The sequence below is a fragment of the Mauremys mutica genome, chromosome 13 (genome assembly GCF_020497125.1).
Source record: "Mauremys mutica isolate MM-2020 ecotype Southern chromosome 13, ASM2049712v1, whole genome shotgun sequence".
Lineage (NCBI taxonomy): Eukaryota > Metazoa > Chordata > Testudines > Geoemydidae > Mauremys > Mauremys mutica.
Genome location: NC_059084.1, coordinates 58,349,502 through 58,471,397, shown reverse-complemented (window position 1 = coordinate 58,471,397; position 121,896 = coordinate 58,349,502). Strand labels below are relative to the sequence as shown.

The following is a 121,896-nucleotide window of genomic DNA, read 5'->3' as shown; positions in this document are numbered from 1 at the left end:
CTTTCTGAAAGAGCACATTTTGAATTATTTCATTAGTATGAAGTAAGTCTCATATTAATTTGAAAGTCATCCACACACAAAGAATAAGTACTCTATGTTCAAGGAGGAGACACTGTACGCTTCAGAGATGAGTGCAAATGGAGGTGCAGATTTGGCTTGGTGTACAAATTTTTCTCCAAAACATGTCATGTGACCATAAGTCAAATAAGTAGAATCTGCCCTTGGACACAAAAAGTCCTGATCGTGCTAGTCTAGAAAAGAAAGATGAATTAGAGCTACGCATGAGTCAGTTTGCAGGTTCATATATCTATGATTAGCTTGAAATGCCTGTACTCCTGTAAAAGACAAAAAATCTAAGGAGAGCTTTTCTCAAGGCTTCCTTTACCTCCTTGTTTCTCAGGCTGTAGATGAGGGGGTTGACCAAAGGGGTCAGGACTCCATAGAAAACAGAACACACTTTGTTCAAGACCCTCAGTGCATCAGAGTCCGATAGTAGATACACAATGATGAGGGTTCCATAGAAAATTGTCACCACGATGAGGTGGGAAGAGCAGGTGGAAAAGGCCTTCTGTCTCCCAGTGGTGGACGGGATTCTCAGGATGGTGGTGATGATACTAACATAAGATGCAAGGGTCAACAGAAATGGAGGAAATGTGAATAGGGAGGAATGTATGACAGCTGAAACCTCCAGCCAGTGAGTGTCACTGCAGGACAGTTTCATTATTGGACTAAAATCACAAAAGAAATGGTCAATTTCATTGGGACCACAGAATGTTAATTGTGACATCACAGATATTAAGAAGGCAACAGACACAAATCCACCTATCCATGACCCGACCGCTAGCTGGAGGCACAACCTGCCGTTCATCAGGGCTGCATAATGAAGAGGTTTGCATATAGCTAAATACCGATCATAAGACATCACAGATAGTAGACAACATTCTGTGCCTGCCAGAGAACCAAAGAAATATAATTGTATGATGCAGCTGGGAACAGAAATGGTTCTGTCCCCAGTCAGGAGACTGTCCAGCATCCTGGGCAGCATGGTGGAAGTGTAGCTGGTCTCCAAGCAGGACAAGTTCCCCAGGAAGAAGTACATGGGGGTGTGCAGGTGCTGATCAGTCACAACTAGCACAACAATGAGGATGTTCCCAGCCATGGTCACAATGTAAATCACTAGGAACAGCAGGAAGAGAAGAACGTGAAGTCCAGGGAGATCCCCAAATCCCAGGAGGATGAATTCTGTCACGGTCGTTTGATTTCCCTGGCATTTGTTTGCTGTGGGTTTCATCTAAGGAAATAAAACAAATTCTGCCATTTAGAGTCTAGCTTCCACTGCAAAACAGTCAGCATTTCATTTCTGGCTTCTCTCTGCTAGTTGCTATCCCAATGGTTGAGTGAAGACTCCAGATAGCAGAGGCATGCTGGGTAAAATTTCAAAAGGACCTAAGTTAATTGACATTGGAAATGTTACTGCTGTCTAGTATTTCTATGATTGAACACATCTCACCTTCAGCTTCCTGATCATGTCTTATGTGTTACATTAGCCACAATATCTGAAATTATCCACTCCACTGGAATCTGTCCACCAGATTCCAGTGGAGTGGACAGTAGAATTTGATTGCAGAAACCTGGGTTTTCTTCCTTTCTCTTTCTTTCCTTGACCTTGGGCTTACACTTCCTTTCTCTGAGGCTCTGTTCCCTCCATTACAAAATAGTTGATGATGATATCACTTACCATTTTCTTAATGTGTCTTGAAATTTAGAGATCTTTCTCTCTCAAATCATAGAATCATAGAACTGGAAGGGACCTCGAGAGGTCAGCTAGTCCAGTCCCCTGAACTCATGGCTGGACTAAGTATTATCGAGACAGTCCCTGACAGATATTTGTCTAACCTGCTCTTAAAAATCTCCAATGATGGAGATTTCACAACCTCCCAAGGCAATTTATTCAAGTGCTTAACCACTCTGACAGTTAGGAAGTTTTTCCTAATGTCCAACCTAAACCTCTCTTGCTGTAATTTAAGCCCATTGCTTCTTATCCTGTCCTCAGAGGTTAGGAAGAACAATTTTTCTCCCTCCTCCTTGTAACAACCTCTTATCTACTTGAAAATTGTTATCATATCCTCTCTCAGTCTTCTCTTTTCCAGACTAAACAAACCCATTTTTTTTCAATCTTCCCTCATAGGTCATGTTTTCTAGACCTTTAATTATTTTGGTTGATCCTCTCTGGCCTTTCTCCAATTTGTCCACATCTTTCCTGAAATGTGGTGCCCAGAACTGGACACAATACTCCAACTGATGCCTAATCAGAGCGGACTAGAGAAGAATTATTTCTCATGTCTTGCTTACAACACTCCTGCTAATACATCCCAGAATGATGTTTGCTTTATTTACAAAGGAAAAAGTGTAACACTGTTGACTCATGTTTAGCTTATGGTCCATTATGACCCCCAGATCCCTTTCCGCAGTACTTCTTCCTGAGCAGTCATTTCCCATTTTGTATGTTTGCAACTGATTGTTCCTTCCTAAGTGGAGTACTTTGTTTGTACTTGTCCTCATTGAATTTCATCCTATTTACTTCAGTCCATTTCTCCAGTTTGTCCATGTAATTTAAAATTATAATCCTGTCCTCCAAAGCACTTGCAATCCCTCACAGCTTGTTATCATATGCAAACTTCAGAAGTGTACTTTCTATGCCATTATCTAAATCAGGGGTGGGCAAAATATGGCCCGTGGGCCGAATCCGGCCTAACATTTCTGACCATCCTGCAGGCTCTTTGTCTGCCCCCTCACAAGCTCCAGGCTGCTAAAAGTCCCGCAGTGCAACAGGGCGCTCAGACAGGCTTTCTGCCTGCCATGGCCCCACGCCACTCCTGGAAGAGGCTGGATGCTGCTGGTATGTCTCCGTGCACCCCCCAACACTACCCTCAGGGATCCCATTGGTTGGAAACTGGACAATGGGCGCTGCGGGGGCAGTGCTTGCAGGTGCAGGCAGCACACAGAGACCCACTGTCTCCCTCTCCCCAAGGGGCACACAGAGACATGCCAGCAGCAGCTGGCTGCTTCTGGGAGTGGTGTGGGGCCACGGCACTGAGCACTCCGCTGCACCGCCTGCCGGGAGCTGCCTGTAGTTAATGCCTGCTGGCCAATTCATGCACCTCGCACCCCCTCCCACACCCCAACCTTATGCCCCAGGTCAGAATCCCCTCCTGCACCCAAATTTCCTCCCAAACTCCCGCACCCTCTCCTGCACCCCAACACTCTGCACCAGCCCAGAGCTGCCTCCTGCACCTCAACTCCCTCCCAGACCCCGCATCCCCTATATTAATAGAGTAGACCTGTGCAGCCTGTGATGACTTACCAAAATTCGTGGAGTGGCCCCCCTGCAAAAATTGTTGCCACCCTGATCTAAATCATTGATGAAGATATTGAACAGAACCGGACTCATGACTGATCCCTGTGGAATCCCATTCATTATGCCCTTCAAACATGACTGTGAACACTCATAACTACTCTCTGTTATTATTCCCCTCCCCCCCATAGAGTAATAGGCCTATCCTGTCCTTGATCTTTCTCTTGCTTCTAATGTATTTGTAGAATGTTCTCTTGTTACCCTTTATGTCCCTAGCTAGTTTGATCTTGTTTTGCGCCTTGACCTCATTAATTTTCTCCCTACATATTTATGTTATTTGTTCATATTCATCCTTTGTCATTTGACCTAGTTTCCACTTTTTGTAGGACTCTTTTGATTTTTAGATTATTGAAGATCTCCTGGTTAAGCCATGGTGGTCTCTTGCCATACTTCCTATCTTTCCTATGCAGAGGGATAGTTTGCTCTTGTTCCCTCAATAATGTCTCTTTGAAAAACTGCCAACTGTCTTCATTGTTTTTCCCGTTAGACTTGCTTTCTATGGGATCTTACCTACCAACTCCCTGAGTTTGCTAAAGTTGCCTTCTTGAAATCCATTGTCTTTATTTTGCTGTTCTCCCTCCTACCATTCCTTGGAATCATGAACTCTACCACTTCATGATCACTTTCACCCAAGCTGCCTTTCGCTTTCAAATTCTCTATCAGTTCCTCCCTATTTGTCAAAATCAAATCTAGCCCCTCCCCTAGTAGCTTTCTCCACCTTCTAAAATAAAAAATTTTCTCCACTACATTGCAAGAACTTGTTGGATAAACTGTGCTCTGCTGTGTTATTTTCCCAACAGATGCCTGAGTAGTTGAAATCCCCCATCACCACCCAGTCCTGTGCTTTGGATGATTTTGTTAGTTATTTAAAAAAAGCCTCATCCACCTCTTCTTCCTGGTTAGGTGATCTGTATTAGACATCTACCATGACACCATCCTTGTTTTTTAACATTTTTATCTTTACCCAGACACTTTCAGACAGTCTGTCCCTACTTCCATCTCGAACTCAATCCAAGCATATACATTTTTAATATGTAAGGCAAAATCTCCTCCGTTTTTTCCCTGCCTGTCCTTCCTGAGCTGGCTGTACACATTTTAACCAATATTCCAGTCATGAGTATTATCCCACCAGGTCTCTGTGATGCCAACTATGTCATAGATGTGGTCATTTACTATCGTTTTGAATTCTCCCTGCTTATTCCCCATACTTCCTGTATCAGTATACAGACATCTAAGATACTGATTTGACACCCACTCTCCCAGTTCTGTCCTGTCTCTCCCTTATCCCTGCTAAAACAGCTCATGCTCTCTCCAAATCTCCACTAAAGGGTAATCAGATAGCATGTTCATTTCTCAGCAAGGATACAGAACCTGGGACCACTCAGAAGATAATAAATCCTTCTTAGAATTTTAACCTAATTCAGAATGCAGAAGCTGAGGATTCTGAAATGCTGAAAGTTATTTCAATGGGACATATTCATCGAACAGCCACAGAGAGAAATTTTCAGTGAGAAAAATGGGGCAGTATGGTTGAAATAAGATTCCAGGATGGTGACTCCATGTGTCATTCTGAAGCATATTAAACCTGAAAAACCAAAAGGAATCTGGTAAAAGGTGGAAACATGGATAAATAGCTGAGGACCAGTACAAAAGTATATGACAAACACATTGGGAGAAAATAAGAAACGCTAAGGCACAAAATGACTACAATCCCAATAAGAAGAATAATTATAAGTACATTAACTAGGAAGGTGAAAAATAGATGACATCAAGAAGGCTGACAAATCAACACTATCACCCTCACAATAAAACAACTATCCCACACAATAAACCTGAGCACACATAGTCTCTCAGAGCAGCACACACCCACACAGATCAACTCAAATCTGCCAGCACAACAGAATCCCCACACAAATCATCACAAGCACTCACACTGCAACTCAACCAGCATAGCCAATAAACCCAATCACACATAATCCCTAACGGAAACACAAAACCCTTATTAACATACACAAATATCAACACAAATGTCCCAGTATAACACAATCCAAACAGAAATCAACATAAACAAATACACAGCTTCACCAGCAAACCCAATATCCCCAAACATCACTCTGAACACCAGACTGTCTATTGAGTCTGTATCACATGATGGAAAGAGCTACACGAATGGTTCAGAACTCTTTCCCTTTAGCTTGTCCCCAGGTTCCATTATCAGTGGGATTCATGGTCTGTTATTGGCCTGTTTTTAAGGTCTCAGCCATTTTGAGGCTTTTTAACACAAATGAGTTTCCAAATTACCCTTGTGTGACAGAAGAGGTTTTCAGCTCCTAGCAAAGGGTTAAGCTGATTGCCTCCAGGGATAGAAGCCTGCCACAGGGACCTGGCTGACAGGGCAGCTGAAGAGAAGGTAACATTTGGAAGAAGAAGGATCTCTGAAAAATGTAGAAAAAAATAGCTCTAACTTTTAAAAGCTTTTAATTAATCACTAATGGATGGAAATTAAGATGTTGATCTCGTTTCCTCTCCATGCCTTCCTTTCTTCTCCTCTTTCCCTCCCATCGAGACCGTTTACCATTCTATTCTTATGTTTTGTGGGGGAAATCAATAAAATATAAACTAATCAATAAATATAGAGAAATGTGCACACTTAAAAGTGCATTACAATGACTGGGTTAACATGGAGAATAAAATGAAGATTTAAGCATTTTAAGGAGTTAATTGGGAAACAATTCCTCTCTCACTTACCCCAGTATAAATCAGGAATAACTGCACTGAAGCCAAGAGATTCACTGCTCGAAAGCTGGGGTAAATGAGTGAATGACACCAAAAGAGAGGTTTCTTCTTCTTCTTCTTCTTCTATTGTTTAATGTCTCTATATAAAGTCCTACCTAATGCACCTGCACAGACTCAGATTATCACTTTCACAGCACCATTCCCCATGTGATGATTTGCAATCACTTCTATATGCTTCGGTGCCCACATGGGAATTGTTCCCAAAGAGAATCTACTGTGGTGTTGCCAGGCAACCTGAACCACCTTTGTAACAAATGGCAAAGAGGTCAATCTTCCGGAACAACACAGGGTTTTCTCTTACGTCTAATAGAGGGATGAGTTTAGGATGGACAGCTCCAATCTGTGGGGGCTGGAAAAGCTGAGATTGAGCTGACTAGTTATGAGACAAAGCAGCAGAGATGCCAAATATGATTGTGATTCCTAAGGCATTGCACTGCAGTGACGGTGCTGTAGAGTGGTCCCATGTTGCTGTAATGTGATGTGGACATGCAGATGTAGCATCCAAATACAGATGTTTAAAAGGGCAGCCAGCCTCATGCCCCATGGTTATAGGTGACCCTCCATAAGCCTGATGCAGTTAAACCTTTATTACCTCTTTCCTTCAACATTTCAGTATGTCCCTCACTCTTCCTGCATGGGGGAGAGAAGGCAAATGTTTCCTCCTCCTGAATGGGTGTCTTTGTTCCCTTTTCATCTCCAAGCCCTTCCTAGGGTGTGACCCTCCTTCCACAATTCATGAATAGTTCAAACCGTGTTGTACACTGTGACCATCAGGAAGAACAGGGCCCTGTGTGGGGTATTGTGGAGATGTTCTGTTTCTTCAGCACATCCTGAACTTTCCATTCTATCACATTCAATAATTGGGATTGTTCCTCTTTTCCAGCCAGCCATCTCTTCTCCTTATTTCTACCACGCCCTGGAAAGTGCCTCTCCAATACATTCTCTCCATGATAGAGATGTACGGCAACTCCCAAATGAGGGACACACATTGAGGGACTAACTGAATTCTTACTGAGGCAAACTTCCTGTGCGGTTATTGAGCAACTCACATGAGTCACAATGAGGCCCGAGGACTCACATATGATTGAATTTTGACCCCATTTCCTATCCATTCTCCCTGAAACTTAACATGTAAAGATGTATATCACTGGTATGACATCCCTCAGATCTAGAAACTTGGCCCATAGCTGAGGGAAATTGGAATGTCTGTGCATGCTGCAACCATGGGAGGAGGGAGTGATAGCTCAGTGGTTTGAGCATTGTCCTGCTAAACCCAGAGTTGCAAGTTCAATCCTTCAGGGGGCCATTTATGGGAAGTGGGGTAAAAATCCATCTGGGGATTGGCTCTGCTTTGAGCAGGGGGTTGGACTAGATTACTCTCTGAGGTCCCTTCCAATTCTATGATCTCTCCTCTTTGGCAGATCAGTAAGAATTCAGACAGTTTTGTGAATGTGTGCCATAGTGTAAATATACAGTAACTCCTCACTTAACATTGTAGTTATGTTCTTGAAAAATGCAACTTTAAGTGAAATGATGTTAAATTAATCCAATTTTCCCATAAGATTTAATGTAAATGTGGGAGGTTAGATTCCAAGGAAATGTATTTGGGGCAGACAAAAGGCATTATATACTGTATAGTACTGTACTGTGGTGGGGAGGTGCCCCTGGCTTACCCCTGCAGGTCAGGGCTGGGGGTGCAGGGTCTGGGAGGGATTTAGGGTGTGGGAGGGAGCTCAGGTTGGGGTGCAGTGTCTGACAGGGAGATAGGGTGCAGGAGGGAACTCAGGGTGGGGGTGCGTGAAGAGGCTCAGGGCTGGGGCAGGCAGGAGATGCAGAGCACTTACCTGGGGCAGCTCCTGTTTGGTGCAGGGAGCCACAATTCTGGGAGCTGCTCCCCACACACATACTCCCACAGGCAGGGCCACCTGGAATGCAGGGGGTTTAGGGGCTGCAGGGCCCTGGGCTAAGGGGGCCCAGGGGCCCTGGCCTGCAGCTCTAGAGTCCCTTTCAGAATGTGGCCCTGCGAGCACGGGCTGGAGGACTCAGGAGGCGCAGGGGCAGCCGCGCAGCCAGCGGCCGGAGAGAAGCAGTGCTTTCCCCTTCAAAGTGAAACTTCTCTCTGGCCGGCTTTGAAGGGGAAAGTGGCGCTTCTCTCCGACCGCTGGCTGCGTGGCTGCCCCTGCTCCTCCTGAGTCCTCCAGCCCGTGCTCGCAGGGCCACATTCTGAAAGGGACTCTAGAGCTGCAGGCCAGGCCCCCTGGGCCCCCTTAGCCCAGGGCCCTGCAGCCCCTAAAGCCCCTGCATTCTGGGTGGCCCTGCCTGCCACGGGGGGGGGGGGCAGTTTCCCTGCTCGCTTGCTTGCTCCCTCCCTCCCAGAAAGTCCTAAGTGCCACCAAATAGCTGTTTAGCAGCGGGGGAAGCGCTGGGAGGGAGGGCGGAAGGGAGGGGGAGGAAGTGGAGAAGCAGAACTTATGCAATGCTCCCTTGTAAAGTCAGCCAAAGGACGTTATAAGGGAGCATTGCACAACTTTAAACGAGTATGTTCCCTAATGGAGCAGTGACGTAACTTCGAAACAACATTAAGTGGGAGGACGTTAAGTGGGGAGTTACTGTACCCCATTTATGTGCAGAAAATCCTGTCTCCCTCTGGAGCCTGGATCAAGCATATATAGCAGCCTGACACTAATTTACATGTACATGAATTATTCCTTTAAGTCAGTATAGGGGCCTGAGTTTTTGATTTAATATCAAAGAAAGAAAGAAAGAAAGAAAGAAAGAAAGAAAGAAAGAAAGAAAGAAAGAAAGAAAGAAAGAAATTTATCTTGGCCCATGCACATATATCTTATGTGCTAATTGTTATAAAATTTGCAGATGACACCAACAGAAAAGACAGACATGGACAATTTTGGCAGTACAATTTTAGTTTCCATTCCTAATGACCTGTCAGGAAGCAAATTACTGCTTCCAGGGACCAAGGGAAGAGCAGAGAGGAGGGAACTGTACCTTTCTGAGTCAGAAACCCGTCCCTTGGCTGATCCTGGGGCAGTGTAGCAGAGACCCACCACCTCTCTGAAGAAACACTGGAGCAGGAAGCATATATGCCAAGGCATCAATGAGAACTCTTGGCCCACCTAACTATTTAACTTCCCTTCTTCACTAATTTGAGGTCATCAAACTGAAACATTCATATTACAGGAGATGAAGAGTGGGTATTGGCAGATTTACCCCTCATGTCACCAGGGTCCCAGTATGAAGTAACCTGAACTACTGACATGACCATGAATAAAATGTATTCCTAATCTGGTTATTTTATAACATTTTTCTTAACCTAGAGCTTCATTAACACCTAATGTCTTCACATGTAACCTACACAAATATTTTAAATGAGTTCCAACATAAAAGAAAGTATGAAGAGTATGTTTTAGTCCAGTTTTAAGATCACTCGGGACAAAACTAGAGCTGACAAATGCTAAATTTCTTAAGGATCTTATTTTAATTATTTTATTCTCATGAACTAATTAAAATATTTACTTGCAAATTCATCCACTCTCAAAGGAGAATAAGCCAAATGCAAGGAGGATGCACAGGTTTCTTCAGACATGAGAGTGGGTCTGAGGGTGCAGTGAATATCTAGGGATATGGCTCGGTGTCCTAATTTTCCTCCAAAATGAGTCAGATGGCTGCAGGTAGGCAACACCCAGACTCTACACTTGGATTCAGGAACTTCTGATTCCGAGAATCATGCTGTATTCATTTAAAAAACCAAAAATTTACGGAGAACTTTTCTCAAGGCTTCCTTTACCTCCTTGTTTCTCAGGCTGTATATGAGGGGGTTGAGCAATGGGGTCAGGACTCCATAGAAGAAAGAGAACACTTTGTTCAGGTCCCTCAATGCATCAGACTCTGAGACCAAATACACCATGATGAGAGTCCCGTAGAAAATTGTCACCACAATGAGGTGAGAGGAGTAGGTGGAAAAAGCCTTTTGCCTCCCGGTGCTGGATGGGATTCGCAGGATGGTGGAGATGATATAAACATAGGATACCACCGTCAATAGAAATGGAGGCAGGGTGAATATGGAGGAAGATATGAAACTAGCAACTTCCACCATGTGGGTGTCAATGCAGGAGAGTTTTATTATTGGACGAAAATCACAAAAGAAATGGTCAATTTCATTGGGGCCACAGAATGTTAATTGTGACATCATAAATATAAAGATGGAAACAGACATAAATCCACCTATCCACAACCCAACTACTAGTTGGAGGCACAACCTGCCATTCATAAGTGCTGTGTAATGCAGAGGTTTGCATATTGCTAAATACCGATCATAGGACATCACAGATAAGAGAAAACATTCTGTGCCTGCCAGAGAACCAAAGACATATAATTGTGCAATGCAGCCAGTAACAGAGATGGTTCTGTCCCCATTCAGGAGACTGGCCAGCAGCCTGGGCAGGATGGTGGAGGTGTAGCAGGTCTCCAAGCAGGACAAGTTCCCCAGGAAGAAATACATGGGGGTGTGAAGGTGCTGATCAACCTTAACTAGCACAATGATGAGGATGTTCCCAGCCACGGTCACAGCATAGATCACTAGAAACACCAGGAAAAGAAGACTATGAAGTTGAGGGAGATCCCCAAATCCCAGGAGGATGAATTCTGTGATGTTCATTTGATTTCTCTCATGTATGTTTGGCATCAATTTCATCTAGGGGAAATAAAATAAATTTGGAATTGAGAATCTAATGTCCATTATAAAACAGTCATATTTTCAATACTGGCTTCTCCCTGCTGGTAGCCATCCCAACAGTTGAGTCAAGAATCCAGAGGGTGTTGGCATTTGGGGTAAAAGTTTCAAAAAAAGGCCAATGTTAATTGATATTGGAAATGTAACTACTGCCCGGTATCTCTATGGTTGAACACATCTCACCTTCAGCTTCCTGAACATGTCTGTATAATACTATAGCCACAATGTCTAAGGTTATCATTGTAGATCAAGGGGAATTAAATTTCACTCCATTGGCTTCATACAGAAACCCCAGAATAGTCCTGTTGCTGGGCTGATACTTCATTTACACATATTTGTACTACAGAGTCCATCTTGCCCTGAGATACCGTGTGAAAGAACCTAGGATGGATAGTTAGATTAAGGAGGTCTGCCAATGCTTCCTTTGCTACGGTTTCTGTGACAGTTTGGGAAACTTGTCTTTGTCCATTTTATCATTCCATTTAGTTTTGTAAATGTAATTTCTAACTGGAACCATCATCCTGGATGGGATTAATTCTTCTGTAGAAGGAAACATGGAATAGGTCATGGGGAAGTCATGCCTCGGTAGCAGTGACAATGGTATCAAGGGCCATCAACACTGAATGTCTCGCGTCTGGTGTAACAGTGGGAGTGTTGAGAGATCCATGTCTTGGAACATTGGCCAGATATTGCTCATATCCAAGTGCATCAGCAACACATGGGATTTAGATGTTCGATCCAGTCATAACAATCTGGTGTCTGTTTCGAGAAAGTAATTGATCCAGGATGTTATGTCTCAAGCTAGGTTTTCTCCTTGACCAATATTTGAAATTGGCCCAACAAATAAACCCATAGGGGATTAATTAATCTAAAGTGGTGACTTTTTTGTCTGTTAATTTGTTTGTTTGTTGTGTGCTTGCTGCTTCACTGACATTATAATGTGGTCTAGGGTTTTGTTGGTTTTTTTTGCTGGGGGGGGGGTCTGTGTGCTCAGCCTAGGTGCCTGCTAGACTTCCTAATGAAGCTTTGATCCCTACACTCTTCAGCTCCCATTAACCCTTAACCAGGGAGTGAAGCTATTCAGGGAGAACAGAGATTTAAAAAGCCAGCTTCTAAGTGATCATAGGAGCTAGTGACCAGGAGCAGCAAAGAGGGGAGGTTTGCAAGGGAATTTAGAGAGGGAGTGGGAGAGCTAGGTACATAAGAACATAAGAACGGCCATACTAGGTGAGACCAAAGGTCCATCCAGCCCAGTATCCTATCTACCGACAGTGGTCAATGCCAGGTGACCCAGAGGGAGTGAACCTAACAGGTAATGATCAAGTGATCTCTCTCCTACCATCCATCTCCACCCTCTGACAAACAGAGGCTAGGGAAACTCTTCCTTATCCATCCTGGCTAATAAACATTAATGGACATAACCTTCATGAATTTATCTAGTTCTCTTTTAAACCCTGTAATAGTCCTAGCCTTCATAACCTCCTCAGGCAAGGAGTTCCACAGGCTGACTGTGCACTGTGTGAAGAAGAACTTCCTTTTAATTGTTTTAAACCTGCTGCCCATTAATTTCATTGGTGGCCCCAAGTTCTTATATTATGGGAACAAGTAAATAACTTTTCTTTATTTACTTTCTCCACACCACTCGTGATTTTATATACCCCTATCATATCCCCCCTTAGTCTCCTCTTTTTCAAGCTGAAAAATCCTAGCCTCTTTAATATCTCCTCATATGGGACCCATTCCAAACCCCTAATCATTTCAGTTGCTCTTTTCTGAACTTTTTCTAATGCCAGTATATCTTTTTTGAGATGAGGAGACCACAAGTGTACGCAGTATTCAAGATGTGAGCATACCATGGATTTATATAAGGGCAATATGATATTCTCCATCTTATTCTCTATCCCTTTTTTAATTATTCCTAAGATCTTGTTTGCTTTTTTGACTGCCGCTGCACACCTGATAAGCATTCTCTAAACTTAGGGCAATATACCCTCCCCCATCCCTTCCACCCCCCAAAACACAGAGAAACAATACCCAACAAAAAAGCTGCAGAAGAAAAAATAATGCAAGCAGAAGTCCAGCAGCAGAGTGGGGGCTATCCAGTTCATTGCACTGACTGCAGTATATACCATTACCTGCCTTGTGAGCAGATGGGGTATATGTCAATTCGGTGCAAGGAGTTTACGACCCTCAGAGACCGAGTATGGGTTCTGGAGACCAGAGTGGCTGAACTGCAGGAGCTAAGGGAGATAGAGAGGTACATAGATAAGACTTTCTGGGGCACAGCAAAGCAGTTCCACTCCCAGTCTGACAGCTTCTGTGCTGTTGAGGAGGATGAAAGTCATGGGGAAGGAGAACACCAAAGTGGAGCAGAGAGAAACTATCCCATAGTTGGAACCCTTCTTCCATATGTTGTCATGCCATCCTCTTGCACTGATGATACCTGTCCTAGGGAGGGATACACACTCACTAAGAAGAGCCAGGAGGATTCAACCATTAGAAATATAGATAGTTGGGTTTGTGATGATTGGGTGAACCACATGCTGAATTGCCCGCCAGGTGCGAAGGTTGCAGATCTCTCAACACACCCAGACAGATTTATATGCAGTGCTGGGGAGGAGCCAGTGGTACCACATCGGTGCCAATGACAAAGGAGAAGGTAGAAGAGAGTTACTCCAGACCAAATTGAGGTAGATAATTTAAGAGATTAAAGTCTAGGACCTTCATGGTAGCATTCTCTGAAATGTTTCCATTTCCTCCCGCAGGGCCAGTTAGACATGCAGAAATTCAGGGTCTCAATGAGTGGATGAGATGATAGTATAGAGAGGAGTGGTTTAGATTTATTAGGAACTGGGGAGCTCTTTGGGGAAGAAGGAGACTATAGAGGAAGGATGGTATCCACCTAAATCAAAATGGCACCATATTGCTTGCATGTAAAGTTAAAAATGTTGTAAAGGAGTTTTTAAACTAAAGGCTTGGGAAAATAATCAGGTGCATTACAGAAACTTGATGGAATTGTATAGTATAGGAATGGCACAGTAGATCATGCAATTGGGGCAATGGCACTATCTGTGAAAGAAAGTGTAGTAGAGTGAAATGTAGTAAAAAATCTTAAATGAATCAAACTATACCCTAGAATCTCTATGGATAGAAATTCCACGCTTGAATAATAAGAGTATAACAGTAGGGATGTACTAATGACAGCCTAACCAAGATGGTGAATGTGAAATGTTCAGGGAGATTAGAGAAGCTAATCTCAATAATAATGGGGGAACTGCACAAAAATGAGGATGCTGGTTCAAAGTAAATTAACTGTCTCAAAGTGAAATGCCTTTAAGTTGCATGGAAACTTTTTCAAAACACCATAATAGAGGCTTGAATTAAATACATACTCCAAATTAAAAAAAAACATAGTAAGAGGATCACAAAATGTGCCATCATTGCTAAACAATAAAGTAAAAGAAGCAATAGAGGCAAAGGTAATTTGTTGGGGAAGACTCAATATGTTTTTTTTTGTAAAGGGAAATCACGCCTCACTAATCTACTCCAGTTCTTTGAGGGGGTCAATAAGCATGTGGACAAGGGGGATCCAGTGGATATAGTGAACTTAGATTTTCAGAAAGTCTTTGACATGAAAGGATCTTAACCAAATAAGCTGTCAGGGGATGAGAGGGGAGGTCTTCTCATGTATCAGAAACTGGTTAAAAGATAGGAAACAAAGGGTAGGAATAAATGGTCAGTTTTCAGAATGGAGAGAGGTAAATAGTGATGTTCCCCAGCAATGTGCACTGGCACCAGTACTATTCAACATATTCATAAATGATCTAGAAAAAGGGGTAAACAGTGAGGTGGCAACATTTGCGAACGATACAAAATGACTCAAGATAGTCAAATCCAAAGCAGACTGTGAAGAGCAAAAGGATCTTCAAAACTGGGTAACTGGGCAACAAAATGGGAGACGAAATTCAATATTGATAAATGCAAAATAATGCACATTGGAAAACATAATCCCAACTATACATATACAATTATGGGGTCTAAATTACTCAAAAAAGATATCTTGGACTCACTGTGGATAGTTCTCTGAAAACATCCACTCAATGTGCAGTGCCAATCAAAAATGCTAACAAAATCTTGGGAATAGGGATGGATAATAAGACAGAAAATATCATATAGCCTCTATATAAATCCATTGTACCCCCATATCTTGAATATGCATGCAGATGTGGTCGCCGAAGCTCAAAAAAGATACATTGGAATTGGAAAAGGTTCAGAAAAGGGCAACAAAAATGATTAGGGGTATGGAACGGCTGCAGTATGAGGAGAGATTAATAAGACTGGGACGTTTCAGCTTGGAAAAGAGAGAACTAAGGTGGGATATGGGATATGATAGAGGTCTATAAAATCATGAGTGGTGTGGAGAAAGTAAATAAGGAAGTGTAATTTACTCCTTCTCATAATAACACCAAATGAAATTAATAGGAACCAGATTTAAAACAAATGAAAGTAAGTATTTTTTCACACAATGCACAGTCAACCTGTGGAACTCTTTGCCAGATGATATTGTGAAGGCCAAGACTACAACAGGGTTCAAAGAAAAACTAGATAAGTTCATGGAGGATAGGTGCATCAATGGCTATTAGCCAGGATGGGCAGGGATGATGTCCCTAACCTTTGTTTGCCAGAAGTTGGGAATGGGCAGCAGGTAAGGATCTCTTGATGATTACCTGTTCTGTTCAGTCCCTCTGGTGCATCTGGCACTGGCAGAAGACAGGATATTGGACTATATGAACCTTTTGTCTGACCCAGTATGGCTGTTCTTATGTGCTTATGCGCTATAAAAACTGGAAGTTAAATTCTACTGGGAAAAAGAGAAAGGAGCATAAACTCAAGTGTGCAAGTGTAATTAGGCTGGTCAAAAAAGAATTTGAAGAGCAACTAGCCAAAAACTAAAAAAAAAAAAAAATAGCAGCAAAATTGTTTCTAAGTACATCAGAAGCATGATGTCTGCTAAACAATTAATGGAATAACTGGACAATCAAGTGCTCAAAGAGCACTCAAGGAAGATAAGGCCATTGTGGATAAACTAATTTAATTCCTTTCTTCAGTCTTCATGGTAGAGGATGTGGAAGATATTTCCACACCTGAGACATTATTTTTAGGTGACAAATCTGAGGAACTGTCCCAGATTGAGGTGTAACTTGAGGAGGTTTTGGAACAAAGTGATAAATTAAACAATAATAAGTCATCATAACCGAATGGTATTCACCCAAGAGGTTGAAAGTAACTCCATTGTGAAATTGCAGAACTATTAAGTGTGGTATCATTTAAATCAGATGACTGGAGGATGACTGGAGGATAGCTAATATGACATACATACTTTTAAAAAGGCTCCAGAAGAGATCCTGGTAATTACAGGCTGGTAAACCAAACTTCAGTATCAGGCAAATTGGTTGAAATTATGGTAAAGAACAGAATGATCAGACACATAGATGAACATGATTTATTGGAGGAATGTCAGTATGCCTTTTTAAAGGGAAATCATGCCTCAACAATTGTCAAGATTCCTCCCTCACTCTGAACTTTAGGGTACAGATGTGAGGACCTGCATGGACACTTCTAAGCTTAATTACTAGCTTAGATCTGGTAACACTGCCACCATCCAGAAATGTCAGTGTCTGGATCACTTTCTGTCCCCCCAAAACCTTCCCCTCCCTGGGCAGCCTTGAGAGACTTTTTCACCAAGTTCCTGGTGAATACCGATCAAACCCCTTGGATCTTAACACAAGGAGAATTTAACCATCCTCCCTCCCTTCCCCCACCAATTCCTGATGAGTCCAGATCCAATCCCCTTGGATCTTAACACAAGGAGAATTTAACCATCCTCCCTCCCTTCCCCCACCAATTCCTGATGAGTCCAGATCCAATCCCCTTGGATCTTAACACAAGGAAAAAATCAATCAGCTTCTTAAAAAGAAAGCTTTTAATTAAAGAAAGAAAGGTAAAAATTATCTTTGGGAGAGATTAGCATACCAGCTACTCTCACAGACAAAAGATTTAAAACACAGAGGATGTTCCTCTGGGCAAAAACTTAGTACACCAATGAAAATACCCCAATACCCAATTTGATTATACCTCTAATTGCACAAGACAGGTTACAAAGAAATAAACATAAACCTATTTATTCCTTTCTAAACTTACTACTCTGGTAAGAGGCTGGTTCCTTGATCTTTTTCACTGCGGCTGAAACTGAGACTCTCAACAAAGGAAAACTTCCCTCCTTCCTTTTGAAACATCTTGTTCCTCCATTGGTTCCTCTGGTCAGGTGTCAGATAGGCTAGGTGAACTTTTAAACCCTTTACAGGTAAAAGAGGCATTAACCCTTAACTATCTGTTTATGACAACCATCTATTAGATTTATTAGAATTCTTTGAGGAGGTCAACAAGCATGTGGAGAAACAAGCATACAGTAGATATACTGTACTTAGCCTTTCAGAAAGACTTTGAAAAGTTCCGTAACCAATGTAAGTGGTCATGGGATAAGAGAGAAGTTCCTCTTAAGGATCAGGAAGAGACTCTGAGACATAAGCTGTTGTATGAGAGACCTGCTTACAAAATCTGGCAAAAACAAGGCTAATATTGCAAAACCACACATTCCTAAAAAGTGCTAAGTACAGAGTACTCACGCCAATTAGTGCTCATCCCCTATTCATGAATCCAGCACCTTAAAAAATCAAGCCTACAGCTAGAACCCAATATTTCAGAATTCAAACAAAGACATTGGAATAGTTACACACACACAAAGAGGCACACAACCCAATGCACACAGTTATAGAGGTATGCATGCCCTAGTCAGGAGAATCTAGTAATTTTCCAGTGGGTGCAGGAGCATGACTCACATACAGTGGGAACATGAAATGCAGAACCTGGGGCCACCCAGAAGATAATTAGCCCATTTTAGAATTTTGATTGAATGCAGAATGCAGAAGCTGAGGATTGTGAAAGGCTGAAAGTCATTTCAATGGGACATATTCACCGAATTGCCATAGAGAGAAATTTTCAGTGGACAAAATGGGGCAAATAGGTTGAAATTCTAACCTTTCTCTGTGTCTGACTTGGTTACAGTCCATACAGAGAAGATTCCAGTATTGTGACTGTGTTTCATTCTGAATCATATTAAGCCTGAAAATCAAAATGGAGCTGTACAAAAGATGGACACATGGACAAATAGATAAGGATGACTAGAGAAGTATACAACAGGGATGTAGGGGCACAATCTAAAAGGCTAAGGTACAAGATGACTTGCACCTAGCAAGGGACATAAAAGACAATAAGAAGAGGAATTATAAGTACATTAGCAGCAAAGAAGAAAAAAATGAAAGAGCAGATCAGCTACGTAGTAGGGGACGTGAGCTTATAACGAATGACATCAAGAAGGCTGACAAATCTGCACAACCACCTTCCCAATAAAACAACTTGCTCACACAATAACCCGAAACACACATAGCCTCTCACTGCAGCACACACCCACACAAATCAACCCAAATCTGCCAGCATAACAGAACCCTCACAGAAATCATCACAACCACTCACACTGCAACTCAACCAGAATACAAGATAAATGTAATCACACATAGCTCACAACCAAAACACAAATCCCTTCTTTACCACACACAAAAATCAACACAAATGTTCCAATACAACACACTCTACACATAAATCAATACAAACAAATACACAGCTTCAGCAGCACACGTAATAACTGCAAACATCACTCTGAACACCAGACTGTCTATTGAGTCTGTATCACATGATGCAAAGAGTTACAAGAATGGTTCAGAACTCTTTCTCTTCAGCATATCTTCAGGTTCCATTATCAGTGGGATTCATGGTCTGTTGCTGGCCAGTTTTTAAGTTCTCATCGATTTGGGGGTTCTATAACACACATGTGTTTCCAAATTACCCTGGTGTGACAGCACAGGCTTCCAGCTACTAGCGAATGAATAAGCCAACTGCCTGCCGTGATAGAAGCCTGCCACAGTGACCTGGCTGAGAGGGCAGCCAAAGAGTAGGTAACATTTGGAAGAAGGTCCTCAGACAAATTTGGAAGAAATAGCTCTAACTTTCAAAAGCCTTTGATTAATCACTAATGGATGAAAACTGAGCTATCACCTCCCTCTTTTTGTCTCCCATCAAATCCTTTAACTTTCTGTTCTTTTTTTGTCTTCTTTCTATTTTCCCAACAGTTTCATTTTCTGTGGGAAATCAATTAAATATAAATAAATCAAGAAATATAAATAAATGTGCTCACTTAAAAGTTCATTACAATGACTGGATTAACATGGAATATAAATGAAGATTTAAGCATTTTAAGGAGTTAATTGGGAAACAATTCCTCTCTCACTCACCCCAGTATAAATCAGGAATAACTGCACTGAAGCCGAGAGAGATGCACTGCTTGAAAACTGGGGTAAGTGAGAGGAGAATTACACCAAAAAAGAGGCGTCGTCTTCTTCTTCTTCTTCTTCTATTGCTTAATGTCCCTCTATAAAGTCCTACCTAATGAACCTGCACAGACACAGATTATCAATTTTACAGCACCATTCCCCATGTGCTGCGTTACAATCACAATTATATGCTTTGGTGCCCATATGGAAATTGTTCCCAAAGAGAATCTACTGCGGCATTGCCAGGCAACCGGAGCCGCCTTGGTAACAAACAGAGAAGAGGTCAGCCTTCTGGAACAACACAAGGTTTTCTCCTACATCTGATAGAGGGATGGGTTTAGAATGGACAGTTTCAATCTGTGAGGGCTGGAAAAGCTGAGATCGAGGTGACTGGTCATCAGACAAAGCAGCAGAGAGGCCCGGTACGATTGTGGTTCCCAAGGCATTGCTTTGCAGTGACTGAGCTGTAGTGTGGTGCCATGTGCTGTTAAGTGGTGAGGACATGTCGATGCAGCATCAGAATGAGGAGAGATTAATCAGACTGGAACTTTAGACTTGGAAAAGAGATAACTAAGGGGGATATGATAGAGGTTTATAAAATCATGACTGATGTGGAGAAAGTAGACAAGGAAGTGTTATTTACTCCCTCACATAACACAAGAACCAGGGGTCACCAAATGAAATTAATAGGCAGCAGCTTTAAAACAAACAAAAGGAAGTATTTTTTCAATCTGTGGAACTCCTTGCCTGGGGATGTTGTGAAGGCCAAGACTATAACAGAGTTAAAAAAAGAACTAGATAAGTTCATGAAGGATACGTCCATCAATGGCTATTAGCCAGGATGGACAGAGATGTTGTCCTTAGCCTCTCTTTGACAGAAGCTGGGAATGGGTAACAGGGTGTGGATCACTTGATGATTACCTGTTCTGTTCATTCCCTCTGGGGCACCCGGCATTGGCCACTTTCAGAAGCCAAGATACTGAGCTAGATGGATATTTGGTCTAACCCAGTATGGCCGTTCTTATGTTCTTATGGTAATATTTTTTCAATATCCCAGAGTTACTAAATCTCTTCTGCTCTGATACACATGATTTGTATGATTCCCTTGGGGCTTTTCTCTGATTCATTCCCTTCTTTTTAATATTTGTGTTCTACACTTGCTGCTCAGAGTTCCTTCTATGTAAGGCCAATATAAACCTTTTGCCATTTGCCCATCACATACGGTCATAATTTGTATGTTCCTTGGCATTGTTATATCACATGATACCCAAGCTCAGAGTAGTCTCCAAGCCATGACCTGTTATGTATATTTCTGTTTTTTATTTTAATATAATATAAAATTCAAAACAAAATGAAACAAAAGATATAGTTGTATGCCATAATCAAGACAAAACAAGAGAGTCAAAAAGATTCCTCAAAAGTGTTTTTGAGATTGACACTTACCAACAAACATTTGTGTTTCGACAGACCTGCATTTCTGGATGGAAAACTGTTCCAGGCAAAGGATTTTTAAAAACCATTTCTGGTGAAGCTACATGCCTTATTACCATGAGGAAGGTCACGTTTAAATCATCATCCTATTCTTCACTCCCTCCCAACCCTACTTTCATGTTAAGCACTTATGCGTAAAGAAGTGGGCCTGCATGAGGTCTGAGATGCCCTGTGCACTGGCCTAACCAGACACCATAGGCAAGCATAGGACATGGACTGCATATCTACAATGCCTGGATAGGGAAGTGATACGAATGTACTGTCAGTGGGTAGGAACCACAGGCACCATTCCAATATGACCATGGTTGGAAGTCAGGAGTCCCTGGCTTCCCATTCTACCCTGTGTCTCTGTTTTCACATTAATTTGATGAAATTTTAGATGCACACAGCATAATGAAGTTAAGTGTTGCCTCTGGTCCTCCACTTCTGAGTTGTGCAGGGTTCCAGGGAATTAATCCGCAAAAGCCCTTAAAGAATGGACATGTATAGATCTCTTCCTCAAAGCTATACCCCTTTGCTGCAAGTGAAGACCACAATTAGCTATACACAGCTCATCTGAAGACAGCAATGGAGGGTTAGAGCAATAGATAATGCTGAACAATCTATTTCCCTTATTGACCAGCAGAACTTTGAAGTTGGGTTAGGAAACACATTATAAATCAGGGGTAAGCTACAAACTCCATCCCAGTTAGATTAATTTACATAATCACATTTTATTTTATTTTACTTTTTAAATAAATTAAATTAAATTAAACAGTGTACATCTCAAAGATAGCAATAACTCCTTCCTACTTCAAAAGTGATTTAACTCTTACCTCCTGATGCTAACTTTAAAGAAGGAATATAGAGCATTCCAGTGGAGAGGTACTAGAATGTTTTGTAACCAATAGAGCTAATTCAAAAAATTTTGATGTAACGCTTTCCTGTTGGAAAATTATGTTTTTTTGAAATCTCAGTGTTTCATAGGTATGTGTCTAGATTTTTGATGGGGAAATTTTGACATGATTTGAAATCAAAATGGAGTATTTTATTCAACTTTCTCATGCTATTTCATTCTAAATTGATTATTATATTTAATGAGACCCAGGTCTGCATCTGCATCATCTCAGGACCTTCTGGCTGCTGTGTTCTATTGAGCGGTGACTCCAATGCTGAATCCAGGTATATCCTGAGAAACAAAAAGCATCTGTGAAGAAAATAATAAGCAAAACATTTCAATTAGTCTCTCAGCCTGGCCTTAGCACATGTCTCTCTCTCTCTCTGGAGGTACATTGATAGTGCACATTTCTTTCAGCAGTGTGTAGAGTAGATACATGTCTCACTCCCCAGCATGGGTATAAATAGCAGTGTAGATGGTGAGGCACTACATGGTCCTCTACTCACCCAAGCAGTGCCTCTCTCATCTGCATGGCTTCTTTTAGCCAGGTTGTGTCCCACTGCCTCCCTGCTGCCAGAGTCTTTCACTGCTGCTGAGCCTTTCACTGGCATGTGTACACACCACAGTGTGGAAACAGACTTGTTTTTCACTGTGGCGTGTAGTTACACATACCCTACATGCCACTGCAAGTGGTCTGTAATGTAGACATAGCCAATGCGTGAATTCCTAACCACAATAAAGGTGTTATCTTGAAGATGTCTCTCTGACTTTAACTGGGTCGAGGGCCGGCACCAGGCACCAGCTAAAGAAGCCAATACTAAGGGGAGGCCCTCCGGCCGCTTTTGGGGCAGCAGGTGCGGGTCTTTGGCAGCAATTCGGAGGCGGGTCCCTCACTCCCTCTCGGAGCAAAGGACCAGCCACCAAATTGCCGCTGAAGAGTGGAGAGATGTGATCGCGCTGCCGCGGCTTTTTTTTTTTTTTTGCCCCACTTGGGGCAGCAGAAAACCTGGAGCCGGCCCTGACTGGGTCCTGCACATCTTAACTTTAAAAATAGAGGTTGGGATTCACAAAGGGATAAATTGGCTAAACCCTAATGAAATCCAAGGGAGTTAGACAACTAGCCACATTAGGCACTTTGGAAAATCTCTGTATTTATTTTCACAGATGTTTAGGCGAGGAGAGATCATTGGGATCACACACTCTGTCCACCTGTATAACAGAACTTCCTCCAAAAACTGTTGATTGAATGAGAGCAGATCTTTTATAGAAACATCCCATATTGATTTAAAAATTGACAGTGATGGAGAATCCATCACAACCCTTGGTAAATTGTTCCAATGGCTAATTAGCCTCATTGTTAAAAATTTACATCAAATTTCCAGTCTGAATTTGCCTAACTTCAATTTTCAGCCATTGAATTATGAAACTATGGGTCTTCTGGATCTGAAAACCCACACAGGAGACCCATACCAATTTTTTTTTAGATTTCAAAATCTGGATGCAATTTTCCTAGCTCAGTTCCATCTCTAACGGAGGCCTGGTCTACACTACGTGTTTATACCGATTTTAGCAGTGTTAAACCGAATTAACCCTGCACCCATCCACACAACAAAGTCCTTAACATCGATATAAAGGGCTCTTAATACCGATATCTGTAATCCTCCCCGACGAGGGGAATAGCACTGAAATCGGTGTTGCCATGTCAGATTAGGGTTAGTGTGGCCGCAATTCGATGTTATTGGCCTCCGGGCGCTATCCCACAGTGCACCATTGTGACTGCTCGGGACAGAAATCTGAACTTGGATGCACTGGCCAGGTAGACAGGAAAAGCCTCGCGAACTTTTGAATTTCATTTCCTGTTTGCCCAGTGTGGAGTGCTCATCAGCACAGGTGACCACACAGTGCTCATCAGTGCAGGTAAACATGCAGTCTGAGAATCAAAAAAGAGCTCCAGCATGGACCGTACGGGAAGTACTGGATCTGATCGCTGTATGGGGAGAGGATTCTGTGCTAACAGAACTCTATTCCAAAAGACGAAATGAAAAAACATTTGAAAAAATCTCCAAGGCCATGATGGAGAGAGGCCACACCAGGGACCCAGTACAGTGCTGTGTGAAAGTTAAGGAGCTCAGACAAGCCTACCAGAAAACCAAAGAAGCAAACGGAAGGTCCAGGGCAGGGCCAAAAACATACCACTTCTACGCTGAGCTGCATGCAATTCTAGGGGGGTCTGCCACTACTACCCCACCCCTGTCCGTGGATTCCGAGGTGGGGGTGGTAATCGCAGCCATGGCTGAGGATTCTGTGGATGGGGAAGATGAGGAGGAAGAGGAGGACAAGCTTGCAGAGAGCACACAGCACTCCGTTCTCCCCAACAGCCAGGAGCTTTTTCTCACCCTGATGGAATTACCCTCCCAGCCTTCCCCAAGCCACTGTCCCAGACAATGAAGCCATAGAAGGCACCTCTGGTGAGTGTACCTTTGTAAATATAAAACATGGTTTAAAAGCAAGCGTTTTTTAATGATTAATTTGCCTTGAGGACTTGGGATGCATTCATGGCCAGTAAAGTTACTGGAAAAGTCTGTTAACATGTCTGGGGATAGAGCGGAAATCCTCCAGGGACATCTCCATGAAGCTCTCCTGGAGGTACTCCAAAAGCCTTTGCAGAAGGTTACTGGGCAGCGCAGCCTTATTCCGTCCTTCATCGTAGGACACTTGACCACGCCATGCATGTAGCAAGTAATCTGGTATCACTGCATGACAAAGTCTGGCAGCGTATGGTCCCTGTGTTTGCTGGCATTCAAGCAACAGACGTTCTTTATCTCGCTATGTTATCCTCAGGAGAGTGAGATCGTTCATGGTAACCTGGTTGAAATACGGGAATTACATTAAGGGGACAGAGGTGGCCATTCCTACTGGGCTGTTTGCCTGTGGCTGAAAAAAAATCCTTCCCTGCAGTTAACCCAGCGGGGCGGAGGCGGGGGGGAAGGGGTGATTGGCGCTGAGCATTTTTGCATTTGGCTAGCAGGGATCTTCCCTGATACCAGCCACGTGGTTGGTGGGGTGATGGCTAGCAGGGATCTTCCATGATACCAACCACGCAGTGGGGGGAGGGGTAAAGCGATCATCCCAGAGAATTGGATGAGGCGGGGAGTTTGGTTTCTGCTTCTGCACGTTAACAGGAAAGATGCAGCGCTCAACGGGCTTTGCTTGCTATTTGGGAAATGAGGGCGCTGGATATATGAAGGCTGCAGAAACTGAAAGACAGTGGCTTACCATGGCCGCATGCAAGCCGAATTCTGTTGCCTGGACCTGCATTTGTGATCTCTAACACCAAAGCTGCAGGCACTCAATATTAAGATGCAAAATGCGACCTTGTACTGAAATCACGTGTGCAATGTAATGTGAATAGTGTTGTTCACCGTCAAAGAGTGTAACCATTGTTCTGTAAAATGTATCTTTTTAAATACTTCTCTCCCTTTTTTCTTTCCCTCCTGCAGCTGCAAATTTTTCAAGCCTCCCCACTCCGTCCCGAAGGCTATCTCAGATAAGGCAGCAGAAAAAAAAGACGCGAGACGAAAGGTTCTCGGAAATCATGGAAGTGACCCGCAATGAAAGAGCTCATCTGAATGAGTGGAAGGACGTGGTATCAAAGTACAGGAAAGATGCCAGTGACCGTGAGGGCAGGAGGGATGAACGTGAGGAGAGGAGAGGAGAGATGCTCGAGATGAGAGGTGGCGGCAGGAAGATCAGAGGAGGCATGATGCAATGCTGGGGCTGCTGCTGCGTGATCAAACTGACATGCTCCGGCGTCTGGTGGAGCTTCAGGAACGGCAGCAGGATCACAGAGTGCCGCTGCAGCCCCTGTATAACCACCCTCCCTCCTCACTATGTTCCTTAGCCTCCTCACCCACCAGACATGTAAGAACGTTTGGGGGGAGGCTCCGTGCACCCGCCCTCTCCACCCCAGTGGACAGCCCAGCCCAAAAGGCTGTCATTATTTTTGAAATTTTTTTAGTGGCCTTTTCCTTCCCTTCTATCCTCCTCCCAAACCCCACCCAGGCTACCTTGTCAGTTCTCTCCCTCTTTTTATAATCAGTTAATAAAGAATACATGATTTTAAAACAATAGTAACTTTATTTCCTTAGAAAGCAAGCTGTGATCGAAGGGAGAGGGTGGGTTGCTTACAGGGAGTGAGTCAATCAAGGGGGTGGGTTTTCATCAAGGAGAAACAAACACAACAGTCACATCGTACCCTGGCGAGTGATTAAACTGGTTTTCAAATTTTCTCTGATGCGCAGCACTTCCTGGTGTGCTCTTCGAATCACCCTGGTGTGTGGCTGTGCATAATCAGTGGCCAGGTGATTTGCCTCAGCCTCCCACCCTGCCATAAAGGTCTCCGCCTTACTCTCACAGAGATTGTGGAGCACACAGCAAGCAGCAATAACAATGGGGATATTGGTTTGGCTGAGGTTTGAGCAAGTCAGTAATGTGCGCCAGCGTCCCTTTAAACGGCCAAATGCATATTCTACCACCATTCTGCACTTGCTCAGCCTGTAGTTGAACAGCTCCTGACTACTGTCCAGGCTGCCTGTGTATGGCTTCATGAGCCATGGCATTAAGGGTCCCCAAGGATTACTACCAGCATTTCAACATCCCCAACTGTTATTTTCTGGTCTGGGAAGTAATTCCCTTGCTGCAGCCGTTTAAACAGAGTAGTGTTCCTGAAGATGTGAGCGTCATAGAATCATAGAATCTCAGGGTTGGAAGGGACCTCAGGAGGTCATCTAGTCCACCCTCTGCTCAAAGCATGAACCCTTCCCGGACATCCCACGTTCATGTTGGTGAAACATCCCTTGTGATCCACCAGTGCTTGCAGCACCATTGAAAAGTACCCCTTGCGATTTAAGTACTGGGTGCTCTGGTGCTCCGGTGCCAAGATAGGGATATGGGTTCCATCTATCACCCCCCCACAGTTAGGGAATCCCATTGCAGCAAAGCCATCCACTATGACCTGCACATTTCCCAGAGTCACTACCTTTCGTAGCAGCAGCTTAGTGATTGCTTTGGCTACTTGCATCACAGCAGTCCCCACAGTAGATTTGCCCACTCCAAATTAATTCCCAACTGACCGGTAGCTGTCTGGCGTTGCAAGCTTCCAGAGAGCTATCGCCACTTGCTTCTCAACTGTGAGGGCTGCTCTCATCTTGGTATTCTGGCGTTTCAGGGCAGGGGAAAGCAAGTCACAAAGTTCCATGAAAATGCCCTTATGCATGCGAAAGTTTCGCAGCCACTGGGAATCATCCCACATCTGCAACACTATGAGGTCCCACCAGTCTGTGCTTGTTTCCCGGGCCCAAAATCGGAGTTCTATGGCTAGAACCTGCCCCATTACCAGCATGAACTCCAAAGCGCAGGGGCCCGCAGTTTGAGAGAATTCTGTGTCCATGTCCTCATCACTCTCGTCACTGCGCTGCCGTAGCCGCCTCCTCCTCGCCTGGTTTTGCAGGTCCTGGTTCAGCATAGACTGCACGAGAATGCGCGAGGTGTTTACAACGTCCATGACTGCTGTCTTGAGCTGAGCAGGCTCCATGCTTGCCGTGGTATGGCGTCTGCACATTTCACCCAGGAAAAAAAGCGCGAAACGGTTGTCTGCTGCTTTCACGGAGGGAGGGGTGAGGCTGTATCCAGAACCACCAGCGACAATGTTTTTTGCCCCATCAGGCACTGGGATCTCAACCCAGAATTCCAATGGGTGGGGGAGACGGTGGGAACTATGAGATAGCTATGGTATAGGTACCCACAGTGCAATGCTCTGGAAATCGACGCTAGCATCGGTACATGGATGCACACCGCTGAATTAATGTGCTTACTGTGGCCGCGTGCAATCGACTTTATACAATTTGTTTCCAAATATCGGTTTCTGTAAAATCAGAATAGCACCGTAGTTTAGACATACCCTCAGATAGGATTTGATCCTATAGGCTTCACTAATTTTTCACTTGATCTTTATACAGGCAAAACTCCTATAGACTCCAAGGAAACATTTGCCTGAGTACATCTAAAAAATAACTTTGGGTTTTAGCCCGTTAGGAGGTGGAATACATAGAGAGAAAGAAAATACCTTCAGTCAAAAGGAGTCAGATGCCTCTTAAACATTTTGCTAGGATTTTCAAAGGAGCTTAAGAGAGTTAAGTGAGCAATGAAACTTTCTATGAGTGCAATAGTAACCTATTTTATTAGTGTTATAAATGTTCAATATGAAATCATAGAATCATAGAAGAGTAGAACTGGAAGGGACCTCTCAAGTTTGTGGTCTAACCACTGGGCGATGAGATGTTCTGATATGGGGGCTGCCTCACTCTCTCTCGTTGAAGCTGTTCCACTGTGGATAATAGAGACACTGGGTCCAAGAGACAGAGAGCATGAGAATGATTCTGTAGCCTGGTGGTTAGAGCACTTACCTAGGAAGGGAGTGTGATGGGATCACCCCTCCCCCACCAGGGTTCAGCCTGGGACTGTGAGACTACTTAATTCTCTCCAGCCTGGGCTGTCTCTCACAATGCAGCAAACCTCTCCAGGCACTGTGATCACTCAGCACAACAGCATGTGCAGCCCCACACCCAGCTAGATTACAGGAATGCTCCCAGAGCCACTCAGGAATCACACAGAGAAAGGCACCAGAGCCAAATTCCCCCAGTTCCTGCACTGTACCTCAGGAATATACCATCTTGCACTGCTCAAGATGGTCCGTGCACATTTATTAACTGGTTCACTACTTCAACAATGGAAAGTGGACATACACCAGCCTTTGTCAAACCTGAGCAGATTTGTCCCACACTTCATACTAACTCTCTAGTAAAGAAAAACAATTAAACAAATGTATTGACTATAAAAGATAGATTTTAAGTGATATTAAATGATAGGCAAACAGTCAGAGTTAGTTACCAAGAGAAAATAAAATATAAGCATGCACTCTACAGTCTCAACCCCATTAGACTGGGCAACAGTTAGATTAAGCAGTTTTTCTTACCGTACTGGATATTGCAGTCCTTAATGTAAAGATTTGTACCTTAAATATGGGCCAGTCTCCTCTGTTGGAGGAGTCTTGTTCCATGTCTTTGCTGCTTGCAGCATAGGTGGGTGAAGGAGAAAGGCTCAGCATGTGGCCACTGTGTTCTGTTTTATAGCCTCAGTCCCATGTACTTGGGGAGCACAAGTCCAGGCATGTCTGGGGGAATTGCTGAGTCTCCAGGCAAGGTTGAGCAATTCCCCTGGTGTGGCCTCATGCAGGTGGGTCATTGAATTGTAGCTCCTCTGCTGGACAATGGTTGTTGATGGGTTGTTGTCACCCCGACCGGGAGTTGGTCACTTTCCTTGCTGTTGGTTCTGGGGAGCTAATATCTGGCTCATTCCCCAGCTTACAACATGTTTTAGTGACAACCATACAACACAATTCTCATAACTTCATATGCATTAATGATACACGTATATGGACAGAGAAATGATTTTCAACAGATCATAACCTTTTCCCTGATACCTCACAAGCCCTGCTTTATATGTTAGATCACATATAAAAATGAGGAATATGGGGGGTTACAGGGTGCTCCCCCATGGTAGAGAATGTCACAGGGAGTGGCCCAAAATCCTGTCCCCTTGATCTTTTGTTATTCAGAACCAGTGGAATAGCTTCAGTAGTAGTCACTGAGGGTGCTACATGTCTGAATATCCCATAGCCCAGTGATTTAAACACTCCCCTGAGAGGGTGCAGATCTCTGCTGAAATACTTTCTTCCCCTCAGGGGAGACTTCAAGAGGGGGGTTTCTTACATCCTAGGGTAGAGCTCTAATCACTGAGCTAAAAGTCATTGGTTCATTCCTCTTCCCCGCCACTCCGTCTTCTTCCAAACAACACGTTAAGCTCCAAACTCAAAGAGAGGGTTCCGAGCTGAGCATCCCAAGCTAAGGTAGGTGCTGAACTCCCTGAGAGGGGTAGAGCTTAGCTCACAGTCCTCTCCTTAAAAGCAACAAAGAATCCTGTGGCACCTTATAGACTAACAGACGTTTTGCAGCATGAGCTTTCGTGGGTGAATACCCACTTCTTCAGATGCACTTCTTCAGATGCAGCTCATGCTGCAAAACGTCTGTTAGTCTATAAGGTGCCACAGGATTCTTTGTTGCTTTTACAGATCCAGACTAACACGGCTACCCCTCTGATACTTGAGTCCTCTCCTTGGCAACTCCCATGGTCTAGCTTAGCCAGCTCCCAGGATGGGGTATCTTATATGGAGCCCATTCTTAGGTGTCTATTCCTGCCCTTTCATTGCAGAGGGGCCTAGGCACCTCATTCAGGATTTGTGGATCGCAGTGATTTTCTGGGCACCTGCAATTTATATCTCAGCATTGCAATGTCTAATGGCTGGTCTACACTCTTTGCTGCTTTTACAGATCCAGACTAACACAACTACCCCTCTGATACTATACTGAAAAGGTACATCAACAGAGATGTAGCTATGTGACCTAACACCTGGTGTAGACAGCACTAGGTTGACAGAAGAATTCTTCCTAGCTTCTGCCTCTAGAGGAGGTAAATGACCTACAGAACCCCTCTCATCGCTGTAGTGAGCGTCTACACTGAATCCCTACAGCTATGCCATTGTAGCATTTTAAGCATAGGCATAGCCTACGTCCCTTTGTGAATGTAGTCCTTTGTGCTCCCACTTACTATGGAAGAATCAGCTGGTGGTGGAACAAAGTGAGGCTATTTCTAGCACTGAGGCACATAGGGGGGAAAATGATAAGACGTTCTAGTTTATTTATTTAATATTCATCATGCAGAAGGAAAGAGGATTGTACAGTGTTATTGTCGCATACAGCACAGTAAAAACTATTTGGAAATTAACAATAAATAAATCTTACCATTATAAATAACAGGCAAGATTATAACAGAGTAACTGTGAAGTAACATCATCAGCTTCAATAAAAACAACGAGGAGTCCTTGTGGCACCTTAGAGACTAACAAATTTATTTTGGCATAAGCTTTCATGGGCTAGAACCCACTTCATCAGATGCATGGAGTGGAACATACAGGAGCAGGTATAAATACATGAAAATATGTGATTTGCCTTACCAAGAGTCAGGTCAGTCTAAGGAGACAATTCAATTGACAGCAGGATACCAAAGGAAAAAAAAAACTTCTGAAGTGGTAATGAGAGTGGCCCATTCCAGACAGTTGACAAGAGGTGTGAGTAACAGTAGGGGTAAATTAGTATTGCGGAAATTAGGTTTAGGTTTTGTAATGACCCAACCACTCATAGTCTTTATTCAGGTCTAATCCCAAATAAATGTGTTAGTCTCTAAGGTGCCACAAGGACTCCTCGTTGTTTTTGCTGATACAGACTAATATGGCTACCACTCTAAAGCTTCATTAAAGTTACGCATCATTTACAAAGTGTGTATATAAAATTGAAAGATTGCTCACAGCTGGGCTCAAACTTCCTTTCCCTTTGTAAACTAGGAAATCCCACAGTGAAATCTTGCAGACACATTGGTTTGCTGGGCAGCTGTAATATCATGATTCCGAACAGTGTAAATTTCTGTGTTAGTGTGGTGCCATTTGATCATTGACAAACCAACATGCATGTTTGTGTGTCTTACAAAATCTATCTATCTATCTATCTATCTATCTATCTATCTATCTATCTAAAAAAGGCTTGGCTCCCAGCTACCATATTATGCACCTGAAGCACAGGATCAGGCCTCACTGGGATTCACCAAACCTCCACTCAGTTGTCACTGGACCCTGTAGACACCCTCTGGACCCTCAGTTGACACCTAAGTTTTGGCAGTAAGATTTCCCAAGGTGCTCTGGGCGTATGCACGGCTGCCCTGCTCTAAGCATACTGATGCCTAAGTCCCACAGCAGTGCGGGAACTGGGGGAAGACAGGCGTTCTTCCACATAGCTCACCTGCGGGCCCACTGTTGTAGGCTGTAGACCTGGGGAACTGGAGCCTGGGTCTCTGAAATGAGAGCCATCAGGCTTCTCATAAGAAGATAAGAACGTAAGAACAGCCATACTGGGTCAGACCACAAGGTCCATCTAGCCCAGTTGTTGCATCGCAGAGGAGCAGGGACAGAGTCTGACCACCCATGTGATCATAAGCAGAGAGTACTTTATTCATTTCCAGCATGCTCTTTATACTCTTAAAGCAGGCAAGCAAGCAGTTGCTAATTGGTTAACAAATTTAACACACCCGCAGCTGTAACTTCATAGAACTAGCCAAGGCCAACTTCTCAAAACAAAGCTCAAAGCCTAATTAACCCATCCTAAAAACCTAAACATCTTAGCTTCCCACACTACCAGCTGCCAAGCTAGCAAAATATTCTCAACACCTCCCCCCTCTACCCAAAATCAAAAAGGAGGGAAAAAAAAAGGAATAAAAACATAAGCAAAACATTTCCAACTTATTACAGCATAACACCACAATCTATCACAAGCCAAAATTAAAACTTTATAAAGCCAACCTATATAACCATGCAATTCTTAACATAACCCCAACAACACCAAACAAAAACAAAGCACAACAAATAAATGGTGTAAATTCTACAGGATTCCCCCCTACTCAATAGCACACCAACTTGTGGCAAACTTCTATTACCAAAACATCCCTCAGATGTCAGGCGATCAAACTGACACTGAGGGAGGGGGGGGTCCTAGAAAAAACACAACATAAACCACATAAAACACAAAAAACAATCCTGGCCAGAAAAAAAAACAAACAAACAAACACCACAAAACAAAACAAAAAACACATAACATAAATTTAACTCTGTAAATAAATGCATGGTACATAAAATGCTATGCAGCTAACACCAATTTTCTTAATATCTAAAAAACAAAACAAAACTACCCCTACTGGGCAATCAATCATTACATACAATATACAAATACCCTTAGTACCATCAGGCCAAAAGGGAAAATTACATCATCAATTAAATCATTTACAGTAATACAATTGCATCCTAACTCACTTCTAAATTCAACTGCTATTCCCTCCAGCAACCACAGAGTTAACTTTGTACTCTGCCTAACATTACTCGCTAGTAATTAAGTGCCTTTTCTATCAACTACACCCTCAAGGTTATCAACCAGTATTCCAAGCTTGTTGTCTGTTGCCCGCCGCCTGGGCCCGATCCTTTTTTCTTCTTCAAGTTCTCTATCTATTGCGTGCCTGCCTGGGCCCGATCCAAAGCACTTTACATAAAGGTATTTTGGGTCACATAAATTCAAAGCCATTCTCCCAAATTTCCTAGATTTATGCCTACAACTCCCCGCTTTAAGAATACTCAACAAACCTTTAGGCCGAATTTTCTCAAACTTCAAAAACAAAAAACAAATAGGCTCTAAAAAACAGGGGTTAGTAATGGGGAGGGGTAATATCATTTACAATCCAATTAGGGAGGGCAATACATGCTAAAAAAAAATTCCACAACACAGGGCGCAGCCTGCAAAATAAACCCCAAAATCCAATCAATACCACAGTTTTTAGCAGGAGTCCCAAATTTTTTCCTGCCAGTGTGCAATTCTTTGCTTCTTTACCAGGGTCAGTTCTCAATGTCTTTTTAGTCAGGAATTTCTAGACATTGGCAATATCAATAATGTAAGTGTTTTTTCTCCTGTTCCACCACCATCGTGGTTCAAGTTCTACGGGGGGAATTATCAGGACATCATCCTATACATTCAGGCAAAGCAAAAATTATCTCAATCAATTAAATCATTCAGGGAGGGTCAAACAAAAAGGATCCTGGCACAGCAAACAAGCAACTTTCCTCCAGGGGCCCAGGTTGTGTACATCGTGTGGCTCTTTCAAACATTCCATCCACCACTGCAGCAGACATCTCTGATACTAACACAGTTGCAATTGCTTCACTGCTACTGCTTGCAGCCTCAAATCCCGAATGAGCAGTGGTAATATCTTGGACTAGTTCAGGAAATAGTTTTCCAGGCACTGCTTCTAAAGGCTTTAAAGTTTCAGCTGAGGTTTCCATAGATGTTACAGTTTCTGCAATGATTTGTTCTTCAATTGCTGCAGCTGTAACAGGCACAAATGTTTTTTGAGCCCCAGAGCTTTCAATACTAAAAATGGGTGAGCCAGTATCTGCCAGCTGCACAGCTAAATTCCCTTGCTCCTCTTCGTCTCCCTTTCCACACACAGGCAGTTCTTGAGGACACATGGCGCTCTGTAGAGGGGCCCCATTTACAACTGCCCCTGGGCATTCTGATACTAGGTTAGATGGCGCATCTCCTACATCATTCTGCATGGGGGCCTCAGCTGCAACCGCTTCAATGTGCTCTAATTCCAAGGTAAACACAGTATCTTCTACCTCTGTCGTCCCAGGTGCCTCAGTTACCCCACTCTGCATTGCATCCCCAATAAAAGCTTCCTGAGTAATCTGCTGCCCATCGGATCCCTGAAGCCGAGCAGTTCGGGTGGGCTTGCACAAAGTAATGTCCATAGCAAAGGCAGTTTGGGGAGGGCCAGTGGATCCAAACCCTCGAGACCCGCGGTCAATCGGGGTCGGTCGGGGCACACATCCCTTGAAAGGTATTAACTGAGCAAGACGTGTACCAGCAGTTATAGTCACAGGGGGACAAAGGGCGCGTACCATTATCCCAATATTCCCCGTATGGTCGGCATCAATAAGGCCAGGCAAAACAAAAATACCTTGTTTCGATGTTGACGAACGGCCAATCAAAAGGGCACTCAGGCCAAATCCTAATGGACCATCGGTGTTGGAAGGAAGAACTTGAACCTCGTCAGTCTCTAAAACTACATCTGTCGCTGTGGCCAAGTCCACTCCGGCACTGCCACGGGTTGCTCCGGTGAGGTGTTCCAGGCAGCCGGGTTGGCGGGTGGAGGCACTTGTGTCGTCGCGCTCCTCCGAGGGGCGCTCCGTGATCCGTTTCCCGGCAGCGGTGTTCCATCCTTCGTGTAACGCGCCCAACAGTCGGCGGCGCGATGTCCAAACTTATCACATCGTGTGCAAGCGCCAGTTGCAGCTTCAGGTGACACATCAGAGGCCTGCTGCCCATTTTGCATAGGGCAGTCCCGCCGGAAATGCCCGGGTTTTCCACAACCAAAACAGGGGCCGGCTGGCCGGGTCGGTCTTCTAGCCTCCCGCTGTCGCCCGAGCAGGGGTTGTAACGCCACGGCCAGTGCAGAGGCCTGTGCCTTAGCATGAATTGCTGCCTTATCCGTCTCCTCAAGCATAGCGGCCCTACCACATGCCTCAATCATTTCCATCAGGGTCGCAGTCTTGGGCAAGGTGGCTAATATACGGCGGCAAGTGGGATTTGCATTCTGGGTGGCAAGATCAAGTCCAACTGCAGTTCTGGCTTCTGGCGTCAGATTGGGAGATCTATCAATAGCCTCTCGAAGGCGATCCAAAAAGGTGGAATACGGTTCCGATGGGCCTTGTGTAATTTTAGCATAGGGAGGGACCGGCTTTCCCATCTGGGGCACCGCTTTAAAGGCAGCCAAAGCTAGTTCCTGTGATTGCTGCAGGATCCGGGGCTCAAGGCGAGCTTGCAAGTGCGGGTCAACAAAGCGACCGGCTCCCAAAAACATATCAGCAGTGGCCAGGCGCCGAGGATCATCATCCGGTAAATCCAAATTGCGGACAAGAGCCAAGTCAACTCTCTTAGCCCAATCATCTTTCCACAACAGTTTCTGTGTAGGTGTAAGAAGCATGTCAGCTAGCTTAATCGCATCGTACGGACACATTGCTTGGCCAGCAAATACCTGTTCAATGATAGACTGTACATACGGATTATCTAGTCCATAAGCCATGATCGATTTCTGTGCCTCACGGATCAACTTCCAGTCCAAAGGGGCCCACCGTCTATGATTAGGGTGTTGAGGGTCTGGCGTAATCACCGGAAAGGCCTCGGGTGTTAGACCTTCAAGGATGGCTTCTCTTAAAACCCCATGCCAGCGCTGTACCGGATCCGGAGGGTCTCCAGTTGGAGGGTCCCCGGGGCCAGGCGGGGCGGGGGGGCGAGTTGAATGAAAGCACTTGTGAAGATGCGATCGCGATGATCCAGGTGGAAGACCTTCCAATTGGTCCAACTTGTCACATATATGCTGCAGCTGTCGACCCTGGCGCTCCATCTCCTTATAGAAGGCATCAGACTGAGTAAACTGAGGAAACGTAGTCAAATCGGGATATGGGTTCGATGGCACATGTTCCACCCGAGCCTCCTCTGTCCCCCCGCAATCGTGGCACCCCCAGGCCCCGTGGACACGGCATGGCTTTGGAGGGGGTGCATACGGCAAGGCTGTCTCCATAGGCTCGGGCGTATCGGGGGGTAACGGGACCGTAGCAGGATCAATCATGTCGGGGCCGATAGCCACATTGGAGGGTAGTGGGGCCGTAGCAGGGGCAACATCATCCATAGGGTAGGGGTTGGAAGCCAAAGGTATCACCGTGTCCTCACCACCGAAAAACTCTCTGGCTCCAACCGGCAACACAGAAGGCATTCCGGGCGTTGGGCGGCAAAGCTCAGAAAGGGCCGCCTGCACTCCTGCCTCGGCCGCGAGAGTTTCTACTATCTCCTTCGCCTTATTCCATACTGGACTCAGGGAGAAGGCCTCCTTATCGCCCCGAGCCACCGACTTCCAAAGCTCGGAGCCTAGCCGCTCCCAAACAGTTTTATCAAAAATTGTACTTGGTTGAACAGAAAGTCCCCTTCTCCGTCCCCACCGCAGCAGACGGGATAACTTATCAGAGGGGAGCTTCTCTCCCTGCCGCTCCGCGATGCGCATCAAATATTCATGCACCGTCCTTTCTTCCGCTGATGCAGCGGTTCCCATGTTAGCTGCTCACCTCTGGGCTGGGGTGTGCCTCCCTTTTCAGACGCCCTGCGGCTTGCCGCTCGACACTGAACTCAGGTGCGCCCTTCTTTTCGGACGCCCTGCGGCCGCCGCTCAACACTGAGCTCAGGTGCGCCCCTCTTTTCGGACGCCCTGCGGCTCCTAGCCGCTCGACACTGAGACTCAGGTGCGCCTCCTTTTCTTCTTTTCAGTTCAGGCCACCAACACTGTCCTCATTCAATCACGTCGGGGTCACCATTTGTTGCATCGCAGAGGAGCAGGGACAGAGTCTGACCACCCATGTGATCATAAGCAGAGAGTACTTTATTCATTTCCAGCATGCTCTTTATACTCTTAAAGCAGGCAAGCAAGCAGTTGCTAATTGGTTAACAAATTTAACACACCCGCAGCTGTAACTTCATAGAACTAGCCAAGGCCAACTTCTCAAAACAAAGCTCAAAGCCTAATTAACCCATCCTAAAAACCTAAACATCTTAGCTTCCCACACTACCAGCTGCCAAGCTAGCAAAATATTCTCAACACCCAGTATCCTGTCTTCTGATAGTGTTGAATGCCAGGTTCCCCAGAGGGAATGAACAGAAAAGGTAATCACTGAATGATCCATTCCTTATCGCCCATTCCCAGAGTCTGGCAAAGAGAGGCTATGGATACCTTCCCAGTCTTCCTGGCTAGTAGCTATTGATGAACCTATCCTCCAAGAATTTAGCTAGTTCTTTATTGAACCCCCTTGTTGCCCTTTTCTGAACCTTTTCCAATTCCAATATATCTTTTTTTAAGACGCGGCTACCACATCTCTATGCAGTATTCAAGGTGTGGGCATTCCATGGATTTATATAGAGGCAGTATGTTATTCTCTGGTTTTATTATCTATCCCTTTCTTAATGATTCCCAGCATATTGTTTACGTTTTGGACTTACTCTGCACATTGAGTGGATGCTTTCAGAGAACTATCCACAATGACTCCAAGATCTCTTTCTTGAACGGTAACAGATAATTTTGATGCCATCATTTTATATGTATAGTTGGGATTAGGTTTTCCAATGTGCATTACTTTGCATTTATCAAAATTGAATTTCATCTGCCATTTTGTTTCCCAGTCAACCAGTTTTAAGAGATCCTTTTGTAGCTCTTCGCGGTCTGCCTGAAATTAACTATTTTGAGTAGTTTTGTATCATCTTCAAATTTTGGCACCTCACTGTTTACTCCTTTTTCCAGATCATTTATGAATATGATGACTAGGACTGGGCCCAGTACAGACCCCTGGGGGACACCACTATTTACCTCTCTGCATTCTGAAAACTGACCATTTATTCCGACCCTTTGTTTCCTATCTTTTAACCAGTTACTAATCCATGAAAGGATCTTTCCTTCTCAAGCTTGCTTTCTCTCTGTCTGGCCAAAATTGTCTTTAATCCGCAGTGGAACATCTTGAACAGAGAGATTTAAGACTACCTCACCACCAGACTATCCCGCTGCCCAATGATGAGGGCACCCACCACATAAGTAGCAGATATGCTTCAAATCCTTTCTCCCCATGAGGCAAAGAGGGAAACTGACCTGCGGTCTCCTCTATCCCAGGTGAGTACGCTACCTACTGGGCTAACAGTTATGAGGGAGGCCATCTTCCTTCTTCTTGCATCATGGCTCAGGCTCCATTGGTGAGGTAGGCAGAGGAACAGCTATCTTTCACAGGTCAGGAATCACTCTGGGTTTTAGGAACCCGGACACCAAGATGGTGGCTGCAGTGCACATGCCCCGAGGCTGAAACATAGGCACCCGGGGATATTTCATTGCAACAACTTAGGTGCCAAGGGAGTTTAGGTGCTACAGAGTTTCGCAGCAGCTAAACAAGAGTTTTGTGATTCCCAGGGGTGCCTAAATGTGGGACTGAGGCACCTAAAGTGGCAGATAGGTCCCTAAATCCCTTTGTGAATCCAAGCCAGGAAAACTAACTCCTTCTACTGCATTTAGGTTTGAAATAGTCACGGTGCCGCTCAGGTCCAGGCTCAGATTTTCTGTCCTTTTTGAACACGAGCAAAACAGAGAAATGGTTTTAAAACTTCTTGGTGGAGGAGGAAACAATCTGCTGGATCTCCTCCCGAATCCTCTCCTTGTTGTTGGATATGTTCATCTTTGCTCTTTTGAGGAGTTCTTTGACATCATCCTCTTTGTAGGAAAACTGAAAGGTGGAATATCTCTCTCTGAAGTCATGTATTTTATCTAGAAATAAAAGGGGTGAGAAGTGACAAAGAGAGGAAAACAGTGGTACTGTTTTACACTTTTACAGATTCTAGAAGCATAGAATCCAGGTATCTAAAGAGGCAGGGGAACAACATGGCCAACTCCTGAGGTTTTCATAGAATCATAGAAATGTCAGGCTGAAAGTACCTCGAGAGGTCACTAAGTCCAGCTTCCTGTGCTGAGGCAGGACCAAGTGAACCTACATCATCCCTGACAGGTGTTTGTCCAAGCTGCTCCTAAAATCTTCTGATGGTGAACCCACTACATCCCTTGGAAGCTAATCCAGAGTGTAAATACCCTTAGCCTTAGAAAGGCTTTTTTTCTTCAAAAATACCATGTGACCAGATAACTAGCGAAGTTATCATAGACAATAAAGGGGAAGGGATTCAGATCTGGATAAGTAAAGAAAAGTCACAGATTTTCTGGAAAATTTGAATGTATTCAAATCAGCAGGGCCTATTGCTATTCACCCAAGGGCACTGAAGGAATTAGCTGAAGAAAACTTGGAGCCACTAGCAACAATATTTGCAAACTGATGCAGGGTTTCTTAAACAGGGGTCACCGCTTGTGTAGAGAAAGCCCTTGGCGGGCCGGGCCAGTGCGTTTACCTGCCCCGTCCGCAGGTCCAGCCAATTGCGGCTCCCACTGGCCGTGGATCGCTGCTATGGGCCAATGGGAGTTGCTGGAAGCAGTGAAGGCCGAGGGACTTACTGGCTGCCGCTTCCAGCAGCTCCCATTGGCCCGGAGCAGCGATCCGCGGCCAGTGGGAGCCGCAATCGGCCGGACTTGCAGATGGGGCAGGTAAACATACCAGTCCAGCCACCAGGGGCTTTCCCTTCAGAAACGGCGACCCCTGTTTGAGAAACCCTGAACTAATGGATAACAGGAGAGGTCCCGGAAGACTGTAGGAGGGCTAACCTAGTGCCCATCTTTAAAAGGAGAAAAAAGGAAGAGCCAGGCAACTATAGACCAGTCAGCCTGACTTTGATGCTTGGGAAGCTACTAGAAGAATGTATACCTGCAGGACAAAGAGGTGATCACTAGCAGCCAGCCTAGGTTTATCAAGAAGAAATAATGCCAAACTAGTTTGATTTCCTTCTTTGACAGGGTAACTGATTTGGTGGATGAGGAAATGCGGTGGACGTAATATACCTGGATTTCAGCAGGACTTTTGACACAGTACCACATAACATTCTGATAAGTAAGCGGAAGAAATGCAGGCTTGACAGAACTACCATTAAGTGGATACATAATTGGTTAAACAACAGAAACAAGGAGTAACTATTAATGGAATAGTGTTGGATTGGAGGGAGACCTTCAGTGGGGTTCCACAGGGATCTGTTCTGGGTCTGGTGTTGTTTAACATCTTTATTAATGACCAGGATGTAGGAAGAAAGAGCATACTGATGAAGTTTGCAGAGTACGCAAAGCTAGGGGGGTTGCCAAAACGTTGGAGGATAGAGATAAAATTTAGAGGGATCTAGACAAATTGGAGCACTGGATTATAGGTAACAAAAATAAATTAAACATAGACAGTTGTAAGGTGCTACACTTAGAGAGAAAAACTAAAAGAACAAGTATAGAGTGGAGGGCAGATATGGGAGTTGTGGTGGATCACAACCTCAACATGAGTCAGTAATGTGATGCTGTTGCAAAATAAGCAAATGCAATTTTAGTTTGCACTAACAGAGGTACAGCATGCAAGTCAGAGGTGATAATGCCACGCTGCTTGGCGCTGGGTAGGTCTCAGCTGGAGCATTGTGTCCAGTTTTGGTCACCAATGTATAGAAGGGATATAGAGAAACTGGAAATGATCCATAGTTGACTGACAAAGATGATCAAAGGGATGGAATGCACGCCGTATGAGCAAAGGCTGAAGGAGCTCGGTATGTTTAGTTTGGAAAAGAGGACATTAAGGGGAGACAAGATGGGGCATGACAAGAGGCAATGGGTTCAAACTACAGCAGAGCAGATTTAGATTAAATCTCAGGAAAATCTTTCTAACAGTACGAAGAGTAGGAACATGGAACAGACTGCATAGGGAGGTCGTGGAAGCTCCTTCCCTGGAGGTTTTCAAAAGGAGGCAGATAGCCATCTACCCTGGATGTTTTAGACACATCAAATCCTGCATCTTGGCAGGGGTTTAGACTAGAATCATAGAATATCAGAGTTGGAAGGGATCTCAGGAGGTCATCTAGTCCAACCCTCTGCTCAAAGCAGGACCAATTCCCAACTAAATCATCCCAGCCAGGGCTTTGTCAAGCCTGACCTTAAAAACCTCTAAGGAAGGAGATTCCACCACCTCCATAGGTAATCCATTCCAGTGCTTCACCACCCTTCTAGTAAAAAAGTTTTTCCTAATATCCAACCTAAACCTCCCCTACTGCAACTTGAGACCATTACTCCTTGTTCTGTCATCTGGTACCACTGAAAACAGTCTAGATCCATTCTCTTTGGAACCCCCTTTCAGGTAGTTGAAAGCAGCTATCAAATCCCCTCTCATTCTTCTCTTCTGCAGACTAAACAATCCCAGTTCCCTCAGCCTCTCCTCATAAGTCATGTGCTCCAGCTTCCTTATCATTTTTGTTGCCCTCCGTTGGACTCTTTCCAATTTTTTCACATCCTTCTTGTAGTGTGGGGCCCAAAACTGGATACAGTACTCCAGATGAGGTCTCACCAATGCCGAACAGAGGGGAATGACCATGTCCCTCGATCTGCTGGCAATGCCCCTACTTATACATCCCAAAATGCTGTTAGCCTTCATGGCAACAGGGCACACTGTTGACTCATATACAGGGCCGGCTCTAGACCCCAGCGAGCCAAGCAGGCGCGTGGGGCGGCCCTTTCCCGGGGGGGCGGCATTTGGCTCCGGCGGACCTTCCGCAGGCATGACTGCGGGAGGTCCACCGGAGCCGCGGGACCACGGCACCCGCCGCGGGACCGGGGAAGGGCGGCGCAGCACACCGCGCTGCTTGGGGCGGCCTAATTTATAGAGCCGCCCCTGCTCATATAGATGACCCTTGTGGTCCCTTCTAACCCTATGATTCTATTATTCTAATAGTGAACCTAAATCTCCTTTGCTGCAGATTAAGCCCATGACTTCTTGTCCTATCTTCAGTGGACATGGAGAAATATTGATCACCATCCTATTTATAAAAGTCCTTAACATATTTTAAGACTGTTGTCAGGTCCCCCTTCAATCTGATTGTGAGTCTCACAATATTTCTTTTTCTTTTCCTTGAAGCTTCAGCTCCTGCAGACAAGGGGTTATGTGAGGATTTCAGCTTGTATTTATATTTTTAAAAGTAAGTTTCCAGTCTGTAGGTTTCAGAGTAAAACCTGACATTGTGACACTAATGCCCTGTGAAGGCTCAGAAACCAGCAAACAAATTGAAATAACAAAACACTTATTGTTTTGTTAAAAAAATCATGATTTTAAGCCCATCTCATGCCTCTAATGCAGTCTATCTATCTATCTATCTATCTATCTATCTATCTATCTATCTATCTATCTATCTATCTATCTATCCCTATACACTGGTGTGATGCAGTGTGTAGCCCTCACAAGCCCAATGTGAGCCAATGATTTTACTTGGCTGCTCCTGGAGGCAGAGCCAAACTTAACTGAAGTTGGGGAGAGAGCTGGGAGGCAGGAGATTCAGAGAAGAAGGGGGCTGCAAGGAGGACCTCTCTCTGCGTTAGGCAGTGGAGAGACAATGGAAGAGAGTTGGCCCATGGGACTGTCCCCTGAGTGTGGAAATCTGGCAAGAGGCTGTGAGACAAAGCAGCCACTGGAACAGAGCAGGCTCCAGTACTAAGCCCTGATCAAAGGGCAGGATTTGGAGAACCAGGGAGAGAGCCCTGGGAATTGCTCAGCAGAGGAACAAAGCACCAGGGAAGGATGAGAGGCCAAGCCTGAGGAGGGTGGAAATTGGTTTGAGTTTATCCTTTTATCTTGGGATTTTTGTGAGGGGATTCCAGGGGAGACCACAGGCCCTGAATCATGGCTGAACCTAGAGAAGTTGTGGAAGGAGAAGGCCTGTGAAAGGCCACCGTAAAAGGAAGCCCAGGGAGGCAACAGCAGCAGAAGCCTGAAGAAGCAGACCTAGGGTTGCCAACTTTCTAATCACACAAAACTGAACATCCCTGCCCCTCCCCGTCCCTGAGGCCCCAGCCCTTCACTGAGACCCTGCCCCCACTTGCTCCATCCCCCCTCCCTCCGTCACTCCCTCTCCTCCACCCTCACTCACATTCACCAGGCTGGGGCCGGGGGTTGGGTTGTGAGGGCTGTGGGTGAGGGCTTTGGGTATGCGCTCTGGGGTGGGGCCAGGAATGAGGGGTTTGGGGTGTGGGAAGGGCCTCTAGCCTGGGGAAGGGTGTTGGGGTGCAGCGGGGGTACCACCTCTGGTCTGGGTGTGCGGGTTCCGGGTGGGGCCAGAAATGAGGGGTTTGGGGTGTGGGAGAGGGCACAGGGATTGGGCAGGGGATTGGGGCATGAGGGGGGTGAGGACTCCAGGTGGGGGTGCAGGCTCCGGGGTGGGGCTGGGGATGAAGGGTTTGGTGTGGAGGAAGGGATTCTGGAATCAGAGTGCAGGAGGGTGTGAGGGCTCCGGCTGGGGGTGTGGGCTTTGGGGCAGGGCCAGGGATGAGGGGTTTGGGGTATAGGAGGGGACTGGGGCAGGGTGTTGGGATGTTGGGGAAGGTGCGAGCTCTGGGAGGGAGTTTGGGTGCTGGAGGAGACTCCAGGCTGGGGTAGAGGTGGTTGGGATGCGGGAGAGGCTTCAGGGTGCGGGGTCCCGTAGGCACTTACCTCGGCTCCCGGGAAGTGGCCGCCAGGTCCCTGCCACTTCTAGATGCACAGGCAGCCAGGGCGGCTCCATGCGCTGCCCTCGCACATGCAGGCGCTGTCCCCGCAGCTCCCAGTGGTCATGCTTCCCAGACCTGGATCTCGAAACAGGGGCAGCATGTCGAGCCTCCCTGGCCACCTTGCATCTAAGGGCTGCAGTGACCTGGGCAGCCGCTTCTGGGAGCCACACGGAGCTAGGGCAGGCAGGGAACCTGCCTTAGCCCTGGGCCCTCTGCTGCGCTGCCAACCAGAGCTGCCAGGGTCCCAGGGCCAGGGTTCCCCTACCAGACACTGGAGAAAGTGGCTTGAAGTTGTTGAGAAGGGGACAAGGATGACTGGAAGCCATGGGGCAAGGTTGGCCAAGGTCCCTAGGACTCAGATTTGGTGCCAGAGATGTGATATAAGAACAATTGCATTTTATTTGTCGGACCCTTGAACCTGAAAGGGGTGGATTTACATTGTGACCTGGCTGGAGGGACAAGTCCTGGGAAAAGGTGGTCCACCAGCATAGGCGCCAACTCCGTCAGTACTCCGGGGCTGGAGCACTCACAGGGAAAAATGTACAGGGTGCTCCACAGCCACTGGCAGCCAAGCTCCCCCATCCTTGCCTCCTTCTCCTCCCCCATCAAGCATGCCACATTCCCGCTCCCCCTGTCTCAGCGCTTCCCCCCCTCAGCTGCTATGCCACCCCCTTGTGGCGGCACTTAGGACTTTCTGGGAGGGAGGGAGAAGAGCAGGGATGTGGCACACTCAGGGGAGGAGGTGTTGAAGAGGTAGGGGAGGGGCGGGGACTTGGGAGAAGGAGGTGGAATGGGGGGGCGAGGCAGGGCCAGGGTCGAGCACCCACCAGGCAGAGGGGAAGTCAGTGCCTATGTCCACCAGAGCGACCATCAGCTGGGGGCTGTTGATGGGGAGAGAGCTGCTATGCCACCCCTGGCCACAAGGAGGTGCTCTACTGGTGAGTTCTCCTTCCCAACTCTTTCAGTTTATCTATTTTATTTCCCTTCCCTTTGAAAACTAGGGAAAATGCAGGGTAATCTGCCAGCTACCTTTGTTTGCTGGGCAGCTGCAAGGTTGATGGGAGATCCTTTTGAGCAGCTCAGCTAACAAGTAGCAGATGAAATTCCTTCTTCCCCTCAGGCAAAGCGGGGACTTGAAGCAGGGCCATCCACATCCTCAGTGACTGCTGTAACCCTGCGCTAATAGTCATGAGAGAGGGCCTCCCTCCCCTGCATTTGTTGGAGCACACGTGCAGGGCCCGATCCAGCAGGCAGCAGAGGCTTCTGGAGGCCTGGGATTGGGCTGCAGTGAACATGTCCAGAGACTGAAACAGGCACTGAGAGAACTTTCCTGCAAAAAACTTAAGCACTGAGCAAATTTAGGCATCTACGGTGTCTGGTGGCAGTGGAGCAGGGGTTTTGTGATTCCCAGTGAGGCCATATATCCTAACATTTCATTGGGTAAACCTGCAATGAGGCGCCTAAGTCTCTTTATGAATCTAGCCTGTAGGGTTTTAGAAGAGGTGTACAATTAAGTTACCTGGACAATTTTCCTTGTTGAAGAGTGGGAAGTGCATGACGGTGGGAACATCCTTCCCTTTGAAGATGTAGCAACTGGAGGGGGTATCTGTGTCCTTCAGCTTTTCTGGGTCTATCTTGGGAAATGACATGTTATTTGCCTCACAGTACTCGGCAGTCTTCTTGATGGTCTGGGAAGGAGGGAAAAGTGATTTTTAAATAAATAAATAAATAAATAAAGTACCATCTCCACTAATAAAACGTGATGCCACTAATATGTCCAGACTAGAGAGTTAAAAATATTCCTAACCTATGGGATGGAAACATTCCAAAGAGCCTTTAAGGAACTGACATATAGAGGACCTCCAATGGAAACCACACATGACCCTGTTCCTAGGTCTGTGTAGCCAAAATCTTTGTGTAACAATGCATAGTCTGTGGCTGAGCTTTCCAAAACATCCTAAGGGCTATGGATGCCCAGTTCACATTGAAATTAGTCCCTTAGGTGGCCTTGAAAAACTCAACCCAAGGTAACAAGCAGGAATCCAACCCAGACATTCAGCTTCAAAAGCACCAGTGGTGTTATATTTTTGTTTGTTTTTACAAATTCAAAAAAATCTCCGTCTGTGGCCACTAGAGGGAGACAATATTACATATGAAACATTGGTGATATGTGAGGCTGAGTTTAGTGAGCTTGCAAAGTTCTAATTGGCTTATTGGAACTCAGTTAACATTTCTTTTGACACCATCTCCTCCTGCTAGAACACTCTTGTTTCTGTAGGCACTAATAGAAATAAGAAGTGCTCAAACCTATTGATTACCATTCTGGTCATCAGATAGGATTGTGAAACACACAAAGGCACACCTTTGAAGTAAGCAGTTTCCATTTTGTACACTGAGTAAAACTGAACTTCAAGGAATTTCCTCTTCTTTCATGACATCCAAAGGGAAAGAGAGGTCACATTGAGTCGGCTCATGATCAATCACACTCCCTTATCCCAAACACAAGCAACCTTGGCAGAGAATAATGTAGATATTCCCAGTATATCCTATACATCCACACATTTCAAATTGTGATCCACACAGCACCTTCAGGGAATCCAAGTTACTGCTGCTAACTACAGTGTAACCTCATTGCATCATGGGTCAAGTCCTGAATATTTGTGCAGTGCCCTGGGCAATGGATTTTTAATCCTGAATGGGGCTTTTGGTGACATCACAATAAATAACAATGGTTACCTTGAAAGGATCCTTATTGCTGAAGTCAAAGGAAAGGATCAGTTTCACTTTCCTCTCCGGACGCAGAACAAGGGGGTAGGCAGAATTTATGCCAATGCCCGCATCGATCAAGTTGATGACTTCATCCTTATCCAAGCCAGTGGATTTAGCATCACCTGTGAAAGTGCATCCAAGTATTATTTTAGGCTGTGATTTTTCCAGTGGGTCACAGTGAGGTAGGTGCCCAAATCCTCCTGAATTCCATGTGAATTGTCAAAGGTGCCTAAGCTGGCAGATAAACTCCTAGTGGGATTTCCTAAGGCACTTAACCAGGTTAGGCACTGTCAGGAGTACGGACCTGCAGCTAGCCTGCTTACATGCTAACTTAACCTCTTGGCAGTCTAATGAACACAGCTGGGCCCCCACTGAGCCACCTGATTAGCCCAAACACCCGACTGGCTGTTGGGATTTGCAGACCTGTTCTTATGACCAGTGGCAGGGCACTGGCTGCTCAAAGCATTCACCCGTGGCTGTGAGAGTTCCTGCTCCTACCTTGTCCTCAGCCTTGTGCCCAACTTGCCTTGCTGCAGGTAACTGGCTCTGATTCCTGGCCTTTGATTCTGGCTCTGACCCTCGGCTCTGATTCCAGCTACTGGTGCCTTCTGTAACCACTAGGCCCGACTCCTGTTCTAACTGTTATGCGTGACCGCCCCCATCCTCGTCACTGACAGGCACCTAATTCCAATTAAAATTAGTGGGAGTTAGGTGCCTAACCTGCTGTGTGCTTCTGTAATTACCACTAGGGGCAGACTTGCAAAGGTGGGTCGGTGCCGAAGGATACAGAGATGCCCAGTGAGGTTTTCAAAAGTGCCCAGGTCCCAGAATGTTAAAGCTATTTAGGTGCTGTTGTGCTTGGTGTCTAACAGATTTAGGAGACTAAATCTCAGTTTTAAAAAGGTATTTAGGCACTGCAGAGCCAAAATCTCATTGACAGTCCACAGTCCTAAATCAATCACATGTTGCGATGTTGAGTAAAGCAACATCTAAATACATTTAACAATCTGTGCCTGGGTGTCTAACTCCCATTAACTTCAGATGACTGTCCGTATCTTTAGGCACCAAAATCTTGCCCTTAGTCACTTTGAAAACCTCAGCTTTAATCTTGAGAAATTAGCCTCTAAACTGTCTCAGTATCACATGGGCATCAACCATGAACACATATTCAATCCAGCATTTTATAAGTATCCATTTTAGGAGAATCCTGGATGACTTATAAAGAAGTTCTGCCTATGCTTTGACACTAGCTCACAACAGAGTGGGGCAACCACAGCAACAATCCATTAACAATCATGTATTCATAAAAAGCCCCACATTCCCTTCAGTTGCATTTAGTCCCTTTTATTTACTTCTCATGAACACTCAAAAAGTCAATTAGAGCTGGTCAAAAACTGAAAAAAAAATTCTTCCACCTCCCAAAAACCGTTAACATTTCAAAGTTGTTTCATTCCACAGGGATGGAAGCTGATTCATTTTATGTTTTTCATGAACAACAATGAGAGATTTCAATCCAATAATTTCCCAGAAAATTTTGATACATTTTTTTCTTTGAAAAAGTTGAGTTTAGAAAATGGCCATTTTCTACTCACAACTGAAATATAATTTGAGAAATTTTGACCAGCTCCAGAGAGCATCTCATGCTTTACAGATAATTGTGGACTCCTTGTAATATCCTTCTAATAAAGCCTTGTAAAGTATGTTTCCACACTGGCTCTCAAATAGCCATGAGTGGATAATGCAAATTAAAAAATATTCAAAAAAGTTTGTTGGAACAAAACACAGAAATTCCCTTTTTACTGCTACTTTTATGCTCCCTCGTGCACAAGAATGTTTGTAGGTCTGTGATAATTGTCATAGTCCTCAACATTCTCCCTCTGTGTCCTTGACAAAGTCATTTCTCATTTTTGTATCTCTGTTCTCCATTGGTTCAAAGGGAATAATAAGAGGTCTCTGTCTAGAAGGAAATTTTTAGCTGTCATGGGGTACTAGGGTAATATGGCAATAGGGATTACTAAATACAGAATTTGTGATAATTTTCATGACACTATCTTCAAAGCTCTTTATTGGCTATAGTATAGTCATCCCCTCCCATACCCACTCCTCTGCTGCCCCTCGTGCCCATTATACTGTATCACCTTCCCTTCCCAACACCCAACCTCTGCCACCCGCTACTGCCCATTACACAGTATAGTGCCCCTTCCCCACCCTCACCCTCTGCTGCCCTTAGTGCCCATTATACAATATAGCCACCACTTCTCCACCCCCACCCTCTGCCACCTCTAGTGACCATTATACAGGATAGCTGCCCCTTCCCTACCCACATCCTCTGCTGCCCTTAGTGCCCATTATACTTGAAGGCCATTGGTCTGACCCAGTATGATCGTTCTTATGTTCTCACCTGCTGCTGCTCCCTGCAGCCTATTATACAACACAACTGCCCTTTTCTCATTCCTTTCTGCTTAATCTATTCACTGCCAAAACAGAACCTTGAAAAAGAGAGCAATTCACCCCATGGATGTACATACATGTGGAAAGGACAATTCAAATGCATTTTACTTACAACATTTGTACAGAAAGTTATGGGTGCTCCCCCATCTCCAGCGGAAGATACAGACACAGATTTTCCAAAACAATTTACATGCACTCGATACGCTTCCTGTTAGGGAAAATAAATAAATAAATAAAAATAAAAATTGAAAATAAGTAAAAACGAATAACTAGAGGAAATCTGTAGACATGTTCTTCCTTTTTTTCCCCTCTCAGTTGTTAGTAGGTGTGAGTAGGGACAGAGATGAGTATTTGTTGATCCAAAGGCACTGAGGTAGCGTAGTGCCCCTTGTAGAATAATTTCAGTAAAAAAAGAGGGGATCTTCCCCTGGGGCTGCTGGACTCAGAAGAACAGGGTGTGCCTGTCTGGTATTCTAGCTCCCAGACCAACTGCCAGAACATCATGATGCAAGTTCTCCTATGTGCTGGGCCATTAGGAGTGCTTGTATCCCCCACTGAAAATGGAAGTTTCTTTGCATTTACACAGACATAACTCAGGAGCAGCTCTAGTATGACCGGACATGGAATGAGGATGGAGTGTGAGGAGAGAGCAGCACATGTGCATGGAACAAGTGGGTTATGGAGTGAGTGGGCGGGGGTGAAGAGTGGCTGAAGTTAGTAGGCAGCAGGTTTAATACAAACAAAAGGAAATAGTTTTGCACACAATTAACCTGTGGAACTCATTGTGATGTTGTGATGGTCAAAATACAAATGACATAAAAAAACCAACTAGATAAGCTCATGGAAGATAGGCTAAATATCAGGCGTGTAAGCCCATGCTTGGTGTAACCCTAAACCTCTACCTGTCAGAAGCCTGGAGGGAAAATCAGGGGTGGATCTCTCCAAAATTGCCCTGTTCTAAGGTCTGGGACTGGCCACTGTCAGAGACAGGATAATGGGCCAGATGAACCATTGTTCTGACCATTAGGCAGTTCTTATGTTCTTATCTGAAATCTAAGGGTAAGAGTTTTGAAAGTATTTAGGAACCTAAAGATGTAGATAGGTGCCCAGTGGGATTTTCAAAAGTGCCTAGGAAAGTTAGGAGTAGCAAATGAATTGTAAAAACAGGTGAGATTTGTTGATTTGAGGATATTAACTTTGTATATTTTGAATGTGATGTTGACAGTTTGCATTTTAACCATTTATAAAGCTTTAACTTGCTGACTCTCTGCATCTGCTGCCATTAAATTATAGTTTCTTTCCCCATAATTTTCCACAGCGGTGAAAATTTAAAGCAATTAAAAATTGGAAAAAAATAAAAACCATATTGTGACCAAGCCAAATTAAAAAATCTAAATCACTGGGAATAGACACCATTAAATTAGGCTTGAATAAAGACTGGGAGTGGATGGGTCATTACACAAACTAGAACTATTCCCCTTACTGTTACTCACACCTTCTTGTCAATTGTTGGAAATGGGCCATCCTGATTATCACTACAAAAGTTTTTTTTTCTCCAGCTGACAATAGCCCACCTTAACTGATTACACTTGTTATAGTTGGTATGGCAACACCCGTTTTTTCATGTTTTCTGTGTTTCATATATTCCTACTGTGTTTTCCACTGCATGCATCCGATTAAGTGTGTTTTAGCCCACGAAAGCTTATGTTTAAATAAATTTGCTAGTCTCTCAGGTGCCACAGGTACTCCTCACTCTTTTTACCAGAAGAATTGTCAGAACTCTCTCGGTTTTCCCCTTAAAGTGATGGGGAGTGAGGGGAAGGAAGAGTTGAAACACTTGGAATGATGAATTATGCAGAAAAATTGTTAAATTACGAATGTTCTTCCTTTTAGGACACATCTGGTTCTTTGCTCCCACCTCTGGAGCAATAATTCAGAAAGTCAAGAGGCTGGCTTTCTTTGAAAAGCCTCATCTAAGTGACAAAAGATTTCTATAAAACTTGCCTCCATGTTCTGTTTCAAAAATCCTGCCGAATTCAGCACACTCCTCCATTCTTGCTGCCAAGGTCTTTGAACCCCAGGTGTCGCTCATTTCACAGCACTTCTGGTAGGAATTCTTGCCCTTGTGTTCTGCTTAAATAATGGGTGAAATTAGGTTAGGTTTGAGACAAGCTTTAGATGTGTTCAGGGGCACAGGGATTCTCAAAGGGGGGCAAAGGCAGTTTCAGTGCCCAGCTTCCATGGAGGATTTGGGGTGTTAACTCCCTTAGGCCCTTTTGAAAACCTCAGCCTGTGTGTACTGGAACAGCCCTGGGCATTTGTGAAAATATTGTTATGTTGTCATGGAACCAAGCAGGCAGCAATTCATTCACCTGGTAACTGGGATTACCTAGGGTGCCTAAGGAAGTCAACTTTAGACCCATTTGAAAATCCCATTTTAAATGATTAGACACAGGGACAGGTGGTAAATCTAGTCCTGCTGGTCCACTTGCCTTTCAGGACTTCCTTCAGCTTCTCAAAGACTCCCTCGCAGTCTTCCCCAGCTGAGGCATGACCGTGAAACTCCAGGAGGAGGAGGGCACTCCGACAGTGTGCACAAGTGCGATGAGTACCTGGGAGGAAAGAGAACATAATGTGGCCAGCAGGCAGCTGTTTATCCTGTGAGCCCCCAGATGTGGAGAGAGGAAATACTCATGTCATCAGTGCCCAAAGTCTCTTGAAAGCAGGGATGCAATGGCCAGTGTAGGGTCAGACACCTGGCTACTGAATCTGTTTGTACCTGGTGTCCTAGAACATCAGGCCACACTTCAGTAGAAGGAGTGTAATGGTTAGAATTCACCTTCCACTGACACCTAGCTTACAGTGTGAGCTACCTGGGGCTGACCAGGACTCCTCAAATTTTATTTATGTATTTATTTATTTTATTGAAAATTACTGTTCATCCAAACTGGAATTTTGGTTAAAAAGAACTGGTTTTCAGATGAAAAGCTGAAAACACAAATTTTGATTAAAATAATCCATTGATATATTCCAAGGCCAGAAGAGAACATGGCAGTGAACTAGTCTGACCTCTTGTGTAACACAATAAACTGTATTCACTGGTTTGGTTTCACATAAATTATTTTGTTTTATTTTATTTTTTTTAACTTTGAAAATGAGCATTTTTTCTCTCATACATTTTACCAAAAACTGAAATGTTTTACCATATCCAGCTTTTGAAAACTGAATTAAAAATCAGTCTCAGTTTTGGTTTATTGTCTGAACCTTCCCCAACTTCTCGCAGAAAACACTTTTCAATGTGTTCTAGTGCTGATGTGAAAACAACTTGAGCCCTGTAGAGATAAATGCACATGCCAGGTAGAAGTGTATTCCCTATGGATTTCACCCTATAGATTTAGGTACCCAACATCTATTGAAACTGAATGGAAGTCAGGTATCTAATTCCATTAGGCTCATTTAAAAAATCCCACCATTGATGCTGAAGTTATTAATCAGCATCTTGAAGAACTGGGGCTACAATTATCAAGCAAACCTCAGGGAGGTAGGAACTTAACTTCCATTACATTTTATATTCTTTTGAAAATCCCATCATTAAAGAATAGACTGTCATGTGGCATGGCAGAGCTGGGGGAGGGGGAGGGGTGATAGTTAATAACGGCTGTGAATGACAATCTGTATATCCAGTGTGACAGACCCAGACCAGTGGGGTACAGGAGTCTGGTAGAGGATAAATATACTGGTCACTGGATGAGTAGTTTTCTGTTCCCTGAGTGACCAGAGCAGGGGCTGCACTAGAGTAATCAGGAACCTGCTAGAACCAATTAAGGCAGACAGGCTGATTAGAACACCTGCAGCCAATCAAGACAGGCTAATCAGGGCACCTGGGTTTAAAAAGGAGCTCACTCCAGTCAGGTGAGGGGGAGCCAGAGGAGAGGAAGTGTGTGTGAGGAGCTGGGAGCAAGAGGCACAAGGAGCTGAGAGTGAGAGGGTGTGCTGCTGGAGGACTAAGGAGTACAAGTGATATCAGACACCAGGAGGAAGATCCTGTGGTGAGGATAAAGAAGGTGTTTGGAGGAGGCCATGGGGAAGTAGTCCAGGGAGTTGTAGCTGTCATGCAGCTGTTACAGGAGGCACTATAGACAGCTGCAATCCACAGGGCCCTGGGCTGGAACCTGGAGTAGAGGGCGGGCCCGGGTTCCCCCAAAACCTCCCAACTCCTGATCAGACACAGGAGAAGTTGACCCTGACTGTGGGGAAGATCAATGAGGTGAGCAAATCTGCCAATAAGCACAGGACCCACCAAGGTAGAGGAGGAACTTTGTCACACCAGCTATATAATGACTTACCTCCTCCAAGTGGAGGCATGGCCATTTCTGCTGTGTTTTCTGCAAGAAACAATCAAACCACCAGTTAGAATTATGTAGTTACTGATTCTCTGGCCTCTTAACACCCAGAGCCTGTCCCCACCAGCCTGTCCGAAATTCAAACATTAGCAGCATTTTTCTCATCTGTCAACCTGGCTCCATCAGCCCCCTCTTTGGTCCCACCCTACAACACCTTCTTGCATGAATCTGAAACATCTTCAGTACCTAGCACAACTCCACCAAGACCAACTCTTAACAGAATGTTGGGGTCACAATGGGTGACATTCCCATGTGGTGCAGGATTGCAATGGAACAAGGAGCCCACAAGAAACTCCTTTCAGCCATGCTGCCAAACCCACAATCATGGGTTTCTCCATAGGTGCAAACAGAGAAGGACAGGGGGATATTCCGCACACATACTGAAATGTCAACCAGTTTCAGCTTTGAGCTGCTTCTTGCTGACTAAACTCTGAGGAGGCCTTTTGGGCATTCTAGGATAAATGCAACCACCACTGCTTAGCATCACCCTGCTGGTCCTGGACCTACAGAGGTAAAGGAAAGTTCACCTCTATCTGTCAGGCAGTTGAGACAGAGAAGTAACTACAAGAAACTCTGTTCCTTGCAGGGGGTTGTCTAATTTAACTGAATTGAACTGGGTTAAGCCCCGTATCGGAGAGGTGAATCAGGCCCAGAGATCCGAGGAATACAATACCCACATCTTCCATGTGTAGGCATGTCTGTTTCTGACAGCTGTCTTAGAAGAAATAATACAAAAACTCATTAGGACTATATAGTTAGCTCCTCTCTGGCTTCCAACCACCCACAGCTAGCTCTGTGCAGTCTGCTCCATATTCAAGCACTAAAATTATCTTCCTCACTTGTCAGCCTGACCCCCACAATGCAAACCAACACCTCATTAGTATTCTATAATTATCACCTCTATGACACTTAACTTACACAGCCAGTCCAAAAAATCAGTCATCTTCCCCATCCACCTGAGTAGTTCAGCATAAAAACATAAGAATGGCCATACTGGATCAAACCATCAAACTGGACACACTACTCCAGATGAGGCCTCACCAATGTCAAATAGAGGAGAATGATCACGTCCCTCGATCTCCTGGCAATGCCCCTACTTATACAACCCAAAATGCCATTAGCCTTCTTGGCAACAAGGGCACACTGTTGACTCATATCCAGCTTCTCATCCACTTTAACCCCTAGGTCCTTTTCTGCAGAACTTCTTCCTAGTCATTCGGTCCCTAGTCTGTAACAGTGAATGGGATTTTTCCATCCTAAGTGCAGGACTCTGCACTTGTCCTTGTTGAACCTCATCAGGTTTCTTTTGGCCTAATCCTCTAATTTGTCTAGGTCCCTCTGTATCCTAGCCCTACCCTCTAGCGTATCTACCACTCCTCCCAGTTTAGTGTCATCTGCAAACTTGCTGAGAGTGCATTCCACGCCATCCTCCAGATCATTAATGAAGATATTGAACAAAAACGGTCCAAGGACCAACCCTTGGGGCACTCCACTTGAAACCGGCTGCCAACTAGACATGGAGCCGTTGATCACTACCCATTGAACCCGACGATCTAGTCAGCTTTCTATCCACCTTATAGTCCAATCATCTAGCCCATACTTCTTTAACTTGCTGGCAAGAATACTGTGGGAGAGCATATCAAAAGCTTTGCTAAAGTCAAGGAATAACACATCCACTGCTTTCCCCTCATCCACAGAGCCAGTTATCTCCTCATAGAAGGCAATTAGGTTAGTAAGACATGACTTGCCCTTGGTGAATCCATGCTGACTGCTCCTGATCAGTTTCCTCTCCTCTAAGTGCTTCAGAATTGATTCCTTGAGGACCTGCTCCATGAGTTTTCCAGGGACTGAAATGAGGCTGACTGGCCTGTAGTTCCCCGGATCCTCCTTCTTCCCTTTTTTAAAGATGGGCACTACAGTAACTTTTTTCCAGTCATCTGGGACCTCCTCCGTTTGCCATGAGTTTTGAAAGATAATGGCCAATGGCTCTGCAATCACATCCGCCAACTCCTTTAGCATCCTCGGATGCAGCGCATCCGGCCCCATAGACTTGTGCTCATCCAGTTTTTCTAAATAGTCCCAAACCACTTCTTTCTTCACAGAGGGCTGGTCACCTTCTCCCCATACTGTGTTGCCCAGTGCAGCAGTCTGGGAGCTGACCTTGTTTTTGAAGTCAGAGGCAAAAAAATCATTGAGTACATTAGCTTTTTCCACATCCTCTGTCACTAGGTTGCCTCCCTCATTCAGTAAGGGGCTCACGCTTTCCTTGACTTTCTTCTTGTTGCTAACATACCTGAAGAAACCCTTCTTGTTACTCTTAACATCTCTTGCTAGCTGCAACTCCAAGTGTGATTTGGCCTTCCTGATTTCACTCCTGCATGCCTGAGCAATATTTTTATACTCCTTCCTGGTCATTTGTCCAATCTTGCACTTCTTGTAAGCTTCTTTTTTGCGTTTAAGATCAGCAAGGATTTCACTGTTAAGCCAAGCTGGTCGCCTGCTATATTTACTATTCTTCCTACACATCGGGACGTTTTTTTCCTGCAACCTCAATAAGGATTCTTTAAAATACAGCCTGCTCTCCTGGACTCCTTTCCCCCTCATGTTATTTTTCCATGGGATCCTGCCCATCATCTCCCTGAGGGAGTCAAAGTCTGCTTTTCTGAAATCCAGGATCCGTATTCTGCTGCTCTCCTTTTTTCCTTGTGTCAGGATTCTGAACTCGACCATGTCATGGTCACTGCCTACTAGGTTCCCATCCACTTTTGCTTCCCCTATTAACTCTTCTCTGGCAGAAGAACTGTTGCTGTTTTCCTCATCTATGATGGGGGGGCTGTATTGCAGACATAGCTTCTCATAGTGGTGCAGATCAGAACTAGCTCATTCATATCAGTGAAGTCATGGCAGGATAAACCCAATGTGAGTTATAAGAAAAAGTGGCCCTTGGTTCCAGAAATAGAATGACTCACCCGCTCCACCTACTGCATACTGATGTTCTCCTCGCAGTCCTCCGGAAAATATTTGGAGAACAAGCTCTGAAAACAGAAAAGAAAACACGTGAATTATGAGTCATTTCACAAAGTTAAGGACACTAACCATATCATCTAGGACTGTGGGTTTTAACCTGTACTCCATGGACCCTAGGGGTCTGGAGACCATGTCTAAGGGGTCCACAAAAGGTTGTCATTTCCATAAAATAGTGGTTTTCAACCTATGGTCTCTGGACCCCTTGGGGTCTGCAGATTTTGTCTAAGATTTCCAAAGCTCCTCTATTTGAAAATTTTTAGACATCTGCAGATTAAAAAAAAATGGGATTGATAGCCACTGAGCTAGGAAATCAAAATTCAGTTACAAGGTATTGAAGATCTGTTACCCAGGGTTTTTAAAGAGCAGTCATTTTTTTTCTTTAAGGTTTGAGGTTTTCTTATCTCTAGACATCAGGGACATGTTTTTGATCTGATCTGCATTAGTGTAACTCAGAAGGATAGTGGGTAAGGAACAGAACTTCTAGCCTGTGGGAAACTTTGGAGATTCTGAAATTTGTTTTCATCTCAAATTGATTCAAAAAGTAAAAACTTCCAAATATCTTGAAGGATTGAAATTGTGAAATATTTCAATTCAGAATTATCAAAATGACCGCACTAAATGTTTCCTTTGAACAACTAGTGAAGGTAACAAAAATAAGGTAACAAAAATAAGACCTATAAATATATAATATAAAATATAAGTTAATATATGATATTTTTAGCTAGCTAGTTAAAAAATAAATAAAAGTTGAAACCAAATGAAATAATAAAATTGAAACAAAATGATAAAGTCAAAACAAAATACTCCATTTTGATTTTGTAGCATTTTGAAAATTTTCCATCAAAAATTTTATCAGAATCAACATATTTCCACAAAACTTTTGATTATCACAAAGCAGGATTTTCTGGTGGAAAACGGTTTAGTCAAAATGTTTGAACTGGCTCTATTCAAAACTAACTCTGCTGTTTTCACTGGAATTATTCCTGATTCATGGTACTGTAAATGAAGACACAATTTTTCACTGTGTAAAATCAGCCTGAAACCAGAATCAAACCTTAGATTTTATCATTATCTAGGTTTTATAATCTAGGCATTATCTGATCATTATTTTTCTTTTTTTAAACACCACCACAAATATTAAGGCCAGTATTGAGCATTTGCTTCCCTTTAAAATCATCAGTAACTAATCAGCTAGTTTTGGATTTCCCTGATACCTCCGTACAGTGGGCCTGATGTCACTTACACTGGTGTGAAGTAAGGGGAATTCCACTGACTGCTAATCATTTGCTCCTGATTTATACAGGTGTAAGTGAGGCCAGAATTTTCCTAAGTGTAGATAGTTCCAAAATTAGTATGAAGTTCCAGATCAGGATTTCATCTAAACTGAGAATTTCAAAGCCACCTAAAGGAACTGAATTTCATTGTTCCATAAACTTGTAGAGTTTGAGATGAGAAGGCCATTACATTTCACACAGATATCCCTAGTGGAACCCAGTGACCTCATTTAAACTGAGGCACTGCTGAACTGTTGTGTGCCACAGCCTGAGAACAGGAGATTCTGAGGTGCACACGAGGCAGAGGTCCTGCAACGGCAGGGAATGATTAGGTGAGACATGCCTATATAATCTCAGCAGGTGGCCTGCACACAATGCTGCTAAGAAAGGTGAATAAATCTCCATAGTTCCTGCCAGTGTGACCTGGGGGAAAATTCCTTCCTGACCCCTAATCTGTTGGACCTGTAGCATGACTCACCAACCAGGCATCTAGAAACAAAATTCTCAGTACCACCTCAGAGCATCAGCCTACCCCAGCCGGAGTCTCATCTCTAGAGGTGGCTGATTTTGGATACTTCAAAGGAAGGTTAAGAATAATTAAGAAACAGTTTACAAATGTGCACCAGGGAACAAATTCCTTCCTGATTCCTGCAGGTGACTGGTTGAGACCTGAAGCATGAAATTAGATTATGCCCAACTCTTCTTTAAAATTAGTGGAAATTAGGATCCAAACACCCAAGTAAACTTTGAAAATCTTATCTTTAGATATAATAATATGGAAATTATCTGGCATGCTGGAGATTTTGAAAGGCAAAAAATGAGAGTTAGATGCTCTATCTCCCTTTGGCACCCTTGAAAATCCAACCCATCCACAATTGGAAGACACCCATGGGCTACTTTAGGCTACTGCTAATACAGAGATTGTTGGACACAGGACAGTGCCACTATGATAACCAGTAGGGAATTGGGAGCATTGCTACAGAATTGTGCAGTAGCTTCTCCACTGGAGACCTGTGCTGATTCCACTGATGACCTGTCCATAACTTCAATATGCAGAAACGTCAGTACCTTTTAAATATTTTATGTTTTCCTCCATGCTTCCAAAGACACTTCCGCATAAACCTGAAAACAAGAAGGAAAAGACCTTATTTACAATGGCACAAGTCAGAGTTCATCAAGACCTTTCCCTTTAATACTACATAAAGAGTTGCCTGGATAAAAGCCCCACTGGTAGAAAAGTCAAGAGGGCCCTGGCAGGACAGTCTCTGATGGGTTATGTGCTTTTGCAATTTGATTCACACATTCATCCACGACTGAAAAAACTTATTTTAAATTGAGGTGGTCAACACATTTCCAATGTAATATTTTTGTATCAGAAAATACTCTTTTGTCAAAACTTAAACTTTCCAATGTGAAAGGGGGCATGCTGACCCATTGGAACAGAACCTTTCATTTTTTTTCATTTTTAAATTACCTTTCATTCCCAAATTTATTGGCTTTTACAATTCAGTGTAAATGAAACTATTACAGAAATAGAAAGGCAATGTTTCAATTTTATAAAAACAGAACATTTCAATTGACCTAAAATGGAAATCATTTTGTGGGAAAGATCAAAATTTTGTGTTTTAGTCCTGATTTGAAGTATAAACAAATTTCCACATTTCCTATAAATGTAAATACCAACTTTTAAACAGCCTTAATAATTAGTATTAGTATTTGTAGTATCACAGTGCCTATGTGACCCAGCAATGAAGAATGACCCCATTGTGTTAGGTGCCTTACAAACAAAAGAAAGAAAGAAAGAAAGAAAGAAAGAAAGAAAGAAAGAAAGAAAGAAAGAAAGAAAGACATTACCTGCCCAGAGTTTGATAACTTTTGGAACATCTCTGCCCTACAGTGAGTTGAGAGATGGGAGTGTTAAATGTATTTATTATGTTTATAATCTTAATTGGATTACTTTTATCTCAGGATCATGGAAATATAGGTCTAGAAAGGATCTTGAGAGGTCTTTTTGTGTATCCTCCCACAGTGAGGCAGGACCAAATAAATCTAGACCAATCCTGACAGATGTTTGTCCAACCTGTTCTTAAAAACCTCCAGTGATGGGGATTCCACATCCTCCCTTGGAAACCTAATCCAGAGTTTACCTACCCTTACAGTTGGAAAGTTTATTTTCCTCCTTTAGGATAAATAATCGCTGGAGATATACATTAGGAGATATATTTTGAAGTACTGTCAAAGGCACCCAGAGCTAGGATGGACTCTGTTTGATTGGTATAGTCCAAATTTGAATGAATGACTGAAGCTGGAATATTCAAAGGAAGTAAGGCAGTTTGATATCCAGGGTAAGATTTTCAAAAGCAACTAACTGGCTTAGGAGCACACATGTCATTGACTTCAAATGATCCTTATATGGCATTTTGGGCTGTATAAGTAGGAGCATTGCCAGCATTGGTGAGGCCTCATCTGGGGTTCTGCGTCCAGTTTTGGGCCCCACACTACAAGAAGGATGTGGAAAAATTGGAAAGGGTCCAGCAGAGGGCAACAAAAATGATTAGGGGGCTGGAGTACATGACTTATGAGGAGAGGCTGAGGGAACTGGGATGATTTAGTCTGCAGAAGAGAAGAATGAGGGGGGATTTGTTAGCTGCTTTCAACTACCTGAAAGGGGGTTCCAAAGAGGATGGATCTAGACTGTTCTCAGTGGTAGAAGATGACAGAACAAGGAGTAATGGTCTCAAGTTGCAATGGGGGAGGTTTAGGTTGGATATTAGGAAAACTTTTTCACTAGGAGGGTGGTGAAGCATTGTAATGGCTTAATAAGGGAAGTGGTGGAATCTCCTTCCTTGGAGGTTTCTAAGGTCAGTCTTGACAAAGCCCTGGCTGGGATGATTTAGTTGGGGATTGGTCCTGCTTTGAGCAGGGGATTGGATTAGATGATCTCCTGAGGTCCCTTCCAACCCTGATATTCTGTGATTCTATGATTTAGCTTCTAAATCACAACCCCAAAACCCATTGAATTTGTATGAGAGTTGAGTGCCTAACTGTCCTTCATCCCTTTGAAAATCTCCTCCCTACATACACACACATACACAATGGCCTCATTCTTTTAGACCCTTTGGAAATTCCCTGTCTAAATAAATAAATATAAAGAGGAAGACATGCTTACACAGTTATATTAACTAATAGGAAGATTAATGTTCCTGGCAGGGATTTTCAAAGGAGACCATGGGAGTTCGGTGCCCAAATTCCACTCACATTCAATGCAAGTTGGGCTCCCTAACTTCCCTAGGCTCCTTAGAAAATCCCAGCTCTAGTGACAGAGCAGCAGCTTAGGCATTAGGACACCTGACTTCTATTCCTTCACCCCCCATTTCTGACCTTCATGACCTTGGAGAAGCCACTTCACCTCTCAGTGACTCAGTTCCCTTCTCTGTAAAATGGGTATCTTGATACTAATATTTGAAAAGCATATTGATATCCGTGGATGGGATGTGCTATCTATATAAATGCTAACATTTCAGCAGGATCTAAGTGGTTTGACAAACATATGAGATGGCGGAAGAAGGGTGAGCAAAGGGGGTTACATGTGTGTGAATGTCATGAGTGAGGTGGAAATTATGCTGTGGGTACAGAAGGAAGATTGAATGGGGGGAAGGAAACCTGAGTAGGTACAAGCAATTGGCAAGGGTGCTCTGAAATTGGGATGAGACCTACGGGATTGGGTGTCTGGAAACATTCCTAACAGGTCTATAATATGAGGTAGATCTCACGCTGCATTAGAATAACATGATTGACTTGTTGCCCCAGATTTGAGGGGTGCGTGTACCCCAGAATTTGATGAAACCAATTGCAATCATATTATATACATTTAGCCATCATGAATTAAAAAAAAAAACCTAGAACACCACATAGTTAAGGATTAATTTGAACAAACAGGGCTTCTTGAGGCAAAATCATATGCTAGCTGTAGGTTTGCAGCTTCTGCCTTTAATATAGAAGTTTATTATGACTAAGTTTGTTAGGAAAGTTAGTTGATGACTAGTTTATTGATGTTGGGAGAAGTGATGACCCAGTAGAGGTCACTATGATCCATGTATTTTGTAAAAGTTGGTTATAAAAAGGGCTAGATAATAGAGTTTACTTTGGGGAAATTCTCTGCAGCTATCCAGAGAGATGTTTTTTATGACACCATACTCCCCAGCGGGAAAGCACCTTGCCATTACCACCCTGCTACAAAGTACTCAATACCATCTCAGATTCTAGATAATGATTTGGGATGTTCTAAACCTATTGCTTATGTTTGGATGTGTTTAAATCTAATAAAAGGAAGCTGGGTTGCCCCTTGTCCCGGACGAATCTCTCTCAATTAGTAAACAATCATAACAATCATTTATACCTTCGTTACAGACAATGGCTAACAATCCTGGAGACATTGAAGGAAAACATTTGCATTTGTTTATACATAAGTCTATTCGCTATCTTATTTGTCTTCAATACTAGAACAGAAAACAAGACTGCATTTTACAAGGTCGTAATGACTTTTCACACAATTCACTCTGTACCACATTATCTTACAGCATATCACAGCCTAAATCCTGCTAAATTAGCTAACATACATTAAGATCCCTTCAAACCTTTATTAATTAATTCTTGGCCTCCACACTAGTTAAGAGCACGCTTATTTGTATCAATCATTTATCAGATGAAAATTGATGTGTTCCCACTGATTTATTTCTGACAAAGCCTGGAGTGAAACAGTTAAGTTACCACTGCTTTGGGTTCTGAAAACCCTGGGTAACACACCTGCAATACATATCTATCTATTGGCTGAGAATCAGGGACTTGAATGCTTACCTTGCAGGTAGCAAATACTTTTCTCTTCGCTGTTATCTTTCAACTTCCCATTCTTGAATTTGCTTCCCAAGTTTTTTGTGCACACAAATGCCCCTAGACCGGGAAAGCCAGACTCATGAGGAGTGAATTCAAACCAGGTACCTGTGAAACATAGATAGGGTTTATTAAAAAGGCCCTTTCAAGTGCCAGCTTCTTGTTGTCCCCTTCTTGGATGATTGTAATAATTTCTCAATTCCCTGGCGACTCTGTTTGCTCTAACAGGGAATCCTACCTCTCTTTTCACTCAGTTCCTTCACGCCATGATCATTTTCAAGTCATTTTCTATGGTGACCTTCTCCATCTAGTGTTTCCTCTTTAGGCCAGCATGTGCTTTCCCTGGATATCCCAGAAGCCTGGGGGCCATCACAGCCTTCCTCCACCCTCCCTCCAACCACCTATCTCTAACTCTGACCCAAAAGTATAAAGAAAAAATTACTCATAATGAGTCAAATCTAAAAGTGATATATTTAACTGTAGAGCTAATCAAAAAATGCAAACATCAATTTCATATTTTCTGAAGTTTTCCAAGTTCTTTTCATTTCTGAAACTGTTCCTCATTGGGCAATTTACCACAAACTTATTTGATAGAAATTTGTATTGAAAATGTTTTTCAAGGTCACTATTGAAACAATTATGGGAATTTTTCATTTACTGAAAAACCTGTTTGTTTTTGTTGATTTGTTTGTTTTTTGCTTTTTTACAATGAGGAACATCAATAACCATTTTGGTAAAGTCCTTGATAAAAATGTGATAGATAGATAGATAGATAGATAGATAGATAGATAGATAGATAGATAGATAGATAGATAGATAGATGTGAGAAGTTTATGCAAAAAATCACCACATTTTCTAAAAAGGCCATTTTTAGACTAAAAAAAATACATTGTTAGATTGCATTCAGTTCTATTAAATAGTGATTCCACCTAGTAGTGTTTACAGTAGCAGAAAGGGCAAGAGGCAACATCAATATTTATTTTTCCATCGAGTACTTGACATTTCAGACATGGTTTCTCTCACTAATATCACCAGTGTGTTATTGTTTTACCTGGGCTGTTTTCATCTGCTTTATGTGATATCTTTGCTTCCACTGCCGCATAGATGGGATAAGGATTTGTCCCACTTGTGGAGGCATCATGTTGTTGAGATAATGTGGTCTGATCATACTGGAAAGTTAAGAATTGATGAGCACAGAAATACACAAATGTCGGTGATGTTCCCAGTAATTCTGTTCCTGTCTAATTAGTTTAGGCTAGTAATTAGAAAGACCCTTTTTTCTGAGACCATCATCATCTTCATCATTGTTCCCTCATTCTAGTGTAGGTTCATTCTGTACCTCGTGGAAACACCCTGCACCCCCATGTTCATCCTTATAACATGATTGTGTGGTATCTAATGCAAATTTTGTCATGTTGGGTGCCTTTGGAAGGCCCATGATGCACTGAGCATTGTTGTTACAGTAATGTTATAGTAATGTTATAGTTTATAATTACAACTACATAGTTATGAGGCTGAAAATGTGTTTTCATGGCTTAAAATAAGCCCAGGCAAAAACTCTCCAAGAGCGGAGAGGCAGTTCACACTTCATCAGGACTTGTATGGGACGAACCCAGCCCAGCCTTGCAGGAACAAAGGACGATGGCCTAGGCAGCAACAAAAGGATCTGTTGGACTCTCAAGTGAGTCACCCCCCTTCCTTTGGTCAATTTGGGTCTGTGTTGAATCACAGAATCATAGAAGATTAGGGTTGGAAGAGACCTCAGGAAGTCATCCAGTCCAACGCCCTGCTCAAAGCAGGACCAACACCAACTAAATCGTCCAGGTAATGCTCACCTAACTCTGAAGGTGGGGCAAAGCCAAAGCCATAAAAGGGAGCTACTCTCCACCCTTCATTTATCATACCCTCCAACAGTGACCAGAAACCAAGCAAAAAACAAACAAACAAAATTTGCAGTCGAATAATATTTTAGAAAACCATCCAATGCTGTTTTAAAATTGCCAGTGATGGAGAATCCACCACAATCCTTGGTAAATTGTTCCAATATTTATTATTCCCATTATCTAAAATCTATACAGTTTTTCTCCAGTCAGAATCTCTCTAGTTTCAACTTCCAGCCATTGATTTGTACTAGACATTTTCTCTGCTTTGAAGAGCGTAGTATTAAAAATAATCAAGACTGTGATGGAGACTTTTACGCCTTTTAGCTCTCTTCATATTCTGGAAAGTCATGGATTTTAGGATCATATGCTAGGGTGAGATTTCCAAAACCACCTAAGGGATTTAGAGGTCAAATTCCCACTAGTTTTAATGGGGAATAGGTATCCAAATCCCTTACACAGCCTTGAAGTCCTCTCTTTAGAAATGCTTAAATACCTCAGTGATCTCTAAGAGCTCATGGGAAGAGACTGACATTTACAAAGTTGCCCGAGGGTTCATATAGCTTTGAAAATATTGTCAGGAGTTATTATTATACTTCCACTATTTTGTTCCTGTAACCAAGTACTGTTGAGAAAGGGGGGGCAGGATACATTAAGTAAATGCATTGACTGTTCAGTGGAACCACTCTGGATTTACGTAGCAACCCACCTGCTTCAATATTTTATAGACAACGAAAGAGGCCCAGACATCAGTCAGAGAGAAGAGTTCATCTTTAGCTGCCTGGCATGCAAGAGAGTATGCCTTATGAAGATCCCATGAAGATTTGGAAAGTGTATCACACAGGCATTCTTCCAAGTCCTGTACGTTCTCTGTCCAGTCCTTGTCTTTGTAGAGGGTGGACATGCACCTTTTAATGAACCAGAAGGGATATGGCTGAGTCTAAGGGAATAGGATGGGGAATTCCCTTCCCCCTTTTAATCTTTATACCTTTTATTTTTCATACAGGGAATTCTAATTATCATCCTGGCATTGTAACAAATCTCTGATTTAACAAGGACTTTATTCACGGCTGTCTGTCATCATGGCTGCTGGGAAATGTATGGCAATAGCAGGGATAGAGTAAGACCCTCAGTTGAATGCCAAGGCCCCTATGATGTATGCATACGCCATTGTGACTCTACCCAACAGAGGGCAGTGGTGAACACACTAATCAGGCCATTCTGAGTGTGACCCAGAGCCCAGGGCTCGGGTCCTTCTTGAGCGACTGGGCAAAATACATTGGAGTATAGGGCATATGACATGAGGAGGAGCAACTGATCTCTCCCAGCAGAAGGCAATGGTAACACACACACATATACACACAAAGTCCATTTCAATAGGTCACCCTTGAACACCCTTCTCATTTTCTGCCACCCTAGTTCACTTCAATGGGGTGACTATCAGAGTAAAAGTTCTACTCAGCAAGCACAAGAAAGAGAGAGGTTTCTGAAGATTTTCCTTTCCCCATCTCTTTCTTCGTTGACAACTCCACTCTTTTTGCTTCCTCCCAAGCCTCAATACTGGGGACCTGTTTACACATGTCACTTCAGCTCTGTTTCACTTTGCATGCTTTTCCAGTCTTCTCTGCTTAAAAGTAGGATTTCCAAAAGTGACTTAGGAATACAAGCCAAAGGGTCATTCACAGGGTACGTCTGCCCTGCAATCAGAGGTGTGACTGCAGCATGAGTAGACACAAATGCGCTAGTTTTGATCAAGCTAGCATGAGTGCCAATTGCAGTGAAGCTGAAGAAGCATGGATCTCTGTGAGGAGTTGCTGAGGGTCCTAAGCAGCCTCGTACAGCCCATGTTGTAGCCCCAGAGCTTCACTGCTATTGATGACTGAGCTAGCAAGGTTAAAGCTAGCTCAGGTATGCCTATGCCTGATACATCATACCCCCTGTTTGCAGTGTAGACATACCCTTAGGTAAAATCTCACCCATAAGGAATTGAAAATTTACAGAGATAAATAATAATAAGAATGCTCCAGTGACCACCAACCCTGTGCAGGTAAACTGGCTCATTCTCACTTCTGCTGACATGCACCTACCAGGTGGAACCCGATACCCCACACAGATACAGGACAGCATCCAACAGGCCCTGCTTCTTCATCTCCACCAAGGTTCCTTGAAGGGCTATCATGGCCCGCAGACCTCCGCCTGATCCTAGGATGGTGATATTGGGCATGTTATCCTTTGTATCCTGGGTGAGGGAAAAGAGTGAAAGACAAATGAACTATCAATGCTGAAGCATCTCTGCTATTCAGCTCTTGGTATCCTTTCAAGAATTTCACACAGAACCTCAAGTTCCAAGACTTGTTTGCTTATGTTGGGAAGCATTCCTTATCAGGTGCCCAATGATCTGTATCCAATGATGACTCAAGAGCAAATGCATTTTATCCTGCATATTCCCGTATCTCTTAGGGCCCTTTGAAACTCATAAGAAGATAAGAACAGCCATATTGGGTCAGACTAAAGGTCCATCTAGCCCAGTATCCTGTCTTCCAACAGTGGCCAATGCCAGGTGCCCAAGAGGGAATGAAAAGAAGAGATAATTATCAAGGCATCCATCCCTGGTCGCCCATTCCCAGCTTCTGGCAAACAGAAGCTAGGGACACAATCGCTACCCATCCTGGCTAATAGCCATTGATGGACCTATCCTCCATGAATTCATCTACTCTATAGTCTTGGCCTTCACAACATCCTCTGGCAAAGAGTTCCACAGGTTTGACAGTGCTCTGTGTGAAGAAATACTTCTTTTTGTTTGTTTTAAATGTTCTACCTATTAATTTCCTTTTATGACCCCTAGTTCTTGTGTTAAGAGGAGTAAATAACATTTATAGACCTCTATCATATCCCCCTTAGTCATCTCTTTTCAAAGCTGTCTTATGCTCCAACCAACAGACTGGTACCAGAATTTTCAAAGGGATGCAACTTAGTGCCTAGAAGGTATTTCAAAAGCAACAAAGCAATTTAAGTTCCTAACTTTACTGTCCTCCATGTTGATGTCCGTTGCTCTCAATAATTCATGGGAGTAAGTGTTTGTTTGTTTGTTTGTTTGGACAAACTTGTAATATAGGACTGTTTTTCCCCCCCATTTTGAAGCACTTGGAGGAGAGGAAGGTGATCAGGAACAGTCAACATAGATTCACCAAGGGCAAATCATGCCTGATTAACCTGATTGCTTTCAATGATGAGATAACTGGCTTTGTGGATATGGGGAAAGCGGTGAATGTGATATATCTCGACTTTAGCAAAACTTTTCATAGAATCATAGAATATCAGGGTTGGAAGGGACCTCAGAAGTCATCAACTCCAACCCCCTGCTCAAAGCAGGACCAATTCCCAACTAAATCATCCCAGCCAAGGCTTTGTCAAGCCTGACCTTAAAAACCTCTAGGGAAGGCGATTCCACCACCTCCCTAGGTAACCCATTCCAGTACTTCACAACTCTATGAGTGAAAAAGTTTTTCCTAATATCCAACCTAAACCTCCCTCTCAGCAACTTGAGACCATTACTCCTTGTTCTGTCATCTTCTACCAGTGAGAACAGTCTAGATCCATCCTCTTTGGAACCCCCTTTCAGGTAGTTGAAAGCAGCTATCAAATCCCCCCTCATTCTTCTCTTCTGCAGACTAAACAATCCCAGTTCCCTCAGCCTCTCCTCATAAGTCACATGCTCCAGCCCCCTAATCATTTTTGTTGCCCTCCCCTGGACTCTTTCCAATTTTTCCACATCCTTCTTGTAGTGTGGGGCCCAAAACTGGACACTGTACTCCAGATGAGGCCTCACCAATGCTGAATAGAGGGGAATGATCATGCCCCCAATCTGCTGACAATGCTCCTACTTATACAGCCCAAAATGCTGTTAGCCTTCTTGGCAACAAGGGCACACTGTTGACTCATATCCAGCTTCTCGTCCACTGTACCCCCTAGGTTGTTTTCTGCAGAACTGCTGCCTAGTCATTTGGTCTCTAGTCTGTAGCAGTGCATCAGATACTTCAATCCTAAATGCAGGACTCTGCACTTGTCCTTCTAGAATCTCATCAGATTTCTTTTTGCCCAATCCTCTAATTTGTCTAGGTCCCTCTATATCATACCCCTACCCTCCAGCATATCTACCACTTCTCCCAGTTTAGTGTCATCTGCAAACTTGCTGAGGGTGCAATCCACACCATCCTCCAGACCATTAATGATTAATTAATGGTTAATATTAATTAATGATTAATTAGTGGTTAATTAATGAATGGTTAATACTTTTTCTAACCAAGTTTTACCTTGAGTTTGTAAAGAGAGTCAATCATGTTATTGAACATGACTTGATTAAACCATTTCTGTTATACAACAATACTAGCTGTAGTAAGACAGAACCAAGGATGGGGACCTCTTGGGATGCAGTCAGCGATGTTTGTATCATCCCTTCCTGCATCAACTTTGAGTTGAGGGTGTGATGTTATTGACATCAACTGCAACCACTATTATATATTTGCAACATATATTATACAAAGGTTGTCGTGTGAAGTGTCTATGAGGAGGTTATGATTTGCTGTTTATTAGTGTGCTATCTGTATGCATGTATCATTTTTGTTTTTAGAGTTATAAGTGTTGGCTCTATATTGTCTAAATTTCAAACTTGTGCTATATTGCTGCTAACAGGGAGTTTCGCAAGGGAGTTCTCCAGGTGAAGGAGGAGCTAATACAGCATCTGTGGGGTAAGTGACTGTCTGTAGTGTGTGTTTGTTTGTGTTTGGGGGTTACTTGCTGTGTGCTGAGCTTGTGTTTGTCAGTCTGTTTGTTTGGTTGGTTGTTTGAGGGACCGTGTGCTCTGGCTGGCAGTTGGAGGCAGGTTTGAAAGCTCGAAGCCTCTGGTAATTGGCTGAGCCTTAATCAGTGGGCGGGGCATTCACTCAGGCCAGGGCTTTATAAAGCCGCGCACAAGCGACCAGGGGCTGCTAACAGGGAGTTTCGCAAGGGAGTTTAGAAGGGGAGTGGGAAGGGAGCGGGAGTCCCTCGCCGGCCGTAACCCCTTCCCTGTGCCCCCCCCTAAAATCCTAAAACCTATAAACCAAACTACATTCAAAACCTCTTTCTTTAAACCACCCTTACATTAACTAGGAGACTATGCAGGCAGAAGCCCAGTAGCAGAGTGGGGGCTATCCAGTTTATTGCGCTGAGTGTTGCATGTATGATTACCTGCCCTGTGGGCGGGTGGCGTATGTGTGCAGTCGGTGCAAGGAGCTCCTGGCCCTCAGAGACCATGTACGGACTTTGGAGGCCAGGGTGGCGGAACTGGAGGAGCTAAGAGAGGCAGACAGGTATGTTGATGAGGCTTTCCGGGACACTGTAGAATTGTCCCACCTCCGCTCAGACAGCTCCTGTGCTGTTGAGGAGGAAGAAAGGCCCAGGGAAGCAGAGCAGTCAATGGGAGCAGAGGGAAATCTTCCCATAGTTGGGACCCTCCTTCCAGATGGTGCTGGGGTTGCCTCTCGCACTGAGGTTGCCTCTCCGGGGGAGGGAACTCCAGTTTCTAGGAAAAGGCAGGTGTTAGTAATGGGAGATTCGATTATTAGAAATGTAGATAGCTGGGTCTGTGATGACCGGGAGAACCGTATGGTGACTTGCCTGCCTGGTGCGAAGGTTGCGTATCTCTCGAGGCATCTAGATAGACTTATGTGTAGTGCTGGGGAGGAGCCGGTGGTCGTGGTACATGTAGGTGCCAATGACATAGGGAAGGGTAGGAGAGATGTCCTGGAAGCCAAATTTAGGCTGCTAGGGAAGAGACTGAAATCCAGGACCTCTATGGTGGCATTTTCAGAAATGCTCCCAGTCCCACACGCAGGGACAGGTAGGCAGGCAGAGCTTCAGAGTCTCAATGCGTGGATGAGACGATGGTGTAGAGAGGAGGGGTTCACGTTCATTAGGAACTGGGGAAACTTCTGGGATGGGAGGAGCCTATACAGGAGAGATGGGCTCCACCTAAACCAAAGTGGAACCAGACTGCTGACACTAAACATTAAAAAGGTTGTAGAGCAGTTTTTAAACTAGGAGATGGGGGAAAGCCGACTGCTGCAGAGGAGCATGTGGATCGGACACAGACTTCTCTTAGGGGAGAGTCTGATGATAGAGAATCTCCAGGTTATAGTCAGGAGCAGAGGACTGAAAAGTATAATGTAAGGGCCGGATCAGATGATAAACAGTCACATAAAGAATCTGGCACATCAGAAAAAGGCAGGCTAATAAACAGGGACAAGTTTTTATAGTGCTTGTACACAAATGCCAGAAGTCTAAATAATAAGATGGGTGAACTAGAGTGCCTTGTGATAAAGGAGGATATAGATATAATAGGCATCACAGAAACCTGGTGGACCGAGAGCAACCAATGGGACACAATCATTCCGGCGTACAAAATATATCGGAAGGACAGAACAGGTCGTGCAGGGGGAGGAGTGGCACTATATGTGTGAAAGAAAGTGTAGATTCAAATGAAGTAAAAATCTTAAGCGAATCCACATGTTCCATAGAGTCTCTATGGATAGAAATTTCATGCTCTAGTAAAAATATAACATTAGGGATCTATTATCGACCACCTGACCAGGACAGTAATAGTGATGATGAAATGCTAAGGGAAATTAGAGAGGCTATCAAAATTAAGAACACAATAATAGTGGGGGATTTCAATTATCCCCATATTGACTGGGAACATTTCACTTCAGGACGAAATGCAGAGATAAAATTTCTCGATACTTTAAATGACTGCTTCATGGAGCAGCTGGTACGGGAACCCACAAGGGGAGAGGCAACTCTAGATTTAATCCTGAGTGGAGCGCAGGAGCTGGTCCAAGAGGTAACTATAGCGGGACCGCTTGTAAATAATGACCATAATACAATAGCATTCAACATCCCTGTGGTGGGAAGGACACAACTGCCCAAACCCTGTGGCATTTAATTTCAAAAGTGGGAACTATACAAAAATGAGGGGGTTAGTTAGACAAAGGTTAAAAGGTACAGTGGCTAAAGTGAAATCCCTGCAAGTTGCGTGGGCCCTTTTTAAAGACACCATAATAGAGGCAAAACTTCAATGTATACCCCAAATTAAGAAAAAAAGTAAAAGAACTAAAAAAGAGCCACTGTGGCTTAACAACCATGTAAAAGAAGCAATGAGAGATAAAAAGACTTCCTTTAAAATGTGGAAGTCAAATCCTAGTGAGGCAAATAGAAAGGAGCACAAACACTGCCAACTTAAGTGCAAGAGTGTAATAAGAAAAGCCAAAGAGGAGTTTGAAGAACAGCTAGCCAAAAACTCCAAAGGTAATAACAAAATGTTTTTAAGTACATCAGAAGCAGGAAGCCTGCTAAACAACGAGTGGGGCCCCTTGATGATCAAAATACAAAAGGAGCGCTTAAAGACGATAAAGTCATTGCGGAGAAACTAAATGGATTCTTTGCTTCAGTCTTCATGGCTGAGGATGTTACGGAGATTCCCAAACCTGAGCTGGCTTTTGTAGGTGACAAATCTGAGGAACCGTCACAGATTGAAGTGTCACTAGAGGAGGTTTTGGAATTAATTGATAAACTCAACATTAACAAGTCACCGGGACCAGATGGCATTCACCCAAGAGTTCTGAAAGAACTCAAATGTGAAGTTGCGGAACTATTAACTAAGGTTTGTAACCTGTCCTTTAAATTGGCTTCGGTACCCAATGACTGGAAGTTAGCTAATGTAACGCCAATATTTAAAAAGGGCTCTAGGGGTGATCCCGGCAATTACAGACCGGTAAGTCTAACATCGGTATCGGGCAAATTAGTTGAAACAATAGTAAAGAATAAAATTGTCAGACACATAGAAAAACATAAACTCTTGAGCAATAGTCAACATGGTTTCTGTAAAGGGAAATCGTGTCTTACTAATCTATTAGAATTCTTTGAAGGGGTCAACAAACGTGGACAAGAGGCAATCCGGTGGACATAGTGTACTTGGATTTCCAGAAAGCCTTTGACAAGGTCCCTCACCAAAGGCTCTTACATAAACTAAGCTGTCATGGGATAAAAGGGAAGGTCCTTTCATGGATTGAGAACTGGTTAAAGGACAGGGAACAAAGGGTAGGAATTAATGGTAAATTCTCAGAATGGAGAGGGGTAACTAGTGGTGTTCCCCAAGGGTCAGTCCTCGGACCAATCCTATTCAATTTATTCATAAATGATCTGGAGAAAGGGGTAAACAGTGAGGTGGCCAAGTTTGCAGATGATACTAAACCTCTCAAGATAGTTAAGACCAAAGCAGATTGTGAAGAACTTCAAAAAGATCTCACAAAACTAAGTGATTGTGCAACAAAATGGCAAATGAAATTTAATGTGGATAAATGTAAAGTAATGCACATTGGAAAAAATAACCCCAACTATACATACAACATGATGGGGGCTAATTTAGCTACAACGAGTCAGGAAAAAGATCTTGGAGTTATCGTGGATAGTTCTCTGAAGATGTCCACACAGTGTGCAGAGGCGGTCAAAAAAGCAAACAGGATGTTAGGAATCATTAAAAAGGGGATAGAGAATAAGACTGAGAATATATTATTGCCCTTATATAAATCCATGGTATGCCCACATCTCGAATACTGTGTACAGATGTGGTCTCCTCACCTCAAAAAAGATATTCTAGCACTAGAAAAGGTTCAGAAAAGGGCAACTAAAATGATTAGGGGTTTAGAGAGGGTCCCGTACGAGGAAAGATTAAAGAGGCTAGGACTCTTCAGCTTGGAAAAGAGAAGACTAAGGGGGGACATGATAGAGGTATATAAAATCATGAGTGATATTGAGAAAGTGGATAAGGAAAAGTTATTTACTTATTCCCATAATACAAGAACTAGGGGTCACCAAATGAAATTAATAGGCAGCAGGTTTAAAACAAATAAAAGGAAGTTCTTCTTCACGCAGCGCACAGTCAACTTGTGGAACTCCTTACCTGAGGAGGTTGTGAAGGCTAGGACTATAACAACATTTAAAAGGGGACTGGATAAATTCATGGTGGCTAAGTCCATAAATGGCTATTAGCCAGAATGGGTAAGAATGGTGTCCCTAGCCTCTGTTCATCAGAGGATGGAGATGGATGGGAGGAGAGAGATCACTTGATCATTGCCTGTTAGATTCACTCCCTCTGGGGCACCTGGCATTGGCCACTGTCGGTAGTCAGATACTGGGCTAGATGGACCTTTGGTCTGACCCGGTACGGCCTTTCTTATGTTCTTATGTTCTTATTTCTGGGTGACACCCCAGACAATGTGGCCTCAGCACTGCCTAGCCTGCTTGATGGCCCATTATGGAGGATCAGCTATACACTTGACCCACTGAGAGAAGTCAGATCACCTTGTGACTCAGCAAGGCATGCAGGGACATGCCTATTGACAAAACTCTGAGGTTTTTCCATGCCATGTGCTGGGTGACTTGTGGTTGGAACAAAGAAAGCACAAGCCACATGGCAAAAGGACTATAAAAGTCAGAAGCAGCATCTCCATTTTGTCTTCAATCCTGTTTCTGACTTCTGGAGGAACTTTGCTATAAACTAAAGCTCTGAACAAAGGACTGAAAAAGCTGTGGATGTACTCCAGAGACTTGATTTAAGCCTGCAGCTTATTCCATCACTGCCACAAGCCTGAACCAAGAACTTTGCCATTACTGTATGTAATTGATTCCATTTAACCAATTTTAACTCTCATCTATATTTCGTTCTTTTTTTAATAAACTTTTAGATTTTAGATTTAAAGGATTGGCAACAGTGTGATTTGTGGGTAAGATCTGACTTGTACATTGATCTGGGTCTGGGGCTTGGTCCTTTGGGATCAAGAGAACCTTTATTCTTTTACTGAGGTATTGGTTTTAACAACCATTCATCCCCATAACGAGTGGCACTTGTGGTGATACTGGGAAACTGGAGCGTCTAAGGGAATTGCTTGTATGACTTATGGTTAGCCAGTGGGGTGAGACAGAAGTCGTCTCTGTTTGGCTGGTTTGGTTTGCCTTAATAATAAAGGAAACCCAGCCTTGAGCTGTAACTGCCCTGCTCTAAGCAATTTGTCCAGAATTGATACTCTCAGGCCTGGTCCACACTGTGGGGCAGTGTTGAGGTAAGATACGCAACTTCAGCTATGGGAATACCGTAGCTGAAGTCGAAGTATCTTATCCCGACTTACCTCCCGTCCTCACCGCTCGGGATCGACGTCCGCGGCTCCCCTGTCGACTCCGCTACCGCCACTCACTCCGGTGGAGTTCCAGAGTCGACGGAAGCGCGTTCGGGGATCGATATATCGCGTCTAGATGAGACGCAATATATCGATTCCCCGCAAAATCTATCGCTACCCGCCGATTCGGCGTGTAGTCTGAACGTACCCTCAGTTGTGTCCTGCCAGAGACAGCATCATTACAAATCGTTACTAAACCCTGAGCACCAAAAAAACACCATGGGGTGGGCAGCAGTGGTTGGCTTTTACCCTCTGTAAGGTTCAACCAGCAGAGGGGGCTGTGATATATGTAGAAAGTATGTTACATAGTCACTGTTCATTACTCATATTAGTAATAAGTCAGACAAGTATTAGTAGCTCAACCAACTCTGTCCCTCTAACGTTGCAGGCTTTATCTGGCCTCAAAATCACAGCGGTATATACACACACACACTGCTTTAGGAAGCACTGACTGACTTCACGTGAGCATGCAGCTCTCTAGAGGTTAGCCTCAGCAAGCCCCTTACTGCTCCTTCAGCTGAAGGGGTAGGGGTTTGTGCTTTTAGCACTGAAGGCCCCCAAGTTTGAGCCTGCCAAAGGACATAAGGTTTGTATGTCTGTAGCCATGGGTTGCCTCCTTGGTCCTTTGGGAATGTTGTATTTCAAGGGGAACATCTCCATGGGGCAGGATTTTGAAGGCATTTCCTCCCACTGTACCAGGCACCTCAATCACCATCCACATGACTAACATCCTATATTGTTCTCCTTTGTGCCAAGAGGCATGATGGGCCCCTACCTCATCATGGGCAATGCCAAGGCTCTTGAGGCACTCCAGGACTTTTGCCTTTCTGTTCTCAGTGGCTTCTTTCTCACCTGCCGAGAGCTCATGGGAAAGTCGGACACGTACATCATCCTGCCAAAAATAAAATATAATAAAATATCTCATCTCTCCAAAGGCTGCCATAGAGCGGAGACATGTGGACTGTGCACAAATAACACCAGTCCCTGGAGTTTTCCCAGGATTTATTCTTTATATTTGTATTAGGACTATAACTGGAAACCTCAGCCAAGGTTACAGGTGGAGGTGGGCAAATGACTGATTTTTCACTTCACTGAAGTTCTGAGAAATTGGGAAACAAAGTTGGCTTTGGTTGAACGAAATTCAAAAATTGTGAAAGTTTTGTCAAATTGAAAGAAATCTACTCTGGGTCGAATAAAACAAGTTTCTGTAGGATAAATAATTTACCTTTCTCCATTGAAACCTTTTCATAATTTGTTCCATATTTCCCCGTAGAGCTCCTGGTGATGTGGAATTTTTTTTCAGTGACAAATGGACTCTTCAGGGAGTGCCTCGATGGGAGGACCAAGTCAACCTCTAACTGTTCTTTTCAGTGGCTGGTTCAGACAAAAGGAACATTTAGTATCATCCCATAGGGATACTGAGTGGAATTTCCAGAGTCTAAGGAGTTAGGTGTTGAAATCCTATCTCCACCTGGAAATGTAAAAGAAAATAAGCTAACATGGAGTGTGGTTGGTTTAGAGGTTCCACTTTCCAAATACAAATAAGAGAGAAAAAATGGGTGGTGGTGATGAGGTTCAGATTTAAAACAAAAAAACAAACAACAAAAACCCACTGACCCTAGTAATAACATTTCTCTTCTGCTACAACAGAAATTGATGATGGTTAATGTTCCCAAGCCTCCCCTTCCTATAAAGTGTATATATGGGGGAAAGAGAGGGAGAGGGGTGTGTGGAGATAACCAGATAGACATCTCTGATCTTGGTGTGTGCCTGGGAGCGCAGGAAACAGTAAATCCCTGGTTAGAAACTTTTAGGCGAGAGAAAGAGCTGAGAAAATAGACACAGCCCCCATTCCCCATTTGGGGCCCTGTTTATTCTGGTTCCATTCAGCCCAAATGCCAAGGTGTCAACCTGACTTTTAATTTTAAAGTTACTTTCCTGTGAAAATTTGGCAGAGGGCATTGTAACTGGTAGACAGACAGCAGTCAGTTTATATGGAAATCAATGTAGGGCCCTTGCAGGCTCTAGGAAGCACTCTAGGAAGTTAAGGGGACAAACCTCATTGGAATTCTTCTGCTCCTTTGATAACTCCAGCCCTTAATTGCATTCTGCTAAGCTCTGTCCCCACACCCGCAATTTGCTCAGCTTACATTTCTGAACATGTGTTATTGTGTCTGTGGGCAGGTATGTGAGTGTGGGTGTCTAGATCCTGAAGAATGTGAACTCTGGATCTGCACTGGTGGTTTTCTGCTTTTAAACAGGGTGTGTGTGTGTGTGAGAGAGAGAGAGAGAGAGAGAGACAGAGAGAGAGAGAAAAAGGGATGGCATTACTGTCTCCTGCTGGAGAGGACACAACTTGGCTGACAACACTCCGTGAACCCCATACAGAAGGCCCCCAGGAACACACTCAATTTGCAACTAATTTTTTTTTTTTGCATTTGGGTGGTGGTAGTGTTTACCAAGCCAAGGTCAGAGAAAAGCTGTAACCTTGGGAGTTTAATACAAGTCTGGATTGGCCAGTATTAATTTTTAGAATCCTTGTGGGCTTCCACCTTCTGCGCTCAGAGTGACAGAGTAGGAATTAAGCCTTGTACACATCAGTAATACCACCTCCCTGCTCATCGCTGATATACCCCTGTAGGGAGATTGAGATGTGACAGTATATAAGTACCTTCATGGTCCAGTTCATTAATTTAAATAAATTATGTTCTGATAGAGCATATGACAGGAGCATCACCTGATCTCCAATTTTCCAAGTATTCTCTTTTTGGCCTTTATCAAAATAGACTTTTTTTGCCTTCTGTTTGGATTTTCCCAATTTAACAGCCACCTGCAAGTAAATCAGATTAAGATGTTTTTGTCAATGCTTGCAGATAGGTTTCCAGTTTGATTCCCTCTAGCTGTGTGCCATTGGAATGCTACAAAAGGTGCTCTGACATTCACATTCTTCACCCAGTCGTCATCTCAATGTATGTATGATCTGTGGAGGCAGCTGGAGTTGCCCTGAGTGTCATTTAAATGACTGGAGTCAGCATATCCCAATTGCATCCATTGGCATCTACTAGTTTCCACAGCATTAGTTTGATGATGCAATTTGATGATTGCGGTCTATATGGACTATGCAATTTTTGTTGCACTCCCAACTGTAAACACCTTGGAACATTCAGCTTGTAAATGTGCCCCTCTATCTGACTCTACCCTCGTGGAGAGTTTCCAATGAGAGAAGTCTTGTTCCAAATATTTTGGTTGTGGCTAAAGTAACATTTGCCTTAAGAGGAACTTCTTCCATCCATTTGGAGCATGGGTCAATAACAACAAGAAGGTACTGGTTTCTCCTGATCACAATAGATGAACTCATTTATGGAAAAGCAATAAGTTTCTATGATTTTTATTCTGGGAGATATTACTGTGAAAAACTGGGTCAAGGTTTTCCCTTGATTAACATATGGGCACATATCAGAGTTCCCAGAATACAACAGGGCACCAGGCAATAGATATAAGGTCTGTACTCAGATCACTGTTATATCTTTTCCCTGCAACAACAAAGTCCAGTTTGTCAGTTTAGCTTTGGACAGATTTCCATCCTTGATTCGATTATAAAACAAGAACTGGAGAAGGGTGTGTGTGGAAGGTAGAGCTATTGGGTTTAAACCAATTAAAAACACAAACAGCTTGGTAGCCTAGATGCTGACCAATACATATTTTTCACAAATGGAATATTTAAGTTCTGCTACGCTCATTCTTCTAGAGTCATAGACTATTGGCTTAAATTTCCATGCTTCTCTTTAGAAGCTACCGTTGTAAGTTCAGTTTCACTGAGAGAGACCTCTAAGTGATATGGTTTGCTGGGATCTGGAGTGGTCAGCACAGGTGCTTTTATTACTGCTTGCTTCAATTTTACAAATCTATTCATATGCTGGTCTATCCAGGCCCAAGCAATCCCTTTTTTCAGAAGTTTGTACAGTGGACCTGCAATGGAAGAAAAGTTAGGAGTGAAGTCTCGACGGTATCCCGCCAATCCTAGAAAAGATCATAAAGAAATTATATCAATGTGCATGGGCAATTCTTGAATTGAGTTCACCTTCTGCTGAGCTCGTGTTCCATCTCCTTGAGACAAGGTAATACCTGAAAAAAACTTTTGTGGAGGAAAATTTCCTCCTTTCCTCCTATGATTATAATATTCACTGCCATTCTTTCACACACCTGCCCATGTTTAGCAAAAGCATCTGTATATCAAGTCACTTATTCATTCACATTTGCCTTTTTTTTTCAGTGTTTGCCTTTGGAGGGAAAAACTGCACAGGGCCTGTTGGCTTCATATTATCTGTCATTGTGGACCTCATTCACTCCATCCCCTTCCTGGCTTTCATACTGCAGAAGTAGAGCTGAAATCCAAAATAATGTTGCAATAGCTACTGCAATGGGTTGAAGTGGGGGTGGGCTAGCAATTCAAAATCATGGAGTTCATCTGCTGGTGCATTTCCTGCATTTCACACTTCTGAGGTTCTACTGTTGTTCCCATCTGGCGAAGGGCTAATTATGTCCAGTTTAGGATTAGGAAGCTGATAGGCTGGGATTTTTGGGAGGGGATGATAATGATTATTGTCAGGTATGAATTGTCTCATACTGTCGCTGGTGGAGATAGTGATGAGCATGAAGTCGCAAGCTCTCCTTTATTTAGGTGCCTGTGATTATTATATCATGAATTTTGAGTTTGGGGGCGGAATGGTATGGCACCTCTTAGATATGATCAGTTTCTGATATTCTTACACAACCCTCTTGAGTGAGCTTGTTGGCATTCTGCCACATATTGTAGGCCTTCTACTTTATTTTTTGTTCTACCTGAGGCTCCTTGAACAGTTGTTATAGGAGGATGAATTCTCTTGGAACTTTTCAGTCGGATCTGAATATGAGCTTAGACAATTCATCCAAAATATCTGGAAGGGTTCTCTTAGTGTGTACATGCATCATAGAATCATAAAACTGGAAGGGACCTCGAGAGGTCATCTAGTCCAGTCCTCTGCACCCAAAGCAGGACTAAGGATTATCTAGACCAGTGGTCCCCAACCTTTTCCGGCTGGCAGGTGCCGGACGACGAGCCACCGAGGACTGTGGCTGACGGACAAGCATCTGCCGAAATGCCACCATGAAGCAGCAACCTCAAGAGGCATCACCACTGAAATGCTGCCGAAGTAGCATCATCAAGAGGTGTCACTGCCAAAATGTTGCTGAAAATCAGCGGCATTTCGGTGGTGGAGCCTCTTGGTGACGCGGCATTTTGGTGGATGCTTGTCCGTTGGTCAGTACACAGGTGCACATAAATGCCCCAGCAGGCACCACTGGGCCCATGGACACTGCGTTGGGGACCACTGATCTAGACCATCCCTGACAGGTGTTTGTCCAAGTTCATCTTAAAAATCCCCAATGATGGAGATTCCACAATCTCCCTAGGCAATTTATTGCAGTGCTTAACCACTCTGACAGTTAAGAAGTTTTTCCTAATATCCAACCTAAACTGCCCTTGCTGTATTTTAAGCCCGCTGCTTCTTGTCCTATCCTCAGAGGTTAAGAAGAACAGTTTTTCTCCCTCCTCCTTGTAACAACATTTTATGTTCTTGAAAACTGTTATCACATCCCCTCTCAGCCTTCTCCTCTCTAGATTAAATAAATACTTTTTTTCAATCTTTCCTCATAGCTCATATTTTCTAGACCTTTAATACTTTTTGTTGCTCTTCTCAGGACTTTCTCCAATTTGTCCACATCTTTCCTGAAATTTGGCACGCAGAACTGGACACAATACTTCAGTTGAGGTCTAATCAGTGCAGAGTAGAGTGAAAGAATTACTTCTCGTGTCTTGCTTACAATACTCCTGCTAATGATCCCAGAATGATGTTTGCTTTTTTTGCAACAGTGTACACTGTTGACTCATATTTAACTTGTGATCCTCTATGACTCCCATATCTCTTTCCACGGTACTCCTTCCTAGGCAGTCATTTCCCATTTTGTATGTGTGCAACTGATTGTTCCTTCCTAAGTGGAATACTTTGCATTTGTCCTTATTTACTTCAGACCATTTCTCCAGTTTGTCCAGATCTTTTTAAATTTTATATCCTATCCTCCAAAGCGCTCACAACCCCTCCTAGCTTGATATTGTCTGCCAAATTAATGGCATAGAGAATACATTTATAATCTAAACCATTGATCATAATCTTCCCTCAAACTGCTGGTGAAACATTGTTAACTAACAAATCAATGTATTGAGAGTCCCTTTCCTTTCCAGACATTTCATTAGATTTTCAAGCTGCACATAATCTATTATGAAACACATATGGGGATTCTCCCTCCTGTTGTCTCAGATTAGCTACCAAGGTGACCCTTGCCTGTCCTGGGTCCATATTCTGTTCTAACAGATGTACAGTGTCTATAAATGATTTTTCCCCTTCTTGAAATTTTGATGGTAATGTATTCCACAAAGTACTGCATGTATTGCAACTCTATCTCCTTTTTTCATTGGCACTGTCATCTTTTCAATGGCATTTGGTGTTTTTGCATTTGTTACTACTGCTGTTGGGAAGGCATGGCTATTCAATCCTGAAGGTTCCAATTTAGAAGTTGATTCTCGTTCCTCCTTTATAGTTATATTGGGAATTTCCTTTTCCTCTTTTTTTCAAAGGAACTGGTATCTCCCAAGTTTGGGCAGTTTCTACTGTGTAAAATGTAGGGGGGAAGTTTTGTTCTAATCTTTTGTACTTTGTTTTGGTTGGGGTAGGTGCCTGCACCTTGTGAAGGTCTGGCATTGGCAGATTGTCCTGTGGGGATTCTGCTTTTGGCCAAGCCTTTTGGTGAAAAGTGGGCAGATGGGAATCAGAATGAAGTATGCCACTTGTTCTCTTCCTCATTGCTTCTGGCTCAACTGACTTAAAGGTATTATACTCATTTGTTAGGGTCACAAATTGCAAAGACTTTCATCTTTCGTGGGAGGCATTTATATCTGTTTGCTTCCTTTCATGTACCCAGCAAGTTCTATAATTCCCTGAGTTTCTTGTAATAAGTGGCACAATTGTGAATGAGACCGAAGCACCTCCTGACTTTGTCTTACTTGGTAAACTTTTTGTAACAGACCTTCCCTTTCTTCACTGCTGACAGCTTCTTCAAATCCCCCTTTCACTACCCCCACAGTGCTTGTCTCAGTGTCTGTATCTGACACCTATAGGTCTAAAGTGACCTTTCTTTCCATCATACTTTCTGTGTTCTCTGGAGCCAAGCACTAGGTGCCAATTTGTAGCCTTTTATTTTATTTAAAGTGAATTTTGTTATGTGGTATCAGACCACTGTGGCTTTGGCTCTACAGTGGCTATAATTTCAAGCGTAACAGAGTGAAAGTCATTTCTGCTACTTGCTTCAGATTTAGAGTCTCTAGCAACACATAAAGACCAAGGCTATTGACCATACAGATATTTACAAGTAAAAGGTCTAGTCTGTTTTAAAAGTTTTATTAAAGTTACAATTAAAGTTATGATTACCTGAGCTTATAGAAATTCTACACAGACCTATGCACAAGTTACAAATATAATTATACTTACATCTCCTAGGCAATGTTAGGATCTGATGGGTGTTTCACAGATTAATCCTCAGTAGAGAGATAGTTGAGCTGGAGTTTCCAATAGGGAACTCAATTTTCCTGGTCTGGGCTCCCTCTTTTTATCATATGATTCTGATTATACCTCATTAGCATTTATGTACATAGTGCAACTTGAGGTTAGGGCATGTGTTAGAAAAATGTGACTTGTAAGCAAAAAAATTACTCATTAATTTTTTGCAAGAGCTCCCATTGGTACATTTTCCCCATAATCTTGTGGCATAGGGTCATTTTTGGTCACATACTTATTGTTAAGGCCTCCCTTCCCCATTCCTGTAAGGCAGACAGAAAGCAGAACACCAGAGTCAAAAGTGCAAGCAATGTGAAGTTTATTGGGGTTTCCAAGCAAGCATAATTCACAGATATGTAGCCCATCAGAGCTTTTCCTGTCCCATCCCCGCCTTGTCTTTCTTAGAAGGCTTGATTATACCAGTGGTGCAGGCCCCTGGTCCCTTCCCTTACAATTTATGGACATGTTTTGGTTTGGAGGGTTGTGAGCCTGAGGGCTTTGGTACCACCTCTTTTGTACTCCAGGGGAGGGGTAGGGAGTGAGGTTGTGTACTGGCTAAGGCCAGGCTTATCTTTGGCTTTCAGTGCCTTTTACCTTCTACCTTCCCCACCCTGCATCCTCCTCACCCCTTCTGACTGGTTGCTTTGACCTTGTGCTTGTGTGCTTGTGTTTTGACATGTTAGGCTGACTTTTGGGAGAGGTAAAAATAAACTAAATAGAAATTTAAAAGGCTTTTTAAAAATAATAGAGTTGAGAAAAGCAAGAGAACCTGTCTCACTGAGCATGTGGCAGTAAGAGAAGCAAAGAGAGTTTTTAAAAGTGCTTTAAAGAAAAAAAGAAAAGGAAAAGTGTTATTAAAGAAAAGAAAAAAATAAGGTTTCATAAAGAAAGAGGAAAATAAAGAAAAAGGGTTTAAAGAAATTAAAGAATAGAGATGAAGTTGTTTCAAAAGGTTATGAAAGAAAAGAGTTTTAAAAATATAAAGAATAGAGAACGAGGAATTAAAAAGGGTTATTTTGAAAGAAATTAAAGAAACACAAAAGGTTTATGAAATAAGAGAAAAATATAAAGGTATGTTAAAAAGAGGAAAATTAAAAATAGAGAACAATTAAAAAGGGTTATTTTTAAATAAATTAAAGAAAAAAGGCAAATTAAAGAAAAGAGATTTCTTTGTTAAGTTGAGAGAAAGTTTTGTAAGCACATGGTGGACAAAAAGAGGAGGAAAAAAGACAGGGAACACGTGAGAGAGAGGAGCAAAGAGGGTTTAAAAAGTTTATTTAAAAAAGGCTTATTTTGAAATAAAGCATAGAGCTGAGAAATTCAAGAAAGAGAGGATTTCAAAGAAATTAAAGAATAGATAGAGAGCCTGTGTCTCTGAACACAGTGCAAAGAGACTTCTAACATTTTAGGGGTGGGGGAAGGGTTATTTTGAAATAGAGAATAGAGAGAAATTAAAGAAAAGAGATGAGCTTGTTTCAAAAGGTTTATGAAAGAAAAAAGTTTTTACAAAATTAGGAATGGTTTTTAAAGCAGAGCAGATGGCAGAGTATGAGAGCAAAGAGGGGTTTAAAAGTTTAGAAACAAGGGTACTTTCAAATAAAGCATAGGTTGAGAAATTCAAGAAAGAGAGGATTTCAAAGAAATTAAAGAATAGATAGAGAGCCTGTGTTTCTGAACACAGCGCAAAGATATTTTAAAGAGGAGAGAGAGAGAGAGAAAGAGAGAGTGAAGCAGTGAGCTTACCCAAGCAGCTGCCTCTAGTGAAATGACATATGTGTTTATATGTGTTTCAATAAAAAAAATAGCATGCAGCGAGCCCTATTTGAAGTAGCATATTTTCTTTAAAGGTGTTTCTTTTTGCAGCAAAAGCACAGGCTTAAAATTAAATAATGAAAACCTAAAGAGATGCTAAGTTTATTTAATTTTCATCACTAAATAATTACCAACTCTGCAACTTAAAGATTTTAGTCTAGAAAGAAAATCCTGTGTACAAGAATGTCAATTGTAAAGAAATCGTGACATAACCATTTACAATGTATTTAACACATTCTTTTAAACTGTTTTATAATAAAATTTTAAAGGAGAGCATTATATAGCAATGGGTCCCCCCTCCTGTTTTTCCTAGAAGAAAACTGTGCAAAGGAAGTACATAAAAACTGACCCTCACACCCTTGTTATTCAAAGAAACGACCCCTCACTTTGCCCCACTCCATTTAACACTTTTGCTAAACATGCAGTGTTTAATTATATCAAATAAAGTTGCTGTTAAAGTTTTCACAAATGCACCAGTCTTTAATGTTTCACCTAATGGCTTTAGATTTATACAACAGACAATTTAGCTCATGTAAAAGAATTAACACTTTTTACTAGCAATTCCCTGCCCCACCACACACACTTTCTTCTTTGAGAATGTTTTTTAAAGTCGAAAACAAGGACAAATAAATGTTTAAAACATTAATTAAAGGGAACAGGCTTATAGATTTTTTTGTTTTAGTTTTGTTAAAGACACTTGTGAAAGTGAAACCAAACTTCCTTATTTCATTTACTGGAAACTGACTTTAACTTTATAAAGGGTGAATGTCATTTACAATAAAAGTGTAAGAGGAATGAATAACTGTACGAAGGATAAATATCCCCCTCTCTTGTTATTTGAAGCTGATAAACATTATTTTGTTTCAGTAGTTATTAGGAAGAAAACTTTATGAATTTTTTTAAAAGACAAAAGCAAAGGTTCTGTGACTACATGAAGTTCAGATATAGCCTATCCGCATCCACTTTCCTGACTTTTTCCCTTCCATTTAACACTTTTGCTAAACATGCAATGTTTAATCATATCAGATAAAGTTATTTAGAAGTTTAACATGAAAATACAGCATGGAATGAGCTGTAATATAACAAGGCTTCTTTTAGGAATGTTTTGTATGCAGTGAGGCCTATTTGAAGCAGCAAACTTTTTAAAATAGCTACAGCTAGGCTTAAAATTAAATAATGAAAGCCTAAAGAGATGCTAAGCTTACTTAATTTTCATCATTAAGTAATTATCATCTCTGTTGCAGTAGTTATCAGCTTCAAATAACAAGGAAGGGGGATATTTTTCTTTCTCCTTCATGCAGTTATTCATTCCTCTTAAACGTTTACTGTAAATGATATTCATACTTTACAAAGCTAAAGTCGGTGTCCAGTAAATGAATAAAGGAAGTTTGATTTCACTTTCACAAGTATGTTTAACAAAACTCAAACAAAGAAATCTACCTGCCTGTTCCCTTTAATTAATGTTTTAAACATATATTTGTCCTTGGTTTATATTTAAAAAACATTCACAAAGAAAAAAGTGTATGTGGTGGGGAAAAACAGACTCTTTATCTGTGGTAAAAAGTATTAACTCTTTTACATGAGCTAATTTGTCTGTTGTAGAAATCTAAAGCCTTTAGGGAAAACTTTAAAGACTGGTGCATTTGTGAAAACTTTAACAGCAAACTTTATTTGATATAATTATACACTGCATGTTTAGCAAAAGTGTTAATGAAGGGAGGGAAAGCTGGGGGGGAGGGTCATTTCTTCGAATAACAAGGGTGAGGGGTCAGTTTTTATGTACCTCCTTTGCACAGTTTTCGTCTAGGAAAAAAAAGAATACAGGAACCTGCTGCTACATAATTTCTCTCCTTTAAAATGTTATCATAAATGTTGGGGATATGACAGTATCCCTTTATGCAGCTTACAGGTAGCGTCAATTTCCAGTAAATAAAATAAGGGTTAGGAAAGAAAAATTCTGAGTGGTGGGGAAAAGCAGGGTCTTGTTGTAAAATATAAGCTTTTCCTTTTAAATTAAAAAAAAAATGTAGCCTCTTTTTCTGTAAGCTATTTTCTTAGGTCTGGTCTACACTAGGACTTTAAATCGAATTTAGCAGCGTTAATTCGAACTAACCGCTCAACCGTCCACACCAGGAAGCCATTTAATTCGAACTAGAGGGCTCTTTAGTTCGAATTCGGTACTCCACCCCGACAGGTGGAGTAACGCTAAATTCGACATGGCTAGCTCGAATTAGGCTAGGTGTGGATGCAAATTGAACTTAGTAGCTCCGGGAGCTATCCCACACTGCACCACTCTGTTGACGCTCTGGACAGCAGTCGGAGCTTGGATTCTCTGACCAGCCACACAGGAAATGCCCCGGGAAAATTTGAATTCCTTTTCCTGTCTGGGCACTTTGAATCTGACGTCCTGGCTGGACATCGGGGTGAGCTCCGCCGCACCTGCAACGATGCAGAGCTCTCCAGCAGAGGAGTCCGGCCAATCCAAGAATAGAAAGAGGTCCCCAGCATGGACAGACCCGGGAAGTCCTGGATCTGATCGGTCTGTGGGGCGAGGAGTCTGTGCTGTCGGAGCTGCGCTCCAACAAGCGGAATGCAAAGACCTTCGAGAAGGTCTCCAAAGCAATGATAGAGAAAGGATACAGCCGGGATGCAATGCAGTGCCGCGTGAAAATCACGGACCTGAGACAAGGCTACCAAAAAGTCAGAGGGGCAAACGGACGCTCCGGAGCCCAGCCCCAGACATGCCGCTTCTACGAGGCACTGCATGCCATTCTAGGTGGGTCTGCCACCACTGCCCCACCAGTGACCGTGGACTCAGTGGATGGCATAGTGAACCTGGACAGTTCCTCCTCGATGTTCGCCGATGTGGAAGATGAGGAAGGGTCTGTGGAGGACGGCGCAGGCGACAGCCAACACAATACCGCTTTCCCTGACAGCCAGGATCTCTTCATCACCCTCACAGAGATCCCCTACCAACCCTCCCTGGCCGTTAACCCGGACTCTGAATCAGGGGAAGGATCAGGCGGTAAGTGCTATAAACATGTAAACATTTATTTTTTATAAAACAGGTATAAAAAAATAGAAATACTATATATAAAATTTTCAATGAAAAACTATATGAAAAGTACGTCCACACATATAGGGATTGAACAATAATCCTCCAGGGACAATTCAAGAAAGGTCTCATTTAGGTCCTCGAAAAGCCTCCGCAGGAGGTTCCTGGGGAGAGGTGCCTTGTTGGGTGCTCCGTGGAAGCACACTCTTCCGCGCCAGGACATCCTTATGTAGATGGGAATCATCGCCTCCACAAGCATGGCCGCATATGGTCCTGGTCTCTGCAGGGCTTCCCTTAGCATCCGCTCTTTGTGACTCCGAGGGACCCGCATCAGGGTGATCTCGTTCATGAAATGCTGCATCTAATTAGGGCAATTAGTGTATTGTTACTGTTGTGAATGGTTGACTTTTACTTTGCATAACAATGACCCTCGCTTAACAGCCGCGTGTTGTAGGCCACATAGGAAAAGCATACATTGATCTTTCCCGTGCACTGGCGGGAGTGGCTGGAAAAGGGTCAGAGTATATGATTTCCAGATTGCCTTTAGCGGGAGGGCACAGCTATCCATTAACTGATAAGCAGAATGTACTGTAAGGCTTACCAGGACTGTCTGCTAGACGGATTCAGCTGTCTCTCCCCACTTGTCCGCTCTCCTGTGCAATGCCGCAGCCAATGAGAGCGTATTCCGAAATCTCGAACTTGTCCTGAGATCTCGTGAGACTTGTTGCCCTGTATGGTCTTGTTCAGAGAAACTGACTAGACTGTGTTCACTGTTCGCAAACATGTATCTGTTCAAGGAAATCAGTTACTTTTCCCATCACACAGCTTCGGCTCTTTCCCGGACTGCCCCGGCATCCCCCTCGCAGAGGCTGGCGCAGATTAGGCGGCGAAAGAAAAAGACTAGGGACGAGATGTTCGCGGAACTGATGGCCTGCTCCAGAGCCGAGGCGGCAGAGCAGAGACAGTGGAGGGAGACCCTATGTCAACAGTATCGCACACACATCGAACCGGAGGATAGGTGGCGGCAGGAAGACCAGCAGGCGACTCAAACGCTGCTTGGGCTAATGAGGGAGCAAACGGACACGCTCCGGTGCCTTGTTGATGTTCTGCAGGACCGCAGGCAGGAGGACAGAGCCCCCCTGCAGTGTATCTGCAACCGCCCTCCCCCGCCAAGAAGTCCTGCCCCCCCCCCACCCAAAAGTACAAGACGGAGGGGCGGTAGGGGCCGTGAGAACTGTCACTGCACCACTGCATAGCGCTAATGTACCACACACCTCTCACGCTATAAATTTGTAGAAGTGCTTCCCTTACAGGCTCACCCAGTCCCAAATCCAAGTTTCATCCCCCCACTGTGTATTAGATTATTAAAAGCTGTTTGCTGTTATTCACTGTTTCGGTCACGTCTTTCATGTCAGAGGATTTTTTTGTGTATGGGGGGGGAGGGGATTTATAATTGCACGGTATAGCCTACATTACCAGGGTACAGACTTGGGGGCATGATCAACTGCAGGGCACACACACACTGCAGTCAGTAGGCACCAGGGTCACCCTGTGTGGTGTATGCTGCCCCGGGTCATTCTGTGATGTGTATGCTTGTCCAGAGTCCTAGCGCCTGCCACCCCCTTAATGTTAAGGCACGCTGCCCTTACCATGCACTTCCACCGTAGCAACGAGCCTCTCCGCTGCCCTGAGCCCCAACAAGAGCCCTCATCCACGGACAGATACTCACCCTTCCCCCACACCCCTCACCCCTTCCTACACCCAAACCCGCAGCCCACTGCCGTCATCCAAACCCCTATCCAAAGAAGGCACCACTCGCCCCTTCCTGCAAACCCACCCCTTCCTGCAATCCCTCCCCTTCATGCACAACCACTTGCAACCGTCCCCCACCCCAGAGACCTATGTAGGAGCAGGAGGATGTCATTCCTCTATGGAACAAGCGGTCTGTACATCAGTGCACAGCGTGCCCAGCACAGTATGCGTCCATGTTTCAACACCTGAACAGAAATGCAAAGTAAAACAAAGATTTATTAATAATGAGCGTAACAATTAATTTGCTTTAAAACGTGCTTTGGAAGTGGGGGAAACTTGGAGAACGGGGTATGTAACCGCAGATCGAAATCGACACATACAGACACAGGCCCAGGGTCAGTTTCTCTTGAAAGCAAGTGGAGAGTCATAGGTTACTCTGCTCTCCGAGGAAACTTGCTTTCAAAGCCTCCCGGATACACAGTGCTTCCCGCTGGGATATTCTCTCGGCATGGGTGTCTGGCTGAGCCTAAACTGCAGCCAGGCGATTTGCCTCAACCTCCCATCCGGACAAAAAGGTCTCGCCCTTGTTCTCACAGAGATTGTGGAGCACACAGCAAGCAGCAATAACTACGGGGATATTCTTTTCGCTGATGTCCGAGCGAGTCAGTAAGCTCCGCCATCTCCCCTTGAGACGTCCGAAAGCACACTCCACCACCATTCTGCACTTGCTCAGCCGGTAGTTGAAGAGTTCCTTCTCTCTGTCCAAGGCGCCTGTATAGGGCTTCATGAGCCAGGGCATTAGCGGGTAGGCTGGGTCCCCGAGGATCACTGTAGGCATCTGCACATCCCCAACCGTTATTTTGTGATCCGGGAAGAAAGTACCTGCCTGGAGGCGTTTAAACAGACCAGAGTTCCTGAACACACGCGCGTCATGAACCTTGCCCGCCCACCCGACGAAGATGTTGGTAAAACGTCCCCTATGGTCTACCAGTGCTTGCAGCACCATTGAAAAGTAGCCCTTTCGGTTAATGTACTCGCTGGCCTGGTGGGCTGGTGCCAGGATAGGGATGTGAGTCCCATCTATAGCCCCACCGCAGTTTGGGAATCCCATCGCGGCGAAGCCATCTATGATGTCCTGGACGTTTCCGAGAGTCACTACCTTTGAGAGAAGTTGCTCAACGATTGCGTGGGCTACTTCAATCACAGCAACCCCAACGGTAGATTTGCCCACGCCAAAGTGGTTCGCTACTGACCGGTAGCTGTCTGGCCTTGCAAGTTTCCAGAGGGCTATGGCCACTCGCTTCTGCACACTCAGGGCTGCTCGCATCCGGGTGTCCTGGCGCTTCAGGGCAGGGGACAGCAAGTCACAGAGTTCAAGGAAAGTGCCCTTACGCATCCTGAAGTTTCACAGCCACTGTGATTCATCCCAGACCTGCAGCACTATGCGGTCCCACCAGTCCGTGCTTGTTTCCCGGGCCCAGAATCGCCGTTCCACACCATGAACTTGACGCATTGCCACCATGATCTCCACGACGTGGCGTACCCTGCTTTGTGAGAGGTCTGCGCCACTCTGTGAATTTCTGTCCTCACCGCGCTGCCGGAGCCTCCTCGCCCGATTTCTCAGCAGCTGACTGTGGAAGAGGTGTACGATAAGGTGCGAGGAGTTGACAACGGCCATAAGTGCAGCGATGATCGCAGCGGGCTCCATGCTCGCAGTGTTGTGGCGTACGCACTGTAACTGACAAGAGAAGGGCGCGAACAGATTTCCCGCCGGAGCTTTCAGGGAGGGAGGGCGTGATTGACGGTTCAATGACAACAGTTACCCAGAAGCACCCTCGACACATTTTTCCCCCAGGAGGCATTGGGGGCTCTACCCAGCATTCCAATGGGCAGCAGGGACTGCGGGAACTGTGTGATAGCTTCCCACAGTGCACCGCTTCCAAAGTCGACGCCAGCCCCGTTACTGTGGACTCAGAAATTCGAATTAGTGTATTTACTGTGGATACACAAATTCGACTTCATAAGGTCGAATCCACAAATTCGACTTAAGTAGATTCGAAATAGTCTTGTAGTGTAGACAAGGCCCAAGTGTTATCCAGTACAAAAATCTGCTAATATAGCTTTAGTCCTATCATGCAGGTATGTTTTTTCATGTTAGCAAAAGAATTAAAATGGGCATATGACATTCTCCCTTTCTAAAGTTTACAGCTGAAGTTAATTTCCAGGAAATTAAATAAGGGTTGGGGGGAAAAAGGGTTGTGTGGTGTGGAAAGGCAGGGTCCTTATCGCTGGTAAAGGGAAAAAAAAAGTTAATTATTTCACATAAGCTGCTTTTTCTTTTTAATTAGTTGACGTTTTGTATCATTTCTTTACAGAAGTTTTCCTGTAGGCAAAACTTTAAAAATCAATCTGGTGCACTTCATTTTGTGTGACAAATAGAACATCTTTATTTCACTGTTAGCAAAAGAATTAAGAAAAGAGTTTCTCTTACATTTTCAAACAGAGGGGAAGGGAGGAAGTGGTGGCTCTTGTTTTAAAAAATCTTGGAATGATATGATTGGCTCAGGAAGAGTGCATTCTAACACACAGATGTAGAACAGGTTCTGATTGGTCCAGCATGGTTTGCCACTAAGGGTCGCTGCCCCTGAAAAGTTATCATTTCACTTGGGGCAGCTGCTTGGGTACACTCACTGCTTCCCCCTCTTTAAAATCTCTTTTCCATGTGCTATGTTTTATCTTCCCTGCTATGTGCTGTCTTTTCTCTCCATTAAAATCTCTTTGCTCTGTGTTCCCTGACCCAGGCTTTCTATCTATTCTTTGCTTTTTTAAAAAATCCTTCCTTTCTTTAATTTCTTAACTCTAGACTTTATTTCAAAATAACTTTTTTTTTCTAAACTTGTAAGACCCTCTTTGCTCTTCCCTCTGCCATGTGTTCCTTATCTTTTCTCCTCTTCTCTCTCTCTACCATGTGCTTACTAATGTTTCTCTCAACTAGCTTGCCTTCATTATCATTATATTTAGCTGCTTTCATTATATTCAGCTGTACCCCAAGAAACCGACAGTGTCCTATATTGTGTAAGACATTAGCTGAGGCATAAACTAGCATAGGTGTGTTAAGTAGGCTGTAAGCCAGGGCCTAGGTTAATGGTTACCTTTAGATTTTTAGGAACTAAGGAGCGTTTCCTCAATAGTAGGAGATAGAATGCTCCAGTAAGTACTACTGCAAGGAAGTAGTAGCCACACGTCTGCTTGAGCAAGGGGTGAAGGTTATTGTTCGTCATTTGGCTCTGTGTGTGTTCGCTCCCCGTGCTGTGCTGGCTCTGCGCAAATAACCGACACAGCAGACCTCAACTGAAATGCCCAAGCAGACCGGACTCCAGTTCAGTAGTGAAGGCGCTCGGCCAGGTTTATTGTTAACGAAGCACGGTCCTAGTATCCCGTACAGGACCACTAACACATGTATGTCCATTACAACAGACCAGCTCAGTGAATAGTGGGACTTTCCATTCTCCCCTATGTGAGACAAAAGATTAAGGCAAGTTATCCCAACATTTATAGACCGAGACAAACCATATGGGTTAAACAACTTACGTGTCGCTTTACGTGTTTCATGACGTTTGTTACCTCCCCTTCTACTTTTCTCCTGATGTTTCAGACAAAATATCACCACTAAACACTATTGTCAAACCATTTTATCATGTGCTAGGCCGGGGTGTTCTTGTGCTTAACATTAAAAAGGTTACAGAGCAGTTTTTAAACTAAGAGATGGGGGAAATCTGATTGCTGCAGAGGAGCACATGGATCAGACAGAAACTTCTCTTAAAGAAGAGTCTATTGATAGAGATTCTCGAGGTTTTGGTCAGGAGGAAAGGATTGAAGAGGATAATCTAAGGGCCAGATCAGACGAGAAACATTCACATAAAAAATAATCTGACACATCAAAAAAGGGCAGACAAATAAAAAGTGACAAGTTTTTAAAGTGTGTGTACACAAATGCTAGAAGTCTAAATAATAAGGTGGATGAATTAGAGTGCCTCATAAAGGAGGATATTGATTTAATAGGCATCACAGAAACCTGGTGGAGTGAGGACAATCAATGGGACACAATCATTCTGGGGTACAAAATATATTGAAAGGACAGAACAGATCATGCGGGGGGGGGAGGAGTGGCACTATATGTGAAAGAAAATGTAGAATCAAATGAAGTAAAGATCTTAAGTGAATCCACATGTTCCATAGAATCTCCATGGATATGAATTCCATGCTCTAATAAGAATATAATAGTAGGGATCTATTATCGACCACTTGACCAGGACAGTGATAGTGACTATGAAATGCTAAGGGAGATTAGAGAAGCTATCAAAATAAAGAACCTAGTAATAGTGGGGGATTTCAATTATCCCCATATTGACTGGGTACATGTCACCTCAGGATGAAACGCAGAGACAAAACTTCTTGATACTTTAAATGACTGCTTCTTGGAGCAGCTAGTACAGGAACACACAGCGGGAGAGCAGCAAAGAGTCTTGTGACACCTTATAGACTAACAGATGTTTTGGAGCATGAGCTTTCGTGGGTGAACACCCACTTCATCGGATGCATGTCAGGGGGAGAGGCAACTCTCGATTTAGACCTGAGTGGAGCGCAGGAGCTGGACCAAGAGGTAACTATAACAAGACTGCTTGGAAATAGTGACCATAATATAATATTTAACATTCCTGTGGTGGGAAGAACACCTCAGCAGCCCAACACTGTGGCATTTAATTTCAGAAAGGGGAACTATGCAAAAATGAGGAGGTTAGTTAAACAGAAATTAAAAGGTACAGTGACTAGAGTGAAATCCCTGCAAGCTGCATGGACACTTTTCAAAGACACCATAATAGAGGCAGTGATGAGCTGCCAAAATATTAACAACAGGTTCCCTCCTCCTCACCTCCTCCTCGTGCCCCATCCAACCCCCCATGTTCCTTGACACCCTCCCCTGGGACCCCTGACCCATCCACCCCCCTTCCCTGTCCCCTGACTGCCCCCTGCCACCCCATCCAACCCCTCCTCTCATTCCTGATGGCTCCCCGGGACCCTGCGCCATCCAACCACCTCTTCTCTCTGTCCCTGAGTGCCCCCCACCGCCTCATCCAACCCCTGCTCCTTCCTGACTGCCCCCCGGGACCCTTGCCCCCATTCAATCCCCGTTCCCTGCCCTCTGACTGCCTCAACCCCTATCCACCCCCCCACAACCCACCAAATTCCCCTGCCCTCTTCCAACACCCCCTCCCTGCTGCCTGCCCCCTTACCACACTGCCTGGGGCCGGGGCCGGGGCTGGGGCCGCTCGGCTGGGATGGGGGCCGGTGCCGCGGTGCCCGACTCCCTGGGCCGGTCCAGGCTAGGTTGGCTCGGTTGGGACCAGGACTGGCGCCGGGGGCCAGACTCCCCGGGCCGGGCCGGAGCCGCTCGGCCGGAACCGGGACCGGCGCCACGGGGCCCGACTCCCTGGGCCGGGCTGGGCCGGAGCCACTTGGCCGGGCATGGGACCGGTGCCGCGGGGCCTGAGCCGGGCCGGAGCCACTGGGGCCAGAGCCGGGGGTGCTTGGCTAGAACCGGGCTGGGGTGCTCAGCCGGAGCCAGGCCAGAGCCGGGGGAGCCGCTCAGCCAGAGCCAGACAGGGCCACGCTGTGCCTCCCTGGAGCCCTCCTCGTGCCCCCCAGCCCCAGCTTAGCTGCCTGCTGCTTGGTTCAGGCTTCCCGCGAACATCTGATTCTCGGGAAGCAGGGGAGGGGGAAGAGAAGGAGGGCGGAGCGTTCAGGGAGGAGGGGTCCGTGAGCTGGGGCCGGGGGCGAGGTGCACAGCTGCCCGAGGTTTTGTTAAATGTAAAAGCTTTTTTAGAACTGGCTCCAGCTCACCACTGCCATCTGCCCAAAGAAGTAAATGGCTCCTACCTCCATGAGGGAGCGGGGTCTTCCCTCTCAGCCTCTTTGAGAACTAGCACTGCTTGGTTTCATAGGACAAGGTGACCTGTCCCCACTGCTCCCTGAGGTGGCCCAGCTTCTGACTGCCCCCATCTGGGAGGCTGTCACACACCCCAGGGACTAGAAGACAGGTGGGGAGGAGGTTCCTATTCATGTCACCCTCTGAGAGCCAAAGGAAGAATAAAGGGCAAGAGGTGAAGCAGGCCCTGATCCTATGTCCCATTCTCAACTCCTCAAATGTGGAGCTTCCTGAGCTTCAGTTGGGCAGATCTTTGTGCCAGAGCTACAGACTGTCCTTCTGTGCCATATGGGACAGGGAGATCTCTGCCTGGGAGCATGGGGAATGGGATGGGGGTCAGAGCAAGGAAAGAGGGGAGGGGTATGGGAGTGAGGGGAAGAGCTCATGCCCCAGATGAAGGAAGTTTGGGGTCAGAGGGAAGGACCCTGGTCCACAGAGAGGGGAGAGAGTTCTGTCAGTGACAGGGGCCTCCATTTCCCCTTCCACTACCCGCCATTTACAGTGAGACAGAGCAATACCTGCAGCAGGGAGCGGGAGTTGCTGAACATGAGATGGGAACCTTTAAGGGCATCAGATGAGCCTCAGCCCTGGCAGCGCTTCAAGCACCTAGTGCAACTGCCGGATGATGCGGAGCTGACACATCACCTTGGCTGTGACCTCCTCCAGCTGCAGGGGAAGGAGAACATGTCAGAGACTGAGACACTGCCCAGGAATCAGGGAGGATTAAGGGCACCTGGAACCAGCACCAGTTCCACCCAGCAGCTGCTCATGTCCGAGTGGTGGATTCACCCTCCTGATCCCCAGGATGGAGGCTTCTTGCTTTCTCTAGTGACCTCCAGTGCCAACCCTCCTCCTTGTAGGGTTAGCTCCTGCCACCTCCCCCTCAGTGCCCCTGACAGCTGTTCCACCTCCAACCCATCTGGGGACACCGCTCAAGTTCGTACAACCCTCTCCTCCACCCCTGCCTCCATCCCCACCCAGGTAGGGCAGGAGGGATTCTGACAGCAGTGAAGTGGCCTGCGGGGAAGTTGAGACCTTTCACCAAGTCACCCCAGTGAAAAATGCCACAGGATGGCAGCCCTGGTGAATGGGGAAGGTCAGCAGCCCCTGCTGACTGAATCCTCCCATTCTCTCTAGAGCGGGTCCAGACCTGCCAGCAGCAGGACAAGCTTCCCCCATCCATGTGCCTCAGAACTGCCTGGCCGGTCGCCATCACTCATCAGTCCTTGGCCTCCCAGGCTGCCAGTGATGGGAGAAACTCTGGGTGGTGGCTCGGCTGACATGGACACTAGGCCATGGGGAAATGGGTGCAGCTCTGTGGGGCAGGAAAGGTTCACAGAGGGCACTTTGGGGACTATCCTGCCCTTCCCAGGAGTGAGAGCAGAGCATCACATCCTAAGAACACAAATCCATGATGTCCAGAAGTCCCCACTAGGCTCCTTGCTCCCAGGCCAGCAAATGGTGATAGGATGGGAATGAGGCCTGGGCCCCACCCCAATCTCCTGAGTCTAATGCAGCTGCTCACCTTGTCCCCCATCAGTTGCTGGGCTTCCCCCAGGATGGAGTATATGAGGAGCAGCCCAGTCTGGCTAATACACAGCAGGGGGTCATGGATCGCCAGCATTGCTGTCTGGAGGAAGTATTTTCTCTGCCCCTCAGAGAAGAATTATCCAAAGACCTAAAATCAACAGGACACGAGGCTGTTGATTGCCCAGAGCCAGCCTCCAAGTCCTGGAGATAGAATGGCCTCAGCGTCTGGTGCCCCAAAGGGAGGGTAAGAGAGGTGCTGTAGCCAAGGCAGTTCATTCCCCAGGAGGCTTTGAGGGTCCCATGGCTCAGGGAAGCCACTTTATTAAAAGGTGGCAGATGCTTAGGGACCAAAGCCTCCAGTGGCTCTTTCTGGAGGGCAATTTATCGCAGGGGCCATGATGGCCTGGAAATAGATCTGTAATGTGGGTGAGCAGAGCCCACTCTGCTGTGCAGCACACAGAGATGATAGGGGTCCCTGTATTGCTTTCAGCAGAGAGATCTCTTGCACCTCAGTGGCTAGAGGAGTGCGCGTCGGGGGGAGGGGATTGGAGCTGACAGACCAAAGGTCTATTCCCCTCAAATTAATGATTTCTCTAGTAGCTGGGTATGGCCTCGGCAGCTCCTTGGTTTCTGCAAAAGGGAATCCAATCTGCAACCTGACCAGGATAAGGAGACTCATGTCCCAGTCCCCATCACAGACATTCTTGGGAAACTTTTCTTCTGCTGCAGCAATTCAGCTTGTGGGAGGCAGGACAAGCTCACACAGTCTCTCTCACGTGGCGTCTCTAGAGCAGCATTCTGTAGATGCACTTGTAGATCCAGGAGCCATTCTAAGGCCTCCTCTGTGATGTTGTGGAAATCACCCATTTCACCTTTGACTCCAGTCTCGGGGCACTGAGTTATGGTGTGTTCCAAGGTTTGGATGTTCTCACCACAGTTGTGAGACGGGGCGGGGGGTGTCTTTGATTTTCTACTTGTGCAGCAAGTAGTCACAACTTGGGTCAGTGACAACGTGCTTCTTTGGCACAGTGGCTGAGGTCCAGATACTCTGACATTCCATGGCCAGGTCTGGAGACATGATGGGGGAGCATGTGGTCCATATTGGCTCTGGAGCTCACTGTGTCCCCTACCCAGTTCCCAGGTTGGGGCATTCTGCTTCCTGACTGACAATGGAATTGGGCAAACCCCACCTCCTTTCTCTGCTTCTACAGGGTGCAGGGAAGTAAACAAGGGTCTGATCAAGCACTAGTGACTGACTGACCCAGTGCTCTCCTCTCAGACACTTGGGGATCAGCCAGGGGGACAAGGAGCAGAGAGACATCCAGAGCCATAATCCTATATTAACTCACCCACCCGGGGAGTCTCCTTATGCCACGTAGTAACGGCTCCATGTAAGACACTCAAATCACGGCAACTAGCGAGGTTACAACGTGGGACCTTTAGTACCAGCCTGTCCCACTGGGTGCTGGGTGAGGAACTCTGAGCTGGAAATAAGGAGTGGGCTCTTGTCCTGTCTCCAGGACGCATCCACTGCAGGGACCCCAGCCAGCCCCACTCCCTGAGCTGTGTCCTACCCTGCCACAGTGTCCTTACCTCCTACACCCGGGCTATGTTTTTATAGCCCAGGAGCCTGCTGTCCCGGTGCCAGTCGTGGCACCACAGATCTTCTGCCTCGTGTATGCTCAGCCCTGGAAGAGAGAGAGAGACACTTTGATCATTCTGGTTGCAGTTTCTGTGTCCTTCCAATCCCATTGGTGGCTGCCCAGTGGAGTAGAGAAGAACAGAGGCAGAGAGAGACTTGTTCTCCAGCTGGGGTCAGGCTGAGAGAAATTGTCTGGGGTCCCATTATCCTCCTGTGGTCACCCTCAGCCCCTTGTTGGGTTCCATGTCCCAGTGGGTTCCTTACCCCTCTGTTCGAGCAGCAGCTGGTACAGCCGATAAGTCCCCTCCCTGGCCTGCCGGCTGATGTCCTTGTCTGGGTCACTCACAAACTGAGCCAGCTGTGCCATGTGGTGACCCATCGAAGGGAACTCTGCTGAGATCTAATGGAAGGGAGAGGAGAGGAGACTCCATTAGCATTTTCCTGTCAGATCCCTGTCCCCCCTGGGCCAGAAGGCTCCTTCTCCTTAGCCCCTGTGCAGGAGATGCTGTGGGAGAGGAGCCTGAGATAAACTCTTCATTTGCTCTGCTGCCATGGGAGCCAGGAGCTGCTTTGGGATGCGAAGCACGGGCTGGAATATGGTCCCTGTCAAGGTTCCTTCCCCACTCTGAACTCTAGGGTACAGATGTGGGGACCTGCATGAGAACCTCTAAGCTTAATTACCAGCTTAGATCTGTTTTTTCTGCCGCCACCCAAATCATTTAAGAATTATTTGGAAACTCTGTCTACATCCCCCCTAGAATATCTCCCTCCTAAATACTATAACCCTTCCCTGGGTTGCCTTGAGAGACTCCTCCACCAATTTCCTGGTCAACACTGATCCAAACCCTTGGATCTTAAAACAAGGAGAAATTAACTATTCCCCCTTCTTTCACCCCACCAATTCCTGGTGAATGCAGATCCAACCCCTTTGGATCTTAAAATAAGGAAAAATCAACCAGGTTCTTAAAAAGAAGGCTTTTAATTAAGGTAAGAAAGGTAAAAATCATCTCTGTAAAATCAAGATGGAAAATAACTTTACAGGGTAATCAGATTCAAAGAGCCCAGAGAAACCCCCTCTAGCCTTACGTTCATCTACAAGTTGAGAAAACAAAGATAAACCTAACACGCCTTGCCTGGCTGTTACTTACAAGTTTGAAATATGAGAGACTGGTTCAGAAAGATTTGGAGAGCATGGATTGATGTCTGGTCCCTGTTAGTCCCAAGAGCGAACAATCCCCAAAACAAAGAGCACACAAACAAAAGCCTTCCCCCGCACCAAGCTTTGAAAGTATCTTCTCCCCTTATTGGTCCTTTGGGTCAAGTGTCAGAGAGGTTACCTGAGCTTCTTAACCCTTTACAGGTAAAAGGATTTTGTTGTCTCTGGCCAGGAGGGGTTTTATAGTATATTACACAGGAGGGCTGTTCCCTTCCCTTTATAGTTATGACAATCCCCTTAAAGGCCCAGGGACAACACTTGACCAGGACAAGAAGAACTTGACTCAAGCCTATCTCATTCCCACTTCTGACTCTGCCCCCCCAAGAGGAACACTCCGAACCCACAGCCCATGCAGCAGCAGATCCTACAGCCCGTTGGAACCAGCCCGCCTATGCCTGGAGTCAGAGGTCACTTATGTCAAACTCAGGGAGGGTGACTGCATATCTGAGCAGGGCCGTGCTGCTCCTAATGGCCCTGGCTCTCTCCTGGGACACCCTGGACACGATCCAGAGGTTGACATGCTGTGGGGAAAGGAGGCAGGTCAGGATCAATGGGCAGGTGGAGCTTTGCAAATGAGCCCCACTCGCCCAGCCCCAGGGGCTTGAGACATTATGCACAGGGAGAATAACTGAGGCCTGGTCTACACTAGGACTTTATGTTGAATTTAGCAGCGTTAATTCGAATTAACCGCGCACCCGTCCACACCACGAAGCTATTTAATTCGACATAGAGGGCTCTTTAGTTCGACTTCTGTACTCCTCCCCGACGAGGGGAGTAGCGCTAAATTCGACATGGCTATGTTGAATTAGGCTAGGTGTGGATGGAAATCGACCTTAGTAGCTCCGGGAGCTATCCCACACTGCACCACTCTGTTGACGCTCTGGACAGCAGTCCGAGCTTGGATGCTCTGACCAGCCACACAGGAAATGCCCCGGGAAAATCTGAATTCCATTTCCTGTCTGGCCAGTTTGAATCTCATTTCCTGTGTGGATGTCGTGGCAAGCTCAGCAGCACCGGCAGCGATGCAGAGCTCTCCAGCAGAGCTGTCCATGCAATCTCAGATTAGAAAGAGGGCACCAGCATGGACTGACCAGAAAGTCTTGGATCTGATCGATGTGTGGGGCGATGAGTCTGTGCTTTCGGAGCTGCGCTCCCAGAAATGGAATGCAAAGACCTACGAGAAGGTCTCCAAAGCCATGAGAGACAGAGGATACAGCCGAGATGCAACGCAGTGCCGCGTGAAAGTCAAGGAGCTGAGACAAGGCTACCAAAAAATCAAAGTGGCAAACGGACGCTCCGGAGCCCAGCCCCAGACATGCCGCTTCTATGAGGCACTGCATGCCATTCTCGGTGGGTCTGCCACCACTGCCCCACCAGTGACCGTGACTCTGACGATGGGATAGTGTCGACTGCCAGTTCCTCGGTGATGTTCGCAGATGGGGAAGATGAGGAAGGAGATGAGGAGGGGGAGGCAGTCGACAGCGCTTACAACGCTGATTTCCCCGACAGCCAGGATCTGTTCATCACCCTCACTGAGATCCCCTACCGACCCTCCCCAGCCGTTAACACGGACTCTGAATCAGGGGAAGGATCAGTTGGTAAGTGCTTTAAACATGTAAACATTTATTTTTAATGGAGCAGGAATAGTTACTAGTTGAAAAGAAGGTCAATATATATGGGGATGGAACAGAAATCCTCTTGGGAGATTTCCGAGAAGCTCTCCTGCAGGTAATCGAAAAGCCTCCGCATGAGGTTCCTGGGGAGAGCTGCCTTATTGGGTGCTCCGTGGTAGCACACTTTTCCATGCCAGGCTATCATCAGATACTCCGGGACCATTGCCTCCACGAGCATGGCAGCATAGGCCCCTGGTTTGTACTGGCTTTCACGCAGCATGCGCTCTCTATCTGCCTCAGTGACCCTCCTCAGGGTGATCTCGCTCGGAGACTCCTGCATTTAATTAGAGTAATTTGTGTACTATTAGTATTGGGAGTGCTTCACTGTTCCTTTGCATAACAGTAAGTGTCACTTTACAGCCACGTGGTGGAGGCCGCAGAGGGGCAGCATACAGGGATCTTTCCCAGGGAACAGCCGCGAGGGGGTGGAACATGGGCAGAGTTTATGCTTTCAGGATTGCCTGCAGCAAGAGGACACTGCTATACATTCAGTTTAAAGCAGCCAAAAGTCTTTGGCTTACCATGCCTGGCTGCTCCACGGATTCTGCTGTCCTGCCCCAGTTGTCTGATCTGCAGTGCAATCCCCCAGGCAATGATAGTGAAGTCCGAAAATTCGAACTTGCCCTGAGTGAGTGCGCATGAGATAGGTGCTGTGCATGGTCTTGTTCACAGAGACAGACTAGACTATGTTCCTTGTTTGCAAAAATGTATCTTTGTAAGGAACTCACTCCCTTTTTCCCATCACACAGCGGCAACTGTATCCCGACCTGCTCCAGCATGCCCCTCACAGAAGCTGGCGAAGATTAGGCAGCGCAAGAAAAGGACACGGGACGAGATGTTCGCTGAACTTATGGGCTGCACCCGAGCCGAGGCGGCCCAGCAGATCCAGTGGAGGGAGAACCTCTCTCAGTACCAGCGCTCACACAGCGAACGGGAGGAGAGGTGGCATCAGGAGGACCAGCAGGCGACTCAAACGCTGCTTGGACTAATGAGGGAGCAAACGGACACGCTCAGGCACCTTGTGGATGTTCTGCAGGACCGCAGGCAGGAGGACAGAGCCCCCCTGCAGTGTATCTGCAACCGTCCTCCCCCCCGCCACAAAGTCCAATACCCCCCTCACACAAAATAACAAGAAGGAGGTGCGCCAGGGGCCGTGAAAACTGTCACTCCACCCCAGCAGAGTGCTCAAGTACCAAAAAGCTCTCATTCACTAAATTCTGAGAAGCCCTTCCCTTCCTGGATCATCCAAGCCCAAATCCCAGTTTCATCCCCTAACTGTGTCATTGATTACTAAAAATAGTTTGCTGTTAATTACTGTTTCCGACATGTTTCTTTAGAGAAGGTTTTGTGTGAAGCGGGGGGAGGGGTTTGGTAATTGCATAGGACAGTCACCATTAGCAGGGTACAGACACGGGGGCAGGATCAACAGCAGGTCACACACACAGTGCAGTCACTAGGCACCCTGGTCAGTCTGGGAGGTATTTTTCATGTTCTGTGTGTAGGCGGCAGGTTATATACATTTGCGGTGCTCGGGCTCCAGGAATATTCAGGGCTGGGTGCCCTGCTCCAGCACTATTTGGAGCTGGGTCTCTCCCCCGGCACTGCCCCAGCCAGAGCCCTCATCCCCCTGCACATACTTCCCCTTCCCACACACCCCTCACCCCTTCCTACACCCCCACCCCAGAGCCTGCACCCAAACTCCGTCCCAAAGCCTGCACCCCTCACCCCTTCCTGCACACCCATCTGTAACCGTCCTCCCCCCGTCCTCCCCTACCACAATGTCACATAGCCCCCGCACACAGAGTTCCGAAAAGGAGGGATGGCAGGCTCCGTTGAAACAACCAGTCCGGCACAGCAGACCGCTCTAGGAGCAGGAGCCTGTCATTCCTTGAGTGTAGAAGTGGTGTTAACATCACTGCACACCCTACCCACCACAGTCTGCGTCGCTGTTTCAACCCTGTAACACAAATTCATTAATAAAGAAAATGTTGTTAATTAACAATGTTCCATTAAATTTATTCTTAAACGTGTTGGAAGGGGGGAAACGTGGTGAACGGGGTATGTAACCGCAGAAAAAAGTCAACAGTAACTGAAACAGGGGCAGGTTCAGCTTCTCTGTAAAGAAACTGGAGAGTCACAGGTTACCCTGCTCGCTGAGAACCTAGCTTTCAAAGCCTCCCGGATGCACAGCGCTTCCCGCTGGGCTCTTCTAATCGCACGGGTGTCTCGCTGAGCGTAATCAGCAGCCAGGCGATTTGCCTCAACCTCCCGCCCGCCATAAAGGTCTCCCCCTTGCTCTCACAGAGATTGTGGAGCACACAGCAAGCTGCAATAACAATGGGGATATTGGTTTCGCTGAGATCCGAGCGAGTCAGTAAGCTCCTCCATCTCCCCTTGAGACATCCGAAAGCACACTCCACCACCATTCTGCACTTGCTCAGCCGGTAGTTGAAGAGTTCCTTGTTGCTGTCCAAGGCGCCTGTATAGGGCTTCATGAGCCAGGGCATTAGCGGGTAGGCTGGGTCCCCGAGGATCACTGTAGGCATCTGCACATCCCCAACAGTTATTTTGTGGTCCGGGAAGAAACTACCTTCCTGCAGGCGTCGAAACAGACCAGAGTTCCTGAACACACGCGCGTCATGAACCTTGCCCGGCCACCCGACGTTGATGTTGGTAAAACGTCCCCTATGATCCACCAGTGCTTGCAGCACCATTGAAAAGTAGCCCTTTTGGTTAATATACTGGCTGGCCTGGTGGTCCGGTCCCAGGATAGGGATGTGAGTTCCATCTATAGCCCCACCGCAGTTTGGGAATCCCATCGCGGCAAAGCCAGCTATGACGACCTGGACGTCTCCCAGGGTCACTACCTTTGAAAGCAAGAGCTCAACGATTGCGTGGGCTACTTGCATCACAGCAACCGCCACAGTAGATTTGCCCACACCAAAGTGGTTCGCTACTGACCGGTCGCTGTCTGGCGTTGCAAGATTCCAGAGGGCTATGGCCACTCGCTTCTGCACACTCAGGGCTGCTCGCATCTGGGTGTCCTTGCGCTTCAGGGCAGGGGACAGCAAGACACACAGTTCAAGGAAAGTGCCCTTACGCATGCGAAAGTTTCACAGCCACTGTGATTCATCCCAGACCTGCAGCACTATGCGGTCCCACCAGTCCGTGCTTGTTTCCCGGGCCCAGAATCGCCGTTCCACAGCATGAACATGACCCATTGCCACCATCATCTGCACGGCACGGCGTACCAGGCTTTCTGAGAGGTCTGAGCCACTCTCTGACTTCATGTCCACACCGTGCTGCCGGAGCATCCTCGCCCGATTTCTCAGCATCTGGCTGTGGAAGAGGTGTACGATAAGGTGCGAGGAGTTGACAACGGCCATAAGTGCAGTGATGATCGCAGCAGGCTCCATGATCGCAGTGGAGTGCTGTTGCGTCCGCGCTGTCACTAACCGGAAAAGTGCGCAAACTGTTTTCCCGCCGGCGGGAGTGACGGTTGAATGATGACAGTTACCCAAGACCACCCTCGACACATTTCCCCCCCAGCATGCATTGGGGGGAAATCCCAGAATTCAAATGGGCAGCGGGGACTGCGGGAACTGTGGGATAGCTTCCCACAGTGCACCGCTTCCAATGTTGACGCTTGCCCCATTAGTGTGGACTCACAAAGTCAAATTAGTGTCCTTAGTGTGGACACACAAATTCGATTTTGTAAGGTCGATTCCACAAATTCGAATTAAGTTAAATCGAACTAATCTGGTAGTGTAGACATACCCTGAGTCATTGATCACAGAGCTTTAGAAGGGGATTATTTCTCCCAGGACGCAGCTTGTATCCAGCAGGTCACAACTTGTCAGGGTCTCTCTAGATTGGGACAAGGTTCGGTGTCGGGGCTGGTCCCATCCTCCCAGAACTCCTGATTCCTGAAGCGTTCAACAGAAAGGAGACTGAACCCTCACACTTCCCTGCCACTAAAATTCTTGGTGGGATGTAAGGAGTCACTGAGAGCACAATCCCACCAGGAATTTCAGAGCATATCAGAGAGAAGGGCTGATTCCCTGGGGTCCTCCTGTTTCTCTAAGAAGGAGCGTGTGCCTCTTCTCTGAGAACCATCTCTGGAATCTAATGGGGGTGTGTGTGTTGGGGGGCAGAAGTGGGGGCAGGGGAATGGTGGGTTTTCAGACTCTCACTCCCCAAGACAACCAGGGGCCCTGTGAATAGTGCTCAACAGAACCAGGCAGAGCTCTGGCTTGAAGTCCCAGCTCCTTCCTCTATCCCCCAAGAAAACAGGACCTGACACTGCATTGCACTGACCTCCCCAGCCAAGGATGCCCCACTGGTGACCCAGTTAGGAGGACAGAAGAGAAAATGGATCTGCCAGTCTCTCCTTACTAGTCCCCCAAAGAGTTAAGGTAAAATTGGTTCCGACCCTTCCTTATGGGGCTCACCTCCAAGATGTAGTGGAGCCTGTCTGCGTCTGGGGACTCTGCCAGCAGGTTCCCCAGCATGGCATCCAGGAGCTCTGGCATGACTTTGTGCAGAGCCTTCAAAGCATGGGTCAGAGTTAAAGAAACTGGGCCTACACCTGCCACAGGATGGGAAGAGGGGTCTCTGGGAAGCACTGGTGAGACTCCCAAACACATCTCCTGGCCTCTCTCATTCACATCCCACAGCAGGAAATTAGCAAGATGTGATGACACCTGGATCTTTGATCCATGAGCTTAGCAGGTCTCTGCAGAGGACCTTGTAGGCGGAAGAATACGAAACATCCAAGTTGCTATGGATGGAAGCAAGGCAAAACACAGCATAAGAAAGAAAGAAAGAAAGCTTGTTCCATCTCTGCCTACCCCTCCCCTTAATCTGGAGCTCCAGCGAATCAAGGGAGCAGGGACAAGGACCACTCTGGAAGAGGAGGAGGATGGAGGAGGAGGATGTACCTGGATGTCGATGGCGTCCATCTCCGTGCCCAGGGTGAAGACCGAGCCAAGGGCAGCTTGCAAAGGGCGGAACTCTAGGTCAGGCTCAAGGGCTGGTTTCATGGTGCTGGCAAGAGAGGGGAGCTGGTATCAGACTACGCAGTGCGGGGGTGGGACTGTCGCCAACATGGACACGAAACCACAGGTCTATAGGCACAGGCTGGCGAGAAGGGAAAATGAGGCACTGAGCTAGGGAATGACAAGGCCAAGGCATCACAGACAGACAGTGGCAGGACAGGAATAGTGCCTGTTCCCTGGAGCCTGCTGCCCCTCCTGTATCTGAGCCCGGGAATGAGCCCCTCCCCAAGGCCCCTGGAATGTTAGTGGAGTGAAAAGAAGAGCCCAGGCAGGAGAGACTGAACCTTCCCACCCCACTATCTCTGCCAGAGGAGCCACTCCTGGGAGGTGACTGACCTGGGAGTGGGAGGGACAGTGACTCCCAGCCTTGGGCCTGAGCAGCACTGGGGTTAGGGAAGCCAGCGGGTGGGGGGGAGGAGAGGGGGCTGTCTCAGTACCTGAGGTTGCCCACAGCAGCCAGGCAGTTGACGAGGATGGCGCTGGGTGGAGAGTCTTTAGGAAGCTCCTCAATGAGCTCCTGTGAGACGAGAAGGAGACAAAAGAGCATGAGAGATTCGGGCCCTACTGACACCTCCCAATGAGGAGATAACACAGCCAGTGCCCCACATGGCCAGCAGGATCCCCCAGTACCTCCTGCTCCTCCCATTTCTTCCTGCCCATCAAACTTGTCCCCCTTCCAGGATTCCTGCCCAGCTCAGTCCCAATCCCCTTCTTTCCTCCTCCCTCAATACTGCCCCCATTCAGCACCATCCCGACTACCGAGCTGGGACCATGTGATTCCTTGTCCCTCAGTCACAGCTGCCCTCCAGCCCCACAATTCCCCCACTGCCCAATCTCACAATTTCTCCCTTCTCTTCTCCCCAGCCTTCAGCCCCAGCAATGCCTGCTCTCTGCTGCCCCCTCCAACACCACCCAGCCCCCACCCATTAGCCCGGTGATATCCCTGCCAATCCCATGTCTCTCTCCTCCCTCCAGCTGCTGGATGCCGTGTCTCACTCACCACAATCCTCTCCACCACAGCCACCTTGCAGCAGTGTGGCTCCAGCATGTCCTGCTCTCTGTCCTGTGCAGCAAGACACGCGGGGTAGATGGCCTGCAGGAACCTGAGCTGCTGCCCCTCATCCTGTACCCACCAGGAGTGGGGGATAGCGAGAGAGAACCTGTTAGCTAGGGACCTTCCTGCTCCACCGACACCAGCTCCAGGGCTCAGGCCTCAATGGGGGATTGTGGGGACCCACCTAGTGCTTCCCCGCCAGCAGGGAGGGAGAGGTGGCTCTGCCCCTTGGGAAGATGGCCACTGCTCCCCGCAGGCTCTGGAGCCACCTGCAGAGCCTTCTTCCTGAACATCCTCAGTAGCATGGCCATCCTGGAATCGAGCGGGGAGCAGGTGTGAGTCTGGGGTCATTCATGGGCCTTTTCGGTCCCTCCTCAGCCCTGCTCCAACCAGAGCAGACCCTTCTCCCCCCATAGGAGTGCAGGGAGTGCAAGCTACACACACTGGCAGGAGTTCATTGCATGATCTGATCCCCCTCAATGTTCCCCCTCGTCATCCCTGCTGCTGCTGCTGCAATATTCAGGAAGTCTCATCCTTTTAGAGCAATGGGGTCAGTCCCAAAGACCATCCGTTACTCTGGACAAGCAGCCCCCTCCTGTCATCCCAGGCCACAGTCCCCCCCAAGGCTAGAGAAGGAACAGAACCCAGGAGTCCGGACTTCTCCTGGGAAACCATTCCCCACGTCAAAGTCACAAAGACCCTAGGCACAGGAAGCCCAGGGCCCTCCTCATTCCCCATTGATTTCCATGCTCAGCAGCTCACAAGGTCTGGCCCAGCTCAGAGACTCCCAGCCTGGGGAACAGTGTCCCACAAGGGAAGGGCTGGGAGCCCCATTGCTGGGACTTTTCCAAGCACACTTGAGACGGCTCTGGAGAAGCTCCTGCCCAGTCTGAGAGTGAGGGGCTCTTGGGGGCTATTTGCAAATGAAATCCCCCTTTGGAGATGTTCTCTCCCCCTCTTTCTGCCTCTCTCCAGACAGACAGGGGAAGCCACCGAGGAACCCTAATGCCACTCACTTGTTCTAGCTGATGGTACGATGGATGGCGGATGTTCAGGGTCAGCAGATGTCCCTCGCCCTCCTCCTCACTCTCCAAGCCCAAGGCAGGCTGGAGAGGGTGGTGACCTGAGGAGTTACCCTGCCCAGCCAGCAGGCAGGGTGATGACTCTAGGGCAATCGACTGGCTGTGAAAACAAGAGTCTGTCTTATTGCCAGGGGATGGAGAATGTCAGCCAGCAGCAGTGGGGTGCAGAACATTGCCCTAGTGTGGAGGTGAGAGCAGCTCCAGGATCCTGACATCCCAGCACTTTACACACCTTCCTGGAGCCTCCCATCCCCCCTGCGCTGTAGCGATGGGAACCCCAACCCTACTGATGGCAAAAGGGCCTCAGCTACCGGCTCAGGGTCGTACCGAGTGTCAGAGCTGTGCTGCACACTCCTTCCCACAGCTGGCAATTGCAACCAGGCCCTAATGTCCAGTCCCCCTGCCTTTGAGAGGGAGTGTCACTCCTCGTTCCATTGCTGCCTATTGATCTGTGGGACTGGGCAAGTTGCTCCCCCACTCTATGGCTCTCTGGGACTCCCATCCCTGAATGGGCTTTAAAAAAGACAATGGTTAAAGTTTGGCCCCAACTATTTCTTGTTTCTCTACACTAGCCATTTTAGCAAAGTTTAAATTCTTGACGTTCAACACCTGGAAACATCCCTTTCTCCTTCGCAGACAGTTTGAGCATCTCTTCTCACCCAGGCTCACTGCTGCCAGGAGTTAGAGAATCGACCCTATTCCCATTGCACCTACCCAAGGAGTCACACAGCAAAGCTGTTACAGAGCCAGAAAGAGAAGCCAACAGTCCTGACTCCTGTTCTAACAAACAGACAACAACCCCCACGGAGGTAGGGATACAGCCCAGGAAATAAGGGGTGAAAATTTTCATGGAAACCATTTTCTCTCAGAAAATCCATTGAGACTAAACCACTTTGTTTCTTGAAATCATAACAAATAGGATGAACATCCTTTGCAAACAAATATTTGTTTGCAAAACAAGAGCATCTCCTGTTTGTCACAGTGCATTAAACTGTCTCGTCGTACACAAAGAGGAGACACTCTGATCTAGAAAATTAGATAATATGTTTCAATCTGAGCTAAGTAGTTGCTGCTCTTAACAATTTCAAAAGAATAAAATACAAATAAAATAGAATATTAGAGTCAAACCTCGCAATAACACGCCCTGCCATAACGCGAAATCGCATATAACACAATCACAGGTTCGCTCCTGTGCACCGCGTTGGGGACCACTGACAAACCTTTCTATAGCCTGAAAAGGAGCAGTGACTTGTCTTAGCTGATGCAGCCAGTCAGTAGCAGAGTTGCTCTCAAATGAGCTACAGACCAAAGATTGTTGGAGAGCAGCATCAACACTGGTCAAACCTATCACTGGTTGTGACTTATTTGCTTGGTCATAAAAGAGAACAACAAAGACCAGGGTTTCCTCCCTGTCAATAGCCCCCTCCTCAGCCAATCAAGGTTGAGACTTTGAGGGGTGGGAGGCTAAGGGTTCTCATCAAATAGCTGAAAGAATGGTGCAGGTCACCACCGAGGGGATCACTCTCGGAGCAGTATTCCAGTCTCACCTTTCTGTGAGGGCCTCCCACAACCCCCCCCCCGAGCCCCGCTGCACACACAGAGCTCCTGGTGGTGGGAGGAGAGCAGAGGAAAAGGACAAAGGAAGCAAGAAGAGAAAGGTTGTGGGGACAGAGGCAAAGGGAAAACAAAAAGGAGAAACTCCAATGTCCCCAGTGATTCTAAGGGACAAGTCCTACGTTGGGAATACAATGCTGCCACCTCAATCTAGTGTTTTCCATTCCTAGAATTCAGACGGCACCTGATGGATCAGACTGAACTGGTTCCAAACCTCTCGGAGGCTCTTACCTTCTATACAGGGACGTCTGTTTTCTAGCAAAATCAATAAACGAAAAGAAGACAACTCTGAAGAGGGTCCTCCTTACGCTCACGTACGTGAATGTGAATTCTCTCAGTCCTCAAGGAGAGACTTCGAGAAGGAGACGTGCTGAAGCAAAGCCACAGGGATCTCCAAGGTTGCCCCTGTCCTGCAGCCCTGTCCTGCCTGGCTGATGTCAAGATCTCTCTGTGAGATCATTGCCTCCCCACCACCTTTGTCCAATAGGCTGAGGTCCTGCCAAAGGCCCTTGTGATGTCACTGCCACACCCACCCCTCCCCTGCAGTGCTGATGTCCGGCCCATGTCCAGCCACATTGGATCTTTGAGCTGCTTCCCCCCACTGAATGGCTCCTAGCTCCTGCAGAGAGAGGGCCTGCGAGCCAGGATCCAGGCGTCAGCCCTGCTGAGGCACCACCGGAGACCCTGATGGAGGACGACCCAGGGGAGGAACAGACCGGAGGACCCCTCGCTGCAGAAGCACTGCCATTCCCCATAGGAAGTGACCCAGGGGAAAAGTAGAGATAAACAGCATTAAAGCTGTATTACCGCTCGGCGTGTTGCGGGCAGATCCCCACCGAGCGAGTGGCTAGTAGAGCTTGCCAGTACCAGGGCCCTGGCTTGGGGCTCAGAGGAGAGGGTGGGCCCGAGTCCCCCTACCTCCTCACCCTGAACCGTGAAGGATTATATGGACTCTGGCCATTAGGCCGCACTACCCTGCCTGCAAGGGGGGATTATATGGACTCAGGCCACTAGGTCATGCAACCCCACCCGTAAGAGGGGTTATATAGACTCTGCCCACCAGGTCGCGCTACTGCACCTACTGGGGGAGAGAAGAGCGTACGACTGAGTGACAGTAACAGACGGCCTGTAGAGAGGCAAACACCGGGATTAGAAAGAGGCGAGGCCCCGGCCCCCTTCTGGCACCTGCCACAAAGGGGCGCTGCGGTGCCAGGCCCACTACAGACTCCTAGACTTTAAGGTCAGAGGGGACCATTTATGATCATCTAGTCTGACCTCCTGCACAATACAGGCCACAGAAACTCACCCACCCACTCTTGTAATAAACTCCTGACCTATGTCTGAACTACTGAAGTCCTCAAATAATGGTTTAAAGACTTTAAGGTGCAGAGAATCCTCCAGCAAGTGAACCGGGCCCTATACTGCAGAGGAAGGTGAAAAGCCCAACTATGGCGATCAGCTAAACCCTAAGCATGTGGGCAAGACTCACCTCAACCCAGTAAGAGCAGGACTGGGCAGAGCAGGTCTGCAACAGGGAAAGGAGAGTGCTTTCCCCTGGGCTGCAGAGCCTGGGGCTTAGCCAAACTGATTCCAGAATGAGTCCAACCTCAGAGGGACCATGTATTGGCCCTGAAAGAACCAGATTTCAGCGGTGATAAAGCCTAGCTGGGCTATGCACTGGAATGAGAACTAGGTAGGAAGTTGAAAGCAGCAAGGAAAGCCTAGAAGGGAACTTGAGGTGAGAGGTAGGATGTGCCCAGGGAAACCTGCAGCAAAGAGAAAAGAGCAGACCTAGCTGTTGAGTACAGAGCCCTGGGCTGCTACCAATTTCAGGGTGGGACTGGGTTCCGTTACTGGCCCCAAAGAAGGGGGCATAAATGCACCCAGAGAGGTTACAAGCCCAGCAAGGGGGCTGCAGGCTGAGCCAGAGCCCCAGCGAGAGCAGAAGAACTTTTTTCTCTGGGAAGACCCCTTTGGAATTTTAGTGTGTGACAAACTGAGCCCCAGAAGCGTGGACTAAAGGTAGTGAGCCGGCCAGAGGGCTGAATTACCAGGCAGAGAAATTGCCATGGTGCTGGAGTGACCATCGATGGAGGACCAGAGAGCACCTAACAATGAGTAGATTCACTGATTATTGGCATAGTCAGCAGGATTGAATCCCCCCTGTCATCCGTGAGGGCTCATGGAAGTCTTGGTTACTGAAGGAAGGTCCATCCCCCCAAGTGGGATTTCCCATTTGAGTTCCAGGGACTGGTTAACAGGCAAAGCAGGGCTCTGGGTGTCTCCAGCAGCTCCTAGAAACTCAACAGAAGCAGAAGGAAGTGCAGGCAGAGCTACAGATGCAGCTGGTAATCTTGAGGGAGCAGCAGCAAGACCTGTCAGAGATCCTGGAAAGGGAAATCAACCTGCTATGCCCATGGACAAAAAGAGCAGACTCGGATCTAGTGGCCAGGGTCTAGCGATGAGTGAACTCTGGTACAAAGCTGCTTCCATTATGGAAACAGCCTAGTATTGGAGTGTGGGTGGGGAGACCAGGGAGATGGGAGGGGTTACTGAGGCTGGGGTGGGGAAGAAGCTGTGGGGCTGGGAGGGGAAGGACATGGCCCAGCTTGTGGGTGGGATCCTGCTGGCTGTGTCTGGAGCACTGTGAAGCCTCTTCTATGGGAAGTTCCCATGGGTCAGTGGGGCCTGAATCTCTCCTGCTCCTTTGTTCTCTTTGGGCTTCACAGAAGATGTCTGGTGAACTGCCTGTGGACTCTGTGCCCAGCACCACTCCGAAATTATTCGCTACCTTCAAAGAAACAGGGTACAGCTCAGTCACACTTTGTAGTGACTCAAACTGAATCTTAAGAGTCACAATCTCAGCCTTAGCAGTTTCCAGACTAACATCTCCGCTTTCCTAACAGACCTTATTTGATGTCCCTGTACGGTACAAAAATTCTCTGTTGAATCTGCTGATTTGATTGCTTAGCCTTTCGGTTTGAGACCCTCTGTTCTCCTTCTGGGGTGCCTGGACCCTGACTATAACATCTCTCTTCCAGTCTCTGGCCCAGCCTGTTACGCAGATGTATGCTGCAGCCAGCCCAGCTCAGAGAGCAGTGGAGAGAGATGATCTCATCCTGTCAAACCAAGCAACATGGGTCCCATTGAGGCTTAGATGGGAGATCCCATGTATCTCCTGGAGGTAAGAACCGTTCACTCTTCTGGGCACTTGGGGCTGTTGCAACAAAGAGGGGGCTCCTGTTACATAGCCTAGTTGTCATCATGACTTTGTTTTTTCCTTCTCAGAGGATGTGTCCGGGATCCTGGAGACTCTTTCCTGCAGGAGGTTTGAGCGGGGAGAGATCATTCAGTGTCATGACCCATGGGTCATTAATCCGGGTCTGCAGGGTTCATGGGAGCAGCCACACTCCAGCAGACCACCTGGAAGCCTACTAAAAACTGCTTACCTAGGACTTATGAAGTCCAGACCCAGTTTGAGGCTCCATCCCTGAGGCCTATTGGCAGAGTCCCAGAGAAGCTAATTGGCCCCCGGGACCTCCTTAAACCAACAGCAGGAACAAGAAGCTGTCTGAACACCTGAGCTCCCCTGTCTTCTGGACCATGTGACTCGCTGGGACTCATCTGATTTGAGGGTCTGAACACAATTTGGTCTTTTGCTTCTGCTCTTCCTGTATCCTGACCCAGCTGACTCTCGACTCCTGTCTTCTGAGGGTGGACTCTGCCTCTGACCACTAGGTCTGGCTGCCCATGACCCGGCCATGACACTGACTTTTCTACAATTCCTCCAATGCCCTTTTCTGCTCTCTAGCTCTGCTCTCCCAGCAAGACACACCAATCCCCTGGCTCCCAAAGTCCTAGTTGCTGCTATTCAAGGGCTCAGGGGTAGTGCTTGTATTGCCCCCTCCCCCACCACAGCTGCTTTTCCTATGGGAATCTCCCTAGTGCAGAGGAGAAATCCACTCTTCTCTTACAATCAGTCCTGGCAGCAATTCAGGAAGTCATAGAAGGGACGGTCTGCTAAGCTCCCTCTGCAATGCCACTGTCAGAGACCATTACTGGTGGGTGCCAAGTGAGTGTGCAGACAAGTGAGTGAGAGACTCCTAGGGGCAGGGTAGTCGTGTTTCACGGTGACCTCTGAAAGCCATGCAAAGAGTGCAGCATTGAAGAGACTCTCCTGCTGTAACAAAGGGTTTCTGTTCTCCTACATAGTCAGACAGTGAGGCCAGTTTGCAGCATGTGGAAGAGCTGTTTGGTGATGAGCTGGAGGATTCACCATATAGGTGGCAGCAGCAGCTGCAGATCTTGGAGTCCCTAGGGTAGGGTTACCATGCATCCGGATTTTCCCGGACATGTCCAGCTTTTTGGTTTTTAAATAGCCGTCTGGGAGGAATTTGTAAAAATCGAAAAAGGTCTGGGATTTCCCTCCCAATGCCAGGTCCGCCCAGACGGGGGGGGGGGGTGAGGACAAGTGGGGAAATTTGCCCCAGGCCCTGGGCCCCGCAGAGGCCCCCATGAGAGTTTTTTGGGGCCCCTGGAGCAGGGTCCTTCACTTGCTTTGGGGGCCCCAGAAAACTCTCACGGCGCCCGGGCCCCCGGGGCTTCTTCCGCTCTGGATCTTCAGCGGCAATTCAGCGGCTGGGGGTCCTTCCGCTCTGGGACCCAGCGCTGAAGTGCCCTGAAAACCCGCAGCGGGGGGTCCTTCCGCCCCAGGACCCGCCAACGAATACTCCGGGGCCCCTGAAACCTCTGGGTGGCCCCGCCCAATGCAGAGCGCGACTCAGCTGACACGGCGGTCAGGCTGGATTGAGCCGCTCACATTCGGGCCTCTAGTAGCCAGATCCCCTCCTCTGCTCTCCCTCTCCCCCTCCCCTGCAGCCAAAGTCCCCCTTTGCAGTGGGGTAGCGTGGCCTAATGGCCAGAGTCCATGTAATCCTTCACGGTTCAGGGTGAGGGGGTAGGGCCCACCCTCTCCACCGAGCCCCAACCCAGGGCCCTGGTCAGCAAGCTCTACTTGCAGCTCACTCGGCGGGGATCCGCCCGCAACACGCCGAGTGACAATACAGCTTTAACGCCGTTTATCTCTACTTTTCCCCTGGGAATGGCAGTGCTTCTGCGGCGAGGGGTCCTCCGGTCTGTTCCTCCCCTGGGTCGTCCTCCGTCAGGGTCTTTGGTGGTGCCTCGGCAGGGCTGATGCCCGGATCTTGGCTCGCAGGTCCTATCTCTGCAAGAGCTAGCAGCATGCGTCCTTCCCCTCCGGCGGTCAGCCCAGACTGAGCTGATCTGCAGGCTTTTATATCTGAGCTACAGTTGGAGTATACCCAGCAGAACTTCCGGCGCGGGGCTTCCTCTGCCAGGAAGGAAGGGTTAACCCCTGATATACCATTGCGGGGCCGCTCTGCCCCGTCACACCCCCTTCCAATTAAGACAGCCACCTGGGCCGGCTGACCCTTGGTCGTATCCTCCCCTTCCCACCCCACCCCGACTCGGGAAACGAAATCTGCATTCACATGAGCTGTTCCCGGCCGGTGTAACACTTGGAAAGAATCGGGTTGGAGGGACATGTACCACCGCATGAGCCGTTTGTTTGAGTCCTTCATACTGTTAATCCACCTGAGGGGTGTGTGGTCTGTTACCAAGGAGAAAGGGTTCCCTATTAGATAGTACCTCAGCGCTTCGTCTGCCCATTTCACTCCCAGGGCCTTCCGCTCTATGGTGGAATACTGGGTCTCTTGGGGGAACAGCTTGTGGCTCAGGTACAAAATGGGGTATTCTTCTTCCCCCACGTCTTGCGACAGTACAGCCCCCAACCCTACCCCTACCTTCTCGCAGGCCTCCGTCCACTGGACCTTCCGTGGCTTGGCGCTTCACGTCCAATCTGTCAGGGGGACAGTGAGCGTGGCAAAGTCCGGCACAAACCAGCAATACTATCCGGCCAACCCTAAGAACTGACGTACTTGCCTCTTGGTCGGGGGAATTGGATAGTTCTTCAAGGCTTCCACCTTATCTATCAAAGGGCGTATTTTCCCTTGGCCCACCGTATAGCCCAGGTAGGTCACTTCTTCCTGGCCCAGGTGACATTTGGCTGGGTTTGCGGCGACCCCTGCTTTGCCCAGCGCCCGCAGCACCTCCGCGAGATGCTGGAGGTGTTCCTTCCAGTTGGCACTATAGACGATGATGTCCGTCGGTATCTCCCGCAGCAAGCCGACCCGTGTGAAGATCTGCAAGAGTTCATTAGCGATAACTGGAGCCATGGCGGACCACCACCAGGATATACTTGTGTCCGGAGCTACTGTTCTCCAAAGGCCCCACTAAGTCCAAGACTATCCGTTCAAAGGGTGTCCCAATCACCGGCAAGGGCACAAGGGGAGCCTTTGGTAGGCTTTTTGGGCCCGTCCTCTGACATTCAGGGCAGGAGACGCAGTAGTCCCGTACCTCCCTATGGATGTCTGGCCAGAAGAACCCCTGGGCCACCCGTTGTTTTCTCCCTCCCCAGGTGCCCCGCCGGGACCGGGCTGGGGCACTCGGCCGGAGCCAGGCCAGGGCCAGGGGGAGCCGCTCAGCCGGAGCCAGACAGGTCCATGCCATGCCTCCCTGGAGCCCTCCTCGCACCCCCCAGCCCCAGCTTATCTGCCTGCTGCTTGTTTCAGGCTTCCCGTGAACATCTGATTAGCGGGAAGCAGGGGAGGGGGAAGAGAAGGAGGGCGGAGCGTTCAGGGAGGAGGGGGATGTGAGCTGGGGCCGGGGGCGGGGTGCACAGCTGCCCGAGCTTTTGTTAAATGTAAAGCTTTTTTAGAACTGGCTCCAGCTCATCACTGCCATCTGCCCAAAGAAGTAAATGGCTCTTACCTCCATGAGGGAGCAGGGTCTTCCCTCTCAGCCTCTTTGAGAACTAGCACTGCTTGGTTTCATAGGACAAGGTGACCTGTCCCCACTGCTCCCTGAGGTGGCCCAGCTTCTGACTGCCCCCATCTGGGAGGCTGTCACACACCTCAGGGCCTAGCAGACAGGTGGGGAGGAGGTTCCTATTCATGTCACCCTCTGAGAGCCCATAGAACAGCCAAAGGAAGAATAAAGGGCAAGAGTTGAAGCAGGCCCTGAGCCTGTGTCCCATTCTCACCTCCTCAAATGTGGAGCTTCCTGAGCTTCAGTTGGGCAGATCTTTGTGCCAGAGCTACAGACTGTCCTTCTGTGCCATATGGGGCAGGGAGATCTCTGCCTGGGAGCACGGGGAATGGGATGGGGGTCAGAGCAAGGAAAGAGGGGAGGGGTATGGGAGTGAGGGGAAGAGCTCATGCCCCAGATGAAGGAAGTTTGGGGTCAGAGGGAAGGACCCTGGTCCACAGAGAGGGGAGAGAGTTCTGTCAGTGACAGGGACCTCCATTTCCCCTTCCACTAGCCCCCCGTTTACAGTGAAACAGAGCAATACCTGCAGCAGGAAGCGGGAGTTGCTCAACATCGGAGGGGAACCTTTAAGGGCATCAGATGAGGCTCAGCCCTTGCAGCGCCTCAGGCACTTGGTTCAACTGCCGGATGCTGCGGAGCTGACCCATCACCTTGGCTGTGACCTCCTCCAGCTGCAGGGCAAGGAGAACATGTCAGAGACTGAGACACTGCCCAGGAATCAGGGAGGATTAAGGGCAACTGGAACCAGCACCATTTCCACCCAGCAGCTGCTCATGTCTGAGTGGTGGATTCACCCTCCTGATCCCCAGGATGGAGGCTTCTTGTCCTCTCTAGTGACCTCCAGTGCCAACCACCCTCCTTGTAAGGTTAGCTCCTGCCACCTCGCCCTCAGTGCCCCTGACAGCTGTTCCACCTCCAATCCACCTGGGGACACCGCTCAAGTTCGTAGAACCCTCTCCTCCACCCCTACCTCCATCCCCACCCAGGTAGGGCAGGAGGGATTCTGACAGCAGTGAAGTGGCATGTGGGGAGGTTGAGACCTTTCACCAAGTCACCCCAGTGAAAAATGCTGAAGCCACAGGATGACAGCCCTGGTGAACGGGGCAGGTCAGCAGCCCCTGCTGACTGAATCCTCCCATTCTCTCTAGAGCGGGTCCAGACCTGCCAGCAGCAGGACAAGCTTCCCCCATCCATGTGCCTCAGAACTGCCTGGCCGGTCGCCATCACTCATCAGTCCTTGGCCTCCCAGGCTGCCAGTGATGGGAGCAAATCTGGGTGGTGGCTCGGTTGACATGGACACTAGGCCATGGGGAAATGGGTGCAGCTTTGTGGGGCAGGAAAGGTTCACAGAGGGCACTTTGGGGACTATCCTGCCCTTCCCAGGAGTGAGAGCAGAGCATCACATCCTAAGAACACAAGTCCATGAAGTCCAGAAGTCCCCACTAAGCTCCTTGCTCCCAGGCCAGCAAATGGTGATAGGATGGGAATGAGGCCTGGGCCCCGCCCCAATCTCCTGACTCTAATGCAACTGCTTACCTTGTCCCACATCAGCTGCTGGGCTTCCCCCAGGATGGAGTATGTGAGGAGCAGCCCAGTCTGGCTAATACACAGCAGGGGGTCGTGGATCGCCAGCATTGCTGTCTGGAGGAAGTATTTTCTCTGCCCCTCAGAGAAGAATTTTCCAAAGACCTAAAACCAACAGGACACGAGGCTGTAGCAGATTGCCCAGAGCCAGCCTCCAAGCCCTGGAGATAGAATGGCCTCAGCGTCTGGTGCCCCAAAGGGAGGGTAAGAGAGCTGCTGTAGCCAAGGCAGTTCATTCCCCAGGAGGCTTTGAGGGTCCCATGGCTCAGGGAAGCCACTTTATTAAAAGGTGGCAGATGCTTAGGGACCAAAGCCTCCAGTGGCTCTTTCTGGAGGGCAATTGATCGCAAGCGCCATGATGGGCTGGAAATAGATCACTAATGTGGGTGAGCAGGGCCCACTCTGCTGTGCAGCACACAGAGATGATAGGGGACCCTGTATTGCTTTCAGCAGAGAGATCTCTTGCACCTCAGTGGCTAGAGGAGTGCGCGTCGGGGGGAGGGGATTGGAGCTGACAGACCAAAGGTCTATTCCCCTCAAATTAATGATTTCTCTAGTAGTTGGGTATGGCCTCGGCAGCTCCTTGGTTTCTGCAAAAGGGAATCCAATCTGACCAGGATAAGGAGACTCATGTCCCAGTCCCCATCACAGACATTCCTAGGAAACTTTTCTTCTGCTGAAGCAATTCAGCTTGTGGGAGGCAGGACAAGCTCACACAGTCTCTTTCACGTGGCGTCTCTAGAGCAGCATTCTGTAGATGCACTTGTAGATCCAGGAGCCATTCCAAGGCCTCCTCTGTGATGTTGTGGAAATCACCCATTTCACCTTTGACTCCAGTCTGGGGGCACTGGGTTATGGTGTGTTCCAAGGTTTGGATGTTCTCACCACAGTTGTGAGACGGGGGCGGGTCTTTGATTTTCTACTTGTGCAGCAAGTAGTCACAACTTGGGTCAGTGACAATGTGCTTCTTTGGCACAGTGGCTGAGGTCCAGATACTCTGACATTCCATGGCCGGGTCTGGAGACATGAGGAGGGCGTATGTGGTCCATATTGGCTCTGGAGCTCACTGTGCCCCCTACCCAGTTCCCAGGTTGGGGCATTCTGCTTCCTGACTGGCAATGGAATTGGGCAAACCCCACCTCCTTTCTCTGCTTCTGCAGAGTGCAGGGAAGTAAACAAGGGGCTGGTCAAGCATTAGTGACTGACGGACTCAGTGCTCTCCTCTCAGACACTTGGGGATCAGCCAGGGGGAAAAGGAGCAGAGAGACATCCAGAGCCATAATCCTCTATTAACTCACCCACCCGGGAAGTCTCCTTATGCCACATAGCAATGGCTCCATATAAGACACACAAATCACGGCAACTAGCGAGGTTCCAACATGGGACCTTTAGCACCAGCCTGCCCCACTCGGTGCTGGGTGAGGAACTCTGAGCTGGAAATAAGGAGTGGGCTCTTGTCCTGTCTCCAGGACGCATTTACTGCAGGGACCCCAGCCAGCCCCACTCCCTGAGCTGTGTCCTACCCTGCCACAGTGTCCTTACCTCCTACACCCGGGCTGTGTTTTTATAGCCCAGGAGCCTGCTGTCCCGGTGCCAGTCGTGGCACCACAGATCTTCTGCCTCGTGTATGCTCAGCCCTGGAAGAGAGAGAGAGACACTTTGATCATTCTGGTTGCAGTTTCTGTGTCCTTCCAATCCCATTGGTGGCTGCCCAGTGGGGTGGAGAACAGAGGCAGAGAGAGACTTGTTCTCCAGCTGGGGTCAGGCTGAGAGAAATTGTCTGGGGTCCCATTATCCACCTGTGGTCATTCTTAGTCCCCTGTTGGGTTCTGTGTCCCAGTGGTTTCCTTACCCCTCTGTTCGAGCAGCAGCTGGTACAGCCGATAACTCCCCTTCCTGGACTGCCGGCTGATGTCCTTGTCTGGGTCACTCACAAACAGAGCCAGCTGTGCCACATGGTGACCCATCGAAGGGAACTCTGCTGAGATCTAATTGAAGGGAGAGGAGAGGGGACTCCATCAGTGTTTTCCTGTCAGCTCCCTGTCCCCCCTGGGCCAGAAGACTCCTTCCTCTTAGGCCCTGTGCAGGAAATGCTGGGGCAGAGGAGCCTGAGATAAACTCTTCATTTGCTCTGCTCCCAAGTGAGCCAGGAGCTGCTTTGGGATGCCAAGCAGTGGCTGGAGCGTGGTCCCTGTCAAGGTTCCTTCCCCACTTTGAACTCTAGGGTACAGATGTGGGGACCTGCATGAGAACCTCTAAGCTTAATTACCAGCTTAGATCTGGTTTTTCTGCCGCCACCCAAATCATTTAAGAGTTATTTGGAAACTCTGTCTACATCCCCCCTAGAATATCTCCCTCCTAAATACTATAACCCTTCCCTGGGTAGCCTTGAGAGACTCCTCCACCAATTTCCCGGTCAACCCTGATCCAAACCCTTGGATCTTATAACTAGGAGAAATTAACCATTCCCCCTCCTTTCCCCCCACCAATTCCTGGTGAGTGCAGATCCAACTCCTCTGGATCTTAAAACAAGGAAAAATCAATCAGGTTCTTAAAAAGAAGGCTTTTAATTAAGGAAAGAAAGGTAAAAATCATCTCTGTAAAATCAGGATGGAAAATAACTTTACAGGGTAATCAGATTCAATGAGCCCAGATGAACCCCCTCTAGCCTTAGGTTCATTTACAAGTTGAGAAAACAAAGATAAACCTAACATGCCTTGCCTGGCTGTTACTTACAAGTTTGAAATATGAGAGACTGGTTCAGAAAGATTTGGAGAGCCTGGATTTATGTCTGGTCCCTCTTAGTCCCAAGAGCGAACAATCCCCAAAACAAAGAGCACACAAACAAAAGCCTTCCCCCGCACCAAGCTTTGAAAGTATCTTCTCCCCTTATTGGTCCTTTGGGTCAGGTGTCAGCCAGGTTACCTGAGCTTCTTAACCCTTTACAGGTAAAAGGATCTTGGTGTCTCTGGCCAGGAGGGGTTTCATAGTATTGTACACAGGAGGGCTGTTCCCTTCCCTTTATAGTTATGACAATCCCCATAAAGGCCCAGGGACAACACTTGACCAGGACAAGAAGAACTTGACTCAAGCCTATCTCACTCCCTGCTCTGACTCTGCCTCTCCAAGAGGAACACTCCGAACCCACAGCCCCTGCAGCAGCAGATCCTACAGCCCGTTGGAACCAGCCCGCCTAAGCCTGGTGTCAGAGGTCACTTACATCAAACTCGGGGAGGGTGACTGCATATCTGAGCAGGGCCGTGCTGCTCCTAATGGCCCTGGCTCTCTCCTGGGACACCCTGGACACGATCCAGAGGTTGACATGCTGTGGGGAAAGGAGGCAGGTCAGGATCAATGGGCAGGTGGTGCTTTGCAAATGAGCCCCACCCACCCAGCCCCAGGGGCCTGAGACATTATGCGCAGGGGGAATAGCTGAGTCATTGATCACAGAGCTTTTAGAAGGGGATTCTTTCTCCCAGGACGCAGCTTGTATCCTGCAGGTCACAACTTGTCAGGGCATCTCTAGATTGGGACAAGGTTCGGT

The 121,896-nt window shown here is 46.2% G+C and overlaps 4 protein-coding genes across 5 annotated transcripts in view; all 4 read right to left on the bottom strand.

The window, feature by feature from the left end:
* Window positions 1-278: 278 nt before the first annotated feature.
* On the bottom strand, window positions 279-6,356 carry LOC123348643 (olfactory receptor 11A1-like). The gene is made up of 2 exons (XM_044986223.1): window positions 6,307-6,356; window positions 279-1,291 (listed from the first exon to the last, which is right to left on the bottom strand). The coding sequence occupies exon 2, from the start codon at window positions 1,289-1,291 to the stop codon at window positions 314-316; it is 978 nt and encodes a 325-aa protein (XP_044842158.1). The 5' UTR covers window positions 6,307-6,356; the 3' UTR covers window positions 279-313.
* A 3,609-nt stretch (window positions 6,357-9,965) lies between these two features.
* LOC123348644 (olfactory receptor 1020-like) lies at window positions 9,966-19,594 on the bottom strand. Its single transcript, XM_044986224.1, has 2 exons — window positions 19,367-19,594; window positions 9,966-10,919 (listed from the first exon to the last, which is right to left on the bottom strand). The coding sequence occupies exon 2, from the start codon at window positions 10,917-10,919 to the stop codon at window positions 9,966-9,968; it is 954 nt and encodes a 317-aa protein (XP_044842159.1). The 5' UTR covers window positions 19,367-19,594.
* A 19,062-nt stretch (window positions 19,595-38,656) lies between these two features.
* LOC123347869 (cytosolic phospholipase A2 gamma-like) lies at window positions 38,657-77,417 on the bottom strand. Its single transcript, XM_044985059.1, has 15 exons — window positions 77,412-77,417; window positions 75,516-75,632; window positions 66,557-66,708; window positions 65,179-65,377; window positions 63,641-63,758; window positions 62,557-62,697; window positions 58,768-58,821; window positions 56,368-56,433; window positions 53,342-53,380; window positions 51,488-51,607; window positions 50,969-51,125; window positions 49,111-49,205; window positions 46,512-46,666; window positions 45,295-45,463; window positions 38,657-38,888 (listed from the first exon to the last, which is right to left on the bottom strand). Exons 1-15 carry the CDS (start codon window positions 77,415-77,417, stop codon window positions 38,722-38,724), a joined length of 1,755 nt encoding a protein of 584 aa, XP_044840994.1. The 3' UTR covers window positions 38,657-38,721.
* A 38,285-nt stretch (window positions 77,418-115,702) lies between these two features.
* Window positions 115,703-121,896, bottom strand: part of LOC123348648 (maestro heat-like repeat family member 5) — a 13,455-nt gene continuing 7,261 nt past the window's right edge. The window contains exons 9-12 of one of the 2 annotated variants that reach the window (XM_044986228.1): window positions 121,573-121,677; window positions 120,205-120,340; window positions 119,895-119,989; window positions 115,703-116,083 (exon numbers count right to left, since the gene is read on the bottom strand). In XM_044986228.1, the coding sequence (XP_044842163.1) occupies window positions 119,898-119,989; window positions 120,205-120,340; window positions 121,573-121,677 (333 nt within the window). In that variant the 3' untranslated portion in view covers window positions 115,703-116,083; window positions 119,895-119,897. Of the gene's footprint in view, window positions 116,084-119,278; window positions 119,370-119,894; window positions 119,990-120,204; window positions 120,341-121,572; window positions 121,678-121,896 lie in introns of those variants that run through there. The other variant, XM_044986227.1, reaches the window with a different exon arrangement.

Bases quoted from the DNA above. Each gene is read 5' to 3' on its own strand.
- LOC123348643 (XM_044986223.1), bottom strand. From the start codon at position 1,291: ATGAAACCCACAGCAAACAAATGCCAGGGAAATCAAACGACCGTGACA.
- LOC123348644 (XM_044986224.1), bottom strand. From the start codon at position 10,919: ATGAAATTGATGCCAAACATACATGAGAGAAATCAAATGAACATCACA.
- LOC123347869 (XM_044985059.1), bottom strand. The intron at 63,759-65,178 runs GTGGGTTGCTAC...TTAACTTTCCAG, and splicing joins TCTATAAAATATTGAAGCAG to TATGATCAGACCACATTATC. The intron at 56,434-58,767 runs GTACTGACGTTT...TTCTGTTTTCAG, and splicing joins AAACATAAAATATTTAAAAG to AGCTTGTTCTCCAAATATTT.